Source organism: Myotis daubentonii, chromosome 6 (genome assembly GCF_963259705.1).
Source record: "Myotis daubentonii chromosome 6, mMyoDau2.1, whole genome shotgun sequence".
Taxonomy (NCBI): domain Eukaryota; kingdom Metazoa; phylum Chordata; class Mammalia; order Chiroptera; family Vespertilionidae; genus Myotis; species Myotis daubentonii.
In genome coordinates this window covers 11,300,424-11,415,946 of record NC_081845.1, presented here as the reverse complement: position 1 = coordinate 11,415,946, position 115,523 = coordinate 11,300,424, and the positions used below count along the sequence as shown (strand labels likewise).

The 115,523-nt window shown below is 41.6% G+C and overlaps 4 protein-coding genes across 4 annotated transcripts; 1 reads left to right on the top strand and 3 right to left on the bottom strand.

The window, feature by feature from the left end:
* Positions 1 to 44,708: 44,708 nt before the first annotated feature.
* RWDD1 (RWD domain containing 1) lies at positions 44,709 to 61,164 on the bottom strand. The gene is made up of 7 exons (XM_059700120.1): positions 60,921 to 61,164; positions 51,855 to 51,920; positions 50,838 to 50,968; positions 48,825 to 48,968; positions 46,351 to 46,483; positions 45,583 to 45,645; positions 44,709 to 45,001 (listed from the first exon to the last, which is right to left on the bottom strand). The coding sequence occupies exons 1-7, from the start codon at positions 60,991 to 60,993 to the stop codon at positions 44,880 to 44,882; spliced, it is 732 nt and encodes a 243-aa protein (XP_059556103.1). The 5' UTR covers positions 60,994 to 61,164; the 3' UTR covers positions 44,709 to 44,879.
* Positions 61,153 to 114,702, top strand: TRAPPC3L (trafficking protein particle complex subunit 3L; the record flags this gene model as incomplete). Its single annotated transcript, XM_059699742.1, has 5 exons — positions 61,153 to 61,515; positions 79,470 to 79,567; positions 84,793 to 84,892; positions 109,199 to 109,384; positions 113,312 to 114,702. Coding segments are annotated over 5 exons (867 nt in total), but the record flags the coding sequence as incomplete, so codon positions are not given.
* CALHM4 (calcium homeostasis modulator family member 4) lies at positions 66,187 to 69,246 on the bottom strand. The gene is made up of 2 exons (XM_059700122.1): positions 68,689 to 69,246; positions 66,187 to 66,631 (listed from the first exon to the last, which is right to left on the bottom strand). Exons 1-2 carry the CDS (start codon positions 69,244 to 69,246, stop codon positions 66,248 to 66,250), a joined length of 942 nt encoding a protein of 313 aa, XP_059556105.1. The 3' UTR covers positions 66,187 to 66,247.
* CALHM5 (calcium homeostasis modulator family member 5) lies at positions 99,873 to 107,072 on the bottom strand. The gene is made up of 2 exons (XM_059700119.1): positions 106,453 to 107,072; positions 99,873 to 102,513 (listed from the first exon to the last, which is right to left on the bottom strand). Exons 1-2 carry the CDS (start codon positions 106,990 to 106,992, stop codon positions 102,124 to 102,126), a joined length of 930 nt encoding a protein of 309 aa, XP_059556102.1. The 5' UTR covers positions 106,993 to 107,072; the 3' UTR covers positions 99,873 to 102,123.
* Positions 114,703 to 115,523: the final 821 nt, after the last annotated feature.

The following is a 115,523-nucleotide window of genomic DNA, read 5'->3' as shown; positions in this document are numbered from 1 at the left end:
CAAAGTCAGGATCAATACCAAAAAAACAACAAACCCCACAACTCGCTGACACCAAGAGTAAACAAAGGCAGGCGTTTTGTAGAGGGGCGACAAAATTTGAAGAAGTGGCAAGGATGGGAGGTAAGTTCTTCTGTTTTTTGTTTGTTTTAGTTTTTTGCCCTCTGTTCTGCAGAATAGTAGTGGCAGCTACAAATGCAATAGATTCTTTAACCACTAGATGGCACTTGTGAGTATATTTTCAAGACAACATACTGAATTTGGTTGATAGATGGCAATGGTGTCCTTTTCATGATTAAAAGAGGTATGTAAATGTAATACTATTTAGATACTAGAGGCCCGGTGCACAACATTCATGCACTGGGCGTGCAGGGCGGGGGGGCGGGGGTGTCCCTTAGCCCGGCCTGCACCCTCTCGCAGTCTGGGACCCCTCTGGCAATGTCTGACTGCCAGTTTAGGTCCGCTTCCTACTAAGCCAGCAGGTGGACCTCACCAGAGGGGTCCTTAGTGCTGTCATGGAGGTGGGAGAGGCTCCCACCACCGCTGCTGTGCTGTGAGCCCTGCTTCTGGCTGAGCCGCAGTCCCCCTGTGGGAGCTCACTGACTTCCAGGGGGCAGCTCCTGCCCCCTGGTGGTCAGTGCACATCATAGCGACCAATCATTCTGCTGTTTGGTTGATTTGCATATTGGTCTTTTATTATATAGGATTCATTAGAAAAAGAAATCTGAGAAATACACCCTGCCTTTAGCAAAATGGACTGCTCCATAGGAACAAAAAATTCTTATTAAATGGGAAAAAATGTGTTTGTATCCTATGGTAACCCAGAATAAAATTCACATAAATCTCATTTCTGCCATTCATAACCACAACACAAGCTTTGGGCATGTGCTGAATTTTGCATCATAAAAAATATGGAACGAGAAGAAGAAAAAAATCATACTTCCACACTATCTTTGTTATATAACTATCAGTTAATATTCTTGAAGTGCAACTGCAGGATCTACATGATTTTCATATTCTCAGCTGTCTTTCATAGGATATTCTCTATGCTTAGTTATTAACTACAGGATTTGTTCCCTAGAAAATACCTCCTAGCAATGATTCAAATTCAAGCCAAGGTTTTAATTATAGTGTCTTAATTCTCCTGCAATCCAGTAAAAGGATTACACTCTATTGCTCAGCAGTTGGGGGGAGGGGGGTAGATTATTTTCTATCATCTATAACTAACCTCATTTTACTGTCCAGTCCTCCTCCTCACTATAAAAATAATGTAAGCCTATAGATTGGAGAAAGGTTGAATCCCCAGGTAGGGATTTTCCCCTGAAGTTAGGGAGGGAATAAAACCCCTCAACTAAGTGCCAGGCGGGTAATTAATCACTTTAACTATGAACAATCATGCTTAAACTACATAATCTTTACTCCCTGGAATGGAGATAAGAAACGCCCTAACCTTTGTAATAGAGATTGATAGGAATGAATCAACTGGTATAAATACAGATGTAACAAGACAGAACTAAGAAGAGAGAACCTACAGACAGAACCTACACAGAACCTACAGACAGAAGAACTTCGCTGGAGAGAACACGGCAAAAGATCCTGGACTGAACCTGACTACAGAAATATGGCAAGAGAACCTGACTAGAACTTGGTGACCGAACATGGCTGGAAATCTCAGACAGAACCTGGCTGGAGAACCTAGGAAGGGAACTTGGCTACAGAACCTGACTGGAGATCCTAAGCAGAACCTCTCTGGAGATCGAGACCAGAACTTGGCTGGAGATCCTGGCTAGGCTGCTGATCAACTGAACGCTGTCTTCGTGTAATTCCTTCTTCGCCGACTCCGTCTACACCTTTGGGAACCCCTGGACCTGCTGGGGTTGGACCCCGGCATGAAAGGAGGTAAAATCTCTGAGGTGGCATTTTTAAGGTTTGGAAGTAAAACAGCAGAAATTAAGGGTCAGTAAAAAAAAGAATTAAGCCAGTGAGCAGAAGGTTTAAAGTACTAAATTTGACTTGAAATACATTCCATCTTTGCCCCAGCAATCAGGCAGAGAATAAATCCCTAATGACAAGGGCATACAAGGGGTGGGAACGGAGCTGTTTGTACTGTCCTCAGATCCCTGCATACTGGCCTAACCAGGGTTCCAGGTTGTGTAAACTCTCTTAAGTCCACATCCTAGAGTAAACCCCTTGGGGATTTAGTTCATTAGTTTCTTAACCAGCCAGTTCAGCGGGTACTTCAAACACATTAATGGGTACCTCAGGCACTTTTAATCACAGACAAGGGGCCTGAGAGCAGGACACAGGTTATGCACGCTTCCCCCACAGGTTAGGGAGGCAGGAGACACCTTCTGCGTGAGCTCGGGTCCTCACCGTGGTGGTAAGTGTGGTTAGTCCACCCGGCAATCTTATTTGCGACCCGACGTGGGCAAGGTAACCTCACTCCTAGTGTGAGGGTGGGGACTCCCTTCAGCTGGGCCAGGTGAGGGACGCCCCACTGCCAAGGATAGTGACCATGGACACAGGACGTCCTTTGTGAAGCACAATGGATAAAGGGAACGTCCTTGTGCATTTTTTCCTCTCAGGTGGGAAGTGTGTCATTCACACCACATAAAAGCAGCCCCTCAAAAATTGGAATAATTCTGACCCACAAACCTTAAAAAAGAAAAATAGCGCCTGATTTTTGTTCTGCACTCAGGTTTGGCCTCAATACCAACTGGCGAATGGGGAGAGTTGCCCTCAGAGGGAAACCTCAAATATAGCACATCCTACAATTAGACCTTTTCTATAGGAAGGAAGAAAAATGGTTAGAAGTCTCATATGTCCGGACTTTCTTTACTCTAGAGGACAAGCCAAGACAGGCAGGAACTGTAAACTTAATCCCATGCTCCTTGCAATAACAACTCAAAATCCACCAGAGGAAACGGTGGAGCCACATCCCCGCCCAGGGCTCAACTGACCTTAACTTGCCCTAAGACAGATAAAGGATCTGGTCATACTTTACCCCAGATCCCCTTCTCACCCCGGGACATAAGGCAAATTAAAGGTAATTTAGAAAAGTTCTCAAAAGACCCTGGCAAACATATTGAGGTCTTCCAAAACCTCATTCAAGTATTTGATCTCTCATATAGAGACATCACACTCATATTAAACCTAACCTGAGGTTTTTAAATTTCCTTTTTTTAAGCTTTCACCTAGGTATGCTGGAAGGGGTACCACCTTCTATATACACATTGTTCTTATTATTTCTAATTAATAATTCCCTGAAGTTCTATGAACCTTCATTTAGTTCAAAGATATGACCTGGTTACAAGCCTACAACTTAGAGTAAAGCAATGGCTGTCCAATATGACAAAATTCAAAAGTGGTATGGTTATGGATTTGCTTAAAATGCAGTTGATAAAAACTTTTGCTTTCCTATAGGATTTGACATTCTGAGACAGCAACCTTTTAGTACAACAAACAATCCTATATAATGAAGAGCTAATATGCTAATTAGACCTAACAGCACAACGACCATCCAGACAAAGCCGAGGGCTGAGAGGGCCGGGCCCCTTGCACAAATTTCATGCATCGGGCCCCTAGATTTTATATAAAGATTAACATGTGGCACATGGCTTATTCCACATGGTGTATTAAACATTAAAAACAATTTATAAATCCCAATAGATGAAACGCAAACACCCAGAGTGTACTGGCAGATGCAGAGAATCATCATGCTTGCCCTACATCCCTGACTAAAAGCTTCCCGTGTGAACCTGGTTCTGAATCTGTGTAAGTCAAACATGTCAAACTCGAGGCTGATGAAGCATGTGGCCCGCCAGCCGCGAGTTTGACATGCTTGGTGCTGCTACCAATGGAGAAAGATACAGGTAAAGACTAGTCCACACTAATGATTAACCAATTAGCAGTGCTCTCAGAATCGATAATTCACCCAAGAGGAGGGGTTTGGCTGATACTGACATAATGACCTCACAATAGACCGATTGACCACAAATAATGCATGATAAATGGTTCAACCAGCTCAAAAATACTCAGGGCTGCCCGGTAGGCTTCAACGTCCTTGCTTTGGAATAAATCCAGAAAACACAGATATTTGTGCTTACTGTCCCACTCATGACTCTCTTATGCCCACAGATCATCAGTACAATGAACTGAGTTGTTTTTACTTGAACAGCACTACTATTGGGGCCTTTAAAGTTTTGTGTTATTTCTTATGAAACAGAAGTGAGAAAAATGTAGTGTGAAGAACTGAGAAGATGAGTAGAAAAGGCCAGATCTGCAAATAGTAAGTGGATTAACTTGGAAGGATTAGGTGTTTTTCCAAATTCTACAATATTCTTTTTTTTTTTTGTCATTGGCATTTATTTTTTTATTTTTATTATATATTATTTTATTATTTATTTATTTATTTATTTATTATTTATTATATATTATATATATTAATTATAATAATATATATTATATATATATATATGTATTATTGCTTAAAGTATTACAAAGTGTATTACATATGTGTCCTCTTTTTTCCCCGCCCTTGACAATCCCCTGGCCTCCCCTACCCCCCAGTGTCTTATGTCCATTGGTTATGCTTATATGCATGCATACAAGTCCTTTGGTTGATCTCTTACCCCCCCCTCCCTCCTGCCCCCAACCCTCCCCGGCCTTCTTGCTGCAGTTTGACAATCTGTTTGAGGCAGCTCTGCCTCTGTATCTATTATTGTTCATAAGTTTATAATGGTCTTTATTATCCATGAATGAGTGAGATCATGTGGTATTTTTCCTTCATTGACTGGCTTATTTCACTTAGCATAAAGCTCTCCAGTTCCATCCATGCCGTTGCAAATGGTAAGAGTTCCTTCTCTTTTACAGCACCATAGTATTCCATCATGTAGATGTACCACAGTTTTCTAATCCATTCATCTACTGATGGGCACTTAGGCTGTTTCCAGATCTTAGCTATGGTGAATTGTGCTGCTATGAACATAGGGGTGCATTTATCCTTTCTGATTGGTGTTTCTGGTTTCTTGGGATATATTCCTAGAAGTGGGATCACTGGGTCAAATGGGAGTTCCATTTGTAGTTTTTTGAGGAAACTCCATACTGTCTTCCATAGTGGCTGCACCAGTCTGCATTCCCACCAGCAGTGCACGAGTGTCCCTTTTTCTCCACATCCTCTTCAGCACTTGTCGTTTGTTGATTTGTTGATGATAGCCATTCTGACAGGTGTGAGATGGTACCTCATTGTTGTTTTGATTTGCATCTCTCGAATGATTAGTGACTTTGAGCAAGTTTTCATATGTCTCTTGGCTTTCTGAATGTCCTCTTTTGAAAGGTGTCTATTAGATCCTTTGCCCATTTTTTGATTGGATTGTTTATCTTCCTTTTGTTAAGTTATATGAGTTCCCTATAAATTTTGGAGATTAGGCCCTTATCAGATATGACATTGGCAAATATGTTTTCCCACGCAGTGGGTTTTCTCGTTGTTTTGTTGATGGTTTCTTTTGCTGTGCAGAAGCTTTTTATTTTGATGTAGTCCCATTTGTTCATTTTCGCTTTAGTTTCAAGTGCCCTAGGAGCTTTATCAGTGAAGAAATTGCTTCGGCATATGTCTGAGATTTTGTTGCCTTTGGATTCTTCTAGAATTTTTATGGTTTCCCGTCGTACATTTAAGTCCTTTATCCATTTTGAGTTTATTCTTGTGTATGGTGTAAGTTGGTGGTCTAGTTTCATTTTCTTGCATATATCTGTCCAATTTTCCCAACACCATTTACTGAAGAGACTATCTTGGCTCCATTGTATGTTCTTGCCTCCTTTGTCAAATATTAATTGAGCATATTGGTTTGGGCTAATTTCTGGGCTCTCTATTCTATTCCATTGATCTATATGTCTGTTCTTGTGCCAGTACCAGGCAGTTTTGAGAACAGTGGCTTTGTAATACAGCGTGGTATCTGGTATTGAGATCCCACCTACTTTGTTCTTTTTCAGGATTGCTGCAGCTATTCGGGGTCTTTTTTTATTCCAGATGAATTTTTGGAGAGTTCGTTCTAGATCTGTGAAGTATGCCATTGGTATTTTAATGGGAAGTGCGTTGAATTTAAAGATTGCTTTGGGTAGTATGGACATTTTAATGATGTTGATTCTACCAATCCATGAACACGGTATGTTCTTCCATCTGTTTATGTCTTCCTCTATCTCTTTTTTCAATGTCCTGTAGTTTTCTGAGTAGAGGTCATTTACCTCATTAGTTAAGTTTATTCCTAGGTAGCTTAATTTTTTTGGTGCGATGGTAAATGGGATTGTTTTTATAATCTCTCTTTCTGAAAGTTCACTATTGGTGTACAGAAATGCCTCAGATTTCTTGGGGTTAATTTTGTATCCTGCTACATTGCCAAATTCATGTATTAAGTCTAGTAGTTTTTTGATGGAGTCTCTAGGGTTTTGTATGTATAATATCATGTCGTCTGCAAATAAGGGCAGTTTTACTTTCTCTTTTCCAATTTGGATGCCTTTTATTTCTTCTTCTTGTCTAATTGCAATGGCTAATACTTCCAGTACTATGTTAAACAGGAGTGGTGAGCGTGAGCATCCCTGTCTTGTTCCTGTTCTTAGGGGAAATGGCATTAGTTTTTGTCCATTGAGTATGATGTTGGCTGTGAGCCTGTCATATATGGCTTTTATTATGTTGAGGTATGATCCTTCTACTCCCACCTTGCTGAGAGTTTTTATCAAAAATGGGTGTTGGATTTTGTCAAATGCTTTTTCTGCATCAATTGATATGACCATGTGGCTTTTTTCTTTCAATTTCTACAATATTCTTGACACAAATGTAATACTCATTTAACTGCCAATCACCATTTATCAGCCATTATAACCCTCATCGGGCAGATGTTGGAAAGGGCTTTATGCCACTGTATCTCAGAGGTAGTGGTGGGTTCTGACGTTTCTTCTTGAGACACTGTTGTGTGGCATCTTTTTCACAGGCACACAATGGACCAGTCAGTTTCTCTTCTAAATAGAATCACCACAAAAGATGAATGTCCTAAAGTCTGTTCAATTTCCCTCTCTATTCACTTGGCTTGTTGACCTTAACTGCTGCTTCTCTTCCGTTGTAGATTCTTGAATAACAAATATTTCTTCACATATACTAGGATAAATAATGACTCTTTTGCCTCTGTTGACATTACAGGTGGAACCCTATCTGATTTGGAACACAACTCAAGTTCTTCCTAACACAGTTTCCCTCACCCCTATTCTGCAGGCACTACACCAGGAAAAGTCAGCTTGTATTTCTTACTTAGAACTATAGTTAGTAATTTGGAGTTTATACTTTCATCTTTTCTATGGTCACTTTTTACTGAATAAAAATTTGACCCAAAAGAAGACTTCAATCTCTTTAATTGGATAAATATTTACTGCTGAGAAAATAAGGGTTTAATGTGACAGAAATATGACCTTGCAAGTATTCATACTGCCTTTTTCTCACAGTGATTTCTAAAGTAAAATAAATCAATAACCCATTTCATGAAGACACAGTATGTTAATGATTATAAAGAATAATGTGAGGCCCTAGCCTGTTTGGCTCAGTGGACAGAGCGTAGGCCTGTGGACTGAAAGGTTCCGGGTTCAATTCCGGTTGAGGGCAGTACCTCGGTTGTAGGCTTCTCCCTGGCCTGGGCCCTGGTCACAGCGCATGCACGCAGCAACCAGTTGATGTGTTTTTCTCACATCGGCGTTTCTCTCTGTCTTTCTCTCTCTCTTCCACTCTCCCTAAAATTCAATAGAAAAATATCCTCAGGTGAGGATTAAAAAATAACATTGTGAGTCAATAATTAAAATAAGTAGCTTGAGGAAAGTAAACTAAAACTTATGGTCATTGAACTTTCAAATTTTATGTCAATCATAAACAGTGAAAAGGTAGAACATTTATAAATTTAAGATATTTAAGCATATAAATATTATTCCTATTATTGACTGAACCACTGAGCTATGGTGGCTCAGACTTAAAGATAAAACTATTCTTTTTTTTTCTTTTTTTTTATTGTTTAAAGTATTACATATGTCTCCTTTCCCCCTGATTGATGGCCCCTGCCACACCCACCCCCAGGACAAGCCCCCACTGACCCAGTGTCTCTGTTGATTGCTTATGTAATATGCATGCATAGAAGTCCTTTGGTTTATCTCTAACCACCCCCCCTCCCCACCACCCTCCCGCCACCCTGCCTTCTCTCTGAGATTGGATGGTCTGTTCAGTTTTTTTTTCCCTTTTTTTTTAAATTAAATCTTTATTGTTCAGATTATTACATTAGTTACTCTTTTTCCCACCATAACTCCCCTCCACCCAGTTCCCACCCCACACTCCACCCTCACTCCCCACCCACTGTCTTCATCCATAGGTGCACGATTATTGTCCATTCTCTTGCCTTACCCCCACACCCCTTCCCCCCGCCCCCCCCCGAAGAATAGTCAGTCCATTCCCTTTCTATGTCCCTGATTCTATTACAATCACCAGTTCATACTGTTCACCAGATTATTTATTCACTTGATTTTTAGATTCACTTGTTGATAGATGTGTATTTGTTGTTCATAATTTGTATCTTTACCTTTTTCTTCTTCTTCCTCTTCTTAAAGGATTCCTTTCAGCATTTCATATAATACTGGTTTGGTGGTGATGAACTCCTTTAGCTTTTTCTTATCTGTGAAGCTCTTTATCTGACCTTCAGTTCTGAATGATAGCTTTGCTGGATAAAGTAGTCTTGGTTGTAGGTTCTTGGTATTCATCACTTTGAATATTTCTTGCCACTCCCTTCTGGCCTGCAAAGTTTCTGTTGAGAAATCAGCTGACAGTCATATGGGTACTCCCTTGTAGGTAACTGATTTTCTTTCTCTTGCTGCTTTTAGGATTCTCTCTTTGTCTTTTGCTCTTGGCATTTTAATTATGATGTGTCTTGGTGTGGTCCTCTTTGGATTCCTTTTGTTTGGGGTTCTCTGTGCTTCCTGGACTTGTAAGTCTATTTCTTTCACCAGGTGGGGGAAGTTTTCTGTCATTATTTCTTCAAATAGGTTTTCAATATCTTGCTCTCTCTCTTCTTCTGGCACCCCTAAAATTCGGAGGTTGGTACGCTTGAAGCTGTCCCAGAGGCTCCTTACACTATCTTCGTATTTTTGTATTCTTTTTTCATTTTGCTTTTCTGGTTGGGTGTTTTTTGCTTCTTCGTATTTCAAATCTTTGACTTGATTCTTGCGATCCTCTGGTCTGCTGTTGGGAGTCTGTATAATATTCTTTATTTCAGTCAGTGTATGCTTAATTTCTAGTTGGTTATCACAACATCGAGGATTTCACCAGTCTTCTTGAGGATCTCACTACATTTATTGGCGGTCTCACCAGTCTTCTTGAAGATCTCACTACATTTATCGGTGGTCTCACCAGTCTTTTTGAGGGCCTTATTAAATTTATCGGTGGCTTCTAGACAGTTCTTTAAAGACCTTAAGAGAGTGGTTTTGAATTCTATATCCAGCAGTTTGCTTTCCTCCAATTCTGTCGTTTCTGTCCTGTTTCTTGGCATTTTTTATGCTTCGCTGTGTCAATAGAGTGCCTTTCTGTGCTAAGTGTCCCAATTACCTGAGGTAGACACTCTTGGTGCACCCCCCTGTGGGCTTTGTGCACAGTATTGTTGTAATTAAGCCTTGATTGTTGTAGGTATCACTGTGAGGAATTGCCCTCCAGGCCCATTGGCTGTGAGAATCAGCTGTTTCTGCAGTGGGAGAACTTCTGTGCTGGAGACACCCCTCTGGGGCTAGACTTGCTTCAATGAGGCTTTGGTGCTCACTGAGTCTGCCCCGTGAATGTGTCTTTTATGGTTCCATGGATCTGCAAACTGGATGGTCCCACTCTGGCCTCTGGGCTTCCTGGTTCCTGGATCTCAAGGGAGGTGCTAATCTAGCCTTTGCCTGAGGCTATCCAGCAAAAGTCTCCCTGCAGGGCTTGGGTGGGGCGGGTCCCACGGGATCAACAGGGCAGGATTAGCAATTATGGCTGCTCTCAGTCTTGCCCTCAGAGGCTCTGCTTCTCAGTGTCCCAGTAATCGTTGCAAGCCCCATGGAGAGAAAGCTGCCCTAGGGTTCTGAGTGATGCCAGACAGTCCCGCTTCTCCCGTATGAGTCTGGGTCCCTAGAGACTCGCCCAGAACTGGAGCTCAGAGCCTGAGACTCCCTCCCGATTGAAAAAGACAACCACGCCCTCAGCCGCCAGCCCGCTCCGCATGTACTCCGCACCTTAGTATTTTACTTCAGCACTGCACCTCCTCTGAGTCTCGGTATGCTTTTCTCTTTCCTCCTAGTTGTAGAACTTCCACTCAGTCAGCCTTCCTGTGGTTCTGGATGATGTCCGTTCCATCTTTTAGTTGTATTTTTGAAGTGGTTGTTCGAGGCATCAAACTCTGGTGTTTACCTATGCCGCCATCTTGGTTTTTCCAAAACCATTCTTTTAAACCCACAAAACTTAGTGGAGACACAAAGACTGCATATATCTGGGAAAACAGACTCTTCCATAAAATTAATTCTAGGAACTCACTATAACAAACAATTAAAAACAACAAAGAAATACAGGAGAAACAGGGAAGTGTGGCATGCCAAAAAATAGAGCAGTTAACAGAAACTGTCTCTGAATGAACTCAGACACTGTTTCTTGGCATATGGTACATTTCATTGAAACTTGGGTATTGGAACTTGTCTAGATTCTGATCTCCTAGAGTTAGCATGTCTCTCCTTTCCCACGGGTCTTTGATGATCTGTTCAAGTTTTCTTTTTTCTTTTCTTTTTTGTATTCTTCTATCTTTCTTAAGATTGGATTATCTTGATTAAGTTATCTTTACATTCCCTGATGATTTCTTCTGCCAGATTGAATTTGCTATGGAGACCTTCCAATGTATTTTTAATAGTTACTGGGTCAGTTTTCATTAACTGTTTTTCCCCCCTGCATATGTCACACTTTCTTGTTTTATGGTGAGAAGACTTAAGATATATTTTCTTAGCAAATTTCAAGTATACAATACAGTATTAGCTATAGTAGCCATGTTGTGTATTAAATCATCAGAACTTCTCATTGTATAACTCAAAGTTTGTAGCCCTTGACCAACATCTCCCCATTCTCTCTACCTCCAAATCCCTCAGAAACCACCATTTCACTCTTTATTTTAATGATCTTGAGTTTTACTGTTGGGGGTTGGGTGTGAGACCTTTCCTCCCCTCTTTGAACCATCAATGTAGATTCTTTCAGAGTAGAATTTTTATCATGTAACAACATGAAATCTTGCACATAAGAGATCTTATCCTATTTACCAGACCTTTGGCAAAACAATTCTGATTTGTCATTGACTTTAATCGACCAGTTAGCTAACATACCACTTAATGGACTCTCAGGTGGAATCAAGACCAAGTCTCTTGTTTCAAGACAGAAAAAAATAATCTAAAGAAAGACAAGGTCAAAACAAATGAGTTACAAAACAGCAAAGATCAAAGCAAGTCCCCAAAAGAGAAGAAAACAAGCAAAGAACAATTGTAACGAAAGATTCATTGCAGACAGATGAGGGCTCTCAGAGAGCACTTAGAACAGACTGAGCCGAGCTCTCAGGCAGAAACTGATTCCCTCCCATGGAGGAACTGGGATTAAAGTCATAGAGTCTTACCCCTCCGTAAGTGATACCACAGATGACTCCTTGCTGAGTCCTGGATGGCTAAACAGACCAGAGCGCAGTGATACAGGACCCCACCTGTGTCCCCAGGTTGACTTACCCAGTCAGACTTGGAGTCCACAGACTCCACAGAGACCTGTTTCCTTCCACCAGCTGAGTGTTTCAGGCCGCTGATGCCCTGAGAGGGAGATCAGAGAGAGTCCCGAAGTAAAGAACTCTTGTAAAGAACTCTCAGCAGCTGCTGGGAAATCCCTGTAGACCCTGTCATGGGGTCAGCCTGCCACAAGCAGCTGGGACCCTCAGCCCAAGCCCTCCAGGCCTCACTGGGGTCCACATAGTCCCAGAAGAGTCGCCAAAAATTGTAACTGAAAATCCAAATTCTGCTGCCTGCCACAGCGAAAACCAAACTCTGTCACTGAAGTTCTGGTATTTTTGGAAACATCTACAAAGTCAGGATCAATACCAAAAAAACAACAAACCCCACAACTCGCTGACACCAAGAGTAAACAAAGGCAGGCGTTTTGTAGAGGGGCGACAAAATTTGAAGAAGTGGCAAGGATGGGAGGTAAGTTCTTCTGTTTTTTGTTTGTTTTAGTTTTTTGCCCTCTGTTCTGCAGAATAGTAGTGGCAGCTACAAATGCAATAGATTCTTTAACCACTAGATGGCACTTGTGAGTATATTTTCAAGACAACATACTGAATTTGGTTGATAGATGGCAATGGTGTCCTTTTCATGATTAAAAGAGGTATGTAAATGTAATACTATTTAGATACTAGAGGCCCGGTGCACAACATTCATGCACTGGGCGTGCAGGGCGGGGGGGCGGGGGTGTCCCTTAGCCTGGCCTGCACCCTCTCGCAGTCTGGGACCCCTCTGGCAATGTCTGACTGCCAGTTTAGGTCCGCTTCCTACTAAGCCAGCAGGTGGACCTCACCAGAGGGGTCCTTAGTGCTGTCATGGAGGTGGGAGAGGCTCCCACCACCGCTGCTGTGCTGTGAGCCCTGCTTCTGGCTGAGCCGCAGTCCCCCTGTGGGAGCTCACTGACTTCCAGGGGGCAGCTCCTGCCCCCTGGTGGTCAGTGCACATCATAGCGACCAATCATTCTGCTGTTTGGTTGATTTGCATATTGGTCTTTTATTATATAGGATTCATTAGAAAAAGAAATCTGAGAAATACACCCTGTCTTTAGCAAAATGGACTACTCCATAGGAACAAAAAATTCTTATTAAATGGGAAAAAATGTGTTTGTATCCTATGGTAACCCAGAATAAAATTCACATAAATCTCATTTCTGCCATTCATAACCACAACACAAGCTTTGGGCATGTGCTGAATTTGGCATCATAAAAAATATGGAACGAGAAGAAGAAAAAAATCATACTTCCACACTATCTTTGTTATGTAACTATCAGTTAATATTCTTGAAGTGCAACTGCAGGATCTACATGATTTTCATATTCTCAGCTGTCTTTCATAGGATATTCTCTATGCTTAGTTATTAACTACAGGATTTGTTCCCTAGAAAATACCTCCTAGCAATGATTCAAATTCAAGCCAAGGTTTTAATTATAGTGTCTTAATTCTCCTGCAATCCAGTAAAAGGATTACACTCTATTGCTCAGCAGTTGGGGGGAGGGGGGTAGATTATTTTCTATCATCTATAACTAACCTCATTTTACTGTCAAGTCCTCCTCCTCACTATAAAAATAATGTAAGCCTATAGATTGGAGAAAGGTTGAATCCCCAGGTAGGGATTTTCCCCTGAAGTTAGGGAGGGAATAAAACCCCTCAACTAAGTGCCAGGCGGGTAATTAATCACTTTAACTATGAACAATCATGCTTAAGCTACATAATCTTTACTCCCTGGAATGGAGATGAGAAACGCCCTAACCTTTGTAATAGAGATTGATAGGATTGAATCAACTGGTATAAATACAGATGTAACAAGACAGAACTAAGAAGAGAGAACCTACAGACAGAACCTACACAGAACCTACAGACAGAAGAACTTCGCTGGAGAGAACACGGCAAAAGATCCTGGACTGAACCTGACTACAGAAATATGGCAAGAGAACCTGACTAGAACTTGGTGACCGAACATGGCTGGAGATCTCAGACAGAACCTGGCTGGAGAACCTAGGAAGGGAACTTGGCTACAGAACCTGACTGGAGATCCTAAGCAGAACCTCTCTGGAGATCGAGACCAGAACTTGGCTGGAGATCCTGGCTAGGCTGCTGATCAACTGAACGCTGTCTCTGTGTAATTCCTTCTTCGCCGACTCCGTCTACACCTTTGGGAACCCCTGGACCTGCTGGGGTTGGACCCCGGCATGAAAGGAGGTAAAATCTCTGAGGTGGCATTTTTAAGGTTTGGAAGTAAAACAGCAGAAATTAAGGGTCAGTAAAAAAAAAGAATTAAGCCAGTGAGCAGAAGGTTTAAAGTACTAAATTTGGCTTGAAATACATTCCATCTTTGCCCCAGCAATCAGGCAGAGAATAAATCCCTAATGACAAGGGCATACAAGGGGTGGGAACGGAGCTGTTTGTACTGTCTTCAGATCCCTGCATACTGGCCTAACCAGGGTTCCAGGTTGTGTAAACTCTCTTAAGTCCACATCCTAGAGTAAACCCCTTGGGGATTTAGTTCATTAGTTTCTTAACCAGCCAGTTCAGCGGGTACTTCAAACACATTAATGGGTACCTCAGGCACTTTTAATCACAGATAAGGGGCCTGAGAGCAGGACACAGGTTATGCACGCTTCCCCCACAGGTTAGGGAGGCAGGAGACACCTTCTGCGTGAGCTCGGGTCCTCACCGTGGTGGTAAGTGTGGTTAGTCCACCCGGCAATCTTATTTGCGACCCGACGTGGGCAAGGTAACCTCACTCCTAGTGTGAGGGTGGGGACTCCCTTCAGCTGGGCCAGGTGAGGGACGCCCCACTGCCAAGGATAGTGACCATGGACACAGGACGTCCTTTGTGAAGCACAATGGATAAAGGGAACGTCCTTGTGCATTTTTTCCTCTCAGGTGGGAAGTGTGTCATTCACACCACATAAAAGCAGCCCCTCAAAAATTGGAATAATTCTGACCCACAAACCTTAAAAAAGAAAAATAGCGCCTGATTTTTGTTCTGCACTCAGGTTTGGCCTCAATACCAACTGGCGAATGGGGAGAGTTGCCCTCAGAGGGAAACCTCAAATATAGCACATCCTACAATTAGACCTTTTCTATAGGAAGGAAGAAAAATGGTTAGAAGTCTCATATGTCCGGACTTTCTTTACTCTAGAGGACAAGCCAAGACAGGCAGGAACTGTAAACTTAATCCCATGCTCCTTGCAATAACAACTCAAAATCCACCAGAGGAAACGGTGGAGCCACATCCCCGCCCAGGGCTCAACTGACCTTAACTTGCCCTAAGACAGATAAAGGATCTGGTCATACTTTACCCCAGATCCCCTTCTCACCCCGGGACATAAGGCAAATTAAAGGTAATTTAGAATAGTTCTCAAAAGACCCTGGCAAACATATTGAGGTCTTCCAAAACCTCATTCAAGTATTTGATCTCTCATATAGAGACATCACACTCATATTAAACCTAACCTGAGGTTTTTAAATTTCCTTTTTTTAAGCTTTCACCTAGGTATGCTGGAAGGGGTACCACCTTCTATATACACATTGTTCTTATTATTTCTAATTAATAATTCCCTGAAGTTCTATGAACCTTCATTTAGTTCAAAGATATGACCTGGTTACAAGCCTACAACTTAGAGTAAAGCAATGGCTGTCCAATATGACAAAATTCAAAAGTGGTATGGTTATGGATTTGCTTAAAATGCAGTTGATAAAAACTTTTGCTTTCCTATAGGATTTGACATTCTGAGACAGCAACCTTTTAGTACAACAAACAATCCTATATAATGAAGAGCTAATATGCTAATTAGACCTAACAGCACAACGACCATCCAGACAAAGCCGAGGGCTGAGAGGGCCGGGCCCCTTGCACAAATTTCATGCATCGGGCCCCTAGATTTTATATAAAGATTAACATGTGGCACATGGCTTATTCCACATGGTGTATTAAACATTAAAAACAATTTATAAATCCCAATAGATGAAACGCAAACACCCAGAGTGTACTGGCAGATGCAGAGAATCATCATGCTTGCCCTACATCCCTGACTAAAAGCTTCCCGTGTGAACCTGGTTCTGAATCTGTGTAAGTCAAACATGTCAAACTCGAGGCTGATGAAGCATGTGGCCCGCCAGCCGCGAGTTTGACATGCTTGGTGCTGCTACCAATGGAGAAAGATACAGGTAAAGACTAGTCCACACTAATGATTAACCAATTAGCAGTGCTCTCAGAATCGATAATTCACCCAAGAGGAGGGGTTTGGCTGATACTGACATAATGACCTCACAATAGACCGATTGACCACAAATAATGCATGATAAATGGTTCAACCAGCTCAAAAATACTCAGGGCTGCCCGGTAGGCTTCAACGTCCTTGCTTTGGAATAAATCCAGAAAACACAGATATTTGTGCTTACTGTCCCACTCATGACTCTCTTATGCCCACAGATCATCAGTACAATGAACTGAGTTGTTTTTACTTGAACAGCACTACTATTGGGGCCTTTAAAGTTTTGTGTTATTTCTTATGAAACAGAAGTGAGAAAAATGTAGTGTGAAGAACTGAGAAGATGAGTAGAAAAGGCCAGATCTGCAAATAGTAAGTGGATTAACTTGGAAGGATTAGGTGTTTTTCCAAATTCTACAATATTCTTTTTTTTTTTTGTCATTGGCATTTATTTTTTTATTTTTATTATATATTATTTTATTATTTATTTATTTATTTATTTATTTATTATTTATTATATATTATATATATTAATTATAATAATATATATTATATATATATATGTATTATTGCTTAAAGTATTACAAAGTGTATTACATATGTGTCCTCTTTTTTCCCCGCCCTTGACAATCCCCTGGCCTCCCCTACCCCCCAGTGTCTTATGTCCATTGGTTATGCTTATATGCATGCATACAAGTCCTTTGGTTGATCTCTTACCCCCCCCTCCCTCCTGCCCCCAACCCTCCCCGGCCTTCTTGCTGCAGTTTGACAATCTGTTTGAGGCAGCTCTGCCTCTGTATCTATTATTGTTCATAAGTTTATAATGGTCTTTATTATCCATGAATGAGTGAGATCATGTGGTATTTTTCCTTCATTGACTGGCTTATTTCACTTAGCATAAAGCTCTCCAGTTCCATCCATGCCGTTGCAAATGGTAAGAGTTCCTTCTCTTTTACAGCACCATAGTATTCCATCATGTAGATGTACCACAGTTTTCTAATCCATTCATCTACTGATGGGCACTTAGGCTGTTTCCAGATCTTAGCTATGGTGAATTGTGCTGCTATGAACATAGGGGTGCATTTATCCTTTCTGATTGGTGTTTCTGGTTTCTTGGGATATATTCCTAGAAGTGGGATCACTGGGTCAAATGGGAGTTCCATTTGTAGTTTTTTGAGGAAACTCCATACTGTCTTCCATAGTGGCTGCACCAGTCTGCATTCCCACCAGCAGTGCACGAGTGTCCCTTTTTCTCCACATCCTCTTCAGCACTTGTCGTTTGTTGATTTGTTGATGATAGCCATTCTGACAGGTGTGAGATGGTACCTCATTGTTGTTTTGATTTGCATCTCTCGAATGATTAGTGACTTTGAGCAAGTTTTCATATGTCTCTTGGCTTTCTGAATGTCCTCTTTTGAAAGGTGTCTATTAGATCCTTTGCCCATTTTTTGATTGGATTGTTTATCTTCCTTTTGTTAAGTTATATGAGTTCCCTATAAATTTTGGAGATTAGGCCCTTATCAGATATGACATTGGCAAATATGTTTTCCCACGCAGTGGGTTTTCTCGTTGTTTTGTTGATGGTTTCTTTTGCTGTGCAGAAGCTTTTTATTTTGATGTAGTCCCATTTGTTCATTTTCGCTTTAGTTTCAAGTGCCCTAGGAGCTTTATCAGTGAAGAAATTGCTTCGGCATATGTCTGAGATTTTGTTGCCTTTGGATTCTTCTAGAATTTTTATGGTTTCCCGTCGTACATTTAAGTCCTTTATCCATTTTGAGTTTATTCTTGTGTATGGTGTAAGTTGGTGGTCTAGTTTCATTTTCTTGCATATATCTGTCCAATTTTCCCAACACCATTTACTGAAGAGACTATCTTGGCTCCATTGTATGTTCTTGCCTCCTTTGTCAAATATTAATTGAGCATATTGGTTTGGGCTAATTTCTGGGCTCTCTATTCTATTCCATTGATCTATATGTCTGTTCTTGTGCCAGTACCAGGCAGTTTTGAGAACAGTGGCTTTGTAATACAGCGTGGTATCTGGTATTGAGATCCCACCTACTTTGTTCTTTTTCAGGATTGCTGCAGCTATTCGGGGTCTTTTTTTATTCCAGATGAATTTTTGGAGAGTTCGTTCTAGATCTGTGAAGTATGCCATTGGTATTTTAATGGGAAGTGCGTTGAATTTAAAGATTGCTTTGGGTAGTATGGACATTTTAATGATGTTGATTCTACCAATCCATGAACACGGTATGTTCTTCCATCTGTTTATGTCTTCCTCTATCTCTTTTTTCAATGTCCTGTAGTTTTCTGAGTAGAGGTCATTTACCTCATTAGTTAAGTTTATTCCTAGGTAGCTTAATTTTTTTGGTGCGATGGTAAATGGGATTGTTTTTATAATCTCTCTTTCTGAAAGTTCACTATTGGTGTACAGAAATGCCTCAGATTTCTTGGGGTTAATTTTGTATCCTGCTACATTGCCAAATTCATGTATTAAGTCTAGTAGTTTTTTGATGGAGTCTCTAGGGTTTTGTATGTATAATATCATGTCGTCTGCAAATAAGGGCAGTTTTACTTTCTCTTTTCCAATTTGGATGCCTTTTATTTCTTCTTCTTGTCTAATTGCAATGGCTAATACTTCCAGTACTATGTTAAACAGGAGTGGTGAGCGTGAGCATCCCTGTCTTGTTCCTGTTCTTAGGGGAAATGGCATTAGTTTTTGTCCATTGAGTATGATGTTGGCTGTGAGCCTGTCATATATGGCTTTTATTATGTTGAGGTATGATCCTTCTACTCCCACCTTGCTGAGAGTTTTTATCAAAAATGGGTGTTGGATTTTGTCAAATGCTTTTTCTGCATCAATTGATATGACCATGTGGCTTTTTTCTTTCAATTTCTACAATATTCTTGACACAAATGTAATACTCATTTAACTGCCAATCACCATTTATCAGCCATTATAACCCTCATCGGGCAGATGTTGGAAAGGGCTTTATGCCACTGTATCTCAGAGGTAGTGGTGGGTTCTGACGTTTCTTCTTGAGACACTGTTGTGTGGCATCTTTTTCACAGGCACACAATGGACCAGTCAGTTTCTCTTCTAAATAGAATCACCACAAAAGATGAATGTCCTAAAGTCTGTTCAATTTCCCTCTCTATTCACTTGGCTTGTTGACCTTAACTGCTGCTTCTCTTCCGTTGTAGATTCTTGAATAACAAATATTTCTTCACATATACTAGGATAAATAATGACTCTTTTGCCTCTGTTGACATTACAGGTGGAACCCTATCTGATTTGGAACACAACTCAAGTTCTTCCTAACACAGTTTCCCTCACCCCTATTCTGCAGGCACTACACCAGGAAAAGTCAGCTTGTATTTCTTACTTAGAACTATAGTTAGTAATTTGGAGTTTATACTTTCATCTTTTCTATGGTCACTTTTTACTGAATAAAAATTTGACCCAAAAGAAGACTTCAATCTCTTTAATTGGATAAATATTTACTGCTGAGAAAATAAGGGTTTAATGTGACAGAAATATGACCTTGCAAGTATTCATACTGCCTTTTTCTCACAGTGATTTCTAAAGTAAAATAAATCAATAACCCATTTCATGAAGACACAGTATGTTAATGATTATAAAGAATAATGTGAGGCCCTAGCCTGTTTGGCTCAGTGGACAGAGCGTAGGCCTGTGGACTGAAAGGTTCCGGGTTCAATTCCGGTTGAGGGCAGTACCTCGGTTGTAGGCTTCTCCCTGGCCTGGGCCCTGGTCACAGCGCATGCACGCAGCAACCAGTTGATGTGTTTTTCTCACATCGGCGTTTCTCTCTGTCTTTCTCTCTCTCTTCCACTCTCCCTAAAATTCAATAGAAAAATATCCTCAGGTGAGGATTAAAAAATAACATTGTGAGTCAATAATTAAAATAAGTAGCTTGAGGAAAGTAAACTAAAACTTATGGTCATTGAACTTTCAAATTTTATGTCAATCATAAACAGTGAAAAGGTAGAACATTTATAAATTTAAGATATTTAAGCATATAAATATTATTCCTATTATTGACTGAACCACTGAGCTATGGTGGCTCAGACTTAAAGATAAAACTATTCTTTTTTTTTTCTTTTTTTTTTATTGTTTAAAGTATTACATATGTCTCCTTTCCCCCTGATTGATGGCCCCTGCCACACCCACCCCCAGGACAAGCCCCCACTGACCCAGTGTCTCTGTTGGTTGCTTATGTAATATGCATGCATAGAAGTCCTTTGGTTTATCTCTAACCACCCCCCCTCCCCACCACCCTCCCGCCACCCTGCCTTCTCTCTGAGATTGGATGGTCTGTTCAGTTTTTTTTTCCCTTTTTTTTTAAATTAAATCTTTATTGTTCAGATTATTACATTAGTTACTCTTTTTCCCACCATAACTCCCCTCCACCCAGTTCCCACCCCACACTCCACCCTCACTCCCCACCCACTGTCTTCATCCATAGGTGCACGATTATTGTCCATTCTCTTGCCTTACCCCCACACCCCTTCCCCCCCCCCACGAAGAATAGTCAGTCCATTCCCTTTCTATGTCCCTGATTCTATTACAATCACCAGTTCATACTGTTCACCAGATTATTTATTCACTTGATTTTTAGATTCACTTGTTGATAGATGTGTATTTGTTGTTCATAATTTGTATCTTTACCTTTTTCTTCTTCTTCCTCTTCTTAAAGGATTCCTTTCAGCATTTCATATAATACTGGTTTGGTGGTGATGAACTCCTTTAGCTTTTTCTTATCTGTGAAGCTCTTTATCTGACCTTCAGTTCTGAATGATAGCTTTGCTGGATAAAGTAGTCTTGGTTGTAGGTTCTTGGTATTCATCACTTTGAATATTTCTTGCCACTCCCTTCTGGCCTGCAAAGTTTCTGTTGAGAAATCAGCTGACAGTCATATGGGTACTCCCTTGTAGGTAACTGATTTTCTTTCTCTTGCTGCTTTTAGGATTCTCTCTTTGTCTTTTGCTCTTGGCATTTTAATTATGATGTGTCTTGGTGTGGTCCTCTTTGGATTCCTTTTGTTTGGGGTTCTCTGTGCTTCCTGGACTTGTAAGTCTATTTCTTTCACCAGGTGGGGGAAGTTTTCTGTCATTATTTCTTCAAATAGGTTTTCAATATCTTGCTCTCTCTCTTCTTCTGGCACCCCTAAAATTCGGAGGTTGGTACGCTTGAAGCTGTCCCAGAGGCTCCTTACACTATCTTCGTATTTTTGTATTCTTTTTTCATTTTGCTTTTCTGGTTGGGTGTTTTTTGCTTCTTCGTATTTCAAATCTTTGACTTGATTCTTGCGATCCTCTGGTCTGCTGTTGGGAGTCTGTATAATATTCTTTATTTCAGTCAGTGTATGCTTAATTTCTAGTTGGTTATCACAACATCGAGGATTTCACCAGTCTTCTTGAGGATCTCACTACATTTATTGGCGGTCTCACCAGTCTTCTTGAAGATCTCACTACATTTATCGGTGGTCTCACCAGTCTTTTTGAGGGCCTTATTAAATTTATCGGTGGCTTCTAGACAGTTCTTTAAAGACCTTAAGAGAGTGGTTTTGAATTCTATATCCAGCAGTTTGCTTTCCTCCAATTCTGTCGTTTCTGTCCTGTTTCTTGGCATTTTTTATGCTTCGCTGTGTCAATAGAGTGCCTTTCTGTGCTAAGTGTCCCAATTACCTGAGGTAGACACTCTTGGTGCACCCCCCTGTGGGCTTTGTGCACAGTATTGTTGTAATTAAGCCTTGATTGTTGTAGGTATCACTGTGAGGAATTGCCCTCCAGGCCCATTGGCTGTGAGAATCAGCTGTTTCTGCAGTGGGAGAACTTCTGTGCTGGAGACACCCCTCTGGGGCTAGACTTGCTTCAATGAGGCTTTGGTGCTCACTGAGTCTGCCCCGTGAATGTGTCTTTTATGGTTCCATGGATCTGCAAACTGGATGGTCCCACTCTGGCCTCTGGGCTTCCTGGTTCCTGGATCTCAAGGGAGGTGCTAATCTAGCCTTTGCCTGAGGCTATCCAGCAAAAGTCTCCCTGCAGGGCTTGGGTGGGGCGGGTCCCACGGGATCAACAGGGCAGGATTAGCAATTATGGCTGCTCTCAGTCTTGCCCTCAGAGGCTCTGCTTCTCAGTGTCCCAGTAATCGTTGCAAGCCCCATGGAGAGAAAGCTGCCCTAGGGTTCTGAGTGATGCCAGACAGTCCCGCTTCTCCCGTATGAGTCTGGGTCCCTAGAGACTCGCCCAGAACTGGAGCTCAGAGCCTGAGACTCCCTCCCGATTGAAAAAGACAACCACGCCCTCAGCCGCCAGCCCGCTCCGCATGTACTCCGCACCTTAGTATTTTACTTCAGCACTGCACCTCCTCTGAGTCTCGGTATGCTTTTCTCTTTCCTCCTAGTTGTAGAACTTCCACTCAGTCAGCCTTCCTGTGGTTCTGGATGATGTCCGTTCCATCTTTTAGTTGTATTTTTGAAGTGGTTGTTCGAGGCATCAAACTCTGGTGTTTACCTATGCCGCCATCTTGGTTTTTCCAAAACCATTCTTTTAAACCCACAAAACTTAGTGGAGACACAAAGACTGCATATATCTGGGAAAACAGACTCTTCCATAAAATTAATTCTAGGAACTCACTATAACAAACAATTAAAAACAACAAAGAAATACAGGAGAAACAGGGAAGTGTGGCATGCCAAAAAATAGAGCAGTTAACAGAAACTGTCTCTGAATGAACTCAGACACTGTTTCTTGGCATATGGTACATTTCATTGAAACTTGGGTATTGGAACTTGTCTAGATTCTGATCTCCTAGAGTTAGCATGTCTCTCCTTTCCCACGGGTCTTTGATGATCTGTTCAAGTTTTCTTTTTTCTTTTCTTTTTTGTATTCTTCTATCTTTCTTAAGATTGGATTATCTTGATTAAGTTATCTTTACATTCCCTGATGATTTCTTCTGCCAGATTGAATTTGCTATGGAGACCTTCCAATGTATTTTTAATAGTTACTGGGTCAGTTTTCATTAACTGTTTTTCCCCCCTGCATATGTCACACTTTCTTGTTTTATGGTGAGAAGACTTAAGATATATTTTCTTAGCAAATTTCAAGTATACAATACAGTATTAGCTATAGTAGCCATGTTGTGTATTAAATCATCAGAACTTCTCATTGTATAACTCAAAGTTTGTAGCCCTTGACCAACATCTCCCCATTCTCTCTACCTCCAAATCCCTCAGAAACCACCATTTCACTCTTTATTTTAATGATCTTGAGTTTTACTGTTGGGGGTTGGGTGTGAGACCTTTCCTCCCCTCTTTGAACCATCAATGTAGATTCTTTCAGAGTAGAATTTTTATCATGTAACAACATGAAATCTTGCACATAAGAGATCTTATCCTATTTACCAGACCTTTGGCAAAACAATTCTGATTTGTCATTGACTTTAATCGACCAGTTAGCTAACATACCACTTAATGGACTCTCAGGTGGAATCAAGACCAAGTCTCTTGTTTCAAGACAGAAAAAAATAATCTAAAGAAAGACAAGGTCAAAACAAATGAGTTACAAAACAGCAAAGATCAAAGCAAGTCCCCAAAAGAGAAGAAAACAAGCAAAGAACAATTGTAACGAAAGATTCATTGCAGACAGATGAGGGCTCTCAGAGAGCACTTAGAACAGACTGAGCCGAGCTCTCAGGCAGAAACTGATTCCCTCCCATGGAGGAACTGGGATTAAAGTCATAGAGTCTTACCCCTCCGTAAGTGATACCACAGATGACTCCTTGCTGAGTCCTGGATGGCTAAACAGACCAGAGCGCAGTGATACAGGACCCCACCTGTGTCCCCAGGTTGACTTACCCAGTCAGACTTGGAGTCCACAGACTCCACAGAGACCTGTTTCCTTCCACCAGCTGAGTGTTTCAGGCCGCTGATGCCCTGAGAGGGAGATCAGAGAGAGTCCCGAAGTAAAGAACTCTTGTAAAGAACTCTCAGCAGCTGCTGGGAAATCCCTGTAGTCCCTGTCATGGGGTCAGCCTGCCACAAGCAGCTGGGACCCTCAGCCCAAGCCCTCCAGGCCTTACCGGGGTCCACATAGTCCCAGAAGAGTCGCCAAAAATTGTAACTGAAAATCCAAATTCTGCTGCCTGCCACAGCGAACACCAAACTCTGTCACTGAAGTTCTGGTATTTTTGGAAACATCTACAAAGTCAGGATCAATACCAAAAAAACAACAAACCCCACAACTCGCTGACACCAAGAGTAAACAAAGGCAGGCGTTTTGTAGAGGGGCGACAAAATTTGAAGAAGTGGCAAGGATGGGAGGTAAGTTCTTCTGTTTTTTGTTTGTTTTAGTTTTTTGCCCTCTGTTCTGCAGAATAGTAGTGGCAGCTACAAATGCAATAGATTCTTTAACCACTAGATGGCACTTGTGAGTATATTTTCAAGACAACATACTGAATTTGGTTGATAGATGGCAATGGTGTCCTTTTCATGATTAAAAGAGGTATGTAAATGTAATACTATTTAGATACTAGAGGCCCGGTGCACAACATTCATGCACTGGGCGTGCAGGGCGGGGGGGCGGGGGTGTCCCTTAGCCCGGCCTGCACCCTCTCGCAGTCTGGGACCCCTCTGGCAATGTCTGACTGCCAGTTTAGGTCCGCTTCCTACTAAGCCAGCAGGTGGACCTCACCAGAGGGGTCCTTAGTGCTGTCATGGAGGTGGGAGAGGCTCCCACCACCGCTGCTGTGCTGTGAGCCCTGCTTCTGGCTGAGCCGCAGTCCCCCTGTGGGAGCTCACTGACTTCCAGGGGGCAGCTCCTGCCCCCTGGTGGTCAGTGCACATCATAGCGACCAATCATTCTGCTGTTTGGTTGATTTGCATATTGGTCTTTTATTATATAGGATTCATTAGAAAAAGAAATCTGAGAAATACACCCTGCCTTTAGCAAAATGGACTGCTCCATAGGAACAAAAAATTCTTATTAAATGGGAAAAAATGTGTTTGTATCCTATGGTAACCCAGAATAAAATTCACATAAATCTCATTTCTGCCATTCATAACCACAACACAAGCTTTGGGCATGTGCTGAATTTTGCATCATAAAAAATATGGAACGAGAAGAAGAAAAAAATCATACTTCCACACTATCTTTGTTATATAACTATCAGTTAATATTCTTGAAGTGCAACTGCAGGATCTACATGATTTTCATATTCTCAGCTGTCTTTCATAGGATATTCTCTATGCTTAGTTATTAACTACAGGATTTGTTCCCTAGAAAATACCTCCTAGCAATGATTCAAATTCAAGCCAAGGTTTTAATTATAGTGTCTTAATTCTCCTGCAATCCAGTAAAAGGATTACACTCTATTGCTCAGCAGTTGGGGGGAGGGGGGTAGATTATTTTCTATCATCTATAACTAACCTCATTTTACTGTCCAGTCCTCCTCCTCACTATAAAAATAATGTAAGCCTATAGATTGGAGAAAGGTTGAATCCCCAGGTAGGGATTTTCCCCTGAAGTTAGGGAGGGAATAAAACCCCTCAACTAAGTGCCAGGCGGGTAATTAATCACTTTAACTATGAACAATCATGCTTAAGCTACATAATCTTTACTCCCTGGAATGGAGATAAGAAACGCCCTAACCTTTGTAATAGAGATTGATAGGAATGAATCAACTGGTATAAATACAGATGTAACAAGACAGAACTAAGAAGAGAGAACCTACAGACAGAACCTACACAGAACCTACAGACAGAAGAACTTCGCTGGAGAGAACACGGCAAAAGATCCTGGACTGAACCTGACTACAGAAATATGGCAAGAGAACCTGACTAGAACTTGGTGACCGAACATGGCTGGAAATCTCAGACAGAACCTGGCTGGAGAACCTAGCAAGGGAACTTGGCTACAGAACCTGACTGGAGATCCTAAGCAGAACCTCTCTGGAGATCGAGACCAGAACTTGGCTGGAGATCCTGGCTAGGCTGCTGATCAACTGAACGCTGTCTCCGTGTAATTCCTTCTTCGCCGACTCCGTCTACACCTTTGGGAACCCCTGGACCTGCTGGGGTTGGACCCCGGCATGAAAGGAGGTAAAATCTCTGAGGTGGCATTTTTAAGGTTTGGAAGTAAAACAGCAGAAATTAAGGGTCAGTAAAAAAAAAGAATTAAGCCAGTGAGCAGAAGGTTTAAAGTACTAAATTTGACTTGAAATACATTCCATCTTTGCCCCAGCAATCAGGCAGAGAATAAATCCCTAATGACAAGGGCATACAAGGGGTGGGAACGGAGCTGTTTGTACTGTCCTCAGATCCCTGCATACTGGCCTAACCAGGGTTCCAGGTTGTGTAAACTCTCTTAAGTCCACATCCTAGAGTAAACCCCTTGGGGATTTAGTTCATTAGTTTCTTAACCAGCCAGTTCAGCGGGTACTTCAAACACATTAATGGGTACCTCAGGCACTTTTAATCACAGACAAGGGGCCTGAGAGCAGGACACAGGTTATGCACGCTTCCCCCACAGGTTAGGGAGGCAGGAGACACCTTCTGCGTGAGCTCGGGTCCTCACCGTGGTGGTAAGTGTGGTTAGTCCACCCGGCAATCTTATTTGCGACCCGACGTGGGCAAGGTAACCTCACTCCTAGTGTGAGGGTGGGGACTCCCTTCAGCTGGGCCAGGTGAGGGACGCCCCACTGCCAAGGATAGTGACCATGGACACAGGACGTCCTTTGTGAAGCACAATGGATAAAGGGAACGTCCTTGTGCATTTTTTCCTCTCAGGTGGGAAGTGTGTCATTCACACCACATAAAAGCAGCCCCTCAAAAATTGGAATAATTCTGACCCACAAACCTTAAAAAAGAAAAATAGCGCCTGATTTTTGTTCTGCACTCAGGTTTGGCCTCAATACCAACTGGCGAATGGGGAGAGTTGCCCTCAGAGGGAAACCTCAAATATAGCACATCCTACAATTAGACCTTTTCTATAGGAAGGAAGAAAAATGGTTAGAAGTCTCATATGTCCGGACTTTCTTTACTCTAGAGGACAAGCCAAGACAGGCAGGAACTGTAAACTTAATCCCATGCTCCTTGCAATAACAACTCAAAATCCACCAGAGGAAACGGTGGAGCCACATCCCCGCCCAGGGCTCAACTGACCTTAACTTGCCCTAAGACAGATAAAGGATCTGGTCATACTTTACCCCAGATCCCCTTCTCACCCCGGGACATAAGGCAAATTAAAGGTAATTTAGAATAGTTCTCAAAAGACCCTGGCAAACATATTGAGGTCTTCCAAAACCTCATTCAAGTATTTGATCTCTCATATAGAGACATCACACTCATATTAAACCTAACCTGAGGTTTTTAAATTTCCTTTTTTTAAGCTTTCACCTAGGTATGCTGGAAGGGGTACCACCTTCTATATACACATTGTTCTTATTATTTCTAATTAATAATTCCCTGAAGTTCTATGAACCTTCATTTAGTTCAAAGATATGACCTGGTTACAAGCCTACAACTTAGAGTAAAGCAATGGCTGTCCAATATGACAAAATTCAAAAGTGGTATGGTTATGGATTTGCTTAAAATGCAGTTGATAAAAACTTTTGCTTTCCTATAGGATTTGACATTCTGAGACAGCAACCTTTTAGTACAACAAACAATCCTATATAATGAAGAGCTAATATGCTAATTAGACCTAACAGCACAACGACCATCCAGACAAAGCCGAGGGCTGAGAGGGCCGGGCCCCTTGCACAAATTTCATGCATCGGGCCCCTAGATTTTATATAAAGATTAACATGTGGCACATGGCTTATTCCACATGGTGTATTAAACATTAAAAACAATTTATAAATCCCAATAGATGAAACGCAAACACCCAGAGTGTACTGGCAGATGCAGAGAATCATCATGCTTGCCCTACATCCCTGACTAAAAGCTTCCCGTGTGAACCTGGTTCTGAATCTGTGTAAGTCAAACATGTCAAACTCGAGGCTGATGAAGCATGTGGCCCGCCAGCCGCGAGTTTGACATGCTTGGTGCTGCTACCAATGGAGAAAGATACAGGTAAAGACTAGTCCACACTAATGATTAACCAATTAGCAGTGCTCTCAGAATCGATAATTCACCCAAGAGGAGGGGTTTGGCTGATACTGACATAATGACCTCACAATAGACCGATTGACCACAAATAATGCATGATAAATGGTTCAACCAGCTCAAAAATACTCAGGGCTGCCCGGTAGGCTTCAACGTCCTTGCTTTGGAATAAATCCAGAAAACACAGATATTTGTGCTTACTGTCCCACTCATGACTCTCTTATGCCCACAGATCATCAGTACAATGAACTGAGTTGTTTTTACTTGAACAGCACTACTATTGGGGCCTTTAAAGTTTTGTGTTATTTCTTATGAAACAGAAGTGAGAAAAATGTAGTGTGAAGAACTGAGAAGATGAGTAGAAAAGGCCAGATCTGCAAATAGTAAGTGGATTAACTTGGAAGGATTAGGTGTTTTTCCAAATTCTACAATATTCTTTTTTTTTTTTGTCATTGGCATTTATTTTTTTATTTTTATTATATATTATTTTATTATTTATTTATTTATTTATTTATTATTTATTATATATTATATATATTAATTATAATAATATATATTATATATATATATATGTATTATTGCTTAAAGTATTACAAAGTGTATTACATATGTGTCCTCTTTTTTCCCCGCCCTTGACAATCCCCTGGCCTCCCCTACCCCCCAGTGTCTTATGTCCATTGGTTATGCTTATATGCATGCATACAAGTCCTTTGGTTGATCTCTTACCCCCCCCTCCCTCCTGCCCCCAACCCTCCCCGGCCTTCTTGCTGCAGTTTGACAATCTGTTTGAGGCAGCTCTGCCTCTGTATCTATTATTGTTCATAAGTTTATAATGGTCTTTATTATCCATGAATGAGTGAGATCATGTGGTATTTTTCCTTCATTGACTGGCTTATTTCACTTAGCATAAAGCTCTCCAGTTCCATCCATGCCGTTGCAAATGGTAAGAGTTCCTTCTCTTTTACAGCACCATAGTATTCCATCATGTAGATGTACCACAGTTTTCTAATCCATTCATCTACTGATGGGCACTTAGGCTGTTTCCAGATCTTAGCTATGGTGAATTGTGCTGCTATGAACATAGGGGTGCATTTATCCTTTCTGATTGGTGTTTCTGGTTTCTTGGGATATATTCCTAGAAGTGGGATCACTGGGTCAAATGGGAGTTCCATTTGTAGTTTTTTGAGGAAACTCCATACTGTCTTCCATAGTGGCTGCACCAGTCTGCATTCCCACCAGCAGTGCACGAGTGTCCCTTTTTCTCCACATCCTCTTCAGCACTTGTCGTTTGTTGATTTGTTGATGATAGCCATTCTGACAGGTGTGAGATGGTACCTCATTGTTGTTTTGATTTGCATCTCTCGAATGATTAGTGACTTTGAGCAAGTTTTCATATGTCTCTTGGCTTTCTGAATGTCCTCTTTTGAAAGGTGTCTATTAGATCCTTTGCCCATTTTTTGATTGGATTGTTTATCTTCCTTTTGTTAAGTTATATGAGTTCCCTATAAATTTTGGAGATTAGGCCCTTATCAGATATGACATTGGCAAATATGTTTTCCCACGCAGTGGGTTTTCTCGTTGTTTTGTTGATGGTTTCTTTTGCTGTGCAGAAGCTTTTTATTTTGATGTAGTCCCATTTGTTCATTTTCGCTTTAGTTTCAAGTGCCCTAGGAGCTTTATCAGTGAAGAAATTGCTTCGGCATATGTCTGAGATTTTGTTGCCTTTGGATTCTTCTAGAATTTTTATGGTTTCCCGTCGTACATTTAAGTCCTTTATCCATTTTGAGTTTATTCTTGTGTATGGTGTAAGTTGGTGGTCTAGTTTCATTTTCTTGCATATATCTGTCCAATTTTCCCAACACCATTTACTGAAGAGACTATCTTGGCTCCATTGTATGTTCTTGCCTCCTTTGTCAAATATTAATTGAGCATATTGGTTTGGGCTAATTTCTGGGCTCTCTATTCTATTCCATTGATCTATATGTCTGTTCTTGTGCCAGTACCAGGCAGTTTTGAGAACAGTGGCTTTGTAATACAGCGTGGTATCTGGTATTGAGATCCCACCTACTTTGTTCTTTTTCAGGATTGCTGCAGCTATTCGGGGTCTTTTTTTATTCCAGATGAATTTTTGGAGAGTTCGTTCTAGATCTGTGAAGTATGCCATTGGTATTTTAATGGGAAGTGCGTTGAATTTAAAGATTGCTTTGGGTAGTATGGACATTTTAATGATGTTGATTCTACCAATCCATGAACACGGTATGTTCTTCCATCTGTTTATGTCTTCCTCTATCTCTTTTTTCAATGTCCTGTAGTTTTCTGAGTAGAGGTCATTTACCTCATTAGTTAAGTTTATTCCTAGGTAGCTTAATTTTTTTGGTGCGATGGTAAATGGGATTGTTTTTATAATCTCTCTTTCTGAAAGTTCACTATTGGTGTACAGAAATGCCTCAGATTTCTTGGGGTTAATTTTGTATCCTGCTACATTGCCAAATTCATGTATTAAGTCTAGTAGTTTTTTGATGGAGTCTCTAGGGTTTTGTATGTATAATATCATGTCGTCTGCAAATAAGGGCAGTTTTACTTTCTCTTTTCCAATTTGGATGCCTTTTATTTCTTCTTCTTGTCTAATTGCAATGGCTAATACTTCCAGTACTATGTTAAACAGGAGTGGTGAGCGTGAGCATCCCTGTCTTGTTCCTGTTCTTAGGGGAAATGGCATTAGTTTTTGTCCATTGAGTATGATGTTGGCTGTGAGCCTGTCATATATGGCTTTTATTATGTTGAGGTATGATCCTTCTACTCCCACCTTGCTGAGAGTTTTTATCAAAAATGGGTGTTGGATTTTGTCAAATGCTTTTTCTGCATCAATTGATATGACCATGTGGCTTTTTTCTTTCAATTTCTACAATATTCTTGACACAAATGTAATACTCATTTAACTGCCAATCACCATTTATCAGCCATTATAACCCTCATCGGGCAGATGTTGGAAAGGGCTTTATGCCACTGTATCTCAGAGGTAGTGGTGGGTTCTGACGTTTCTTCTTGAGACACTGTTGTGTGGCATCTTTTTCACAGGCACACAATGGACCAGTCAGTTTCTCTTCTAAATAGAATCACCACAAAAGATGAATGTCCTAAAGTCTGTTCAATTTCCCTCTCTATTCACTTGGCTTGTTGACCTTAACTGCTGCTTCTCTTCCGTTGTAGATTCTTGAATAACAAATATTTCTTCACATATACTAGGATAAATAATGACTCTTTTGCCTCTGTTGACATTACAGGTGGAACCCTATCTGATTTGGAACACAACTCAAGTTCTTCCTAACACAGTTTCCCTCACCCCTATTCTGCAGGCACTACACCAGGAAAAGTCAGCTTGTATTTCTTACTTAGAACTATAGTTAGTAATTTGGAGTTTATACTTTCATCTTTTCTATGGTCACTTTTTACTGAATAAAAATTTGACCCAAAAGAAGACTTCAATCTCTTTAATTGGATAAATATTTACTGCTGAGAAAATAAGGGTTTAATGTGACAGAAATATGACCTTGCAAGTATTCATACTGCCTTTTTCTCACAGTGATTTCTAAAGTAAAATAAATCAATAACCCATTTCATGAAGACACAGTATGTTAATGATTATAAAGAATAATGTGAGGCCCTAGCCTGTTTGGCTCAGTGGACAGAGCGTAGGCCTGTGGACTGAAAGGTTCCGGGTTCAATTCCGGTTGAGGGCAGTACCTCGGTTGTAGGCTTCTCCCTGGCCTGGGCCCTGGTCACAGCGCATGCACGCAGCAACCAGTTGATGTGTTTTTCTCACATCGGCGTTTCTCTCTGTCTTTCTCTCTCTCTTCCACTCTCCCTAAAATTCAATAGAAAAATATCCTCAGGTGAGGATTAAAAAATAACATTGTGAGTCAATAATTAAAATAAGTAGCTTGAGGAAAGTAAACTAAAACTTATGGTCATTGAACTTTCAAATTTTATGTCAATCATAAACAGTGAAAAGGTAGAACATTTATAAATTTAAGATATTTAAGCATATAAATATTATTCCTATTATTGACTGAACCACTGAGCTATGGTGGCTCAGACTTAAAGATAAAACTATTCTTTTTTTTTTCTTTTTTTTTTATTGTTTAAAGTATTACATATGTCTCCTTTCCCCCTGATTGATGGCCCCTGCCACACCCACCCCCAGGACAAGCCCCCACTGACCCAGTGTCTCTGTTGGTTGCTTATGTAATATGCATGCATAGAAGTCCTTTGGTTTATCTCTAACCACCCCCCCTCCCCACCACCCTCCCGCCACCCTGCCTTCTCTCTGAGATTGGATGGTCTGTTCAGTTTTTTTTTCCCTTTTTTTTTAAATTAAATCTTTATTGTTCAGATTATTACATTAGTTACTCTTTTTCCCACCATAACTCCCCTCCACCCAGTTCCCACCCCACACTCCACCCTCACTCCCCACCCACTGTCTTCATCCATAGGTGCACGATTATTGTCCATTCTCTTGCCTTACCCCCACACCCCTTCCCCCCCCCCCCACGAAGAATAGTCAGTCCATTCCCTTTCTATGTCCCTGATTCTATTACAATCACCAGTTCATACTGTTCACCAGATTATTTATTCACTTGATTTTTAGATTCACTTGTTGATAGATGTGTATTTGTTGTTCATAATTTGTATCTTTACCTTTTTCTTCTTCTTCCTCTTCTTAAAGGATTCCTTTCAGCATTTCATATAATACTGGTTTGGTGGTGATGAACTCCTTTAGCTTTTTCTTATCTGTGAAGCTCTTTATCTGACCTTCAGTTCTGAATGATAGCTTTGCTGGATAAAGTAGTCTTGGTTGTAGGTTCTTGGTATTCATCACTTTGAATATTTCTTGCCACTCCCTTCTGGCCTGCAAAGTTTCTGTTGAGAAATCAGCTGACAGTCATATGGGTACTCCCTTGTAGGTAACTGATTTTCTTTCTCTTGCTGCTTTTAGGATTCTCTCTTTGTCTTTTGCTCTTGGCATTTTAATTATGATGTGTCTTGGTGTGGTCCTCTTTGGATTCCTTTTGTTTGGGGTTCTCTGTGCTTCCTGGACTTGTAAGTCTATTTCTTTCACCAGGTGGGGGAAGTTTTCTGTCATTATTTCTTCAAATAGGTTTTCAATATCTTGCTCTCTCTCTTCTTCTGGCACCCCTAAAATTCGGAGGTTGGTACGCTTGAAGCTGTCCCAGAGGCTCCTTACACTATCTTCGTATTTTTGTATTCTTTTTTCATTTTGCTTTTCTGGTTGGGTGTTTTTTGCTTCTTCGTATTTCAAATCTTTGACTTGATTCTTGCGATCCTCTGGTCTGCTGTTGGGAGTCTGTATAATATTCTTTATTTCAGTCAGTGTATGCTTAATTTCTAGTTGGTTATCACAACATCGAGGATTTCACCAGTCTTCTTGAGGATCTCACTACATTTATTGGCGGTCTCACCAGTCTTCTTGAAGATCTCACTACATTTATCGGTGGTCTCACCAGTCTTTTTGAGGGCCTTATTAAATTTATCGGTGGCTTCTAGACAGTTCTTTAAAGACCTTAAGAGAGTGGTTTTGAATTCTATATCCAGCAGTTTGCTTTCCTCCAATTCTGTCGTTTCTGTCCTGTTTCTTGGCATTTTTTATGCTTCGCTGTGTCAATAGAGTGCCTTTCTGTGCTAAGTGTCCCAATTACCTGAGGTAGACACTCTTGGTGCACCCCCCTGTGGGCTTTGTGCACAGTATTGTTGTAATTAAGCCTTGATTGTTGTAGGTATCACTGTGAGGAATTGCCCTCCAGGCCCATTGGCTGTGAGAATCAGCTGTTTCTGCAGTGGGAGAACTTCTGTGCTGGAGACACCCCTCTGGGGCTAGACTTGCTTCAATGAGGCTTTGGTGCTCACTGAGTCTGCCCCGTGAATGTGTCTTTTATGGTTCCATGGATCTGCAAACTGGATGGTCCCACTCTGGCCTCTGGGCTTCCTGGTTCCTGGATCTCAAGGGAGGTGCTAATCTAGCCTTTGCCTGAGGCTATCCAGCAAAAGTCTCCCTGCAGGGCTTGGGTGGGGCGGGTCCCACGGGATCAACAGGGCAGGATTAGCAATTATGGCTGCTCTCAGTCTTGCCCTCAGAGGCTCTGCTTCTCAGTGTCCCAGTAATCGTTGCAAGCCCCATGGAGAGAAAGCTGCCCTAGGGTTCTGAGTGATGCCAGACAGTCCCGCTTCTCCCGTATGAGTCTGGGTCCCTAGAGACTCGCCCAGAACTGGAGCTCAGAGCCTGAGACTCCCTCCCGATTGAAAAAGACAACCACGCCCTCAGCCGCCAGCCCGCTCCGCATGTACTCCGCACCTTAGTATTTTACTTCAGCACTGCACCTCCTCTGAGTCTCGGTATGCTTTTCTCTTTCCTCCTAGTTGTAGAACTTCCACTCAGTCAGCCTTCCTGTGGTTCTGGATGATGTCCGTTCCATCTTTTAGTTGTATTTTTGAAGTGGTTGTTCGAGGCATCAAACTCTGGTGTTTACCTATGCCGCCATCTTGGTTTTTCCAAAACCATTCTTTTAAACCCACAAAACTTAGTGGAGACACAAAGACTGCATATATCTGGGAAAACAGACTCTTCCATAAAATTAATTCTAGGAACTCACTATAACAAACAATTAAAAACAACAAAGAAATACAGGAGAAACAGGGAAGTGTGGCATGCCAAAAAATAGAGCAGTTAACAGAAACTGTCTCTGAATGAACTCAGACACTGTTTCTTGGCATATGGTACATTTCATTGAAACTTGGGTATTGGAACTTGTCTAGATTCTGATCTCCTAGAGTTAGCATGTCTCTCCTTTCCCACGGGTCTTTGATGATCTGTTCAAGTTTTCTTTTTTCTTTTCTTTTTTGTATTCTTCTATCTTTCTTAAGATTGGATTATCTTGATTAAGTTATCTTTACATTCCCTGATGATTTCTTCTGCCAGATTGAATTTGCTATGGAGACCTTCCAATGTATTTTTAATAGTTACTGGGTCAGTTTTCATTAACTGTTTTTCCCCCCTGCATATGTCACACTTTCTTGTTTTATGGTGAGAAGACTTAAGATATATTTTCTTAGCAAATTTCAAGTATACAATACAGTATTAGCTATAGTAGCCATGTTGTGTATTAAATCATCAGAACTTCTCATTGTATAACTCAAAGTTTGTAGCCCTTGACCAACATCTCCCCATTCTCTCTACCTCCAAATCCCTCAGAAACCACCATTTCACTCTTTATTTTAATGATCTTGAGTTTTACTGTTGGGGGTTGGGTGTGAGACCTTTCCTCCCCTCTTTGAACCATCAATGTAGATTCTTTCAGAGTAGAATTTTTATCATGTAACAACATGAAATCTTGCACATAAGAGATCTTATCCTATTTACCAGACCTTTGGCAAAACAATTCTGATTTGTCATTGACTTTAATCGACCAGTTAGCTAACATACCACTTAATGGACTCTCAGGTGGAATCAAGACCAAGTCTCTTGTTTCAAGACAGAAAAAAATAATCTAAAGAAAGACAAGGTCAAAACAAATGAGTTACAAAACAGCAAAGATCAAAGCAAGTCCCCAAAAGAGAAGAAAACAAGCAAAGAACAATTGTAACGAAAGATTCATTGCAGACAGATGAGGGCTCTCAGAGAGCACTTAGAACAGACTGAGCCGAGCTCTCAGGCAGAAACTGATTCCCTCCCATGGAGGAACTGGGATTAAAGTCATAGAGTCTTACCCCTCCGTAAATGATACCACAGATGACTCCTTGCTGAGTCCTGGATGGCTAAACAGACCAGAGCGCAGTGATACAGGACCCCACCTGTGTCCCCAGGTTGACTTACCCAGTCAGACTTGGAGTCCACAGACTCCACGGAGACCTGTTTCCTTCCACCAGCTGAGTGTTTCAGGCCGCTGATGCCCTGAGAGGGAGATCAGAGAGAGTCCCGAAGTAAAGAACTCTTGTAAAGAACTCTCAGCAGCTGCTGGGAAATCCCTGTAGACCCTGTCATGGGGTCAGCCTGCCACAAGCAGCTGGGACCCTCAGCCCAAGCCCTCCAGGCCTTACTGGGGTCCACACAGTCCCAGAAGAGTCGCCAAAAATTGTAACTGAAAATCCAGATTCTGCTGCCTGCCACAGCGAAAACCAAACTCTGTCACTGAAGTTCTGGTATTTTTGGAAACATCTACAAAGTCAGGATCAATACCAAAAAAACAACAAACCCCACAACTCGCTGACACCAAGAGTAAACAAAGGCAGGCGTTTTGTAGAGGGGCGACAAAATTTGAAGAAGTGGCAAGGATGGGAGGTAAGTTCTTCTGTTTTTTGTTTGTTTTAGTTTTTTGCCCTCTGTTCTGCAGAATAGTAGTGGCAGCTACAAATGCAATAGATTCTTTAACCACTAGATGGCACTTGTGAGTATATTTTCAAGACAACATACTGAATTTGGTTGATAGATGGCAATGGTGTCCTTTTCATGATTAAAAGAGGTATGTAAATGTAATACTATTTAGATACTAGAGGCCCGGTGCACAACATTCATGCACTGGGCGTGCAGGGCGGGGGGGCGGGGGTGTCCCTTAGCCTGGCCTGCACCCTCTCGCAGTCTGGGACCCCTCTGGCAATGTCTGACTGCCAGTTTAGGTCCGCTTCCTACTAAGCCAGCAGGTGGACCTCACCAGAGGGGTCCTTAGTGCTGTCATGGAGGTGGGAGAGGCTCCCACCACCGCTGCTGTGCTGTGAGCCCTGCTTCTGGCTGAGCCGCAGTCCCCCTGTGGGAGCTCACTGACTTCCAGGGGGCAGCTCCTGCCCCCTGGTGGTCAGTGCACATCATAGCGACCAATCATTCTGCTGTTTGGTTGATTTGCATATTGGTCTTTTATTATATAGGATTCATTAGAAAAAGAAATCTGAGAAATACACCCTGTCTTTAGCAAAATGGACTACTCCATAGGAACAAAAAATTCTTATTAAATGGGAAAAAATGTGTTTGTATCCTATGGTAACCCAGAATAAAATTCACATAAATCTCATTTCTGCCATTCATAACCACAACACAAGCTTTGGGCATGTGCTGAATTTTGCATCATAAAAAATATGGAACGAGAAGATGAAAAAAATCATACTTCCACACTATCTTTGTTATGTAACTATCAGTTAATATTCTTGAAGTGCAACTGCAGGATCTACATGATTTTCATATTCTCAGCTGTCTTTCATAGGATATTCTCTATGCTTAGTTATTAACTACAGGATTTGTTCCCTAGAAAATACCTCCTAGCAATGATTCAAATTCAAGCCAAGGTTTTAATTATAGTGTCTTAATTCTCCTGCAATCCAGTAAAAGGATTACACTCTATTGCTCAGCAGTTGGGGGGAGGGGGGTAGATTATTTTCTATCACCTATAACTAACCTCATTTTACTGTCAAGTCCTCCTCCTCACTATAAAAATAATGTAAGCCTATAGATTAAAGATCACTTGTCTCTTCAGTGTTAAACAGTGACTTGTACATTTAATGACAATGGAAACTTCCTGTCAGGGCTGTTTCTCCCCTCTCAACAGATCTTCGAATTTCTCCTTCCCAAACGGGCCTATGACAGGGAAGTTCAGTGTCCACATGTTGGTGAGGGGAGGCTCTTCTAGTCTGGCCGATGTTCTGTTTCCTTGCGCTTTGCAGACCTCCCCCAAGACCCTCTCATTCCCCCTGGACTCCAGCACGGGTGTGTGTTGCATGAAACTGGCAACTGCTGCTGGTGATATGGGTCTTGCTTTCCCAAGTGTCTCAAGTTCTTCCTGTTCAAGAGCCTCCTTATCCCAACCCGAGGTCTCTTCTCAGATTCTCTTAGCACTTCACCTGTTACAGGAGCTTAATGGAATTTCTTTATATTCTAGAAAAAGTTCTAAACCTTATCATACCCACCACACCTCTGTTTTCCCACAACACTGTTTTCTAATGTAGTTATATGGGGTTTTGACAGCCAGGAATGTCCAGAGGAACATTAGAAATACATGCAGGTTCAGAAGTTTTTCATGAATTGTCCTCACACTAGAAAATTCCTAGTGTCTGTGGCTTCTGCCCACCCTGATATATTGTGACAAGCAAAAATGCTCCTACACATTTCCAACCCCCACCCAGAACCACTTCCCTAGCAACACTTGGAGTCTTTGAGTAGCCAAGGGCATGAGTCAAGAGCTATCCCTCCAAACTCTGCTCTCAGCTGGTTCTGCACCATTGCTGTTCTGCCATTGAGTCACCATGCTGCTTTCATTTAATTAATTTTGTGAGATATTTTAAGTTAGGTTCTCACAGGAAACAGACTGAGATTTGTATGCAGACACGCAAAGTGCTCTCAGGAACAATACCTGTGCCAGAGTGAAGGAAGCATGAATGGGCAGAGGGAAAAGTTGGACCACAAGGAGTAACCAACCAAAAACACACACACACACACACACACACACACACACACACACACACACACACAGCTAAGGAGCTAAGATGCCCACCAGAATTGTTCTAATTGAAGAAGTTTTGCTGCTACAGATGCAAATGCTGGGCAGCATTTGTGCAACTTTAGTTGAAGGAAGTTGCTACCTGCATTGCTAAGTAATCTTTTGTTTTCTCCTGAATTAGACTTTATGAAATAACTAGAGGCTTGTTGCATGAAGAGATTCATGCAATAGGCCTTCCCTTCCCCTGGCTGCTGGCACCAGTTTTCGTCTGGCACCTGGGACCCAGGCCTTCGCTCCGGCCGGAGCCTTCCGTCGTTGCTCTGCCGCTTCAGCCTATGTATGCAATTTAACAGTCATTGTTGTTGGGTTAATTTGCATACTCTGATTGGCTGGTGAGTATAGTGGAGGGACCGTCATTTTACATGTTTTATTATTAGGTAAGATGGCAGAAGATAGAGTATTTGTCTTAGTCTATTCAGGCTGCAATAACAAAATACCCTGGATCGGGAAGCTTATAAACAACAGACATCTATTTCTCACAGTTCTGAAGGCTGGGAAATCCAGGATTCTGATACCAGCTGATTCATGTCTGATGAGAACCTGCTTCCTTGGCTGTCTTCTCACTGTAACCTCACATGGCAGAAGGGGCGAGTGAGCTTGCCAGGGCCTCTTTGATAAGGGCGCTAACCTCCATAGCAGTCTTATTTCTCCCACATTATTTGTGTAGGGCCGGTGGAATACGGTGAAATAGGAAAGATGTGCCAGTTTTGTAGACAAAGCCCTGTGAAGAGCTTTGCTGGTAACTGACCAATTTTGAACATGTTTATTAATTTTCCTTTTAAAATGGATTTTGCATATTGAAACCTCCACCTTACAGAGGAAATTGAGGACCAGAGAGTAAGTGAATGTTTTTTAAGCTCCCACAGTTAGGAGAAGAGCTATTATCCCAATTCTCATCCTTTTTGACCAGAACCAGCTACATTTTCATACTAATTAATAAATTTTAAATTTCAGTAGTGCTCTAAAATATTAGGTATTAAATCTTCACTTTCCCCCCTCGTGCTTAAGCTCCCTGGGGCAGGATCAACGTGTGCTGGCTCATCATCAATTGAGCACCAATATCAGAAACAGAAGTCTCAACCTCCCCATATAAAAATACACGTGCACGGAGGCAGCTCCTATCTCAAATAGAATCCCCTAAGATTAGTTAATAGCAAGGAAAGAGATATCAAATGCCTACCTTTGAGAATGTGCCTAAAACCCCCCTTCAATGTCATCTTCAAGGGCCTTAGAATCAGTATTTACCTTTAAAAACAAACATCTTTGAAGCAACAGATCCTAATGTCTTAGGGGTCTTTAGGTAGAGATGGACCTGATGTTTTAAAAACAAAATTAAGATGTCAGAAGATACGTCCAAATATAAGGAAGTTCTTTTAAAAAACTATCTTAAATGTATAGGTGAAAAATGTTCAGATCCATATTTTCAAAATAGTGTAAGTTCTATAAGAATCAATCTTAAAGATACCATCAAATTTGAAGGATAATTTAATGATTATATCCCATTTAGATACGTTTGAACTGGCATGGTCAAAACCAATAACCTATTTTTTAGCATCTTGGGTTATGTGGCAGAAGCTCACATTCCAGTATTTTCAGGTCCTTAATTGGCTTAGTTTACCTGTCTGCATGGCGTTAGCAATAACGACTTCATTTTGCTCATTCATTGAGCACTTTCATTTATGCGAAGACCCCCTTACCCGATAGTTCCACATGGTTCCACCTCCAACCTTTCTACCTAATGATGTTGAGGATAGAGGCCAGGGTACCCTGATGCCTTTTGAACTACCAGGGACTAGGCTGAGGGGAATGAGGCACTTACCTTGGATAAGATGTATGCTCCAGTTTGAAAACCAGAGTCTTTGGTTAATGTGCAGAATACAGAGCCAACAGTAAAGTTAATATTTACTCTGGATAAAAATACTTCAAAGTATCATTAGAACTAACCAGCTTGTCTTCGTTGCCATATCCTTGGGTTCTGCCTAATTCTGAAAATGGCATTCTGAAATGACAAAGTTGGCAATCCACTCTGATACCTGCAGAAAACGTATAAAGCTTAAGACTTTAAAAAATCATGAGCAAGGGGGAAGTGGAGTCATTCTTGACACTTCAGTCAAGTCTTCATTGACCTCCACTTTTCTTAACTGAACTGCTCTTTTAGATTCTTACACATCTACTGATCAGCTTCAAAAAGGATCTCTTTAGGAAAAGCAAAACCTCACATAACACAAACTTTTGGACTTCTCTCTGCATAGAAATGTTGAACGTGACTATCATTCCTTTGTATTGGTCGGGCTCAAGTTGGTGAAAAGTATTAAATTCCTCAATGATACCTTTGTCTTAAATGATTTGATTTTAATCATAAGGGCTGACTCCAAATATAAACATGGGATTGACAGTGCTGTGTTTGTGGGTATTCAGCATATAAATTTTTGAATGGAAGCAGTATTTGCAATCAATAGCACAAGTGATTTCTCATTGTGGTGAAGATTCGATCCTCCAAATCTGCAGTGAGTGGCTAACTTGCATGAAGCCTGACTCTCCTACCTGGAATTCCCAAGTCAATCATTTCAAATTATTCTGAAGGTCTCACATGTGCATGGATGTGGAGTGTGGTTCTCTTGTAGACCGTGTACAACCCCCAGAATTCAGAACCTTTCAGACTGGTTAATTAGAAGCACAGGGGAACATCACAACATATAGACTTCACAAGGGTAGGACAGTGGTTCTTTTTTTTTTTTTTTTTTAATTAAATCTTTATTGTTCAGATTATTACATTTGTTCCTCTTTTTTTTCCCCCCCCCCCATAACTCCCCTCCTCCCAGTTCCCGCCCCACCCTCCGCCCTCACTCCCCACCCACTGTCCTCATCCATAGGTGCACGATTTTTGTCCAGTCTCTTCCCACATCTCCCACACCCCTTTCCCCCCCGAGAATAGTCAGTCCATTCCCTTTCTATGTCCCTGATTCTATTATAATCAACAGTTCATTCTGTTCATCAGATTATTAATTCACTTGATTCTTAGATTCACTTGTTGATAGATGCATATTTGTTGTTCATAATGTGTATCTTTACCTTTTTCTTCCTCTTCCTCTTCTTAAAGGATACCTTTCAGCATTTCATATAATCCTGGTTTGGTGGTGATGAACTCCTTTAGCTTTTCCTTATCTGTGAAGCTCTTTATCTGACCTTCAATTCTGAATGATAGCTTTGCTGGATAAAGTAATCTTGGTTGTAGGTTCTTGGTATTCATCACTTTGAATATTTCTTGCCACTCCCTTCTGGCCTGCAAAGTTTCTGTTGAGAAATCAGCTGACAGTCATATGGGTATTCCCTTGTAGGTAACTCGGTTTCTTTCTCTTGCTGCTTTTAAGATTCTCTCTTTATCTTTTGCTCTTGGCATTTTAATTATGATGTGTCTTGGTGTGGTCCTCTTTGGATTCCTTTTGTTTGGGGTTCTCCGCGCTTCTTGGACCTGTAAGTCCATTTCTTTCACCAGGTGGGGGAAGTTTTCTGTCATTATTTCTTCAAATAGGTTTTCAATATCTTGCTCTCTCTCATCTTCTGGCACCCCTATAATTCTGATGTTGGTACGCTTGAAGCTGTCCCAGAGGCTCCTTACACTATCCTCGCATTTTTGGATTCTTTTTTCATTTTGCTTTTCCGGTTGGATGTTTTTTGCTTCCTCGCATTTCAAATCATTGACTTGATTCTTGCGCTCCACTGGTCTGCTGTCGGGCGTCTGTATAATATTCGTTATTTCAGTCCGTGTATGCTTAATTTCTCGTTGGTTCCCCAATATAAGATCGAGGGTCTTATTAGTTTTCGTGTAGATCTCATTAAGTTTATCGACAGCTTCTAAACAGTTCTTGAGGGACCTTAAAAATGTGGTTCTGAACTCTATTTCTTCCATTGACAATTTTGTCCTGTTTCTTTGTCTCCGCATTTTGTTATGCTTCCTTGGTGTACCCCCTAGTGGTCTTTGTTCGAAGTCTTATAGTTAAATCTTGATTGTTGTACCTAATTCCAGGGAGGGTTTGACCTCCAGGCCAAGTGGCTATGAGAATCAGCTGTGTCAGCAGTGAGAGAACTTCTGTCCTCTAGGGAGGTGCTAATCTAGCCTTTGCCTGAGGCTATCCGGCAAATGCCTCCGTGCAGGGCTTGGGTGGGGCGGGTCGCACAGGATCAACAGGGTGGGCCGGAGAGAGCAGTTATGGCGGCTCTCAGTCCTGTCCCCAGGGGCTCTGCCTCTCTGAGTCCCAGCACCCGCTGCAAAGCTCGGAGAGAAAGCTGCACTCGCTCTGACCGAAGCCAGACAGTCCCGCTTCTCCCATTTGAGTCTGGGTCCCTAAAGACTCGCCCGGATCTGGTGCTCAGAGTCTGCGACTCCCTCCCGATTGAAAACAACAACCGCGCCCTCCGCCGCCAGCCCGCTCCGCGCACTCCGCACCTCAGAATTTGACTTCACCACTGCGCCTCCTCTGAGTGTCCGTGTGCGTTTCTCTTTCCTCCTAGTTGTAGGACTTCCACTCAGCCAGCGTTTCTGTGGTTCTGGGTGATGTCCGTTCCGTGTTTTAGTTTCACTTTTGAAGTAGTTGTTCAAAGCAGCAAACTCCGGCGTTAACCTATGCCGCCATCTTGGTTCTCGGGGGACAGTGGTTCTTAATCAGGAGTGTGCATCACAACCAGAGTCACTGGCATGAGATTTCAGTTTTAAGATTCAGATTGAGGCTCAGAGTTTATTAACTTAAACTGAGAAAGGCCTAAAACACTTCAGTAACTCCACAGATGGTTCTGATTCAAATAGGACTAAAGTCCATTTTATTCCTGACTATAATATGTGCTTCTGGTTTTGTTAAGACTTAAATTTATCATACCCAAAGGCTAGAATTCAGAAAGTTTAATACTCTATTCACCTCAGTCTTATAGTAATGTATGTATATGAACGACAACACTTAGAATCCAAAAGTCACTGAGTTATTCCAATTCCTGGTATATAAAACCACACCTAAGCATAGCAGCAGTCTATATTCTAGTCTGAAGATCTCTTTCCAACACAAAATGATTTAAAATACAGTGGAACCTCAGTTCTCGAACTTGATTCGTTCCAGAAGGCTGTTGGAGAAGTGATTTTTTCAAAAACGGAATCATTTCCCATTATAAATTATGTAAATTGAATTAATCCATTCCAGACCTCCAAATGAATCCATTTACACCTTTCTTATATAGATGTCTAATGTACTGTTTAATCTATAAATAAACACTTCTTTTCTTAAATTTATCAAAACACCCCCTACTAGCCTTACATCACTTTTGGCACTTGGTCCAGGGGTGTCTTTCAGAACAGCATGCAATATCTTTGCTTGTTCATATCACTGCCTCCGAAATGCTGTCACTGACTAACTCAGTGATGGCAAACCTATGACACACGTGTCAGAGGTGACACACGAACTCATTTTTTTGGTTGATTTTTGTTAAATGGCATTTAAATATATAAAATAAATATCAAAAATATAAATCTTTGTTTTACTATGGTTGCAAATATCAAAAAACTTCTATATGTGACACGGCACCAGAGTTAAGTTAGGATTTTTCAAAATGCTGACACGCTGAGCTCAAAAGGTTCGCCATCACTAGACTAACTGCTTTTCATTTATCCAAAACAAGTTTTTCTACCTCTTCAATTGCTGTGATCATTGTTTCTTTCACACCTTTAACAACATTAGCACTCTTGATGGCCTCTTTATGTTTTAAAATTGTGCTAATGTTTATTTCTCTCCTTTGTTTGTTGCCTGAGAGACTTTATCATGGTGAGGTATCAATCAACATGAAAAGGTTGCTGAGTGGAAAACCAAGGTATGATTCAACATTAGTTCTGTGAACAATTTAGTTGAGAACCGAATTGTTCAAGATGGCAGACGTTTGAGAAATGAGGTTTGACTGTATGTGAGCTTCTTCTCACTAATAAGAGGAATTGAACATTTTATATTTGAAATTTTAAGGTCAGTTTATTAGTTCATTGATGAAAGCTTTCAGAAGAATATTCTCCTGAAAATTGTTTTTTTCTTAGAAAAAAAGGAAGGAAAATCAACACCCTCTCGGCATAACCACAGATGCTGTGGCAGTCAAGCCTCGGCAGATGGGATGGCCCATCAATCGGTCAAGTCGCTCTCTGGGTCAGCAGGATTGTAGTCTGGATCATCCTCGTCATCCTCCAGCTCCAAGTCATCCATTTCCTGGAACAAAGACTCATCTACTTCCACATTGTTTCCAGCTGCAAAAAAACAAGATTTCATCTTTAGTCTTATACTTGGGAATGAAAGGTACAAACAGAAACTTCTCCACATGCAAGGGAGGTGATGAAATATTAAATTGCTACTGCAAATCATTACAGGCCAACAATGGTCTGTAATGGTCAGCAGAGACTCACACATTTTAACAACAACTTTGTGCTTCCAGTTCATAGTCTAAAAAAATCCAGTTATAAAAAAAGCCTTTCTAGAATGAATTATTTATGATGTGGCATGTGACAAATTGAAGACAATGATATGTCCTGGTCATACAAAGTTGATGATCACTGACCATGGGCCTGGTTTACAAGTTGTTAGAAGCTAATGTAATCTTAATTGTTTATCTATTGCTATATTTGATTTTGCTTAAGTGATCAGAAAGCTTTAAAGAACATATTGCTATAGTTTATGTATAAATTTATCAAACATTAGAATTTATTCTTTAAAATGTATTTCTTTATACCCTTGGGAGGAAAGATTTATTGTCATTATTACTCTGATTTTCATGGGTTAATATTAAAAACAGTACAATATATATACATGTGGAATTCTAATATTATCTTACCATCCTCCAAGAACTGGATATCAGATGTGTCAAGATTATGATCAGTTTCAAATAGCTGTTTCCCTAAAAGAAATAAATATGTTTAATTTGAACAGCATAGTTTTCCTCCATCTTCTTCAACTCTCCAGGAAAAAGTCTGAAAATCTGTTTTTCTGAATTTCAATAAATTTACGAACTGAGCTAAGAGGCATATAAAATGTATTTGCATTAAAATGGAACAACTGATAACCTAGTCTGCCTCGAGTCCTAGAAAAACAAATGTGACTCTATCACTTCTAAGGCTTATAATCCTGGAAGTCATGGTAGCTGTACCTCAAGATCTATCATTGTAATATTTAGATCAAAGATAACCCATAAACATTAATTATAATTAAGTGTGAAAATACATCAACATGTAGAGAGAATGCTTTCTCTTTTTTTCCCCTGGATGCCTAAGTATATTTTCTTACAGCCCTGGCTGGATGGCTCAGTTGGTTGGAGTATCATCCTGTGTACCAAAAGGTTTTGGGTTCGATTCCCAGTCAGGACACATACTTAGGTTGTGGATTTGATCCCTGGTTGGGGCAGGTGCAAGAGGCAACCAAGCGATGTTTTTCTCTCACATCGATGTTTCTCTCTCTCACTCTCCCTTCATCTCTAAAATCAGTAAACATATCCTCAGGTGAGGATAAAAAAAATGTCTTATAGAAATCTGTTCAAATGATCCTCTTGCTATATCAGAACCAATGCCAAAATGTTTAGGGGAGCAGAAATAGGGGCAAGTCATACCACTTAATTTATTTTTTCCTGCTTGTTCTTCTTCTTTCATTCGTTTCTTTTTAATTTCCAAGAGTTCTGCATCAAACTTGGCTTTCCAACTTAAGAAATTCTCAATTGTAACAGGAGTGCCATGAAATAATTGCTTGGAAAATAAAAAAGACAGGTTACCAGATAAGTGAGACAACAGTTTAAAACATAAGACTTAATTAATGATCTTCTAGACAAATGAATATAGCCACTTACAGGAAAAACTGTTTTAAGTTTTAAAGTATTTAAAATGATATCTGCCTGCACTGGCTACTCTCATTGGTTTTGGCGATTTATTCTGAAAAAGTCCATTTATAATTTTTATTACAAAAAACAAAGATAATATGCAACATACAACCATTGCTATTCACTATTTAGAAGAAAGCTGTTGCTGTCAATAGTGATGTTTTGAATACACATCAATTTAGAACACTAGCATCATAGCTTATCTTTCTACTTTATTTCAGAATTTGAGGTTTTCTTTTTGTAAATACAGTCATGTGCCGCATAACAACATTTTAGTCAATACCTATACGACAGTGGTTGTGTAAGATAACGGAGTAGAAAAATTCCTCTAGGCTAGTAACATCGTAGCTGTCCAAATGTCATAGGGAAGTGTACTATGTGTTTGTGGTGATGCTGATGTAAACAAACTTACTGTGCTACTAGTTGTATAAAAATATTGCACATACAATTATATACAACTAGAGGCCCAGTACATGAAATTCGTGCATGGGGGATGGACTCCTCAGCCTGACCTGCACCCTCTCCAATCCGAGAGCCCTGACAACTTAGGCCCACTCCCCGTGGTTCTCTGCTCACTGTGGGGCCTGGCCACTCCACACCCGCAGCCCTGGGGCCCTCCATGGCCAGGGCGGGACGCTCTGCACCCACTGCCCAGAGGCCCTCTGCGGCCAGGCGGAACACTTGCCTCGTTGCCGTGGCGACGAAGCAAGCATTCTGCCAGGCTGCTCATGCTGCCTGCTCTTAGTGGCCGCCCCCACAGGACTGGGGGACTCTGGAGGGGCTGAGGGGACTGGGCACCACCATCTTTGTGACGGAGTGATGGCTAATTTGCATATTACTCTTTTATTAGATAGGACGCTACTACTTGATAATGATAATAAACAACTATGTTACTGGTTTATGCATTTACTATACTGTACTTTTATCGTTATTTTAGAATGTACTCTTTCTTCTATTTATATGAAAAGTTTGCTGTAAAGCAGTATGCCATGTTACACCAGCAGCCTCACACATCTTGTGTTTACCAAGTTTCTTAACTGCAGCATTTTCTCTTGTGCTTGATTTAATCTCATATTTTATAAATTCAGTGTAGCCTAAGTGTGCAGTCTTTTTTTTTTTTTTAATATATTTTATTGATTTTTTACAGAGAGGAAGGGAGAGGGATAGAGAGTCAGAAACATCGATGAGAGAGAAACATCGATCAGCTGTCTCTTGCACACTCCCCACTGGGGATGTGCCCACAACCAAGGTACATGCCCTTGACCGGAATCGAACCTGGGACCCTTGAGTCTGCAGGCTGACGCTCTATACACTGAGCCAAACCGGTTAGGGCAAGTGTGCAGTCTTTATAAAGTCTAATGGTGTACCATTTTTATCTTTTATACCAATTTTTATTGTACTTTTTCTATGTTTAGGTACACAAATACTTACCTAGTGCATACACAAATTGTGTTATAAATGCCTACAGTATTCAGTACAGCAACATGCTGTACAGGTCTGTAGCCTAGGAGCAATAGGCTATACCTAATGGCCTAGATGTGCAGTAGGCTATACCATCTCGGTTCGTATAAGTGTACTCTATGATGTTCGCACAATGATGAAATGCCTAACAATGCACTTCTCAAAACATATTCGTGTTAAGCATTGCATGAATGTATTTAAATCACTCTGGTGGGGGCATTATTAATTCTAAACTCTATACCAGCCGTGGGCAAACTACGGCCCGCGGGCTAGATCTGGCCTGTTTGAAATGAATAAAACTAAAAAAAAAAAAAAAAAGACCGTACCCTTTTATGTAATGATGTTTACTTTGAATTTATATTAGTTCACACAAACACTCCATCCATGCTTTTGTTCCTGCCCTCCGGTCCAGTTTAAGAACCCATTGTGGCCCTCGAGTCAAAAAGTTTGCCCACCCCTGCTCTATACCGTAAGTGAAGTAATTTATATTTCTTGATCTTACCTGCATGAGCTTTACTAAACTTTACTGATTATTGTTACTTGTGTTATGCCACCAACAAAATGAGGAACTCCTAAGATTTTATTTATAAAGCTTTACTAAAATTTATTTTCATTTATTTTTGTGAGTTCCAAAAAATCACTTAAATTTCCAAAAACAAAAACAGATAAAAACAACAACAACAATAAAAAACAGAAGGGAGGGAGGGCAGATTTAGAGAATAGTGAAAAAACCATGGCTTTTAATATACCTTTTCGGCTTCTTCTGCTTCTTTTTCTTTTTGTTTCTTTTCTTCTTCTCTTCTAGTTTTTATTTGATCCACTATTTCATTTAATTTTTCTTGGACAGCTGTTACCAAAGTAAAGATCATCACCATACCAAGGTTTTCTTCTGCCTATGTAACAAAGCAAACAAACAAACAAAAAAGCAACAACAAAAAAAGGGGTTGTAGTGAGAAGCATACTTCTCAGACAAATTAAAAAAATCCATTAGAGTGTTTCAGCATAATAACTAAATTCCGTGCATTCATAATATGATTACTAATTCAGTTATATATCAGTTCAGACACTTGAATAAATGATTATTTAAGAACTGAACATATATAAACAATATCTTAAATTTTAAAGTAATTTACTATATCCAACCTAAACCAGACATTTCAGTAAATTCTGTTTAATAGTCATACATGTAGATAGAATTCAGAAGACCTTTCCTATAGTAGCTAGTAGCATCAGCTCTTAAGCATATTTTCATTATTTTAGTTCCTTTTGGATATTTTAAGAGCTGTGACAATGAAGTGAACTTTAAGGCCAGAACAATTTACTAACATAATATAGTAATAATAAAGATTGTAGGTAGTTCTGTGATTTATCTTCATCTACTTTTTTCTTTTGATTTGAAATGGTTCAAAACCAAATATAAAAGCATCTCTGACTCATGGAAGGACTACAATGCAAAAGCTACTTTGAAGTTGGTCATTTGAAGGCCCTGACTGGGAATTGAACCATGACCTCCTGGTTCATAGGTCAACGCTCAACCACTGAGCCACGCTTGCTGGGAGCTCCAGATATTTTTAAAGTATCAACATTAAGAAGATCAATACTCTTGGAAATATACAAGTCACATTTAAGATGGAGACATGTTTTCTGTTAATTCTTAGAGCAAACAAACAAAACTAAGACTTCTGATTTTAAGATGGTAAAGATTTTGCTTGTCCTCCCTACTCCCTACTCTGAAAAACACATGGAAACTCTCTACCCAAGCAAGAGACAGCTTTGAATACTGTGGGTAGCCCATCCCACCACAGAACTAGCCAAATAAAAATTTTCCAATACCCATTTTTCTTCTTCATAATCTCCCCTCTTAGAGGAGTCACAAACCATTGTTGCTATTTGTAAGCTTAGGGATAAGGAGACATAAGAAAAAAATCAATCACTATTCTTCTTCCCAGATTGTAGGCAACTAGCCTGCAACAGGTCAGAGGGGTTGAAAATTTCAATTCTTTTCAGTTGGAATTTTTTTTTTTAAATATATTTTATTGATTTTTTACAGAGAGGAAGGGAGAGAGATAGAGAGTTAGAAACATCGATGAGAGAGAAACATCGATCAGCTGCCTCCTGCACATCTCCTACTGGGGATGTGCCCGCAACCCAGGTACATGCCCTTGACCGGAACCGAACCTGGGACCCTTCAGTCCGCAGGCCGACGCTCTATCCACTGAGCCAAACCGGTTTTGGCTCAGTTGGAATTTTTAACTGCACATGGAACTGGATATTCTGAAAATCTAATTGAAGTTGTGCTTTTACCTGTCAGACTTTTTATATCTAAAAGTCATGGGGCTGACTGAGTTCAAAACAGGGATACAGGAACAGCTTAAGTCTAAAGACAGAGTGGGAAACAAACAAATATATATACATACTAGGAGCCCAACACACGATTCGAAATCGTGCAGCACTGCCCACCCTCTGGTCCGGCCCTTGAAGCAGCCGTGGCTGCTGCTGATCAGGCCCTCCCCCAGCGCAGGCACATGAAGGCCCCTGCTGCCCCGCCCCAGACGCTGTGCGAGCAACCTCCTCCTGTCCGGTCCACCCATTATGGCGTCCTGGTTAATTAGCATATTTCTTTATTTTATATATATATATATAGATAATGAATTCTGCTTTTTCAATGTAATAATTATACATGTTTAATAGAATTTTTTGACTCTTGCAATTGATGTATAATACTTAAGGCCAAAAAAAATAATACCATTACAAAACCTTACCTGTAATGCTAATAATTTTAAGATGCTTGTGACATCATTATCTTCTAGATTTTCCTGGGAGAATATTTCATAAAGGGGGGCTTCATCTGGGTATTTCTCACTGTATGTAAACTTGAGGGTAGTCTGGACAGCTAAAAACACCAGAAAACAGTTTGCTATGAATACCTTAAAGTATAAATAATAGAGAAGTCAACATCTTTGTTGAATCAGTAATTAATTTACGTGTCAATAGAAAGCAAAGAAAAACAAGGTTAAAAAAAAACAAGTTACACTATTTTTAAAACCCTCAAGATGAACAAAAGGTACAACATACAACACAGAATAATTACTGCGTAGGCTCATTTTCAGGCCTCTACTGAAGCCAGTCCCAGTGCAGAAGACCTGGCGGTAGCCCTGGGACCTATATTTCTATCTGCACAACACCAGCAGGGGATTGCTATGGGCTGTTAGATGATATGTTTTGAAGTAGACAGTGTGAGAGGCTGTGTGAAAAACTTTTCACTTAACTCATCTATACATATATATTTAAATAACAGTAGAATATCCATCCTGAAGAGAGAGATAAAACCACGCAGATAGGTGTTTATCTTGACTAATTTATAGCAGCAAAAATCCAGTAAACAATCTATATGTCCAAAGATAAAAAAGTCATGGAAAAATAATAATCATTGAACAAAATGCCACACAACCACTGGAATACATATGCATGCCAAGTCTTGTTTTGGCCAAAAAATATCTTACTTTTTCTCCATCTGATGTATCGTTAATGTTTCTGTTTTGCTTTTAAAAACTAAGCTTACTGGTATTGTGTCAGAATGTATTTTATTGATTTTCTATTTCTCTAGAAGTCATGTTTACATAGTATACCAACTAGAAATGCACAACACTTACACTAGATTCTTAACAGCACCTCAGCACCTCTGCACCTGCAAGGCCCAGCACAGAATAATGGCTCTGGAATGAGTAAAATTCCTGAGAGGCTTAGAAAAACCACAAGTATTTTTTTATTAGACTTACTTTCATCATTTTCTCCAGCCTCGGATGTCACAGTAATGGTGAAACTAGGAGGGTTTTCTGATAATACTGCAAGAAAATATACATAGAGGTTAAGTTATTAAGATGCTTTCCTCATTAGCCAAATATCACTACCCAGTCAGGGAAAGTGATTCCACTTGCGCAAATACAGATTAAGTAGAACACGCAAATGATAAAACACATCCATCAATTTTCTATTTAAATCTCTGGTTGTCTTTAATCTGGAAAGAAATACCTATAGTAGATACCTTCCTGGAGTTTCATCAAATCAATTAAAATAATTAAGTAATATACCTTTAATTCAAAATCTCCACCTATATATGGAAAATTATATTCTAAAAAATTCCCAAATGGAATAACAAAAAGTTTGATGTTTCTTATTAGAAACTAGCCACTGATAAATATTCAGTATTATCACTAATTTTTACACTAATATATTCTGAAATACAATTCAGAATCTTCATGACAAACAGTAAATATTAATTTCTTAGAGCTTGTGTCTTCTAGGTAATCTCTCCCACAGCATCTCTAGTACCAAACGAAGAAAACTGGCATTCAGAACCATGACAAGAATAAACAAGGAAAGTCGAGCCACCCATGACAGCTGCTGAGTCCATGAGAAAAGCCTGTGCCTCCCTCCAGGCCTGGGAAGCACTGGCCCCTGACAAGGGTGGAAGCAGGTCAGCAGCCTCTCTCTGAAATGGAAGAGCATGGGATCTCTGCAGAAGTCACTATGGAAACTACTCAGCTTTCCCTACTCCGGAACTTCTGAGTTTCATAAATATTCACTAACAATGAAAATTTCAAGACATATGCCTTCAGTTTAACTGAAGTTTAAAAGTACTTGAAACAATGATGAACATCTACGATTACTTGAGAGGTGTTTGTCGGAAAGATAAAAGACTCACTGGACTCCTATTTTAATGGGCCTCAGACAGGCCAGCCCATGATGAAAATGTCCCTGAACAGAAATTATAATAAAGCTTTTATGATTGGCTCTACCTTTTTTAAAAAACAAATGTGTAAAATATATTTGATATATTTCATTCCTAATTTCTTTTCATGACCAACTTTAGTATTTACATGTCATGAAATGTAAACATTAAAACTACAGAAATAAAGGTTCAACCCAATGACATTACAACTTACTACCATTTTCTAGGACTTCATGAGGTGGTAAGTTAGGAATCACTTATAGCCAATAACAACAGCTAACATTTATTGAGCATTACTTTGTGCCTGTACTGTGCTATGCACTTACATAAAGACCTGTTAATTCTCACACCAAAACCATGATTTTATATTGTTACTGTATTTCACCAAACTTAAAAGGCTACCAAGTATAAGATACATGCTACTTTATGTACCACTAAGAAAAAAAAGCTGCAATTAAACTATGATACGTGATAGATTTTGTAAGACAAATTCATATTGCAGAGATGTTAAAATGTAAAAATATGTCTTAGAACCAATTAAATATTGTATTATACCAGTTTTATAGATGTGAAAACTGAGATAAAAGCTTTTTACTAATTTTCCCAAGGTTATACAGGTAGTAGCTGCAGAACTTAATAACTTTATAGAGTTTCATTTAAAAAGAAAAACTTTTTCCAGCTGAGAAATTCCAGTAAAATCATTTGAGCTAGGCTATGAATTAAGGCATAGTGGTAAGTAGAGATGGAGAAAAAGATGTAGATTAACACAGCAGCAAGGGTATAATGGTAGAAAAGCTTAAGGAACAATAGGGAATAAGAAACTATCCCATTTGATGGAAATGTGTGTGAGTGAGGTGAATGAGGAACACTAGTTTAAAGTACAGTTGAAAGTTTAGTTGTGGACAGTGATAGGTTTTTATTTTTTGTTTTCTAGCAGCAGTGATATGGTCAGAATTGTATTTCTAAACACACGAAATAAATCTAGCAACAGTGCATAAAGTGAAAGGAAAGAAAGGAGGCCAGAGAGGCAGGATGAACTCGATAGCTAATGAAATTGTCCCAGCAAAGATAATGAGGTTCTGAAGGAGGTTGGCACCAATGGGAATAGCAAGGAACATGGTGATGAATGACATTTTGAATATGCAGGCAGAGGATGGTGGAGCCACGAACAAAAACAAGAAATGCAAAAAGAAAAATCAAATGTGATTCATTTGAAGGACACAGAGTACCTTCAGTTGGAGGAATTGAGTATGCAATCAGAAATGAGCAAATGGAGCTAGAGGTAGGTTTGAATTCAATTTGGGATCATTCACAAAGAGGTGATAGCTAAAGCTATGACTAGAGAGAAAATGGAGAGTGAAATAAGGACCAAAGCCAGCTTTGTAAGGAACCCTAAATTTGGGGGACGAAATGTAAGAGTGTCAGGGCCAGCCTGACATGTTGAACTGGGCTGAGGTAGGGAGGTGGGAATTAAGAGAAGAAAGAAAGACAGCAGAGCGGGATCGGGAGGACTACAGGTCAATCGAGGAACTGCAGCAAGTTTATTAACCACGCAATGCCTTTTATACACAAAACACTGAATAGGAGGTCTGTCAAGAGGAATGTATTCTTTGTTCCTCTTAATCTCTAAGGGAGAGACAGAGCAGAAGGACAAATTCTTGGTACAGCAAATATCAGTAAATAGTTACAGGCTTCTTGGTAAGCCATGAAAGGCTGTTCTCATTCTACAAAGGTTGCTCTTATTCTACTGATAACCGCCACCCAAACAAGTCTGGGAAAACTGTGTGGGTAAGGGTCCCAGCCTTGCTAGCCCCTTCAGGTGCAAGGACCGTGTCAGCTTACACCCGGTCTCCAACATAAGAGGTGGAAAAAGTGCCAGATATGAAAAGAAAAGCAGCAGCCATGAGAGGTAAAAACAAATTCAAGAAAATACTTTTATTTGTGAACCACCCCAGCTATCAAGATCCAGGTCTGACACAGCAGTGTCTACAACGTGCCCCTCCAATGTGTCTACGATGCATATGTGCCTGTGCAGCTAGGTGGGGAGGAAATGGGCAATGAACCCTTGGCCTGTAAGATCATGCCTAAATTCCTACCGAGGCCCTTTGTGATCTGGCCCCTGCTTACTTGTCAGGTCTCATTTCCACAACTCCCACTTCCCCCTTTATATTCTAGCAATACCAGGCCACTTGCCCATTGGACACAGACTCATCCTTCTACTCATGCTGTGGTCCTGAAGCATCCACCTTAAATAAAAACTGCTGTTTGAAATTTTAACCCTGCATTTTGGCTTCTGTAAATGCTTGCTGGCTTAAATAATAAGGAAAATAAGACTACTCCCATTTCAGGAGGCCACTGAACCTTCCCCAAAGTTATCAGTGCTGGCACCAGGCCAAGCCTTTGGTCGAGGTCTCAAAGCCCCAGCACACACGGGCTCTTTAAGAACTTGCAAAGGGGCTGTAACCAGTTTGGCTCAGTGGATAGAGTGTCGGCCTGCGGACTGAAGGGTCCCAGGTTCGATTCCGGTCAAGGGCATGTACCTTGGCTGTGGGTACATCCCCAGTGGGGGTGTGCAGGAGGCAGCTGATCGATGTTTCTCGCTCATCGATGTTTCTGACTCTCTATCCCTCTCCCTTCCTCTCTGTAAAAAAATCAATAAAATATATTAAAAAAAAAAAAAAAGAACTTGCAAAGGGGACCGGAAAACCCCATATTTGGGAGACAAAAAGGGTAAAAAGGTATAAATACAGGAAACTTCCTGTGTGACTTCGCCCAGAATTCTAGAGACATTTTTCTCTGGGGCCACATAATAATAAATGTAACTATCTCTCTAAGCGTTGCTTGGTTCTTCTCCGGTTTTCTGTAACAGTCCGTCCCCACATTTCATTCATATAACTCCTCATCACCCCTCAGTTTTCCAAAACAACTCAGACCCTCATCTCTCCCTATGCTCCAGCTGCACCCTGTACATACTTCCATGAAAGAGCCATCACACTGTGCTGTATATTACTTATCCAATGTCTTTTCCCAATAGACTGGGCTTGTAACAATCACAACTGGTAAATACTTGGTAAATGATGATATGGGTGGTAGCAAGAACATCTTCAACTGCCTGACCTTTGGAGCCAGACAGATTAGGGAGGCAACATGAACACGAAAGAAGCTGATAAACAATTAATCCATAAGAGATCATGACAAAAGGCATATTCAGTGAAAGTACGGGGATGAAAGAACTAGAGGGCTACAAAGTTTATAGATAGAAAGAGGAATCTCAGAAGCCAGATTTTTGAAGATGGCATTTCCAAGGTGTGGCTACTGATTTCCATTTCGTCAGCAGTTGATGAAAACGGAAATCAAAACTATTCGCTGATAAGGACGAGGAATTATAAAGCTATTATTAGAAGAATCAGAAACTAATATGGTAAATTTCCAGTGAAGAGTGTCTTATAGTTAACAGTCATAAAGTATTTCCATTTACATTATTCTTCTTTAAACAGATATGGAAACTGAGGACTGGAGAAGTTATATGATTTGTCTAAGGCAGTGGTTCTCAACCTTGGCTGCACATTAGAATCACCTGGGAATCTTTTTAAAATCCTGATTTCTGGGCCTTATCCTCCGGAAATTCTGTTTCCTTGTTATGGGGTGGGGCCACAACATTAGTCACAAAGAAACAGAATTTCCGAAGGATGAGGCCCAGAAATCAGGATTTTAAACAGATTTCCATGTGATTCTAATGTGCAGCCAAGGTTGAGAACCACTGGTCTAAGGACACAGAGCTAATAATACCCACTACACCTGGCAGCCATTAGAGAGAAAAAATTGTGACCCAGAAACAACAAGAAAAAGGATACTGGAGAACACTGCTAATATCCCGCCAAATCCTCTCCCCTTCTTCCAGTCATATCATTTTTTTTTAAGAGTGAGAAAAAGGAAGGAAGAAAGAGAGAAGGAGAGAGAGAGAGGCAGAGAGAGAAACATCGATTTGTTGTTCCACTTATTTATGCATTCATTTGGTTGATTCTTGTATGTATCCTGATGGGGGATTGAACGGGCAACCTTGACATATCGGGACAACACCCTAACCAACAAAGCTACCCAACCGGGGCCAATCAGACCATTTTTAACTGAGCATACTGACCATTTTTAATTGAGCACACAGAATAAAAAGTACATTTCTCAGCCTCCCTTCCAGTTAGGTCTCATGAAATGACTGAGTTCCAACTAATTGAGATGGAAGCAAGTAAGTCCTTTGACAATTTCTAGGAAATTTCCTCAACTATATTTTCTTTAACCTACTGCCTGGAAAAGGAATGCTACCATCTTTACCATGAGGGTGACTACATCTTGGGGATGACAAAGAACTAAAAAGCCTGGGTCCCTGAGGAAGTTTTGGATGAGAGCTACACAACTATTTTTTATGTGCAAGAGCAATAAACTTTTACCTTTTAAAAACCACTGTAATTTGAGGTTTTCTGTCACAGCTAAACCTAATTTTTTAAAGTGTATTTAAAAAAACATGGAAAAGAATAATATGACAAAGCTTGGAGATGACTAAAATAGGGATGGGAAAGTTACTTAACTGGGCTTGCAAAGATGACTGATTCCTGTATTCTGCTGAAAGAATAATCCCAGTTCCAATGCATTACTGTTGGGGCAAGTAGAGGAAAGATCAGCCTTCCTAAAGATACTAGACTTCCACCATTGTAAGTGGATCAAATGCGTTTGAGAAAAAGAGTCAGGCTGTTGGGCATAGTGGAATGAACCAGTGGGGGGTAGAAGTGGTAGGTGGTATAGGGACAGATGGACAGAATTAAAGATTTTGTCAAGAACAGAGATAAAGGAGGTAGAGCAGCTGACAAGTACACTCAAGGGACACACAAATGACATTAAGGTTTTAACAAAGTACCAGACAGCATATTAAAATAGACCCTTTGCTTCTTAGGATGTGTCTGTCAAGAAAAACTGCTTTCACATGATGACTTCTGCCCTATCTGTAAGATGCAATCATAAATGTTAAAGGCTCATGGCTGCTACTTTGAGGTACTGACCCAGCAAATACAGGATTACCTCTCTTTGTAAGACCAACCAGAATTCGGGGAACTAGACTTTTGGTTAGCCCAAAGCCAACACGTATGTTTCCACAAAACTTCTCATAGCCAGATTCTGATACAGAAATGGAAATAACCAAATTCTACGACCTTAGCTGGGCCTTGCCTAGTGAGGCACTACTGAAGGAGAATGTGTTACAGGAGAGTCTGTTTATATTTTGGAAGACTAGTAGTTGGAAACACTGGGTCAATACGCAGTCAAGCTATAGAACAGGCAAAAAGAAGAAACTGTATTATGATATGTTTAGAATTTACAACAAATGCAACACTGGACCAAAAGTTCTTTGCAGATAGTTAAGCAACCAATTCTGAGGTTAATCTAGGTCTATATGGCTAAGGCTACAGCTGGCTGACCTATGCCTCCTGCTTCCACAAGGGGGTCATAATGTGCTTAACAAGGCTTTTCTGTCAAGCACTCAACCATCTATCAAAAAAAAAAAAAAAAAAAGGCATATCTACATCCTTCATCAACAGCATTGAGCATTTACCAAATATAATATTAAAAATCCAATATTAAGTGTGTTTCAAAATGTAGTTAGAAAACTGCCAATTTGTGTCCCTTGGCTAACTGACACAAGCAATCTTTCTTTCTTAAACCTGGTCCGAAAATATGAAAGTATAAAATCAACACAAAAGAAGGCCGTAAAACAGTAAACCTTGCAAATCCTGAAGATTTCAAAAGACTCAACATGAAAACATTTTATTCCAAAGTTCTCTGCCTTTTCCCTGAGAGGTTTCCTAAAGAACGTGATTAACAAGTAAGGCAGGATTCTTGAAAAAACTATTAATCAAGACATCTCAATTTATTTATTGCAAAGACTCTAGGCATGTTGATAGGAATTAGAGACTGATGGGCTCAGCTGATCCTGCAGAATACTTGCAGGCGTCAAATAGTCATCAACTTATTATTGGTCTTTTATTATCCTAACGCATAATCCTCAAGCACTTTTGCCTCTGACAAGAATTACATACACTGAACTGTATCAGGGCCTACCACAATACAAAAGAACCACCAAGGCTGTTGTAGGGTTAAAAATGTATCACTTTTATAAATGCTTATATGCACAGTATTTAATGAGGGATACTTTATGTCCAAAGAAATGAAAAGAATAGCACATCTTAATGCCTTCTGAACTCTGCCTACACAGTGTCCGTGCCTGTGACATTTCCAATGTAACCGGAATGGCCACATGTCACAATTAAGAGTATATCCAACAACTGACCCTATATTCCAATTTATTTAGATACTGACACATAAGCAAGGAGAGAGAAGGGAGCCAGACTCCATACACACCCAGTTAACGACACTCCCAAGCCCTCTTCACTCACCCCATTAACATCCTCACAGCACAGCTGAGCTGCTGGTGAGAGAGAACATGAACGGGGCGGGGGCTACACGGGGTAGCTGAGAAAACTACACGACACGATGGAAGGGAGAGGGGCTGGGGCTTGAGTTGAAGTAACGAACCTTACACACTGAATTCTGACGGTCAATGACAGACGACACCCAGAGGAAGGCATGGGGAACAGAAGTCCCACAAATCCGGGTTCAACTCGCTCTGACTGCTTTTATTTCATCACTTCTCAAAAAAAAAACAACACAAAAAAACAACTGAGTGTAACGTGGGAGAAGCCACAGACACGGCTGTCTTGCTGCATTTTAAGAATCGTCTGGCCCTGGCCGGTTTAGCTCAGTGGATGGAGCCTCGGCCTGAGGACTGAAAGGTACCAGGTTCGATTCCGGCCAAGGGCACATGCCCGGGTTGCAGGCTTGATTCCCAGTAGGGGGCGTGCGGAAAGCAGCCAATCAATGATTCTCTCTCATCATTGATGTGTCTCTTCCTCCCTCTCTCTTAAATCAATAAAGAAATATATATTTTTTTAAAGAATCGTCTGGAGCACCGCTTAATACACAAGTGTCTTCCTTGACGTCATGCACTTCTCAACATGTTACATTAACTCAGTGGTTCTCAGTTCCTCATGTTGTGACCCAACCATAAAATTATTTTCGTTGCTACTTCATAACTGTAATGTTGCTACTGTTATGAATCGTCATGTAAATATCTGATATGCAGGATGGTCTTAGGCGATCCCTGTGAAAGAGTCGTTCGACCACCAAAGGGGTCGCGACCCACAGATTGAGAACCTCTGCTTAGCTCAACCTGCCACGTAATGCTCCCCCCCCCCCCCCCATCCCAGCCGGAGCCTGATCCTACATCCCACACGTCTGAAGGTGAAGGTGCAGGAAAGGAGTTCCAGACCCAGCTCGCTGGCCGACCCAGAGCACGCCGCTCCCGCCCCCCCGCCCCGCCCCCCGTTCCCGAGCCCCCGCCGCCCCGCCGGCTGCACGCAGCCCGGGCTGGATGGAGTCTAATGCCGCCTCCTGCCTGACCACCTGCGAGTCCACAGCGGACCTGAACTCTGGGCTCCATCACTCACTGGGCATTCTGCAGAATGCCAGGACACTTTTTTTTTTTTTTTTTTTAAAGAAGGAAAAGGACACACTTCCAGAACAATGCTGCTCGCACACTGATGCTAGATAAACACTACTCTGATTCCCATACACTTTATTCGTAGGAAAACGGCTTCTCCCCGAACGCAGGTGAGGATGTGAAGACGGGCGCCTTTGCGGCGCTGGACGCGGAGCATGTTTCCCACGTGGAGTATGTTTCGTGTTAATGTCGTTCACCCTCCGGTTCCCGTAAGTTACACTGGCACCTAAGCGTCCGGGACCGAATTCGAGGCCTGACAGTCTCCTGGGACCCAGCCAGCCTCGCCGGGACTTTTAGGTCCCAGGGAACCGGCGGAGCAACAGCCGCGGAGTTGCTCCCAAGTGGCCTGGACACTTCGCGGGAAGAATGGAGGAGAGAGGGGCGGGAGAGGTGGCCGCGCGGCCTCGCTGTCCTGCCACCATCGTGGCCCGGGAGGCCGAGGGCGGCGGCGGCTACGGCCCATCCCACCCCAGCCCGGGACGGCTGCGGGCACGCGGCCGCGGAAGTCACCTGTGAAGGAGTCGGGGTAGATGGACTCCAGAGCCTCCAGCTCGTTGCGCTGCTCCTCGCCGTAGTCTGTCATCGTGGCCCTCGCCGCTGCCCATGGATCGCCCAGACACCCAGGCGGCGCGCCGCAGCCGGGACCACGGCGGCGCCGGGAGAGCGGGCAGCGGCCGGGCGGGCGCAGGCGCAGAGTCCCCGGCTGGGAGGCCCGCCGCCCAGAGCCAGGCAGGCCAGCTGAGCCCCAGCCCCGCGCCGGCCTCCGCCTGCTCCCGAGTTCCGCGTTCGACTCGTTGGGCCTGGCCGGCGGGGCGCTGAGCAGCCGCCTGTGCCACGCCCGCTCGGGATTGGCCGGGATGGTGAGGGCTCCGGTTCTGGCGTTCGCCACAGACACCTAGGCCGGCTCCGGGACTTCGCGGGGCCTGAGCCCGAGGAGCCCCTCCGCGCGGCATCCGCGCTCGATGAGTCAGGGCTGAAGGGCGGCCTCTGGTTCCCGAGCGGGAGGGAGTCGCCGGTGGAGGCTCGGGGAGGGAGTTCGCCGCCTCCGGCGTTTCCGGCTTTTCGGTTTGCGATCGGATGGCCTGTGGGGAGACCGGCGCGCACTGTGAGTGCGGGCTGATGGTGGGGTGCAGGCGGTTTCTGCGCTTCCACCCCGAAGGCCGTGGCGTCCCGCGGGAGCTGGGCGGGAAGCCGTGCAGAAGCCAGCGGCAGAGGGAGGGAAGCGGAAGCTCCGCCGGTGGGTCCCGCGGGCCCGACCCTTGAACGGCGACTCCGAATGAATCGGGGGAGAGACTGACGGCAAGTCCGGAGATCTGGCTTCTGCCTTCAGATCCTGAGGCTCCACTTCTAAGTGTGTGAAATGCACGCGGCTGTACCCGGACTTAAAGATGTCTGTGATTGCGGATTTCTGTGAATTGATCAAGAGGGTGTCGGTTTCAGGAGCAGTTTTGAAAAGCCATGTGAAAGTGTCAGAACTCTGAAAATTGTCCAGAACCTTCGACTTGGGAACATAAAGCCGAGGAATATGCTTCAAACGTATACATGTCACCTGTCAGTTCATCGCATCAGTTCCAAAGGTTTTCAAAGGACCGTAATGGCAAAAGCTAAGCAACTGGCTAAGCATGTTGCTTTTATAAGAACAATGTGAAATAACTATGTTTATAATAAAGGAACATGGTTAAGTAAAAAAATAAAAGTGGGAAATACAATAAAATACTCCAACACTAGGAGACTTTTTACACTCCTTTATATTTCCCTTTGCTTTGTTTTCTGTATGAAAGCAGGTTCCGCGGGTGTAGTGGGGAAACCGTTTGTAATAAGGTCCCTAGCGATGAGGCGCTCGAGTTTGCTTTCACCCTGATCACCCTGAAATGAACGTGCCCCGTGGACGGGAAGGCGTGGATCTTGTGTGAGGGAGTATTGCTTCCTTGTCGCGGAGGAAGGCATGGACACAGACATTCAGGTACCCCGTGGTACTTAAGTGTTAAGGGTGAGGGGGCATTCTTTTAAACTTGGGGGGGGGGGGAAGCGGGATCTCTTCTGAAGATGATGAGAATCAATACACGGAGTAACTTTGCACATGCACGGAGCTTACTCTCCTGGATACCTCGGTTCCGACAAATGAAGGGTTTGTCACCGGCTAAAGAGCTTCTGGGCAGAGGGAGCAGGCAGAGCTCCTGACCCGGAGCCCACTTGGTATTTCGGAAGCCTGTGTGGCTGGTGCACAGGGACCTGGGTGGGGATGGGGGGGGGGGGGGGGCGGGGGCGGAATTACAGGTCACGTAGGGTCATTGGAGGGTTTCGCCGGAAGAGGGACAATCTGACTTTAGCTACCAAGTGTAAATATACGGGGACCAGTGAGGAGGCTATGGTACCAATCTAAGCAAAAGACAACGACGGTGACTTAGACCCGAGCTGTGCGAGTGGAGGCGGTGAGACCGTGTTCAGGTTGCGGGCCGGCGCCTGCAGGCGGAGCCAGACGTCCTGGTGCAATGACTGCGCTTGACCCACCTGGGAGAGCACGGCATCTCCGCACGGTCCGGACCGGAGGACAGCGAGGTGAAGCGCTGTTGTGAGCCTGGAAGACGCAGACGCGCCACCCCAGAGGGCTGCCTGGTCGGAAGCGAGGCGCGCAGCCCGGTGGGTGGCAGCGTTGCGGCGCCCCGAGCACAGGACCTGCCGCCACCCCGGCGGGTTTGGTGCTGTAGACGGTGTCGGCACCCCTGGTCGGAATCCCCCGGGCTCGCCAAGCTCGGGGAAGGGGGTCGGAGAGCACTGGGCAAGGAAGAAACTGGCGCACGGGGGCGGGTCCCAGAAAATGATGAGAAGGAGGCAGAACGCAGAATGCCCTGGCTGGCGGCAGGCACTGCCTGATTGCCTACAAAATTTTCCTGTTCCAGGTCTGCCAGGAAATACTTGGAACAAAATATAGATCTCATGGGATCTATTAAATTATTACTGGGGTAAAGATGCTTATTTTGTAGGCAGCTTTCTCAAATTCGAATTATCTCGAAGTGAAAATCAACAAAAAGCCGATTTATTTACTCTTGATTTACTCTTGATTTATGAAGTGTATATACAACAAAGCACCTCATTGATCCAGATTACTACCCCCCCCCCTTTTTGGCATTTGTTTTCTCACATTTCCAATGGAATGTGTCCACATTATAAAATATTTTATAGTAGCCTTAGCCGGATTGGTCGGTCCCTAGAGTGCTGGACTGAAGGGTCCCAGGTTCGATTCCGGCCAAGGGCACATGCCTGGGTTGCACTTTAAACCAACTTAAAATATTAGAATGCAGTGTGTTTTATAATATTATAGATATATTTATTTAATTTACGGGAGCAATGGTTTTGCCTGGGGCGGAGCATCAGTGCATGTAGAATCATAGAATCCTTATCCTAGAAATTACCTTGAGGAGGTCTCCATCCACAGGGGGTCATTCATGACAGGCTTGTGTGTCCATAAACTCCTGAAATGTGTTGGTATGTGTATTCATCTCCTATTGCCATGCTAACAAATTACCACAAATGTAGTGGCTTAACACAAGGCAGATTTATTATCTCAGAGTCCTGTAAGAACAGTAGATATTTCTTCCTGTTCTGACACAGGTCAGACCCGGTCTCAGTGAGCCAAAGTCAAGCTGTCACAGGGCTGTGTTCCTTCTGGGGGTACAGGGGAGAGTGTTCCTTCTGGGGGTACAGCGGAGAATCCGTTTCCTTGATTTGGCTCATGACCCCCTCCATCGTCACAGCCAGCAATGGGTAATGTCCCAGGCATCACGCTCACAGTCCTCCGCACTCCTCTTCTGTTGCTGCTTCGCCTTCTCTGACACTGAGTCCTCCTGTGGCCCTCCTATCAGGACTCGTGATTATATCGGTCCCACCAGGATAATATCCCCACCTCAAGATCCTTAACTTTACCTCTGCATTGTCTCTTTTGCCATATAAATTATAAAGTAACATTCCCAAGTTCCAGGGATTGGAACATGCACACCTTTGGGGGAGCCATTAGTCAGACTACCACAGTATTCAAGCTCTGAGGTATATGAGCCTGTGTGTGTGTGTGTGTGTGTGTGTGTGTGTGCACACGCGCGCACTCCCGCACAGTTTTTTCTGGGTATTTCCTCAAAATAGCTTTTCCCAGAATGGCTTTTCAAAGGGGTCCATGACTCAAAATAGTTTAATCACCCACTCCCACAATTTAATCACCCGCCCCTGTCTCTTGTCGGGGATAATTAAGTCCCAGAAAGATTGACTTGTATAAGACCCTATGAATGAGAGAGTATGAGTTCCTGACATTCACTTTGACTCTTCAAACTATGGCCTATTGAAAACAAACGGAGGATTACAGTGTTCTGCCACTTCCTGCATGAGAAAGACCATACCCGAGCTTTCCGGTCCAGCGAGTAGTCTGTGGCTAACAGAATCAGTGCTACTGGTGTTGAGTGGCTCAGATCCAGTGATGCCTCATGGAGCAGGGAAAAGTTGCAGGTGAGCCCTTGTGCATGCAGGTACAGTGGCAGTGGGAAAAGAGGGACTCAGATGTGATAGGGCATCTTGTTGGAGCTCAGGATGTTTTCATTATTCATTGAAAACCTACACCCACAAGGCCCCGGAAGCTTGATAATCCGCCTTCTGTTGCTGCACTGCAGTGGAGTGCACGGTCAGACGTCAGGCCACTGGATTCCGGTTCCATCACTGCGAAGTGTGTGACCTTTAGCAAATTGCTTGACTTCTCTGAATCTTGAACGTCAGCTTGACTATTGGCATTTGGTCCATTGCCCAGTAAGCAGTCATTGTTTTGTTTTAAAAATAAATAAATAAAAGCCCTCATTTTGCTTATTATGGCCAATGACCCAGTTGCCCATGTAAATGTGGCAAAAATCAGGCACAAGACACCGGATATATCAGAAATAATCAAGATAAATTAGAAAACTGTCAAATATTAGAAATGCAAAGTCACACGGAGGAAAGTCAGGTAGGTCTCCCTTTTGGAGTTGTAGATAAAGAATATGCAAATATAGGTTACAGTCTTGCTTCCTCAAATGGATTTTGAATGCAAAGTTACAATTAATGAAAAAGCACAGCTTTATATGTCGTAGCTATAAAAATGCTCCCAGTACAGAGGTGCTACAAGTAGTACTTATGATACTAATGATGATACAATAATGCATCATCTTTCCCTGGTTATGGCAGGATGACTCAAGACTTCCTTCAATGGGCTTCTCCCTTACATGTCACCATGAACGGACTTTTAATCCTGGTTTCCAAGAGGTCAGATATGTAAGCAGCGAGGCAGAAGTAGTGAAATGTTTCTGCATGTAGAGATAGAAAGAAAAAGAAAATCAGAAAATAGAGACAGGGAAAATAGTGATACAAGACATGAAATGCAAAGAGGAGGGAGAAGGTAACATTTGTTAGCACTTATTTTAGGAAAGCCACTGTGCTATGCACTTTGCTTATGTTACCATATTTAATCCTTACACCAGTTCTGTGAGGTAACTACTATGTACAATGAAATAGCACTAAAAATAGCAATTTTTGCACAGCTATTAAATAACAGAACCAAGATTCAAATGGTGATATAACTCCAAATTCCATTTTGTTTTAATAAGACAGATATAGGCAAAAAGAGACATTGGCACAATTATCAAATTGATTTTGGAAATGGCGTTTTGCATGGACTTATGTAAACACATCATAGAAGAAAGAGTAAAAAATAAAGTGTTAATGTCGTTCACCCTCCGGTTGAACACATAAGACCGTCATTGAAACTCCATCATCTTAAGAATAAAGTATGTGCTAAGCAACCTGAATTGGGAGAGGTGCTATACTCAAGGTTTTAATTCAATGCCTCCTGGTATGCTTTCCTCAGCCTCATCCACCTGGCCTCCAAGGAAGCTATAGTGACCTTGCAAGTCATCACCCATACAGAGAAGACTGGGTACTGAAATGTCTTTCCAGTCCTGACACGAGGGAATGCGGATGTGTTTGACATCTTCATTTCCAGGAACGAAGCCAAATAGTTTCCTTAGGCGCTGCATGATGAGGAGGCGTGAGTGCTGCTCTGCAGCTTGCTCAAAGAGCTCCTTCTCGTTGCGGAGGTGGTTGTTCCAGTAGCAGTGCTGCAGGGAGGTGAGGGGAGAGCAGCACCTCATCAAACAGCAGGAAACGAGGGTAATGATGGTTGCCAAGGTGATCAAAATCCAGCCCAGCATCTTCATGTAATTATTTAAAAGGAAAACAGAAAGCATCAATGCTTCGAATATTCAAGAAATAGCCATAGTAAGAGGGATTCCCCACAAAACAGGACCAAACTGTGGACAAGGTATTTGTTTTTCTAGTTTTTCACCTACTAACAAGGTGATGATCATTTGATATGGATATGAGTATGATGGGGTTTCAGGCCCAACCAGTTCAACTTGGTTTTTGGATTACAAAGGGTTTTGAATGGATTCTAAGTGTTGTCCTTGAAGTAGCAGATGCTATAACCCAACTACCTTGCATAAAGGTACATACAGTATGTTCTTTGCTTTTAGCTCAACCTTGCTTTTCAACCATCAGGTACAGGCCCATGCAGTCTCTGGGGGCTTAATAAATATTTGATAATGATGGTGATGAAAATGATATCATAGATAATAATGGTAGCCTCCTAAGGCGTCTTCAATGATGTGCCAACAAGTATTCATTAATATTTCTTCCTGAGTTGCTCTTTCCTTTTATTTTTTTATGACCAAAGAAGAAAGCCAGTGAGCAGACTCTTATGTCCCTAAATGTGTAACAACTTATCATTTTCCTCTCCCTTCAGATAGTCATTTGCTGGCTAGTTTTATGACTTGTTTTTGAAATATACTTTGAAAGGAAAATGAACTAGATTTTATTTGTAACTATTTAGTTTCCACCATTAAAGATTGATGTTAATGGCTGTTTTCTACTCTTACAATCCTTCCCCCCCCCCCCCGCTTTTAATTCTTCTTCTTTTCAATATTCAGCAGTTGTTACATAAAGTGAGAGACATAAGTTTGATACATTTGGGGAAGCCAGCAGTAGGCAGCTATAGTCTGGAAGGTGAAGGTCTCTTCCACAGTTTGCTATTCACCAACAGGCCTGGGATTACAGTGTGTATACGCTAAGATAGCTGCACTCTGTGGAGGCTAAAGCCTACAACGTGCTCATCACAATTAAACTTAATAGAGGCCTGCGTGGTGGAGGAAAGGCCATCTCAGATGCCCATTAATTCATCAGCTATCATTGACTGAACCCCAGGTTGACCTCTACCATGTGCGGTGCATGGTGCTTGGTTGTGAATAATTTAAGACACATTCGGTCTTCAAGACTGCCAAAGCCGCGGTCTTTAAGCCTAAAGAGAGAGACAAAAGAACAATCCAAGAAATATGGTAAAATATGTCAATTTTTTGATATGTGTAAACACAGGGTTTTGGGGGGAGCACAATGGAAGAGAAGTGAACTTGTTTCAAGGAGAAGAGTATCAGAGAATACCTCTCAGAGGAGGTGATGCTCACACTTAAATCATTAAAGAGGAGTTCAACAGAGGCAAGAAGCTGAGGAGAGTTCCACTAGGGGGAGAAGACAGAAAAAGAAGAGCAGAAAGAGTTGGGGAAGCTGCACAAGTTTGGATTCGCAGGGTCCTAGGAGACGTGTGGGAAACTGGTTCAGGCCTTCCTCCCACTCCCTCCTCCCACTCCTCACCCAAACCTGGCCAAGGCCACTTCATTTAAGACCATTATTGTTGTTTAATTTTAATTATGTTTAAGCTTCCTGTAATTTTAGATATTCTAATTTATAAGAATTCATATTTAAGAATGTATATGTAGCAAGATAAAATGACTCATATGGTAATAATTTTAATAACAATATCTAAAATTCATTGTTTTTACAGATACAGATTCTGGACACAGTACTGAGCACTTTAGATATATTAGCTGATTTATTCCTCACACCGATTCTATGCAGTTGATCCCATTAATATCCCCATTTTACATCTGAGAAAAGTGAAGCATGGAGAAGTTACCTAACTTGCTGAAGGTTTTGCAGGTTACTAAACAGCAAAGCAAGACTTAAACCCAGATATGTGATGCCAGACTATAAATATCCTAACTGTATTTATATAGCTGCTCAGTAGGAATCACTTGGATGACTGACACCTACTTTGTGTTCTATGAACAGACAATATGAGAAGCAGCATGATGTGAAACGTTTCCCATGATAGTTACTATGGGAGAGGATAACAGGGAAAAAAAAATCAAGAACTTACTTGTGACTGGAATCTGTGCAGAAGAGCTACTTCATCTCTTACCAGGATCATGTCAGGAGGAGCTGATGTGCTGCATGGAAACCCAGCTAAAATCTCCTCCCGTTTGTCGGCACTGATGTTGTCAAACGCTGGGTAATGGTCCACAGTTACAAATTCACTTGCTGCACATTCGTAGTAGGTGCCTGTCATCAGGGTGGCCACCAGCCACGTCAATGGAGCAACGAGTGCCCTGCCGGTGATGCTGAAGAACCTGAGGCAAGCCAGCTTGCGCTCCAGGAGGCCGACTCTCCGGTGTGGAGGGGCACAGCGGCAGCAGTAGTCACTCGAAATTGTCCACATCTGGTTCCTCAGAGCATAGCCAGCAACCAGAAGGATCAAGGCAGGAATGACTAGGAAAGCAGAACCATAGTAGAAATTTTTCCCAACCTGACACGGACATCTGAATGTGGAAGAGGTGAACAGTTGCTGCCCGCCGAGAGTCAAAGCGGCAATTAAAGAATTGATCCACGTTCCACTTCTCTGCAGAGAACACGCGATATTGTTGAGAGCTGAGCCCATCGTTGGGAAGCTCTTCCACCAAGCAGCGCGGAGCCCTTTCTGATCATTAGACTTCTCGAGCTGTAACCATTTTATGGGATCTTACTAGTTTAACTGGTTGTGTCAGTCAACCAACATCCTTATATGTTGAAAGGACCCTAGCATCTTCCCTTGTGCCCCTTGGGAGTCCTAACCTAATAAATGCACTTCCTTCAGATTACAGCTGGGAGAAATTGAAAGAGGGTTCATCTGGTATGAGAGACAGGAGTAACTTCTTTAGTGTATCTTCTCACGAAAGAGAGGATGGCTTGCTTGCAAAGCAAACAGCTGCCATCATTCCATGGGCTGCTCTGTGTGACCCAAAATGCTCAGCACCAGCAAATAGAGCATTGGAAGCAAAACAGCAAACGTTCTTACCTTTCTACTAGTCCAGGATATGGCATGAAAATTGATGGAAATTATAAAAGACTAAAGTGACCCAAAAATTCACAGCTCTGGTGTGTCCATAGCCCAAGAGTTCTGCCAGAAAATTCCAAAAACTTTCCCAAAAAGAGCAGAACAAGGTTTGGGTACCCCTAAAGCCGAATCACAATAAAAGCATTCTAACTTTGCATAAAAGTCTATTTGGATTGACAGAATCTAATATAATAATGTGTTGCTTTATAAATTAAGCTGTAAATTTGTTTATAAAATATATTTTGTTCTATGGAAATGTAATATTTGGGTATTAATAAAGTTACATATCTATAAAGAAATAAAATGATCAAATTTATTTTATAACTTCTATATAAAAGGCACCTAACTAGGCTTGGTTGGGCTTATAAAAAGTGAGTAAGATAGAAGTTTCTGTTTTCAAAGAAACTCTCAATTGGACATGATTAAATACATAATGTGTGAATTGAAACATAATGCTGAGGAATTCATCCAAAGTGCAATACAAAAAGACAAAGAAATAACATATTTTTTTAAAACCAATGAAAGAAAATAGAAGACAAATTAAGCAACTCCATGATCTGTTTATTTGAAGAGAAATAAATGAGAATTTTGCAGAATCAAAAGAAGTTCTCACATCAGAATGGTGTTAGATGTTATGAATAGTGTAAAGATAAATCCACATATAGACATGCCATAGTAAAACTGCAGAGTGTAAAAAATAAAGAGATATCCTTAGAAGCTAGCAGAAAGAGGAGATACATAACCTATGAAAGACTGACAATAGACTAGCTGGAGACGCTAATCAACAACAACAGAGACCAGAACACAACACAGAGTAACTTAATACCAGGTAAACAGTCATTCAAGATAGAACGAAATAAAAATACATGAAACTAAGAGGATTTGCTGCCCACAGAACCTCAGTAAGAGGATTGTTAACATACATTTTCAGCAAGGAGAAAATGAACTCTGAGGAAAGACCTGGAGTAAAAAATGATGAGTACAAATATGATATCTTAAGATGTTCCTTTAATTATAAGATGTAGGAATAACTACTCTTTAAAAGATACAACTAAGGCAATACATGGTTATAATAATATATGACTACTAAAATAAAAAATACTGACCATACCAAATGTTGGTGAGGATTGTAGAGTAACTGCAACCCTCATACACTGATGGTAGGAATGTAAAATTGGAAAATTGCAGTTTCTTTAAAAGTTAACTCTATATCCACTGTATAACACAGTGGTTCTCAACCTTCCTAATGCCGTGACCCTTTAATACAGTTCCTCATGTTGTGGTGACCCCCAACCATAAAATTATTTTCATTGCTACTTCATAACTGTAATTTTGCTACTCTTATGAATCGCAATGTAAATATCTGATATGCAGGATGTATTTTTATTGTTACAATTTGAACATAATTAAAGCATAGTGATTAATCACAAAAACAATATGTAATTATATATGTGTTTTCCGATGGTCTTAGGTGACCCCTGTGAAAGGGTCGTTCGACCCCCAAAGGGGTCTGGTATAACAGATTCATTTATCTCCTAGGTATTTGCTCAAGAGAATGAGAGCATATGTTCACAAGAAAACTTGTACATGAATTTCCGTAGCAGTTTTACTTATAATAGCTGCGAACTGGAAACAACACAATAACAAGAATGAATGCAAAATCATTTCCTAAATAAAAAATTCAAGGGAAGGAATACATAATGTGTGATTATATAAAATTCTAAAAAGTGTGACTTACCAGGTAACCTATACTAACAGAAAGTAGACCAGCGCTTGCCTAGGTTATGGGGGAGGAGAAATGAGAAGAGAGATTACCAAGAGGCATGAGGAAGTTTGGGGGCATTCTATCAATTTGTACCAGCAGGATTTTAATTTATGGAGATGATTGCATAATGACACAGAGAGGCCAATACCACTGAAAAAAGAATTTATTATTTACATTTACCAAGAGAAAGGGGCGCCAAAACCGGTTTGGCTCAGTAGATAGAGCGTCGGCCTACGGACTGAAAGGTCCCAGGTTTGATTCCGGTCAAGGGCATGTACCTGGGTTGCGGGCATATCCCCGGTGGGAGATGTGCAGGAGGCAGCTGATCGATGTTTCTCTCTCATCGATGTTTCTAACTCTCTATCTCTCTCCCTTCCTCTCTGTAAAAAATCAATAAAATATATTTTTAAAAAAAGAGAGAGAAAGGGGCATGCCAGGCACCCACAGCCACATGGGGAAACACCAAGTTTGATCAGGAGGCAGAAAGGCGGAGTGGAAAGCTTAGGCCAGAGCTTTTCCTGATGTTTCCATGGAAAAGGTAAGCTAGCAGAGAAGCCAGCCCGGGGCTGGCTAGTTTAAAGAATTCTGGTGGGCTTTGGGGCATAGGGGCTGTCACTACTTGTCTGGTACCAGGACCTGGGTTGATTCAGAGTAGGGGAAACATTGGCTTGTTGTATGACAGATAAGAAGGTGCTTCAGAGTATGGGCTCTGGAACGCACAGGAGATGTAAATTACTTAGCCTATTAGTGTGGCCGTGTAATTAATGGATGCTAAATAGTCAAAGAATCTAAGATAACATAGTTAAAACAGAGCGATGGAAATATCAATCATATTGATTCATTTGATGGCTTCACGGTTGTATACACACGTCAAAACTCATCAAATTTCATATCAATTATATGTCAATACAGCAGTAAAATTTTAAGTAGAATTATTAAATAATAGAAATACAGTGTATAGGGCATTAAAAAAAGACAGAGAAAATAAAAAGAGAATATTTTTAGGAAAAGAGATACTAAAGGGAAAAGGATGGTAAAAAGAAAACAAAATAATGGTAGAAATGAGACCAAACACACCAATGTTCACACGAGAAAATTAAATAGCTAACAATTAATTACTGATGCTTACTCTCTGGCAGGCACTATTCTAAGAACTTTATCTTATTTACCCTCCACAATCACCCTATGATGAAGTACTAGTATTATCCTCAGCTTTCTTCCCTATGAGAAAACTGAGGTATAGAGAGATTAAGGAAATTGTACAGGGTCACACAGAGATGAACAGAAGAAACAGGATAGGACCCAGGTGGTCTGGATAATGCTGTTAACCACCACACCAGAGCTGGAATAAACTTACCTGTAGAGTGATTTAAAAATATTCATGCTACTTACCAGCAATATATCTAAAACTGGGCCACACATAAAGCCTGAAAAACCATAGCTCCTGGAAAGAGGTATGGTAGCTGTGTTGTAGGCAGTTAGACAGACATGAGCAGAGCAAGGACCATGGGCCAGGTGCAGAGGGTCGTCAGGGTGGAAAAGCCCCAGCTGCACAGGACAATTGTAGGGTAATAGGACCTAACCCCAGGCTGATTGGACCTCCTGACCTTTCCTCCCTAGAGATAACATCTAGATCAGCGGTTCTCAACCTGTGGGTAGAGACCCCTTTGGGAGTCGAACGACCCTTTCACAGGGGTCGCCTAAGACCATCGGAAAGCATATATAATTACATATGGTCTTTGTGATTAATCACTATGCTTTAATTATGTTCAATTTGTAACAATGAAAATACATCCTGCATATCAGATATTTACATTACGATTCATAACAGTAGCAAAATTACAGTTATGAAGTAGCAAAGAACATAATTTTATGGTTGGGGGTCACCACAACATGAGGAACTGTATTAAAGGGTCTCGGCACCAGGAAGGTTGAGAACCACTGATCTAGATCCTAGTTGTACTTCAGCTCCAGGCCCAGATAAGCAATAAAACCAGCCAAGGCTGATGTCAGGACCAGCTGCATTGAATAATGTCCCCTGCCCTGTGGCCAGCCAATCGATCAGTGGAGAATACAACCCAGAAAGGACACACCTGGAAAACTGCTGAATATTCTATTGAGATCTCCCCTGGGACCCCCCCTAAAATCTCCACCCTTAAAGCCCTTAGGACAGAGCATCAGTCTGCCCCCCCCCACCCCCCCCCCCACCTCCCTCCCGGGAGCTCACCCATGCCTTTCCTTCCCTTCCCCCCTCCCTGGAGGCCCCTTAGCCTCCTCACTCTCAAGCTCCGAGAGCCCTTCCTTTACAGTCTAGAACTTGTTTCTTAAGCCCATTTCTTCCTGGAATTACTTCTACCTCTGTCATTTACCCAGTAAATGCTCTCTTACAGTTTGGGTCTGGACTCTGAGTTCTTTCCTAGCCAGAACCCAAGTACGGAGGTTGCTGAACCCAGGTTTGGTCTGACTTCACCGGTCTAACACCTGGTGCCATTCCCGCCGCCTACAACCGCTTCGCCTTGTCTGAGAGTTGGGGATGATCTCAGATGGTGATTCTATGGCTGACAGGTTAGTAGATGCCCAGGTACCTCCCCAAAGGACCAGTATAGGGGAATGGCCCAGCTCACCGTTTACTTGGGTTGATTGACACTGCAGTGCAGCTATGAGCCTGAAGAATGCATCTTATTTTCAACCTCAGTCCAAATTCAGGCCTAGGACACTGAAAGAACTCTGAATAGAAGAGGAAAAACGTATGCATTATTTTGAAATGACTTGTTTCTAGTTTGCTGCCAGGACAGTCTGTATAGATCATGTACATGTTTGAAACAACCTCCCTGCGTTCTTCTATTTCAATGAAGATCCAAGTGAGCCTTGTGTGCCCCAGGCGACTTCTTTTTATATGAAACCCAAGCACCAAAGTTGCTGAACCCAGGTTTGGTCTGACTCCACCCCCACTGGTCTGACACCTGGTGCCATTTGCACTTATTTCAGCAACTGCATTGCACAGCCTGAAAACCAGCAAACCACTGTCCTGGAGGCCATGCCTACTGCTGAGCTTGTGCAGACTGTGCTTTTGTACAATAGTCCTGGCAGGGACCTGCCTGAAACCCTGCGGTCCTGCTGCAGGAAGAGCAGTGCTTCATCACGATGTTCATTCTCATGGTGGCCTTGATGTCACCAGACCACACCTTTAGCGTTTTGTGAAATTGATTCCCGTACCATCTTGTGTGATTTCTAATCACACAAGATGGGGTCTATGATCTCTCCCCTCTCACCAAGTACACAAAACTTTTCTATGCTTTTTTTAGGGATCTTCATGCAGAAGCCAGAATTGTCCCATACTGGGCCCATCAACATGCTGTCACCGTACCTTAGTAGCTTTTATGATCTACCCCTAAAATATTTTTGTAATGTAGTTACAGTGTGTGCAGGAAAAAAAAAAGGGTTTTATATTTGGAATCAGCAAATTTAGCCTAAATCACTCTTTGTTGCCTACTACTGAGCTAACATTGAAAAAAATTCCTAACCTCTCTGACTCAGATGCCTATCCTATAACTTGGTATTAATTACCATGCTGACTACTTCTCAGACTGTAGTTGAATGAAAATGAGATAAAGAAAATTAAAACCATGTTGTAAACTGTAAAGTTTACATAAATAAAGGTGCTATTAAACTGCTCCTGAAAAGCCCCCCCACACCCTACAACCCAGCAAAACTGATTTTCCTGAGAATGGGGTCATAGAACAAAGGCATTAATGGAAATACCTTAAATATTGTGGAATCCCATTCAAGATATTCAACTTCAAGAATAATCTTTAGTAATTATTGCTTATAAAGTGCATTGTAATGTGCTTTATAGTGTACATTATCTCTTTGATACTCACAATTATTCTGTGAGGTGGGCATTATTACTGCCATTCGCAGATGTGGAAACTGAGCCGGAAAGCAATAAAATGGCTTGCCCACGTCAAAGGGCCAGTAAATGGACTGCAGCTTAGCCTGAGCCTCCCAAACCTTCCGAGGCTCTTTCAACTGTGCCATGCTCGTCTTCAAAGTCGTCAGTAGTCTGTCACTTTATAGTGAGAATTTTCCAGAACACATAGGGCTAATTGACTCAAGCTGTATGAAGTAAGAGACTACTTTCTTAAACTGAGTTGTATGCTTTTATTTCTGGAAACGTTTTGATCCTCCACACCCTGCAGTTGCCAAGATGAGAGGGACTCGTGTTTCAACTTTAACTATACTTGTGCGTAAATAAAGAGCTTTCAATAGCCAACATCTCAGGGACTATTGAAAGAAAGCTAAGGGCTTGCTTTCTCTGCCAGGATCATCATACATTATTAAAGTGTAGAGCAGCCATTTTGAGCAACAGTTTTATAAGAAAATATCAGCACCCCAAATTCTATCACTCCTTCAAATTGCTAGTTCTGGGTAAAAAGTTACCAGGTATATTTAAATTTTCTAATCACACCAGATGGGGTCTATGATACCCATTCTTTGGGGGCTAATGTGATACCCATTAGAGTTGATTAGGTCTGAACCCAGGATTTAGTGCCTATAGATTGCTGATCCTGTCTTGAGTTCACACAACAATCAATACAAAGACTGAACAATGCTAACATTTAGATCTATCTTGGATTGTGAGGGTTTCTGTTTGTGATTTTAAAACAATGCCTTGGCATGAGAGCAAAACACCACTCTCATACTCCCTTGGGCTAAAGAATTTTCAGTAGATGGTGCTTCTGGTCTGACTTCCTACTCTCAGCTTTCATGCCTCTAGATTACAACTCACCCTCCCAAGTGGAGCCGTACTTACTTGACGGCTGGGAAAGTACCAGCTACAGCAGAGTCCTGTTTACGACTGTCCTCTTCAGTGCAGCAAGAAGCAAAAGCAGTGGAGTACGCAGGTAGCACTTGTGTCTCAAAGCAAGGGGGGACTTGCAAACACAAAACAAAGCCAAAGGAAAGAAACCGAAGATCCCACTCTTCATCTATCAAGCACTATGTCTCGCCCTGCACCCAGAAAACCAGAATACCACAAAATAGTAAGATCTTTTTATCAGCATGTTCTCAAAGATATTTTATTCTAGTTCAGAGAAAATGTTTTAAGTGACTTCTGATTTATTTTGCAAGGCGATGCTATAAGTAGAGTTTTTCAGTGGAGTAAGGGAGCGTTTGGTGAAGTGAATCGTAAACAACACCTCTGGGAATAGTTACAATCTCTTACATACCGAACAGAATAATCGATTCTTACATAGTCCAGGGTCTTCTTTTCCGACTGGTTAGATCTACAAAAGTGTCAAATTTTTCTTGTCTCTGACAGAAAATGTGAAAAGATTAAGCAATTTTTTTTGTATTTCATACTTGTAATTTGTTGTATTTTGTACTTCAGGAGACAAGAAACAAAATGCATGGAAAATAGTTGATTATATATTAAATTAAATAGGACTAGTGGATCAAAAAACTTGGGATTAAAAGATTGCTTTTAAACATAGATTCCCTAGTCCTAGATGTAAGGGGTTATTGTTGTAATTTGGTATGTGTTATTATCTTTTCTACATATTCCCAGTTGAGAGTTATTTTTAAAACTCAACTATTTGCAGATTAGATGTAGATATTTTTCTTTAATCCTCTCTTATAGGTTTAGGCATTCACAGTTATACTAGTATATGTGGGAGCTCATCATTAAGTTTAAAGCTCTGTTAATTATTTCAGGCAACTGATGGGCAATTGCTTAAAATTAAGTAATTTCATCCATGGGTACTTAAAATTGTATGACTAACCCAAGCACAGCCCAGTTTGAAATGTCTACAGATGCCCCCTCTGGCATTCTAGGGTCTTGATTTATTTTTATTGAGGCTCTCAAATGCTAAAAAATATTGTACATCATTTACATTGTACCTACATCATTTGATAAAATCTCATATTTATCCTAATATATCCCAAACCTCCTGAAATAGCTAATGGTATTATATTTTTCATATATAAAAAATTATTATTTTTTAAAATTGACCTTCCTTGTGATAAGTTGTATGGATTTGAGATTCAATTGGATATGTTGTTCAAGGTACAGCCTTTGGCCATGAAGCAGAATGGAGAAAACTGGCCTTTATGGGTATTGAACTTAAAAGTCACTGGAAGTAAAATATAGTTTGTACCCACCCTTCATAATGAGAGAGAGATCGACAGAAAGAAAGAGAGATAGAAAAGAAAACGAAAATGCCATTATTTTAGCTTGGCCTTTATAAATGGACACAGTGCTGAGGATATGGTATATAGGTATCTCCTTTTCAAATTCTTTTTTTTTTTTTTTTGCTAGTGATAGTAACTATGTTTTCACCCCCCTTTCCCTTCCCCTTTGCTTATTTTTATGATGTAATATTGGCACATAGCAGTAATTTATTTTCTGCTGTGGTTCCTGATATACTAAGCAGAAATGTACTAATATAGGCATTTCTTGTGACTTATTATTAGGTTCTTGAAATTTTTAAATGAGAACAAAATTAAAATTGAGTACATGATGACCCTTCCATGATTTGTTTGACAGTATTTTTCTTCAAATCTCTTGCTTTACATCCTTTCTTTCCTGGTAGAAATATTAATGTATTTATTATTTGCTTATACCTGGATTATATATATTAGTGTCCTTAATGTATATAATATATTTCTACATATATTTATGACATTTTTATTTATATTTTCAACATTAATTATGTCCATATGTGCTATCTCATATTTAGATTCTATCCATTTAAAATTATTTAGTGATAATAAATATTCTACTCGACTAAAAACATTGTCATGATATAAACCGATAAGTAAGGGAGTAGACACTGGTGGTATTGGGCCAATTTTGGAAGTATTTGGATCAAAATTATGTAATATTTTATAGCAGCCCCTTTGTTGAATAAACAATTGTATTGGTTTGTTGAGACATTTCTGCCCATGATTAAAAGAAGGCATTAAATACATATTATCAGGCCTTATTTTCCCCTGCGGGTTAGGCTACCTGTCCAAGACACCTGGGCCTAGCGGTAATGACCTCTCTTCTAACCTGGAATCCACATTTGACCTTTCATGAAAATACGTAATTATGCACAAGATAAGATTGGTTTCAACAGAGGTAATCCCTAGTACCGCCATCTTCCACCCACTTCTACTCAAAACATGCCTTCTTTTGTGCACCTCAGCGATAACTGCTGTGTGTGGAGGGGGCACCTGCAGTCTCCGGCTTCATCCCGGCTCTGCCAGCTGCTGGCTAGTTGGGCAAGTCACTCATTCCTCCTGAGGCCCCATCCCCTCCTCTGTAGGACTGAGAGCATTGGAATAAATTATCTCTAATATCCCCTTTCCATTCTTGATAGTATTCATGGTAGACGCAAAACAGAGACTTTCTAAAATGGATTGATTGTGCTTTGTGTTGTTTCCGTATTTTCAACCTATCTATGTGAAGCCAAACCTAAATTATCTGCATTTTCAGTTTTAATTTTTAATTCACTCTGAATATAAGGCACATTTTGGAGATCTATAAGGAAGTACAAGTTCTCTCTCTCTCTCTCTTTTTTTTTTCTAAGTATAAAGAACAAAACCATAAATTTCCTGCTGCAGTTGGATTCATCCCGATGGTCTTCCTGGCAGGTCTGGAACCCATTAGGAAGTATGCAGACTCATGACAAGTCTCACCCAGTTATGCCTCCAACCGAAAACATGGACAGCATCTACCAAAGGCCATTCTAGAACAACAGGAATTTATACTAGCAATTACTATTTCTTCAGAAACTTTCTCCATGAAAATAATATTGCAAGTTATACCATACAAACAAATGCAGAGAAAGATTTCTTATGTTAAATTAATTTTATTTCATAGCCCCCCATGCCCCCGCCGCCCCCAGCAATGTATGCAAATGTGGGTAGAATGGAGAGTGGAAAAGTGAACAGACCATCTGGAAGTCTGCATCCAACTAAAAGCCAGAGCAGTGTATTATTTGTAACGGCCTATAACGTGAAACTACCCATTTTTCTCCAGAACAAAGATCTCTTTGTCCTAACCTATGGAGCTCTGGTTGCCCAACTGTGCAAGGATTATGAAAAAGATGAAGATGTGAATACATATTTAGACAAAATGTAAGTAGAAGTCTTTCATTCTTATGGACTGTGCATTGTTTCTTAGCACCCTCTGCATTTCCCCACCCTGACTTCTCTTGCTCCATCCCACTGGCTCATCTTCTATCTGAATAAATAACATCTTAAGGCTAGACATCATTTCTGCCAGCTGACATTTGGGTTGTCATAAAATATAAGAGTGGGAAGGGACTTTTCCCATGTATATCAGACATGGAATGTTTTCTTTTTAGTTGGAAATCATTTCTTTGCTAGTCATTTTTAAGCAAAGGAGGTGGTAAAACACTTTTTTCTTTTAACATGATGGATCATCAAATTTGATTTTTTTCAGAAAGCTTTTGTTCTAACATAACTCCTTCCACTAACTATATATATATATATATATATATATATATATATATATATATGCTTACATAAGCATAGACTGTCTGTGGAAGGATACGCAAAAAGCTACTAATGGACCCTTTCAGGTGTCTCCATTGGTTGGAGCATTGTGGGGTACACCAAAAGGGTACAAGTTTGATCTTCAGTTGGGTCGCATGTTTCTCTCTCTCTCTCTCTCTCTCTCTCTCTCTCTCTCTCTCTCTTTCTCTCTCTCCTCTCTCTCCCCTCTCCCTTCCCTTCCACTCTGAAAAATCAATGGGGAAAATATCCTCAGGTGAGGATTATAAAATATATATATATATATATATATATATATATATATATATTCTATATAATAAAATCCTAATATGCAAATCAACCAAACAGTGGAACAACTGATCGCTATGATGCGCACTGACCACCGGGGGGGCAAATGCTCAACGCAGGAGCTGCCCCTTGGTGGTCAGTGCGCTCCTACAGGGGGAGCACTGCTCAGCCAGAAGCTGGGCTCATGGCTGGCAAGCGCAGTGGTGGTGGCAGGAGCAGCAGTGCTAAGGACCCCTCAGGGGATGTCCACCTAAGCCAGCAGGCGGACATCCCCCAAGGGTTCCTGGACTGTGAGAGGGTCCAGGCCGGGTTGAGAAACCCTCCCCCGCCCCCACCCCCAGTGCACGAATGTTGTGCACCAGGCCTTCTCTCTCTCTCTCTCTCTCTCTCTCTCTCTCTATATATATATATATATATATATATATATATATACTAGGGGCCCGGTGCACGAAATTCGTGCACTGGGTGTGTGTGTTGGGGGGGGGGGAGTGTCCCTCAGCCCAGCCTGCCCCCTCTCACATACTGGGAGCCCTCAGGCGTTGACCCCCATCACCCTCCAATCTCAGGATCAGCCCCTTGCCCAGGCCTGACGCCTCTGGCCTAGGCGTCCGGCCCGGGCAGCGGGGACCCGCAGCTGCCCCACAATCGTGGGCTTCGCTTTAGGCCCAGGCAAGGGACCCCTAGCTCCTGGGACTGCCAGCTTCGACCGTGCCCAGCTCCCATCGCTGGCTCCACCCCTACTTCCTGCTATCACTGGCCAGGGCAGAAAAGGCGCCTGATTCTCCGATCATGGCTAGGGGGCAGGGCAAAGGCGGCCCCAGGGCCACCTTTGCCCTGCCCCCCAGCTCTTAGCTCCCCCCTGGGTTTCCGATCACTGTCAGTGGCAGGGGGCTTCTTCCTGCTTTCCCTTTCACCTCCCTGCATTGTGCCTACATATGCAAATTAACCGCCATCTTGTTGGCAGTTAACTGCCAATCTTAGTTGGCAGTTAATTTGCATATAGCCCTGATTAGCCAATGAAAAGGGTAGCTCGTATGCCAATTACCATTTTTCTCTTTTATTAGTGTTGATAGTTAGTGGAACCCACTTCTTCCATTTTAAATGCTCATTATTCTTGTCTTTATTAATGGAGATTCCTTTTGCACAAATTCAGCCTTTAAATTTCTCAGGATAATTATATGAACACTAGAGGCCCGGTGCACGAAATTCGTGCACTGGGTGGCAGGGGGGAGTGTCCCTCAGCCCAGCCTGCCCCCTCTCACATACTGGGAGCCCTCAGGCGTTGACCCCCATCACCCTCCAATCGCAGGATCGGCCCCTTGCCCAGGCCTGACGCCTCTGGCCTAGGCGTCCGGCCCGAGCAGCAGGGACCTGCAGTGGCAGCGGGGGGCACTGCGATCGGCGGGCTCCACCCCTGCCCCTGCAGGACGCCTCTGGCTGAGGCGTTCAGCCTGGGCAGGGGACCCTCATTTCCCCCCATCACTTGTTCTGCCCCCAGCCCAGGCCTGATGCCTCTGGCCTGGCCTAGGCATCTGGCCCGGGCAGCGGGGACCTGCAGTGGCAGCGGGGGGGGGGGGGGGGGGGGGGCGCCGCGATTGGCGGGCTCCACCCCTGCCCCTGCAGGACGCCTCTGGCTGAGGCATTCGGCCTGGGCAGCGGGGACCCACAGCTGCAGCGGCCCCGCGATCATGGGCTTCGCTTTAGGCCCAGGCAAGGGACCCCTAGCTCCTGGGACTGCCAGCTTCGACCGTGCCCAGCTCCCATCGCTGGCTCCACCCCTACTTCCTGCTATCACTGGCCAGGGCAGCAATGGCACCTGATTCTCCGATCATGGCTGGGGGGCAGGGCAAAGGCGGCCCCAGGGCCGCCTTTGCCCTGCCCCCCAGCTCTTAGCTCCCCCCTGGGTTTCCAATCACTGTCAGTGGCAGGGGGCTTCTTCCTGCTTTCCCTTTCGCCTCCCTGCATTGTGCCTACATATGCAAATTAACCGCCATCTTAGTTGGCGGTTAACTGCCAATCTTAGTTGGCAGTTAATTTGCATATAGCCCTGATTAGCCAATGAAAAGGGTAGCTCGTATGCCAATTACCATTTTTCTCTTTTATTAGTGTTGATTATGTTATTGCTCAATAATAAAACATCTGTCAGCCATGGCCGGGTAACTCAGTTGGAGTGTTGTCCCTATAGGCCAAGGTTTCCGGGCTCATGCAAGAAACAACAAATGAATGCATAAATAAGTGAAATAGCAAATCAGTGTTTCTCTCTCTCTCCTCTCTTTTCTCTTTCTAGAGTTGATAAATAAAAATAAAAAATAATAAAATATCTGTCAACATTTTTAAACTTCTTAATTATGGGTTCTGAAAAGGGTTCTAACAGGACAATGACTGAAAAATCTGTAGAAGATTTAATCAGACAGGTTGAATGGGAAATTTAGCCTAGCTGAGTTGAGCATTTTAGAGCTTTTAAAAAGGGTTCACTGTATTTTCAGTTAGAATACAGGAAAAAACAAACAAACCATAAAATAAATATTAAACATTTTTTTCTCTCAAAACCTTGGGTTTTCTTTCTTTTTTATGTGCTTATTATTTTTTTCTATTAGAAAGTTCTTTTTCATTGTCCTGTATTTATTTTGATCCGTGTACTTCTTTTTTTTTTTTCATTTCTTCTTAATTAGTCAGAAGCACTTCCTTGGCTAAACTGTCAGTAAGAGTGGGAGCTGCGTAAGCTATTTTACACTCGGGTCACACTGCAACCGGCCACATAATGTGTCCAGAAGTTACACCATTTTATTTAGCTTATGTTAGATTTGCATTGTTGTGGGGAACATAGGTAGAAAATACAGAAATTCGCTTATTTGGCTAAAAAAAAATTATCTCTGGTTAGCTACTACTTGAGTGCACATTTTAACAAATATGAATGAAATATTAGTTAAAGAATAAATTTTGAGAGGCTGCCAAAAGGACTTGCCTTAAGAAACACAATAATTCACATCTGGATATCTTTAATAGCTCCTGCATCTTACATTTTTAATTTGATATATAAGTAAACAAAATATCTACTTTGCAGAAGCAAACCCTTTGACCAAAGCAATATCTATGTGTATATACGGCGCTGACCATAACGTGCTGGCTTCCCGTCACTATTCCCAGTGGCCAAGCCTGTGTGTGTGCATAAAAATTAGAAACACTGAGAACATTTTTAAAATCCTGGTACAACTATTTCTGTGAAGTATACATTCTGTTTTTAAAAAGTCTATTCTGTGAGAGCTTCCTGCCTAGAATCACAAAACATTTTTCTTGAAAGGCAAGTAAGCTAAATTTAATATCGCCATCCCCTCGGAAAAATTAATAGAATATCGCTGGATTTAGTGAATTAATGAGCACTCTGACATCAAATCTGTCTCGCCCCTTCTTAGGCCCTAGGAGCAAATATTGCCTCTACAAACTTTGGTGTCTTTATCCTGCTGGGTGTTCTGTTGCTCCATTCAAGTCATTTCACTGGTTTATGTGCATGTTGCTGTGAAATGAAAAGCCCGGTTTTGTGTCAGTGGTTTTGCAAAGGAAGTCTTGTTCTTCTTTATTTCCACCACGAAGGTCATATTTCCTCAACTAGATTGAAAGTTCTTAGGCTGATCTTGCTGAAGGTGTCTGCTAGCCATCTTAGCCACATACTCAGGTCACATCTCAATAAAATGCTTTCACAATTGTACTGCAAGTACTACTCAAGCTATTCGTTGTGAGGTAGAGCTATTACAAATATTTTCTCCCAAGTCCCACAGATTCAGTTTCCCTGAAATGAAAAAATGAATTTTCTGAACTTGGCTCTGTTTTCCTTTCACAAAAACTCAGAGTTCTAGCTGTGGACATCTACACTAGCAACAAAAATTGATTTTTCTATTCCCCTCATCCCCTCCTTCTAGAGCCCACCCCAGGCATGCCTGCCCTCCTACCACACTAACTCTGCTAAGAGAAGAATGAGCATCTAGGTACCACACCTGTAGCAGACCACAAGTTAACTGACCCTCATTCTCAACAGCTAATGATGAGAAAGTTAGTTGCTAATGAGAAACATTAGGCCACAAATACCAACCAGCCTTATTTACCTTTAGTGTGCAAAGCCAAGTTTGGGCCATCCCTGACTCCTCAAATTCCTTTGCTTGTAGGTTAGTTAATATTCCCTGGATGTGCTGCAGAGAGAGGAGGAGGAGGAGGGGGAGGGCGAGGGGGAAGAGGAGGAGAGAGATTTGTTGTTCCACTTATTTATGCATTCATTGGTTGATTCTTGTATGTGCCCTGACTGGAGATGGAACTTGCAACCTAGGTGTATCAGGACAACTCTGTAACCCACTGAGCTACCCGGCCAGGGCCTTGCTGCCCTGTTTCTGTGGTCTGTGGGGCAAATAAGAAGCCCACTGTTAAATAGCCATTTGACTTGTCACGTTAGGTTTAGTTTGTAACTAGATGAATCCATTCTTAAACACTGACAAACAGCACTAAGTACTCAAATATTATTTCCAGACCAGTCTTTCCTTCATCCACAGGGGATATGGCATTGGAACGCGGCTGGTGGAAGACTTTTTGGCTCGATCTTGTGTGGGACGATGCCACAGTTATTCAGAAATTACAGACATAATTGCCCAGGTAAGAGCATTTTTAGCTCTGTCAATATGTTTTGAAACCCTTTGATTCGTCCTGAGTTTGGTGGTTTTCTGCTCTGATTGAAGAGGTTCCATATGTATCCATTATTAGGTGAGAAGAGAGAGGATTCCGATCAAAAAGCATTTTATTTCAGCACAGAGATAAAGCTATTGAGAACACAGATAAATGCTTCCAGGCATTTAAGCATCTATCGATTTTTCTGACCAAGTGGTATGTGTCCCACACTGGGGAAAATGTTTTAGAAGGTAAGCAGAAGGGAAGTGTAATAAGGCAGCCTTATAACACACAGGCCCAGAACCAATTTCTTCATGTAATCATTTTCAGCAGGTGGAAGGAGGTAGCCTTTGCCTGTGTCAGAGAACCTGGTAGCCATTTCATTCCAGAACAAGTGTTTTCCCAAGAGAAAAAGGAAGCTTCCTAGAAATGTATGTGCTCTAAGAACTTTCACAGCCCCGAGAGGCAGCGTGGAATCATCTGGGACTAGATCAAATTTTCGATAGAAGATGAGATTGGGAAACGCATCCTTAGCCAGAATTCCTTGCCTTGTTCATTTGTGAGACATCTGCGTGGATAAGAGATATTGATATGATCCAGGAATGCTGCCTCCACGTTTTCACAACTGACCAATTTAGTTAGTCTCATTCTTCTTTTCTCTTGTCACCCTTGATGGGGTCATCCATTGTCATATTGACTCTTCACAGTAGTGTCAATAATAGTTCTACCTAGCGGTTTGTGATTTTAAATGCAGCTTTACATATTTCTTGTCTTTCATTTTTACAGTATTCCTGTGAAGCAGGCAGACTAGGAGTTCTTATCCCCACTTTCCAGATAAGCAAACTGAGCCCCAGAAAGAATTTGATAAGCATTAAATACTAGTATATGTGAAAAATATTGTACATTAAAAAACAATCCAAATGAAAGATTTTCCCATTTATTGTTATTCTTTCTTTTATTATTTCATGGCTAGTGAATCATAAAGTTGAAATTAAAATCTAGGCTTTCTAGTCTTAGTGTAGTGAGTTTACCACACTACTAAACAGGTTATATTTTTTTCTCTCTTTCCATATTTGCAGCCTATAATTAAGATCTTGAAGCAGTAGTTTGTAAAATGAAATAGATTTTCACTAAACCAGTTCTATGGGCAATACTACCAGAATATGAGCTATTTTGATGGAAATCAAATATTCACAATATATAAATGTAGATGGTTGTGTCCTATTTCTGTAAAAAGTGCCATTGGAATATTGATGGGGACTGTATTGAACTTATAGATCACTTGGTGTAGTATGGATATTTTAATAATATTAAGTTACCCAATCCATGAACACAGGATGTCATTCCATTTGTTTGTATCTAATTTCTTTCATCAGTGTTTTATAGTTTCCAGTAAATAAGTCTTTCACCTCCTTAATTAAGTTTATTCCTAGTATTTTATCCTTTTTTTGGTGCTATTGTAATAAGATTGTCTCCTTAATTTCTTTTTTGAATAGTTTATTGGTAGTATGTAGAAACACAACTCATTTTTGTTTGTTGATTTTGTATCCTGCAACTTTTCTGAAATAATTTCTTAGTTTTAACAGTTTCTGTGTGTGTGTGTGTGTGCGTGTGTGTGTGTGTGTGTGTGTGTGTAGTCGTTAGGATTTTCTACATATAAGATCATATCATCTGCAGAAAGATAATTTTACATCTTTCTTTCCAATGTGGATGGCTTTTATTTCTTTTTTCTTACCTTGTTGATCTGGCTAGGACTTCCAGAACTGTGTTGAGCAGGAGTGAAGCTTGCAATTTTTCACCGTTGAATATAGCAAAGGGGAATGGATAATCTCTTTCACAAATGGTTCTGGGAAAACTGGACGTCCACACACAAAAGAATGGAATTTGACCCTTACCCTAGAGCAGTGATGGCGAACCTTTTGAGCTCGGTGTGCCAGCATTTTGAAAAACCCTAACTTAACTCTGGTGCCATGTCACATATAGAAATTTTTTGGTATTTGCAACCATAGTAAAACAAAGACATATTTTTGATATTTATTTTATATATTTAAATGCCATTTAACAAAGAAAAATCAACCAAAAAAATGAGTTCACGTGTCACCTCTGACACGCGTGTCATAGGTTCGCCATCACTGTCCTAGAGCATACACAAAAATCAACTCAAAATGGATTCTAAACTTCCACTCTTATTGCAAGTTTCCTTCTTACCAATGAAGAGAACATGTTGCCACCCTCACCCTTCTTTTGTGCAGACGGGTTGTCTCCCGGTCTTTGCACTTTCCTTCAAAGGCCTGGTGTCCTCCCCCTTAATAATTTTCACTTCTCCAGCAAAATATTCTTTCACATGTGGGAATGATGTCATCCAATTCGGGAGCAGTTGAACGCAGATGAAGGGTCAGGTTTTAGTTATGTATTCACCACGGATGCTTTGCTTATAATTAGCTTTCATTAAAAGGTCTGGCCTTTGGCTGCACTGTCTCATCCATCCTTGCAGTCTCTGCTCAGAGGAGGTGGATGTCAGATGTGAGAGTCGGTTTTATAGAGAAGTGGGCAAGATCAGAGGAGGCTTAGTGCTGCCTGGGGAGCATAGCAGGAACAGGAGCAGAACCCGATGGTTGTGACTTGTTTGGCCGCCCTCCCAAGACCACACATTTAGACAGAACACTGGCATTGTCCTTGTTGAGTACTTCATCTGCACATCGTGGCCACCACAGAACTCATGATCTCTGTCCTGGTTCCAGAGAAGGGAAGAGAGGGAAGCAGAGAAAGAAGAAGAAAGCCATGTCCAGATGAGTGAAGTGAGTCATCTAAGAGCTAGTTAGTGAAAGACTATACGTAGGAACAGGTCCCCTGATCTCATGCTCTCCTCTACACTCCTCTGCCTCTGGGAGAGGACAATCATGTGACTTCATATATTACTAACTCCCCCCTCTCGTTTTCCTCACTTTGCCTTTTCCAAGGGGAAAGTAACTCTATCGCTAAGCTTCTGATAATTTTTTTGGACAGGCTTTAGACCTCAAATTGCACCATCTAGTGGTATAAAAACAAATCCCATGACAGAGACCAAATTATATTCAGTCAGCCTTATCTGTATATATAAAACCCTAATATGCAAATAAACCGAACGGCGGAACAACTGAACACCAAACAACCAGTCACTATGACGTGCGCTGACCACCAAGGGGCGCGTGCAGAATATGGTGAGCATCGGCAGCAGGTGGCAGAGCGCCGAACATGGCGGGTGTCAGCCCCAGCGGGCTGGTGGAGCAGGTAAACAGGGGCACCAGACCAAGGTGGGGTGCCGGTCGCTGTCATCAGGGAGAGCCTCTCGTGGTTAACAAAAATTCTTTGCTCCTGGGAGCCGCGGTCCTGCCTGGCACTAGAGCCCCGCTCACACCCGCTGCTGGCTCCCGGCACTGGCCCTGATCACTCGGCGCCGTCAGCAGGTGCAAGCAGCAGCTGCCAGCCCCGATCACCCCTGAGGGCTTCTCCACCTCCCCCTGCTCCTGAGGGGCGATCGGGGCAGCAGCCACCGCTCACACCTGCTGCTGACACTGGCCCCAATTGCTCCACACCATCAGCGGGTGTGAGCGGGGCCGGCGCTGTCAGTGTGTGGGAGCAGCAGCAGTGGGAGCAGGGCTGCTGGCAGAGAGGGGACTGGGGGCTACGGCGGGAGGGGCCAGGTGGGGGCACAGAGGATGGGCCGAGACCCGCCCCTGTGCCCACTGCAGCCTTGCAGCCCACAGTTCCTTTCAAGGTGCACAAATTTGTGCACTGGGCCCCTAGTATTCCATATAAAGAAGGGATGGCAGGCTAATTCTAAAGCCATCTTCCTGCAACATTAAAAGGTATTTTTATTTTTCAATTATAATTCATAGTCAATATTATTTTCTTTTAGTTTCAGGTGTACACCCACATAGTGGCTAGACAATCGTATACTTTACAAAGTGAGCCCCCCAATATTTCAACTACCCACCGACAAAAAGGTATTCATTTTTAAATTGTGATATTATCATATTTAAATCTGCTTTTTGTAGTGATTGTCTCAAAATACAACACATTTTAAATAAGACATATAACAAATTGTTAGCATTATAAAATGATATGTTAATAAACTAGTAATAGAGATTTTTCTGAAGAAAAGTTCAAAGTAATTCCCACCTATTATCTATTTTTTCCGTGCAAGAGCTTTGTGAAGTAGAGAGCATCTATCATTAGCCCCATTTTACTCATGATGTAATTAAGCCTTAGATGACATCACCAGAGACAGGTAGAAAAGCCAGCTTACACTTTATTTCTCTGACCTGATTCCAGTGCTTTTTAAAAAATATAATTGTTCCTCTAAAATATACCTTTGAAGATTTTCTCCTGCTATGGTCATTGTTTTGAGAAAAATGAAAATGTGGAATTTGCAGCAGAGTTACCTTAGCTGATTTTAGTTGTAATAACGAAATATTAGAGAGTTTAACTATAATTTAACAGGAACAAATCTCTTTCAGTTTGTTATAAGGACAAGTAGAAAATGCAATTGTACCTCTCTCTGGTTTAAGGTCTAAAAAACACCTCCTGAGATACATAAAAATATTTTTCATGGTTTCCAAACACATTTTTGATGAAGTTTTCTTATTAGGAGAAGCTAATTAGAGAAAAACTTGATCATTAAAATACAAATGATCATAAAGGCTAGGCTTGACAAGAACTAGGATAGTGTTGCCTTTTAAAAGTAACTTAAAGCCAAAACCGGTTTGGCTCAGTGGATAGAGCATCGGCCTGCGGACTGAAAGGTCCCAGGTTCGATTCCGGTCAAGGGCATGTACCTTGATTGCGGGCACATCCCCAGAGGGAGATGTGCTGGAGACAGCTGATCAATGTTTCTCTCTCATCGATGTTTCTAGCTCTCTATCTCTCTCCCTTCCTCTCTGTAAAAAATCAATAAAATATATATTTTTTAAAAAAAGTAACTTAAACGCAAGGAGCTCTGATCCTCATCAGATTCAGAGCAGTGGTGTAACCAAATCTAATGCGGCAGAGAGGGAAAGGGAAGAGTCCTCATCCCGCTCAGCCCCATTCCCTCGGTGTGCCCCTGAGAAAGTCGCTGAGCGGGGCTGAAACTCAGTTGCCATACCTGTCAGATGAGGCCTCTTCCAGCTAAAGTTCTCCTGAATTTCAGGTATTGCTTTCTCTAGCTAAAATCTGGACACCGAACTATCATTATAAACAGCTGAGCGTCCTGGTTGTGACTTCCAAGGCCTCCTCCAAAGCGTTCATACTTTCCAGTTACTGACAGTGTTACCAGCTGCTCAGCCCAGCGTGGACAAGCTTCTCACTGTCAGGCCAATGTCATGACGATGGTTGTGCTGAGGGGCACAGAGGGACTTTATGATTTTTCAGGATAAACATCACATCATTGGTATTGTCACGGTAGAATGAAATTTTAAAACACAACACAAAATATATTCAAAATATAAAGATACTTTCAAAACTCAAAATTCTGATCTTTATGTTAAAAAATTGGAACCCAATATGTTGTACATGTTGGAAATTCTGGAAAGCAAAAATGAGATATTTTTCTTTTGATAGTATGCATTGAAACTTTGCCTTAATTAAATGCTATAAACAATGATTTTTTGTGTGTGTGTATGAGTGATATAAAATCAATGAAATAGTTGAAAGGAAATGTTCATAGGAGGCAAAGAAAAAAGGAAAAGAAAATGCCTAAAGTGGGGAAGGAAATCTAAATGGTGAATGTTGTCAGCATGAACTCTAGAGCAAGATTTAGGAGTATAATCCAGAAAGGAATCTCAATGCCAGAGGGATTTTTTAAAACTAGGGAATCATTTTTATTTATAAACTGCTCTACTTAAGAGGAGAGTTGAGTCTATACAGAAGGGTTCCAGCAAACCACACTAGTCATACGTCTTTTGTCCTAATTCTGATCTGAAGGCACAAAACTGCCAGGGCTGAATTTATTCAAGTTATCCAAATGCTTTGAAGCCTAAAACCCCCAAATCACAGAGTATTGGCAGCTCCATGCCATGGAAGTGCAGTCTCCGTCCAGGTTTGTACTCAGAAGCACCGATTTAACACCTCAACAGGGACATTCAAATCTGACTTGATTAGACGTTTCCAGAGGGGTGTGCCTTTCTTTTTTTAAAATATATTTTATTGATTTTTTACAGAGAGGAAGGGAGAAGGATAGAGAGTTGGAAACATCGAGGAGAGAGAGAAACGTCAATCAGATGCCTCCTGCGCACCCCCTACTGGGGATGTGCCCACAACCAAAGTACATGCCCTTGACCGGAATTGAACCTGGGACCCTTCAGTCCATAGGCCGACACTCCAGCCACTGAGCCAAACCGGTTAGGGCAAGGGTGTGTCTTTCTTGAAGGAGAGTGAGTGAGGGCCCAGTCGGGAGACAGAAGCCACACAATCATTTCAGCAAGCAAAGTTTAATATAAAAAGTTATTAACTATATAGGTGATTAGCTACTAAGAAAGAAAAAATATGCCAAAGAATTCCTTAGTGCTGAGAGAGAATACCCAAAAAAAGAAAACATTTTTTAAAATATATTTTTTATTGCTCTCAGAGAGGAAGGGAGAGGGAGAGAGAGATAGAAAACATCAATGATGAGAGAGACTCATTGATGGGCTGTCTCCTGCACACACCCCCCCCCCCCCCCGCACCCACAACTGGGAATCGAGCCTGCAACCTGGGCATGTGCCCTTATTGAAAATTGAACCAAGACCTCCTGGTTCATAGGTCGACGCTCAACCATTGAGCCTTGCTGGTTGGGCAGCTTCTTTTGTATATATTTCTATTCCTCATCTAACTAAAGCAAAAGTGTTTTACAAAGAACAGAATAATACAGAGTTTTATTGAGTCATGGTAATATAAACAAACTTCATTTGATTTGATACTTTATTGTATTATTCATTAAAGTTATCTTTCATTTCTGGGATAGTTCATTTCCCCAACATGTCTGTAAGCTTTTCAAAGGGAAGAATAATTCCAGGGTTTGGCCCATCAGAACATTGTAGACATATGTTACATGTGACTGAATGGCAAACCAGAATATTGTAGACATATGTTACATATTACTGAAGTGAATTTAGAACATGTTTGAAGATCTTACCACACATCTGTACACTGTTGCTCCTCCTACTCTTTCCAGAAGAGGGCAGTAGTCCACATTCATCTCCAAATTAAAGTCTCCTCTTCACCTTGCACTTTAACACCCATCACTTGCAGCCCCCTTATTTCAACAGTACTTACTACTACATTGAAAATCCAAACCTGTCTGGTTACTCACAGTAACAAATCCACAATAACAAGATTTGCACTGCAATGGAATTCTGGACAGGAAAATATCTGATTCTTATTAAACAATAGACAGTGAATTCATCTTGATAATTTTATTGAAACCCTTTATTTTCCCCCACTATTTTATATGATTGTAGATAATTGCAGGAGAGGTGGAGTCATTCTTGCTACACTGAAGTCAACTGTGATTATAAAATGCAAGCATTAAATAGAATCAAATTACTAGATATTACATTTCCCTTAACCTAATGGGCATATATCTCTTCCAGTTTATTATGAGGCTAAATAGAAAATGCAATTATACCTCTCTCTGACTAAAATCTAAAAAAAATCTTCTTAGTTACACAAAAATATATTCGATGGTTTCAAACACATGTATAGTAACAGTTTTATTAAGAAAAGCAAATTAGACATAAATTAATCATTTCCATTTATTACAGGAAATATTTGAAATGTAGCCTAAAATTCATCATGGAGCCAAATTGTGTTAGCTAGACCCCTTTAGGTTGGAGTCACATCAGGCCACAGGGGTTTATTGAAAGGATATCCTGGGACACCATAGCTAGGCTTCATGGGAGAACAGAAATCAGAAAATCCTTCCATTTCCCTTGTCATCTCAGGAGCAGGCATTTGCACTTCCCCACCTACTTCACTCCTCCGCAGTTTTGGTGACTCAGCTATTCTCTGCTTACTTTGCTCTTGCAACTAATTACTAAGATCTTCTTTAAATAAATTTTTTTTATTTTTCAATTATAGTTGACATATAATATGACACTAGTTTCAGTGTAGAACACAGTGATTAGACATTTATATGCCTGACAAAGTGGTCACCCCAATAAGCCCAGTACCATCTGACACCGTAATATCACACACTGTTATTACAATATTACTGACCATATTCTTTACGCTGTACTTCACATCTCTGTGACTGTTTTCATGACTGGCAATTTATACATTTGATCCCTTCCCCTTTCTATTCTTTTTCTTTTAAAAAATGTATCTTTATTTTTGAAAGTATTACAGATGTCCCCTTTCCCCCCATTGATGCTCTCCACCACCCTTCCCTCCCCCTTCACCGCACTGCTTCCCTTTCTTCCCTCGGCATCAGTCCTTCGGCCGCCTCACAGTGTCCGCTTGGCTAACGCTTACTTTCTTTTCTCCACGTATCTTTTGTCTTTTGTCCAGTCACCCAAACCGTGACTCTCTCTGTCTCATATTCAAAGTCCCAACCTGTCCAGTCAATCAGTAGCCCTCTGTTGCCCAGAGTTTTCGTGCTAGGCCACTGCCAGGCCTGTAACCAAACGATGGGGCTGGTTGCCCGGCCTCTCAAATGCCCATTCTAGTCTATTAATTGTGGCTAGAACATCAGGATAATGAGACAGAGAACATGACCGTCACAGGAAACCCCTCAGGAAGCAGGTTTGGGTATGACAAACATTCTGAGATTTTCTAAAACAGGGCAAAGAAATTGTTACAAACCTTGCTCTTTCTGTCTGAAAAATTAGTAACGGCAACTTATGAGTCTTTACTTATGAGTCCTCTGCTCGCATTATTCATCTTACTGATGCTAGTGCTTGTTTTCCTTTGCCCCAGAGGCTAGAATTCCTGCATAGACTAGTGTAGCAGGCTCCATTTCACATGCTAACTATAAGGTATTGAAATAAAAATAATTGTCTTTGCTAGGTATTTTGCAGATAATAATCAAGTAAGGAAATCTTTCAAAACTATGTATCCCCTAGGAAGCATTGCAGGGGAAACTACGGTGTTAGTAGAAAGTATGTATTTTATTTTATTTTATTTTATTTTATTTTATTATTTTATTTTTTAAAATCTTCACCTGAGGATATTTTTCCATTGATTTTTAGAGAGAGTGGAAGAGAGAGGGAAAGACAGAGAGAAATATCAATGTGAGAGAAACACATCAATTGGTTGCCTCCTGCAGGAGCCCTGAACAGGGCCTGGGCCAGGGAGGAGCCTGCAACTGAGGTATGTGCCCTTGACCAGAATCAAATCTGGGACCCTTCAGTCTTCAAGCTGACACTCTATCTACTGAGCCAAACCTGCTCGGGCGAAAGTAAATATTTTAAAATATTAGCAAGAGTGGGACAGACATTTCTCAGAACAGTACACTCACAGAGAGATGCTTTGGTAGAGGGGAGATAACCAAATTCTAGGAAAAACGATGTACTACAATAGATAACATTAGGTTTTCCTTTGGGTTTCTTATAAAGGAACCAACCAGAAAAATTTGCTCTGCTCCTCTAATCTGATGGAGCTTTTGCTTTTGTTTCTCTTTTTCTAAACCTTTTCCCAGCTGACTAGGAAACCTGCCCAGGTGAAAGGAACTTGAAAAAAGCCATTCAAGTCAGAGACACCAGCATATCTTTGGTCTTTTTCTTTCTCTTCAAAAATAAAACAAACAGTTTTGTTCCTTGTGATTCTGTAGTTTATTTTCCCTCCTTTTTTTCTGATTACATTTGGCTTTTTTCCATTTTCCAAACAATGTACATTTTAAAAAGAAATATTTTCCCTCAATATCGCTATATTTCACAATTCTAAGTAGAAGCCTAAATGCAATGCACCTAGTACAACACACAACACTTGAATTCTGTTGACAACATAATTCTATGCACAAAATGGGAGGCTTTTTCTTTCCTGTCCTTTTGTTACCGGTGGGGCGCTCTCTGTGCACCCCCCCCCCTTACCAGTAGAAGTGGAGTTCCTGGGGTGCCATGGGGAAATGAATTTCCGGAGGCCCCATGGGAGGATGAGGTATCTTGGAAAGCCTATTGATGCTGTAAGATAAGGGGTTGCCTTCCAAGGTCCCACTTCCTTCCATCTCGCCATGGGGAAAGTCCAACCTTCTCTTCAGCAGGATTAAAGTCACTGCCCAGCACTTGCAAGGCTCACATCTACTCCACTGTAGGCAACTCAATGCTCTGCCAAGATCCCTGCCAGGAAACCCCTACAGTGCGGAGTGGGAGTGGGGAGAGGGTGAGGGTCACTCCCACTGAGTCATCTCCATCAGACAGCCAACCACTGTGACTCTGTTACTTCCAAAGATCCCCCATTCCTAAAATATTTAGTATCTTGCCACTGTTTTGTAGGAGAATAATTTTTAAATAGATGTTTGAGAATTATTGTATGTCCCTCCCACCCCCAACCAAATATGGAAGTGGGAAATTGAGGCACAAAAGTAGTCGAGTCCTCAGAGTCTAGGCTGGATTTGGGAGTCAGGCATGTCTAACCATGTGACTCCTGCAGGGAGCTGAGAGGGTGGGAAGAAGCCAAATGAAAGGCTCAGCCATTAATCCGAAGTGTCTCACTCGGAAATGCAGGTTCACAACCAACAGAGCAGCAACTGGTGACCAAGTCACAAAAGAGCAGTTCTCAGCACAGAGGAGGCAGGGGTGGATGCCAGGGTTAAAGTGCCATCCGTGCCTCCTTCTCAACACCTTCCTTTAATCTCTCAACTGAACAATGGAAGCCAATCAGACTAAGCCTAAAATAGAGCATTTCTCTTTGCTATTAATTACTATTTTCAAAGGCTAATTCACAATTTAGTGGTAAGAGCCTATTGAACCTTTTTCACATTTTCCAACACATGATATTAAAATAAGTGGGAGCCCTTGATAGGCAGGGATTGAATTCCATGGAAGTCACAGCACAACACCACACAGCATTCCAGAGGAGCTGGCATCACCGCTAGCTGAATGTCAGGCCAGTTTCCTACTGAGTGGCATTTTTTTTTTTTTAAGCTGGGGATAAGAGAGTGGAAAAATTAGAAGGAAAGAAAAATCCTTTATAGTTACAAAAGTCTCAATATTTAAAAAATAATGAGTATTAACAGCAAAAGCAATTCATAATATATTTCGAGAATTATTACCCCTTGGGCCAAAAATATGCCAGATAGATGATTAAAAATAATAAACTTGTTTAAACAAACACAATTATTTAGACTTAATTCTCCCCCCTGAGTAGGCAAGAACTGCCGTCTATAAGCACCCACGTACTTGAACTATTCCTCCTTGTACCTCTGGGAGGGGTGAAAGGAGAAGAACGTAGGAAGTTTTCTTTGTGGAGAAGCATGTACGCAGGGCCACAGGGTCTGTGGGTCTTGCAGACTGACTGGGTCTAACCCAACAGATCACATCAGTTACTTATGGCAGAGTTCCTCGATGAAGAAAAGGCACCTGCAGGAAAATCGCCCTGAAACATTTATTATGATTACAAGTATGTAACATTGTTTTTCCTCTAGTCACAGAGAATTACCTCTGAAAGTTCAAGTCTCAGCAAATTCTATCACTCATCTTCCCTTACTTAGGAGCGTCCATCTTCCAATTCTGCTTGTGACTGGGACTTAGAGAAAATCTGACTTTAACGAGGCATCTTGTCTTCCTGGTACTATTATATTCCAGGAAAAAGTTTTCAATCTTTCAGAGATTTTAGCACATGAAAATCTAGTCTAAAATTTATGTAATTTATTAACCAATGTTATCCGAATAAATTTAATTTTTTTAAAAAAGTGAATAAAGAAGGTTAAAAAATACAGTCTATCCCAACTTCCCATTGCAGATTCTTGGTTTTGTTTTTATTGCTTAATTTGTTTGGGTGAAACTCATGGGAGACTGACTTACAAAACAAATCTAAGTGTGTGGATTTGTTGACAAAAGAAGTCCAGCCTATAGCAAAGTCTTTTAAGAGTTATTGGAGCCAAATTTTGAGGATATACCTAGAAGCAAAATCTCAATGGACTGAGAAAATGCTCTGGAGAATGGCAGTTTTGCAGCTTATTTTATACATTAGAATCAAAGAAAGAGACGTAAGGAGGGTTACATGAAATTAATTGGTGGTAGATAAGGAGGCAGGAGGAAAGCAAAGCAGGAAAATCTCCGAGACTGGATAAAAAGCAAAATGGAGAAACATACTTCTTTTACATTGATGGGTACACAGTAGTTAATAATTAACATTTACAGCACATACAGATGATATTCAGGGAACAAGATAATAATGAGAAGTTCTGTGGTCTGGTGCTCTGGTGCCTGTGGTTGTACCTTCGAGGGGTAGGAAAAGAAAATTACTCTGGCCCTGGCTGGTGTGCTAAGTGATTAGGGTGTCAGCCCACACATTGAACGGTTGTAGGTTCTATTCCTGGTCAAGGGCATGTACAATCCATGTGCCTCTCTTCTCTCTCTCTCTCTCTCTCTCTCTCTCTCTCTCTCTCTCTCTCTCTCCCCCCTTCTTTCTCTCTCTCCCTCCCCTCTACTCTATCTAAAATTAATGGGAAAATATCCTCAGGCGAGGATTCACAAAAAGAAAAAAATCACCCTGAAATTTCAAAGGTATATTACTCTACCTAGATGCATGAGAACAATAGACCAGTGGTGGTGAACCTTTTGAGCTCGGCGTGTCAGCATTTTGAAAAACCCTAACTTAACTCTGGTGCTGTGTCACATATAGAAATTTTTTGATATTTGCAACCATAGTAAAACAAAGATTTATATTTTTGATATTTATTTTATATATTTAAATGTCATTTAACAAAGAAAAATCAACCAAAAAAATGAGTTCGCGTGTCACCTCTGAAACGCGTGTCATAGGCTCACCATCACTGCAATAGACAGAGCTCACTTAAGGTCAAGATTGGCCTTTGCTAAGGAAGCTGTAGGCCTGGGATGTGACTACCTATTATGACCTGCCCAGTGAGGAATTTGTGATCAGACCATCCTGCGTGGTTACTTTTGGTCACTGAGCTTGTCAGGCCTGTCATTTGCCCCCAACCCCCTACCCCCAGCTTGTCAGTTATATTACATAGCTCCTTTTTCATTCACAACTTTAAAATAGCAGTAGCTTTGGGAACATTTCATTAATGTAACCTTTTAACAACAAAATTTCTTACAAGGAGATGAAAACTATTTAGGAAATACTCTGGAAAACAAAATCCCAAAGGAAAAAATCAAGATCAATCTGGGCCGAAGGGTTCATAGGCACCTTGGAAAGGCCAGCCAAACTCTGGGTCAGCCCTGCGTGGTGTCATTCTTTGTTTGTGTCAGATGTAAGCTTTTGTCCAGGCTTGGCCTGACCTCTTCGTCATTGTCCAAGGTAATGGTTATCAGTCTTTCTGCTCCATACAATAACCTGGAGGTTTCCTGAGGAAATCCTCATGCCCAGATCCTACTTTTAAAAAATTAAATCATGGTCTCTGGGAATAAAGCCCAGCATAAGAAATTTTTATTTTTTAATATTTTTTTTTATTGGTTGTAGAGAGGAAGGTAGAGGGAGAGAGAGCTAGAAACATCAGTGATGAGAGAATCATTGACCAGCTGCCTCCTGCACACCCTACACTGGGAATCAAGCCTGCAACCTGGGCATGTGCCCTGACTGGGAATTGAACCGTGACCTCCTGGTTCATAGGTTGATACTCAACCACTGGGCCACACTGGCTGGGCCATAAGAACTTTTTAAATGCTCCCCAAGCGATCTTAATAGATATCCACTGTTTTAGAGCAAGTGTTTTCAAACTGTGTTCCCTGGCACTCCATAGTGACTACAGTAGAGGTGAGGTGGCATGTGAGGGCTGCCACTCCCCCAGACCCTCTGTCCCGATTCTCCTGGAGTTGCCTCTCATTTTATCTCTTTCAAGTGTTTCAAATAAGATAAAATGTCATTTTTAACAGCAGGGAAAACTAGAGAACTATAATAAAGCACTAGAGGCCCGGTGCATGAAATTCATCCACAGAGGGTAGGGGGGTGTCCCCTCAGCCCAGCCTGAGCCCTCTCCAATCCGGGACCCCTCGGGGGATGTCTGACTGCTGGTTTAGGCCCGATCCGGCCTAAACCGGCAGTCAGACATCCCTCTCACAATCCTGGACTGCTGGCTCCTAATTGCTCACCTGCCTGCCTGCCTGGTTGCCCATAACTGCCCCCCCTGCTGGCCTGGTGGCCCCCAACTGCCCCCCTCTGCTGGCCTGGTCACCCCTTACTCCCCCCCCCCGCTGACCTGGTTGCCCCCAACTTCCCCCCCTGCTGGCCTGGTCACCCCACGCAGCCTGCTTATGCAGTCGTTTGGTCATCCCTCATTAACCCCCCTGCCAGCTGGTCACCCCATGCAGCCTGCATGTTTAGTTGTTTGGTCGTCCCTCACTAACCCCCCTGCTGGCCTGGTTGTAGGCAGCTATCTCGTGAGGGCATGATGGTCAATTTGCTTATTGCCTCTTTATTATATAGGGTAGTCTTGATTGAAGCAAAGCCCACCCTACCAGTAGTTGGGATAACTAGCTTCTCTCTGGGGTAGGAGGTAGGGAGAGAAGCTCTGTCTTCCAGGACATTCACTCCAAAGAAGATGGACATTGATTCAACACTAATTTGTAGCTGCATATTTCTTTAACTGCTTGGCTTCCTATACAGGATCACTGAGATCCACTCATAGTTAGCTACTTGTCTAAGGAAGCAAGCTTTTTAAAGACACTTATTATTATCCCTCACCTTTCCTCCCATGACACAGATATAAACAAAACCCCAAGGAGAAATAATCTTGTGTTGATTCCATCAGCTACCATTATTATTGCAGAAGTACATTCCTTTAGGCTAAATCTTGGAATAAAATGTTGTCACAATGCAGTTAGTAATGATTGTACGGGTTAGGCACTCTTCCAAAGGATGCGTATATTGTCAAGTATTGTTTTTAAGCACAATTACTCAGTATCACCTGAGTTTAGACTTTTCTTACTTAAAAAATATATTTTTAATTGATTTCAGAGAGGAAGGGAGAGGGAGAGGGAGAGAGATAGAAACATCAATGATGAGAGAGAATCCTTGATCAGCTCCCTCCTGCACTCCCCCTACTGGGGATCGAGCCCACAACCCAGCATGTGCCCTGATAGAGAATTGAACCGTGACCTCCTGGTTCATAGGTCCATGCTCAACCACTGAGGCCGCTGGCCAGGCTCATTGATGCTTCAGTGAGGAAACATGCTGTGTGTGTGTGTGTGTGTGTGTGTGTGCACGTGTGTACTATTTTTTTCTTTTCTTAATTTTTTCCCCTTTATTGATTAAGATATTACAAATGGAAACATGCTTTTTATGGTTAACTGAATATTTGAGAATATATCAATATCCTGCAACATTTTATGTGGTAGAAGTTGAGTCAGATAAATTCAGGTGTAAATTTAGTTTCTTATCTTTTACCTATGACTTAACTTTAACCTTTTTGAACTTTAGTTTTATTTATAAAAGTAGAAATAGTAATACTTCCTTCCCAGTATACCTGTGAGTTTTAAATATAAGTCATATGTAAACTACCCAGAGCATAATAGATTGTCATATACATTAATTCTACCTTTCCTCCTCAGTGGAAGAGCAAAATTTAGAATATGGTCTTTCTTACAGCTAGACAAGTATTTTTTCTGCATAACTCAATTTTAACTAGCGGCTGAACATTGAAAATATTATTTGAAGCTGCCTAAAAGCACATTTCCTTCCAGATTCAAATATGACATTTTATATGTGTAATAACTATGTCCCTACCCACAAAATAGATTAAACTAACCTAATGCTCTTGATCAAAATCCTGCTCCAAAAAGAATAACTTCACTGGCACGTGGCCTGGCTGGCATGGCTCAGTGGTAGAGTGTCGACCTATGAACCAGGAGGTCACGGTTCAATTCCCTGTCAGGGCACAACCCCGGGTTGTGGGCTCAATCTCCCGAATCTAAAGACATCAATTCTCAAAAATAATACATTGAATTATTATTCAATGTGTGAGGTGTGCAAGTGGCAGTCAAACAATGATTCTCTCTCATCATTGATGTTTCTATCTCTATCTCTCTTTCCTTTCCTCTCTGAAATCAATAAAAAATACATATTTTTTAACAAGCCACTGGCATTGCCTTGTTTACCAGTAACGTAGGCCTCCTCCAGGGTTTCTCTCTGTGCTCAAGCTCCAGCCTCAGCATCCCAGCATGCCCTTTGGCCTCTCCTAGAGTCTCATTCTGGCTCAGTATACATTTTGGGCTTCACGCTTTGGACAGTTCCCACAGACCTCCAGTCAAGGCTCACTGCCCCATTCAGCACAGTGGGCACTGTGCCTAGGGCCCATGATACCTGAGGGGGCCCACAAGTGTTTTGAATTTCTTTTAAAATCTGAAAAAAAAATAAACTTTTGGGTTGAAAAATTTTTTAATACATAATATTTATATATTTTCTATCAACACAATCATGAATATGTGTGTATGTGTGTGTGTGTGTATTTTTAATGTAGAAAGTGGTCCATGAAAGCAAAAGTACTTAGAGCCCACAATAGCCCTAATACAGCCCTGCTTGCAGGGCTTACTTTTATTGTATGCTGGAAACAGGCGAGAAGGTCAGAATTTTAGGCATTATATCCAGTCAATGTATTACTTTTGAGAACTGATGTCTTCAGATTCTGAGGAAATGAATTTCAGATGGCAGAATTTTATACATCCTTAAAGGGCACTAGGGTAGATTTATAGGACGAGGATTTTGCTGACTACACTGCAGATCCCACTGTGTACAGTAGTCCGTTAAGAGTACCTGTCTCACTCACAGCTCACCACTTCTTCCCCAGATGCCATGACCCTCTTGCATGAGTCTTGCTGTTGAATCACAAAATCTTAAACTTGAAGATTCTGAACCCGATCCCCACCCAAAGCAAGACCACCTTTCTCGCCATCCTTGGCCAGTCACTCAGCATCAGTTTGAGCACATCCTAACACCATCTGCACTTGGGAGCTGCAAAGCTGCTTCCCTTGGCCTTGTTGTCTTATACAGAAACACGGAATGTGAGAAAACACAGATATTCACAGGTTGTGGCTGATGCAGTGACAAGATGTTATAAGAAGTGAACCCCTGGACACCATGAGTCAGCGATGGTGGATGAACTACACACTGTGGGCGCTACCCACAAGGACCATTGTGGTCTCATCTTCCTCGGGGCTAAGTTCTGGACCCTCCTCCACCACCCTGTGCAGGGTGCTATAGTGTTGCTGGCTTTGGTGGAAAGAATGCAGCTCTGAAGCAGCCTCCCAGGCAGCAAAAGTAGGCATGGGGAAGACCTCTGGCCTCTTGTTTTCAAAAAAGCTTTTCAGATTTCTCTCACTCAGCTTGCTGGCGTAGTCCAGGAACGCATTCTCCAACTGCTCCTTCTCCTTCTGTGCATATGTCTTCCAAAAATTCAGCTGAAGGTAGCTAACTTTAGATCGGCAGCGAGCATAACAAGTGGTGAGCAGAGAGAAAAAAGATGCTGAACAAATCAGGCACCATCCTAGAATCTTAGAAAGAGAGAGATATTGAGGGCATGTAAAAGCAAAGCCGCTTCTCAGGGAGCTGGGGTGATCGCATTGGGAAGTGAATGGCTAAATTAAAACCACATCTCAGCCGAAATCCTTCATCTTATTTTTTTAACAACACTTTTCTAACAGTCAAAATAAATTTCTACTTTACCTAATTATTCTCCATCCTCTACATCATTGCTGGTATGCAAATAAATAACCAGAAGGCAGGCAAATAGGGGGAAAAAAAGCAAAAAATATAGATTATCCAAGAATCAGGGAAACCAAGCCCTCAAATAGTATTATCTTTCAGAGGGAACATTTCTGTGTCTGTGTAAATGTGATCATTTGAGCAAATGACCAGTTCCTTAGCCATGTGTTTTCAGGCATTGATAAATGCAGATATGTGTCTAGTGACTAATTTTTCCCAAGTTCTCTTGTTTGTAGGGAGCAACAACCCCTTCTGAGAGAAATTTCATCACTCATTATCATGATAAAGTAAAACAGACATAATACAATAAGGAGACTGAAACTGTAAGAATTGAAAGCCTGCATAAAAGCTGAGAAAAAAAAATTACAGTGATTCCAAACCTTCAGGACTATTGGTTCTGAATTTTGATAATTAGAAAAAACAAAGTTCTCTCTGGTTATGGACTGGCTCAGCTGGGCTTTCTCCCCCTCCCCCTGAATATCAAAAACAGAAGTCCAAATAGTTCAACTTATCTTCTAAACTTTTTTGTTGTTCTAATTATATTTTGGTCATTGGAATTAATTTCATATTTGGACAACTAATGAACTCTTTCAAACTTTCTCTTGACATTTCAATGAAATGACCATTGGTATTTCTCAGCAGATGGGCCTATTTGAAAATAGAGACAAAAATCAGCAAGTGAACCTGTTCAGACCATAACAGAACTACAGATACACTCTAGTGCTTTAAACCCGTGGTTCTCACACTCGCAGGCCTTGGAGTCATTGTGAAGGGCTCAGACTCCACATGAATGCTGACTCTGGATTGGCATCAGTTGGGTTTAAATCTCAACTTTCCCTTTACTGACTGTTCTCTGCACCTCAGTTTTCTCAACCGTAAAATGGGGGTTACCCATCCCAGAGGGCAATTTTGGGGATTAAAATGAGATGATATAGACATATATGTACATTCAGTAAGTGTGAGCTATTATTACATGACTAGAGGCCCAGTGCATGAAAATTCGTGCACTCAGTGGTGGTGGTGGTAGGGTGGGGGAGATCCCTCAGCCCAACCTGTGCCCTCTTGCAATTCAGGACCCCTTCAGGGATGTCCACCTGCCAGCTCAGGCCCACTTCCCAGGGGATCGGGCCTAAGCTGGCAGTCAGACATCTCTCTGGTAGCCCAGGAGCCCTTGGGGGATGTCCATCTGCCAGCTTAGGCCTGCTCCCTACGGGAAGCGGGCCTAAGCCACAGTTGGACATCCTTAGCACTGTGGAGGAGATGGGAGAGGCTCCCACCACCACCACTGGGCTCACAGTTATCAGCCTGGCTTGTGGCTGAGTGGAGCTTCCCCTGTGGAAGTGCAGTGACCACCAGAGGGCAGCTCCTGCATTGAGTGTCTGCCCCCTGGTGGTCAGTGGGCATCATAGCGACTGGCTGTTCCCAGTCATTCCGCTGTTAGGGCAATTTGCATATTACCTTTTTATTATATAGGATGCTATTTTTCAAATGTATGTGTATGTAAATGCATGATTAAACTCATGGTATCTTTCTATCATGATTAATGAATTAGACACAACTACCATGTTGTGAAGGTCCTCGTATTCACCTGACTTGCGGTTGCATACCTCAGAACTTCCTCTTTTCTTCATCCCCTACAGCAAGACCTCCTGCAGGTCAGTAGGCCATCTCACCTCAATATCTGAGGCAATTCTGCTTGAGTTTTAAACCATTTTGTCAGCTTCAAACTCCCCCTCTCCTCCTCCTCCCTCCTTGGAAATGACCCTAGCATCACCTTGCTTTCACCTGAGTACTGAGCTCTCTTGTTCTTCCCCAACTCATAGTGCCCAGCCTAACTAGACATGGTACATGATCCCACCCCAGCCTTCAATAGTGTACCATTCTGCATGAGTCTCCTCCCTCAAACCTTGGGAGTTTTCTCATCAGTTATCATGTGCCAGAAGCTTTATGTCTCCTTATGTCCATTATCTCTATACCCTCCAGCAGGGCAAGTATTATTTCCCCAACTAGAGGAATCTGGGGTTCAGAGAAGTCAAATCACTAGCTCTAGATCACATAGCTGGTGACTGGTAGGGTCAGGACTCAAATCCAAGGCTAGCCAACTCCAAGGTCAAGTTCTTTCCACTACTACACTTTACCTCCCTTAAGAAAAGAGCATCACCCAGCTGGGTTTCTTGTTTCTCTGCCCCACCTATGGATGGGACACTTTTTTCACCCCCACCCACATGCCCAACTATTAGTCTGGACTGTTTGTTTCTCCTGACTACCTGAGCTACTGTGAGCACCTGCTATTGACACAGCTTGCCTTGTTCACATCCCTCACGCGTCCTCCCCCAGGAATCAGCCCCAGGTCCTTTTCATTCTGCTGAAAAGTAAAACAGGTCGGTGTGCCCAGGTTCAGCTATGACAGCACGTGCATGATTTCCTCGTGCTTGTGTTTAGAGAAGAAAAGCTCACACGGTGATACGTGTTTGGATCTGGCACTAACTGAATGGAGCCTGGTGCCTGGGGACATAAATCACAAATCACTCATTGTGTCATAACATTCCTAATTAATACCTTCCTTCAACAAAAGAAGAAAGACATCTGGGAGCCTGGCATGTTTTTATCTAAGATGTACTTTATGCATTACACAAAAGATTTTAGGCTTATCGGTTTATGGAAAGTATATGACAACACTGCCAGCCAGCTTTGGAATGCAGGATTTCAAAAACACTCTTTGCCTTGATGTGTAAATCCTTGTTGAAAAGTAAAATTATACTATTTTCAGCGAGTTTATTCCAAAACAAGTGGCATTGCTGACCAGTTGTGGATCCGTTTATCCACTCTTATTGCCTGTGTTGGTTTGGGGAATGCAATTCCTTCTCCTCACAAGCAGGAATGCAGTCTTTCCTGAGGCAGGGCAAGGCTTCACATCTGGATTTGTGCTCACGAACCTGGAAGGATGACAAGCTACTTCCCCACATCAGTCAGGGAAAGCTGTGATTTCCTTCTGGTACATAAAACAATGCCCCGAGTCGTGAGCTTCTAAAGTCGTATGAGACTTGTTGAGCTGTATAGCACAAAGAGCGGAGGACTCACCTCCCTAGAGAATGTGACCGCTTTTCACCAGAGGCTAAAGACGGCCAATTCCTAGTTATCTGGGAAATGCTTCTCAATCCTGACACTATTTACACACAGAGATAGAAGTTGCCAGAAATCATTCAAGGGGATCTTGATTTTAACGATATTGCATGCAACATTGCAAAGTATTATTAACTCATTTGGTTCAGCTATATTTTAATAGATGAACGCTATGTGTGTGGGTTTTGTTGTGTGTGTTTTTCTGAGAAACCAATTTGAAAATAAATAATTGATAGACAGCAGTAATTTCTAATTACAGCTCTGGCCTTAACACTCAATTATGAGTTAGTATCGTGCATTATTTATAAAGTCAACCCAGAGAGATAGTTTTAAAGTACTTAAGTATTTACGTACACAGAACCCAGAGGATATGTTCTGTTCGGAAATGGAAGAGACAATTCAATCAGCAGTTTTACTGAGCCCCTCCGACTTCTAAAAAGCTTTTCCCGAGATGGTCTTAACACGGCATCCTGTTCCAATTTCCATTTTGTCTCAAACTGTTCTGGCAGGATTCAGACTCAGCCCTGACTAGAAGGCGAACTGAGAGAATAGCTCAAGCTGGGAGGGAAAGCCAAGTTTTTTTTTTGTTTGTTTGTTTTTTTTACCTGAGACTGAGCTTGCAGGGACAGCTTCAGCTCCTCGCTGTCCGTGGCTGTCATGCTGGTTTTGCCACATGACACTTTGTGAAGCTCTTCCCAGCACTCTTTGGGCTTGTCCTTGCAAATCAATCCCAGGAGTCTTGCACTTTTTGTCCCGCTCATGGCACATTCATAGAAAGTGCCATTGAGCAAAGCCACCGACAGCCACATCATTGGAGCCACCAAGGAACTCAGAGTGATCTGGCCCAGGACATAGAAGAAGCGGCCGCCGTGGCCCCGGGGGAAGATTTTCCTGGGGTTCACGCAGCAGCCTGTGAAGAGTCTCCAGGACCTGTTGTTCAGGAAGAATCCCAGGATGAGTAAAACCCAGGCGGGAGCAAAAAGGAAAACCAGCCCGTACAGTACATTCTCGGTGCTGCAGGGGCACTTGAACGCCACGAGTGAAAAGAGCCGCTCGCTTCCCAGGGTCAGCAGAGCCATGAAGCTGTAGCCAATCACCGTCTTCTGGTGCAGGATGAACTTCAAAATCCCATTGAAAGCATCCATTTTGGAGGTAAATAAAGCGGGGAGATGCTTTGCCTTATTTATTGGCAGAGCGGCTGTGGCCGTGGCTGAGGGTGGAGCTCTTCCTTGCAAGCAGCCATCCTCCCTCCCAGACCGAATTCGGCCAGATAAGGAAAACAATGTCATTCCCCAAGAATGAGTATTTCCCAACTGTGTTTAGACAATGCCTCCTACTGGTGGGTATTGGGCCGTGAAACTAGAGCCAAAACACTGGCAATTAAATTCAAAGTGCAAAGCCTCCGTTTTTATGTTATTTCCATGCATTGAGAATCTGAAAGAAATTCTCACTCATGTAAATAATAGTCTAGGAATTTTCCAACCGGAGAAATCAAAGCATTGCCAGAAATGGGTTTCAGCCAGTTGGTCGGGAGCCAAGTCAATGTCCAAGTCTGGACATTTGTGCTGGTTTTTTCTCTCTTGCTACTTAAGAGCAGGAAATTCACTTTATATTCTTTCAAGCTGGCTAGTGGCAGAGACGTGCAGCAAATTTTAGGATTTGGGCTACTTGGAATTCATAGGAAAACTTTAGTGAGCCTTTGAGTTTTGAATGAAAGACAAAATGAGAAGTCCTCATCATTTCTTTCCTGGGCTATCATAGTAATCTTTTGATTGGCATGTCTGCCTTTGACCTCATGCCCAGCATCCCCTCTGTCCTGAATCCACCCTCCATGCTGACACAAAGGAGATCCCTATAAAACAGAAACTGAATTCTGCCGTAGCTTAGTCATGACTTTGAGCCTCCCCACTGCCTACAAGCTGATAAATGCCAGCCTCCCGTGAGTCTTATCATGGCGTTTCATGCCCAGGATACGTTCCCTCTACCTGGAATATCACCCCCACCATCCCCTCTTTGTTCAGCTGACAAACTCTCACTCAGTATTCATGAACAGGGTAGAAGTTCCTTCCTCTGTGATTATTTCCAGGATTGCTTCTTAATACAGGTGGGGCAAAAGTAGGTTTAGTTGTTCATATAGAAAATAATACAATAATTAATAAATAATAATACAAGAGTAAAGTCTGTGTTTCACATACTCACAACTATAAGCCTACTTTTGCCCTACCCTATATATAACATTGTACTTGCAGGACTTATTATACTCTTGCAGCTATTTGTTTAATATCTGTAGCCCTTTTTATTAACTTGTATTCTGGATCTAAACATGGTGTCAAACAGATTAGATGCTCATTCAATAATTCCTTTTTCAAATAGTTATTGAACTCCCACTATGTGCCAGGCACTGTACTAGACAGGCAGTGCTCATTGAGTACGAATGAATGACTGAATGAATGAATGAATGAAAAAACCTTTAATTAGAAGTACTTCTAATTAGAAATAATTTACAGAAATTACATCAATTTCTCTCCTACACTGGTCTTAATTTTAAAATTAAATTAATTAAGGCACTTAAAGGACAACAACCTATCAAGCTGACACATTCCCATTAATAAGCCTCAAGTTCCAGGTGTGTGTGCTTTGTGAAAAGAAAGTGCTGTGGACTAGGAGCCAAGATATGGTGTAGCCTTGACCATGTCAGTTTATGTCTCTGGATTCTGGTTTAGTCATTTGTGAAAATGGAAGTGAAACAGAAATAATCATCAAGGTTTCCTCCATTTCCATGTTATAAAAAAAATGTAAGTCCTGTAAAACAGGAGACTTTTTTGAGAACTTACTTTAGGACTCATTTATGTGCCTCTCACCACTTCTCTTTGTTCCTTGTCAGAGACTTGCCATCCTTAGCAATATGACTTCCTCCACTTCCCCAAACATACCCTTGAGTCTAACCTTCCTGTAGCATCCTTCGCTCTATCGCATTCCTGTTAGGGCAGATGTGTTCCTTCTGATTCAATATCTTATCTTTTACTAGCCTCAGTGTGACAAATATCATACTAATATGTTGATGATTAGTCATATTTTAATTTCCCACCTTCCTAAAGGATGTTTACTTTTAAAGATTTTTGTTTTAAGATCTAGTCCCTTAAGATGTTTCATAAAAATAAAAGGATTTAAGACTTGCATTGGTCATACGTTCAGTACACTCCAAAGCTAAGTGTGAGCCCAGACTTCTTGACTGCAAACTCCATGCGCTTCTCCCTTACATAGCACTGCCTAGAACAGGGTATTTGGGTGCCCTATTTATAGACATTTGTTCTAGATCAAGTTTTCGTAATTTCCCCCCCTCTTTGTTAGGTGGCTTTCAAGATGTACTTGGGAATTACACCAAGTGTGACCTGTAATAATTCAAGCAGAAATGAATTTTCCCTGATTCTGGACAAGAATCCACTGGTGGAGTTTGTGGAAGAGCTCCCTGCCGGGCGGTCGTCTCTATGCTACTGCAACTTACTCTGTGGGATTATCAGAGGTGCCCTGGAAATGGTAAACTCCTGCTTCATTTTGCGGGTACATTTGTTATCTAGTGCTGTGTAACAAATTGCCCCAGAGAATAGCAACCTAAAACAAATGTTTATTGTCTTACACGGTTTCCAAGGATCAGAAATCTGGGACCAGCTTAGCAGGTGGTGTGGCTCAGAGCTTTTCTCAGCTGAATACACATGCCATCAAGCTGTTGGTTGGGCTGCAGTCTCAGCTAAAGAATCTACTTCCAAGCCCACGCATGGCCTTGCTAAAACTTGGCTAGAGGCTTCATGAAGTTCCTTGCCAAATAGGCCTCTCTGGAGATCTCATCACAAGAGGTGCTGCCAACCCTGGTGCAAAGTGGGAGGGGACTACGTGAGGGCGTGACTAACAGGAGGCCAGGGATCATTGCAGGCTATTCTGGAGGCTGGTTTCCACACCTGAATTATCCATAAATTTAACTAAGACAATGATTAGCATCTGCTAAGAGTCAGTCACTGAACTTACAAAGAGGAACAAGACACAGTTGCTGTCCTTCAAGAATCTTCTGTCCTGTAGAGAAAGCAGATATGTTAAGTGTGACTAAGGGCTATGGGAGGACCTGGGTGGGGGTGGATGGAAGGTCAGGGACGACTTCCTAGAAAAACTGTGATCTGGCATTTGAAGGATAAATGGGAGTTTGGTGAGGTGAGAACCTTGGGGAGCAGGGGGAAAGGAGCAGCTTGTCCAAAGGCACAAAAAGATGTTTCCGTCAAGGAACGAGGAACTTGAATTCGTTTCCCATGAATGACATATAGGTTGAGAGAGGAATTGTTATGAGGAAGGAGATTTAAACTCTTTACAGAGGCCTGATTTTTTTTTTTAAAGGCATTTATAGGACAAGTTGGGAATTTGATTTTTGTACTGAAAAGAGCAGAGACCCGCTGTAGGTTTATAAACAGGGGGATGATATTTTCAAATTTGTATTTTAGGAATTTCATTCCTTTGTCCACAAAGTGAAAGTGTACACAGGAGGGGACAATGCTGGAGGGAGGAGGAGGGCAGTTAGGAAGTTGATGGTGGGAACCTTGAGAAAAACCAGAGAAAGCCCTGACAGGAGGAGTGGAGAGAAGGGTGATGCCAACAACACTAAGAAGGTAGAACAGGTTTAAGATTAGGCAATAAGTTGACTAAAGGGACAAGGTTGAGAAAAGACTCCGGGAATATTTTTAGTTTCTTTTTTAATTTATAATATATTTTTATTGATTTCAGAGAGGAAGGGAGAGGGAGAGAGAGATAGAATCATCAATGATGAGAGAGAATCATTGATTGGCTGCCTCCTGCACATCCCCCACTGGGGATGGAGTCAGAAACCTGGGCACATCCAGACATGTGCCCTTGACTGGAATCAAAAACCCCGGACCCTTCAGTCTGTAGGCCGAGGCTCTATCCACTGAGCCAATCCAGCTAGGGCTATTTTCAGGTTTCTGAGCAACCTATAGCGATGGTTGTACTATTAATCAAGAGAGAAAAACCAGGAGATGTTCATTTGGGGATGGGAGAGACAAAATGAGGAGTTTAATTGGGCAGCTGCTGGGATTGAGGTGTCTATACACACCAGTGATGATATCGCTCAGCAGCTGTTAACACATGCCTGCAAGTCACAGAGATGTGGACTGAAGAAGCACTGGAACTCTCAAAGAGTGTGTAGATAGAGTGTTAAAAAGAGAGAGAGAGAGAGAGAGAGAGAGAGAGAGAGAGAGAGAGAGAGAGAGAAAGAGAGCCACAGTTGGAACCCTAGGAGGCGACAAAACATAGTGAGTAAGCTAGACAAGAGAATACAAAGTTTGCAAAGGATACCGAGAAGGAGCAACCAGAGCTTAGAAAAATACCAGGAAAGAATGGAGTCGAAGAAACAAGAGAGGGGAGTATTTCGAGAAAAGGAAGTGATTAGCAAGACCCAGTGCAGCAGAGGCTAAGAAAAACAAGACCTGAAAAATATTCACAACATTTAGGGACCAAAAGGTCAGGAAGGACTTGGTAAAAGCTGTTTTGGGAAAGTGAAGGGAGAAGAAGACACTCTGTCCAAGACTGATGAGCCACGGGAGCTTAGGCAGAGGTAGTAAACAACTGTCTCCTTTTTCCAGAAGCTTAGCTATTTAGAATAGTGAGACCAGATAGTGGCCCAGGTCTAGATATGTGTTGACCTACCCAATAATGAAGCATGAATATAATTTTCAATTATTTGTGATAATTAGGGGAAGGACATAATAGCAGGCAGTCCAAAAGAGTAAAACAACAGAAATAATTTATCAGTCACCCAGATCTTCCACAGGCCTACCTACCATTTTTTAAAGCTTACCCTACAATCAATGGCCATGAAATCAAGAAAGGGGAAAGAAAGAATTCTGGGAGTTAATGGGTTGAACCATAAAACCGAGTCAAAAGCAAGATAGAGAAGTCTCCATCTTTCATGGATAATGGTTGACTATATATGCTGAATGATAGACACATAGGCATCAGACAACATGTGGCCCCAAATATTCAAATAGCATCAGTGTAGTCTCCCTGTTATTTTATTTAATTTTCTGTCAAATTTTTACAAAGTCAGAAAAAGATCTTATATGGAAAAAAATGCGGGTGAATTTATCTTCTATATTTCCAAGTGCAGTCTATATCCTTCTATTGGGTGCTGGGCATCACAGAGGCATAGTTTTTGTGCATTGTATGGGTCCAAGAACTTGGCCTACCAAGGTCTATGGTTTAACAAATCCAGGCTGGTTGGCTAAGGAATTCTTAGTGAGAGAGGGAAATGAGTCTGGTAAGATTATAATTAATTAATTTTGATTAATTCATTACTAGGCTCAGGCTTTTCCACTTATTTGCTTTTATTAGGTACTTTCACTTATTTATTTTCTTTACCCCAATAACTTAAAATAGCTGAATGGTATTTTATTGAGGGTAGGTCAACAATACCATGCTGCTCTTATGTGAATATATTTTAATGAATAGAGAAGTCAGCCCTTGGAGCGCACATCAATGTCTGGGAAATGAGCTATGCCTTACAGAGGAAAAGAAGGCCTTGGCATCAAATATTCATGTCTGTAATTTCAATCTTTAATTTTATAGTCATGATTTATTTAGTCTATACTTTTTTTAAACCTCTCAAAGCCATAAGTGAGTCCTAAGTATTGTTAGGACAATACTTATTATGTTATGATTATGCTATTTAGCTAGGACAGAATGATATATGGCAAGTCAGTTGGAGAGGAATCGTTTATGAATTCATTTATCCTTGGAAGTTCTGCTTGTGAGGTACATTGGGTCAAGGCTATCCTTGAGCTGAGAATCGGTGTTCTTTTTGAGATGGATTCATCATTCAGCCCTGTGAACAAAACTTGGCAAGGGTCCCCATCTCTGGGCTTGCCACAGAATCACCCAGGTTTGGCCTGGCCTGGACCGCCCATCTCTTTGCAGATGCATAACACAGAGCTCACACACAGCCAGACCATTTTTGAAAGACACACAGCAAAGGGCCCTTCATCCACAGAGGTAGCGCCTTTTTGTCTTTCCAAAAGCAAAGTCAGCTCTTATGGGGTAAATAAAGCTGAAAAAAAGAGACAGAAAAATGTAGTGAAGTTGTTGTTTCTTAAAATAACGTAAATGAGCTCTGATGGGTTTGGCTCAGGGGATGGAGTGTCGGCCTGAGGACCGAAGTGTCCCAGGTTCAACTCTGGTCAAGGGCATGTACCTTGGTTGCGGGCACATCCCCAGTAGGGGGTGTGCAGGAGGCAGTTGATCGATGTTTCTCTCTAATCGATGTTTCTAACTCTCTATCCCTCTCCCTTCCTCTCTGTAAAAAAAAAAAAATCAATAAAATATATTAAATAAATAAATTATAACTCAATTATTAAACATTTAAAAAAAAAACACGTAAATGACGAAAGCCTTTTTTCTTTTCTTTCCTAGGTTCATTTGGCTGCTGATGTTACATTCTTGCAAGACAGACTGAAAGGCGACAGTGTGACAGAAATAGGAATAACATTCCTGAAAAAGCTAGATGAGAAAAAATACAGACGGAAAAAATGAAGAATAGCATGCAAAATGTCATAGGCTGATTAGTGGAGGAGCTAATATCAGCTAAACACAGACAGCCATTGGAATTTTGAACTGCTTAATAGAATGGGCTTTAAGAGCATTATAAATTAGCCCGAGATTTGAAGTGCAGTACACTAGGATATAAAGCTGCTGTTGTTTTCTTCGCTTTTAAACCACACGTTTTCAGTCTCATGTCAAAGTTTCATATACAAATAGCTCCTGATAAGACAGCAAGCCTGAATTGCACATATTACTCAGTCCAGTCTATTCGTTTCATTATTTATGGTAACAGAAAAAAAAAATACCTATACAGCTGGTATATTTATCGCTTCTCATTGGAAAAAAATGAATGAAATGATAAAACATAGAGTCCACTCTATATAGTTTCTGGATACTGTACATTGTATTCTCTATAGAAACAGTTCTATTTGTAGCAATCTTTCATATTTTTGAAAAATGATGGATGTGATTTTCTCATATATGGGCTTGGTTTATAGCTTAAGCTTCCTGAAACTACTCTTAATTTGTAACCAACAAAGCAAACCTATTTATTTGAATGCTAATTCTGAAACACTTAAAAATAGCAGTTAATTATAATTCACTTAATATATTTAATTTTTAGGTAGCTGGCATTTACCAAATTCTTTCCATTTCTTGTGAAATATTACTGGTGGCAAGGCCAGGAAATCACTAAAATGAGAGGTAAATAATGTTCTTTGAGAATACTTTCAAAGCTCATTCAGTTAGAATCTTTACTATCATTTTTATCCTCTAAAAACCTGATGAAGTATATTTTATCTGTGACCAGTACATATTTAAAATTCAAAATGTACTGGATTAAATAAGCAATAATCTTCACCAGACCTCAGCATGGAAGGGCGACCTATAAGGCAGTCCAGAATCTACTGGATTCTGCAGAGAAGTCAAATTAAAAGTAAAAGTTACAGCTAGTGTGGCACCATCAGTTAAAACTGCTGTAAGTGATATAGAACTGATAGACCTCACCTGGAACTCAGGGGGCTGGAGAGAAGGGCTAGTTCTCTTTCTAGTGGCTTCAGCTAATGCTGACTAGTGGCTCATTTTCGGTAATGTGTATAATCTCTCTCTCTCTCTCTCTCTCTCTCTCTCTCTCTCTCTCTCTCTCTCTGTAAAATGAGAGGCTAGGATATGATAAATATCTAAAATATATTAATGAATAAATGACATCAATAACCACTGAAATTCCACTTTTTTGGATTTTAGAAGACTGTGGGGTTCATGTTGACCAATGTCACCCCAATCCATTTAATAAATACATATTTTTTTTTAAAAAAGAAGACTATGGGGAAATTGTTCCTCACCTACCCGGCTGTCTCTTCCAAAGAACAATGAGATAGGTATTAAGGGTCAAATAGGGTCACTGGGGCAGCTGTCCCATCAATGGAAGGACCTTCAAACCAGCTCCACAGAAGACCAGGAGTAGAATCGGGAACCTTGATCCATGCAGAGATTTTTGCTATCTTGGAAAAGGCAAAGGGAAAGGACGGTTTGGGGCAGAGAGACAGTTTAGTTCTTTCAAGTGACATCACCAGATAGTTGCCAAGCTGTTCACTGAGGAGGCCTGTCTATCAAAGTTTCCAGGAATCAGAAATTCTTCCCTCAGCAGCTTCTTTCTCATATATCGGCTTGGTTCATAACTTACTGTCTTCTCAAATCCCTCCGGCTCATCTATCAGTTATCAGGAGCCTGGATCTCTTCAGCAATCGGAATGGACTATCTACACTAATAAAAGAGAAAAATGGTAATTGGCGTACGACGATACCCTTTTCATTGGCTAATCAGGGCTATATGCAAATTAACTGCCAACTAAGATTGGCAGTTAACTGCCAACAAGATGGCGGTTAATTTGCATATGTAGGCACAATGCAGGGAGGTGAAAGGGAAAGCAGGAAGAAGCCCCCTGCCACTGACAGTGATCGGAAACCCAGGGGGGAGCTAAGAGCTGGGGGGTAGGGAAAAGGCAGCCCTGGGGCCGCCTTTGCCCTGCCCCCCAGCCATGATTGGAGAATCAGGAGCCTTTGCTGCCCTGGCCAGTGATAGCAGG

Excerpts from the sequence above, each read along its gene's own strand:
- CALHM5 (XM_059700119.1), bottom strand. The coding sequence starts at position 106,992 with ATGGATGCTTTCAATGGGATTTTGAAGTTCATCCTGCACCAGAAGACG. Across the intron at positions 102,514-106,452 it reads CCCTGCAAGCTCAGTCTCAG|ATTCTAGGATGGTGCCTGAT; the intron begins GTAAAAAAAACA and ends TCTCTTTCTAAG.
- CALHM4 (XM_059700122.1), bottom strand. The coding sequence starts at position 69,246 with ATGGGCTCAGCTCTCAACAATATCGCGTGTTCTCTGCAGAGAAGTGGA. Across the intron at positions 66,632-68,688 it reads TGCACAGATTCCAGTCACAA|ATGCTGGGCTGGATTTTGAT; the intron begins GTAAGTTCTTGA and ends AATTACATGAAG.
- RWDD1 (XM_059700120.1), bottom strand. The coding sequence starts at position 60,993 with ATGACAGACTACGGCGAGGAGCAGCGCAACGAGCTGGAGGCTCTGGAG. Across the intron at positions 48,969-50,837 it reads TAAAATTATTAGCATTACAG|GCAGAAGAAAACCTTGGTAT; the intron begins GTAAGGTTTTGT and ends TTTGTTACATAG. Across the intron at positions 45,646-46,350 it reads AGGAAAAAATAAATTAAGTG|GGAAACAGCTATTTGAAACT; the intron begins GTATGACTTGCC and ends TATTTCTTTTAG.